The sequence below is a fragment of the Ascaphus truei genome, chromosome 2 (assembly GCF_040206685.1).
Source record: "Ascaphus truei isolate aAscTru1 chromosome 2, aAscTru1.hap1, whole genome shotgun sequence".
NCBI classification, from domain to species: Eukaryota; Metazoa; Chordata; class Amphibia; order Anura; family Ascaphidae; genus Ascaphus; species Ascaphus truei.
This window is the reverse complement of record NC_134484.1, coordinates 124163318-124298688: the sequence shown is the minus strand read 5'-3', so window position 1 is coordinate 124298688 and position 135371 is coordinate 124163318. Positions and strand designations below refer to the sequence as shown.

Here is a 135371-nt window from a genome sequence, read left to right as displayed (position 1 = left end):
GCTAAATTACATAATGTCAGGTGTACATCTCAAGCATTAGACTATTTCAGCTTCAAAATGTAGAAATCTTAGGATGAGTGTAAATAGACTGATGTGAGTATTATTAGCTCACATATTTTTTTCATCAACATGTAGAAGTCACAGAAAATCACGATAAAATAATAAATTACTAGTACAGCTCAACCACGTTAGAACGCGAATCCGCTTATAACGCGATGCAAGCGTGGCTCCCAATTTTTGTATTTATGAATACTTTACAACACGATTATTGGTATCTTAAATACTTTATTGTACAATGCATACAATTGTACATTATTTCTAAGGCGATCCGCTTATAACGCAATGTGATTCTTTGGACCCCAAGCACAGCGTTATAACGGGGTTGAGCTGTATATAGAATTGCTAGTACATACCACTTGTCACACTACTTGAAGAGACTTTGACTCTTCTTTAAAAATCTTAGCATTCATATATCTCCAGAAAGATTTTTTTTTTTGTAAGCTATATTTCACCAATTGTGTAGAACAGCACCAGCTGTGTGACCTTGAGCAAGGTGACTTTCCTCCCTATTCTCAAGATAGTAAAGAAGGAATTCTAGCTCATTTGAAGATTATTTTTTTAACAACTCTGTGTGGAGAAAAGTAATAAGATCATAGTTAACCTCATTGGGTGATTCAGCGTGGAAGTGTGTATTCATACAACAAAAGAGAAAAAAGTCCAGTGCTACATCTACTGAAATACTCCTATTGATACAAATATGTATAGTGTATTGGGGTTGGGTTTTGACCCTGCTGGGACTGTGTGTGGGTTTTTTTTAAGTGTCTATTCATAGCTTAATTGCACACTTCCTTTTGAGCAACTTATTTGTATGTAGTACTGATCAAGAACCCATTGCTGGCACTGCAACATCAACCTATTATACCCACTAGGAAATCACAATAATTTCCAAATTAATAAGGAAATACACTTGAATTTCTAAACAGTAATGTAGTATACTTTATCAGGCTTTCTCTTGTGAGAACGTTCAAGAGAAAATACTACTTTTGTGCCCATTGAATTGAATAGTATTCTTATTTGCTAATGATTATGTAATTGGCGGTAATGAGTAACACCACGTTTTATGTGAAAAGGTAGTTGCATTTAATAGAAGAGATATTACTTACTTTGAAAGTTTCTATCTTTGACAGCACCATTTGTATTATAGAATAGTTCAACTCTTTTTTTTTTTTTTTTTTTTTTAAACTAACCCTAGAATTTTAACATTAGAATTGTTTATGAAGTGTGTATCAGAACATTATTTTTACTAATATATAAATATTTCAAGACTATAATCTCTCTGCGCTCACAAATATTTCCCAGAACCAGTAGTTGCTTAAAAAAAAAAAGATACGTTTTATTTACAGCAAGACAAAAATTGAAGCACAACCCCACCTGACGAAGGGGTTACGCCCAAAACGTTGTGCTTTTATTTTTGCCTTGCTGTAAATAAAATGCATCCTATTGAAAGAACTACTTGTGCAATGAAAAATGTTGGTGTGCAGAAGAGAGAGCATAGTCTTTTGTAATTACATGGAAAGCAGAGCGAGGTCCCTGCCTACCTCCAGACCACAACCTTGGAAGCGATCACAAGAGAAGAAAAGTGATTCACTGGGTGAGTGCAGTATTACCAGTATTATTTGCGTTTGAATATATCAATATTTATTAAAAGATGTAAAGAGGGGGTTATCAAGAATTTTGAGAGAAGCAGGAGATCATTTTACTACATTTGTGCCCATATGAGTTGAGTTGTTTATGACTTAATATTCCTTAAATAAATTGGCGGTCTTTTATCAAAGTACCCCGGGCGCAAAATTGTGGCAAAACGAAAGCAAAAATAATGCCCCAGGTTTTTCAAAGGAAACATTTCTATTGAATTCACAGGAAATTGTGTTCTTTGATAAAACGTGGTGCATTTATTTGTCCTGGTTTTGCAGCCGGGAGACACGATTGTCTTTACATCAGTGACTTGAATATTAGCTTCATAACCAGAGGCGTCTAAAATGTTACAAATGTGGTACATTTTTGTTCTTCATAAACTGATCCCACACAATCAAAACTAATTGCTCGTGTACAAATTCTGTGAATTCAGTCTTATTAACACCCTAGAAAAAAAAACAGAAAGAACAATATGCGATAGCTACTTTATAGCAGAGGTCCAAAAGATTCATGGAAAAAAAAAAGTTTGTTTCACATAAGTTTAAAAACTACAAACAAATTAGCAGACTGCTGTATATTCTGGCGTATATCTTTGCAAAATGTACTCAAGCTTTACATGAAAATAAAATCCACAAATTTGGTTACAATAAATGAATACAAAACAAGAAAAGAACCCCAATTGTGCAAATTGTGGATACTATTCTATTTTGTAAGTGAGCTCATTAAAAAGCAGCAATCCTCATAACTAATTATCTATTTAATACTAGAACGGGGGGTACTTTGAGCGGAACCGTGCTATTTTTTGCTCAGGGGAAACACCTGTTCTTAGCAGTGAAGTTAACAGTAATGCTACCTGGTTTTTAAAGGGCAATTGGCTGTCCAATTGGAAGCCGCAACAGATGACGCAGCAACTTCCTATTGGCTAGAGATTTGGAAGCCATTATGTTCCCTTTGGAGGGAGTTTTAAACCTGATAATTTAATTGTTAAGTATCTATTGAACTGTGAGGTCCTCGGAGCTGAAAATAGCATGGTTCAGTTCCTGAGGAACTGCTCATTTCCTATCATGTAAAAAAATAAAAAGGGAGCAGATGGTAAATAATAAAACAAAAAAATACTAGAGTCCTTCATATATCTATAAAATCTTAGGTATGTGCATCTACATTATTTACATAAGGAAAACAACAGCAAAACAAATTAAATAGAATTCTCACACCTGTGTACAACTATTTATATTGCAGATCTCATTGGTCTATAACTTTTTCCAAAGCCAAACCACACAATTCGGGTAATTCTCTATCACAGGTAAGTTATTTTAAATTCTATATTATTATTATTATATCTACAAAAATGGTAACATATAAAAATAATAACCTTTTGGGTTATTTTGAGTTGACCTGTGTCAGTGAGAAATGCAAAAGCATGTATTAATGATTTATTACTGAAATGTCTTTCTTGTAAAACCTATGACAATGTTACAGTATAATATACACCTCTCCACTGCACTCTATGGCAAAGTCATGAGCAGCAGTTAATGCAGCTTAATTTTTTATATACCATTAAAATGCAATGTAAAAAAAAAAGTCAAATTGTACTTAAGCACATTTTCTTCTACAGAAATAAACTGAAATTCATCTAAATTCTACACTATTTCTTTTTATAACATATGTGTATTGTGGTGGGGTTTTGGGTCAGGGAACACAAGCCAAAGGCCTTGGTTTCTCTAACTTTGAAACCCATAAAATAAAACATTTACTCCAGTTATTTCATAGATAACCTGTGAGTCGCACTGATATTGAGTCAGTCGCCCTGACTCATATTCTTCAATAGACAAAAATCAGCACTTTAAAAAAAAAATTCCTTTTGTCATCAAGGCATCTTTACAGGTTGGCCACGCTGCAACTTTGTTAATATTTTACAAAACATGTTACAAAAAGGTTAGGAATTGCCCACAAAAGTAACAAAAGTTTCAAATTACATTGTAATATCTCCCACTGATAAGTCTGTCCTTTAACTTTTTCATTAAGGGAAATATTCTCAATAGAAGATCTTTGGCGGGAAACGGGAACGGGCTTTAGGGTAAAGGGCTTTAGGGTAAAGGGCTTTAGGGTAAAGGGCTTTAGGGTAATGGGCTTTAGGGTAAAGGGCTTTAGGGTAAAGGGCTTTAGGGGTAATGGGCTTTAGGGTAAAGGGCTTTAGGGTAAAGGGCTTTAGGGTAAAGGGCTTTAGGGTAAAGGGCTTTAGGGTAATGGGCTTTAGGGTAATGGGCTTTAGAGTAATGGGCTTTAGGGTAAAGGGCTTTTAGGGTAGGAGGGTTAAGGTTTTTAGGGTAGGAGGGAGCATTAGTATTAGGGTTTTTGGGGTAAGGTTAGGGACTTACCTTGGCGGTGAGGTGGCCGGCAAAGAGAGGTTCCGGCGGTGAGGCGAGTGGCAGCTAAACGCCGGCGGAGATTTGGCTGCGGCAATACGGCCACGACCAAATGTCGTAGACCGGTGGAATCATCATATCCCACGTGGATGCACGTCATAAAACTAGGAAACACACGTTGAGCTTATAATATTGAAAACACTTTTATGAAATGATAAAATTAATTTTCAAACTTCTATAACACTTCAAGCAGACCATTAACATCCGTTTAACACTTACAGTAATGTTTGTGTTAAGCTCTAGCAGCTGTGTTTTGTACTGGAGCTCTTTCAAAGTTGTAATAATGTACTTTTCAAGGGATCTTCATGTGTTATTGACAAATTATATTGTACATTAGCTTTAAAGTCCTGACACGTCTCTTCTTCAGCAGTACGGACTTGTGTACAGTAACAACTGTGGAAGACAGCTACATCTGTGGCAGATAGCGTCCAACCATTGTTATTAACTTGTTTCTGTACGATGTGTCTATATATATTTACTATGAATCTTGTCCTAATGATCATGCTGTTGAAAGTACATGCGGTTAGTAAAATAGTCATTTCATACCCTACATAGGATGCAAGAGATGGCTGTAGTTAAGTATTTCTGGCAATCATTTATAAAGTAACATGGTGTGGCATAATATATTTAAACGTAATCGTTCCTTTTCTGTGAACCATTTCCAGGTGCTAACTCTTCATATTTCTGTTCTCAAGAGATAAGACATAGCATCAAGGCTGAGAACTCCACCCTTTACCTCGGGCATTTTCTGCCAGAACATATAATTTTATTCAAACTTCGTCTGAACTACTGCCAGTGAGTTTTACATAATGCTTATGTTCATCGGTCTTTCCTTAAAGCAGCAATCTGTACTGCTTGTTCACACACACACACACACACACACACACACACACACACACACACACACACACACACACACACACACACACACACACACACACACACACACACACTAAGAGGATCCTCTATGTATGTTTTATTACATGATGATAAGATCTCAGTCGTTCGCAACGCACTCTTAAGAGTAGATGTAAAAACAGGCTCATAATGATGTGACTGTATTAGCTTGTCGTTCATGCTACTGCCAACTCCATGTTCTTCTACCATCATACACACGGCACGTTTCAGGAGTTCAACTCACTTCATCAGAGGTACCCTGATGACATTAGTCAAACTTATGAAACAATGCTAGAGTGATGTGTGAGGGCATAGAAGTAACAGAGCGGATGAAGGGACATGGAGTAAGCACAAGACACAAGCCCACATGGGACTAATCTTCTCCCTTACACTCCCCGCCACTCCCTCCTCCCTCACAATTTTCCCTCTCTCTTCTCCCCTTACAATTTCTTCTGTTACACTCTCACCCTCTTTCCCCCTTACACGCTCTCCCTCCCTTCCCTCTCCCCCTCTCTCTTCACTCTCCGCATCACTCTCCACCCTCTCTCTTGCCCATTTAAACACTCCCTGTCTCCTACCCTTATACTCTCCCCCTCTCTCTTCTACCCTTATATTCTCCACTATTACACTCTCCCCCCTCGCTCTTACACACAGAGGTCCGCAACTCCCTCCTCCTGTCAGCCGAACGTTGAGCGCGACTTCCGGCGCCAACAGGAGCAGGGAGAGGAAAGATTGCAGTGGTTGGGCAGCTGCTGCTGAGCTCGGAAGCCACCAAGTCACTGCTGCGTAGGGTGCAGATGGGCCTGCGACAGCTGGGAGAGTTGTCCGAGCTCTCCACCCCTAGCGGCCACGGAACCCGAGGGGTGCCGGTTCTGCGGAACCCCGGTTTAAAATTACTGCTATAAGAAATGGAAGATTAGGGACGTCATTTATCAAAGTCTCTTGCAAAACAACAGGACACAAATCTGCACCAAATTTATCAATGAAAAGCATTGCCAATGAAGCCAAAAGGGACTTTCACCTGTGATAAATCTTGTGCACAAGTTCTGCAACCAGGAGACTAATCAATGGCCTCTGTAATCTTCAATTTATTTTCTGTATGCTCGTACTTAACCTTCTTACCTTAAATAAAGGTGAGAGTACCGAATGTATTTGCTGAAATAATGATATGTCAATAGTTGACACATATAATGGCTCAGTGAATTTGTATTACACACTGAGTCTGCAGATCTGAATTCTTTCATTCATATACAATGTACAGCAAATACAAATAGCACGTGAGCACAAATGGTATTTTTATTTGCTGTACACTGTGCGGTGTTGGGTTTTTGTCACTTTTTTTACTCACCATAACTTATTTTGTGTCCATTCACGTGCAAGTTAGAATTGAAAAAACATCTCCCAAAATGTGCCCCATACGTGCAAAATATCTCAAAGGAAACAACGGTATAATTGTAAGCTTTTTATTCATGTTTAAATGAATACATTAATATCTACAAACAGGGCAAAACCACCCTATAAGAACAACATGTTTAATATGAATAATATTAGATTTATTGTATGCAACGTCTGCAAAAGGAGATTAGCTAATTATACATTTTGATTTGGAAGCATTTGTGGGATTTATTCTGCCTTTGTGAAATGTGTGAGGGCCTTGAGAAAATCGTAGCATAGTGCAACAAGCACATTTGACAGATTCCTTCCACAAACAGGGTTTGTGCTACTAACAAAACTAGCTGGGTCACTTTTCAGGGAGTGTTTTGTCTTTCAGACATGGGTGTGTAAGTATCAGATTTCTTTCAAACAAGACAACTTGGCAGTTTCCCAAGAAAACAGATTAGTAAAGCTGATGATCAAGCACAATGAATCACAAGGCAAAGAAGTTGTCAGAGTGATCAGACCTGCTCTTGAGAAATGAATCTGCCCTTAGGCCTTATGGGGGTCATTTATCAAAGCATCCTGCCTGCAGGACTGGCGCAAATAAATTATATCCAATGTATCAATGAAAAACATTCCAATTGAAATGAATAGGGTTTTCCTTTTTTTTTTTTTATACGTCTGGTACAGTATTTCCCTTCTTTTGGCTCAGTTTTGCCATTGGGAGACTTGGATAAACAACCCATTTTATTTCACCTCCTCCTTGTAATATTAGTCAATACTGATAAGTATACAACCAGTATTAACAGCTGTGCGACGGTAACCACCTGGTCCATTCTAAATGACATGATGAACCAACCCTAATTTTCTATAGGTGGTATTTTAACAAAGCTCAATATGGAAATGAGAGCTGAAAAATCTGTCCTTGGTTATTATAAAGATTGTGTCACTTTTGTAATTGGGTGGTATGGGAGTTAATTATCCAAGTCTCTCATCTGCAAAAACTAGGGCAATGAAAAAAGCATAGGAAATAAAGGAATATTTTTTCTTTGATAAATCTAGTGCAGTATTTTGATATTTTTATTTATATAGCGCTGAACCATGAACGCAGAGATGTTATGCTTTAAAGAGTGCATAATAAATAACAGCACACATTGGGGGATACGAGTTACTGTATGGGAAACACAGAAACTGAAGGAGCTCTCGGAGGTGCACATTTTTTAGGACAAGGTCAACAGGGTATGGAGTGGGGCACATGGTTCATTGTAAGGTGACTATGCAAGTGGGTCTTGAAGATAGGGAGAAAGGGATCTTGGCAGAGAGGAAAGGGAGTTACAGAGGTAGGGGGCACTGTGAGAGAAAGATTTCAGATGGCAAATAGCAGTATAAACACATGGGCATAGATCGTCCTGAATAAATCGCAGAATGCAAGCAGGTACACAGTCAGAGATGATGAGAGTAGAGATATCAGGAGTCTTGTGGGTGGTATGAAATTGAAAGGGATGTCAGCCAAGGGATTTGAAGAGTGTTAAAGAATGTAAGTAGAGAATAAAGAGCTCACTGTTATGAAGTGTAATGTCTTAGGCTAGGCCCCCGCTGCAGCGCGCGCTGTGGCATGCGCTGCATGGACAAGAACCGTCCCTTAATGGGGCCGGGGCCGCTACCTACCTTGGCCGCCATGCTGCGCGGCCAGATTTTTCTGAACTGGCGACGGAACGCTGGCCACACACCCCGGAAGGTCAGCCAATAAGGGTGCACCTGCCGGTTGACATCATGGCAGCACCTCCCGCCATGCCCCCGTCACGATCCCTCCCCTCCATCTCTGCACAGACTGTGGAATAGAGCTGTATGCGCTGCCAGTCAGGCAGGCGCACATGTAGCGCCAACACCTGGGCAGTAGCCTTAGACACAGTGATAGTGTGAGAAGAGATGGAGAGGTAGGATCTCAGTCTTGGACATATTAAATTATAGATAACGAATGGCCATCTCAGAATTCAGAATGGATAACTGGTGTAAGTTTTAGGTGGATAAATAGATCTTAGTGCCAATTGTATAAAGGTAATAAATGGTTCATTAGTATCAATGTACCAATCAATTAACAAGTAGTCAATGAATACAGTAAATGTTATGATTATAAAACAATCTTCACAGGTAAGTATCGTGGGAATTTGGGGGGGGGGTCACCTCAGATGGAAATAGCATGGCTCAACTGGGGGGCACCCAGGTTCCCACAATATAACAAAAAATAGAGGGGTAAAAAATACTACAAAGTTGTGGTGATTTCTGCTTTAACTATGGCCCTTAATGTTTGTACAGCTAAATTGTCATTGTCTGTCTTATATCTATTTTTCTCTCTCTTCTTTCATTCCTTGATGCAGAAATTGAGTACTGTACCTCAATCTGTAAAATGTAGATGTTTTTAAAATAAAAAATGAAAAACTAATGATGTACAGGGTATAGAAAAGGCACAGGAAACCTATAATTATTTTTTATCAAAAATTGCTTCAGTGATTCTTTTTTTATAACTACAATTAATCACCTATTAATAAAAATATTTTAGGCCATATTGACTGAGCAGATTTATGGCATAAGACTTACAGCCCACTAATGGGAATAAAGAATCCAGCCCACTTCCCGCGCACCAAACTTCTGGAACAATTTACACTACCTGCGTCTCTCAAAACCTACACCTGTTTAAGATATCTGAAGACTTTGGCTGTTTCATACTTTAAACATGTTTGTGGCTGTACTATATTATGTTGTCATAATAATATTCTGCACTCAGGTCATACTTGAAAACGAGAGTTAACTCTTGATGTATCTTTTTCCTGGTAAAATACTTTATAAATAATAAATAAGTAAATATGGCATACCGCACCTAAATCTTTTCAGTTCCCAAATGACGTACATGGAAGGTCATTCGCCCTGGCATGCCAGCGGTCATTTTGACCTGCCAGGTACATCATGGGCACATGCTTTTTCTTTCTAGGATGTGATCACATAGACGTCAGCGTGATCCAAACAAAAGTGAAGCCTCGTCGACTTCCATTTCCTGTATCCATGTACCAGCCCCATCATGTAATGACTCCAGGACACGTAAGCCTGCATGGAAAAGGTGAATGTATTTTTCTAATTTACAGTGTACGCCACTCATGGTAACAAGTTCACCTGCCTACAATAAATGCTCCATGCAGGACTGATTGTTAAACACTTTAGGTTATAGGTATGAAGGTTAAATTGTGCAATTCTAGAACATAATAAATATGTACTCACTAATCAAAGAAAAAAATTCCTATTACTTTCAGTTGGATATTTTTTTGATATGTGTGTTTTTGGGGGTGGGGGGGTGGGAACGTGGGAGGAGGAGGGGAGCCGGTGTTGCTTCAGATGTTCCACTTTTGTCTTGATACATATAACCCCATACAGTTATGCAATGGAGCCTTTAATAAAACAATAAAAAGCCAGGGGGTGATTTATGACACATACAGTATAGCGTGGTTTCTGGTTTAACCCTTTGTGTGCTGGAGGGGACACAGCTCCTACGGCGAACCATGGTCACATGACCGTGGAGTCCCTTCACCCGGAAACCAAAGAGGAATCCTCCATTTCCCTGCAGTGCAGCTCGTGTCCTGCGCTCCATGCGAATGCAGGACGCAATCTCCCCTAGAAAATGAGCACTCTGCAGCCCTGACATAGCCACCACGTCACGGGGGTCCTGGAGTGCCAAACCCCATGACCTAGTGGCTACGTTTTGGGGCACCCAAAGTGTTAAATATATGCAGAGTCAAAATGTGTGTATTGTAAAGCCGAGTCTGAGTCTCACACACTCCCATGTGAAATATCTGACTAGTTACTAACAGACCGTCACTCCCACATTGGGTGTTTGAGATCTCGAGTAAAAATATGTGCATACTGAAACATTTTAAACATAGCATAAACCAAGTGCTCAAACCATCAAAAGTCATTTTCATTATTTCCCTGCAGTCAAATCAATTTCACTCTTGAGTGGTCCTGCTTGGTTTCTCCTTGTTGTGTCCTTGAGAAAAAAAATAGGAAATAGGCATTTTGTTTTATTTTTAAAATATCCCCTTTACAATTTGCCATATTGAGGTAATCTGTCCATAGTTATTGCTGCAACACATGCATCTCACATCGTGTTGATATACTCACAGTAAGGGAGTTTGTATATTTTAGGGGAAGTACAAACATTTCTCAAAACAAGTACTCATATTTAACCAAGTACCAGCAAGTGCATCCATCATTTAAATTGCATATGCAGATAATCCATAGAGATAAATGGATAATGTCCTAGGATTTTACCTATAGGTTTACTCATTTCATATGACACAAATAGAGGATGGTACTGTGTTAGCTCCTAGAATAGATAAACAAAAGTAGGGTAGAATTGACACCTTTTAATGGCTATCACGTGGTTAAAAAGAGTGCAAGCTTTCAGGACCACAAATGTCCCTTCTTCAGGCTTGGCTTAAAAATTGAGCATGAAGAGACATTTGTGGTCCTGAAAGCTTGCACTCGCATTTTATTTAACGACGTGTTAGTCATTAAAGGTGTCATTTCTACCCTAGTTTTGTTTGTCATTTCATCTGAGCAATCTTTGCCTTCTGCTTTCTTTTCTAACAATTTAATTGAGCAATTTCATGCATCAAGAGATTGTATTTTTTTTTATTTTAGTACATTGTTTCCTAATCTCTTCTCTGTACTAATTCCAATTTCCCCATTAAAGCAATGATACCCCAAAATGTTAACCTTTTTTTTGATTGTTTTTTGTTTAACCTGAACTGTAGGGGCTATAGGAGCCATTACTAGTTTCCAAGATATCAACAAGTTCATTTTTCCGTAAGACACACACAATACATAATTTGGTTGTGGAGATATCTTTTACCTGCCGAATAAGGCCTACACTGGTAGCCATATTGTGTCCAATGTGACTATTCTTGTCTGAATACAAACTAGGATATCTTGGGAATCTGTGAACCCCAGAACACAGACGATTGTCGATTAGCTCCCGGGAATCCCCTAGTTCTGATAATGGTGGTTGGGTGCCCAAGGGCCCCATTAGTACTTTAGGGACTGCGTACCGGGGTGTGGGCACGGTGAGGGGTTACGCCCCTGCGAGGCCTGAGTGCTGTTGTATTATATGCTTTATTCTCCTACGTTCAGTAAAACAGTTATATTATACCGGTGTGTATTACTTGTATTGTCCTGCACGGGGTAACCCCACACTGTAAGGCCGTGCGTATAGTGCCCGCGACGGGCGCCGCCCCCAAAAAAATACATTGCCGCCGCCACCGCGTGCGCTTATAGTAAGCGCGACGGCGACAATGCGACGTGTCGCGAAATTTGGAAGCTGGCATGTGACAGCCTCTGAACCAATGAAATGCCACTATGCCCGCGCCGCCGCAAAGCGAAATATAACTTTCACTAGCGGCGACGGGTGACGTCACCCGTCTCGCCGCCGGCACTAAACGCGCGGCCTTAGGATCCCGTGCAGGTGGAGGCACTGTCACCCGACAGATCAAGTATACCCCAGGCTCCCAGCAGTGGAGGTTCAGGCCTCCTGTGAGCCACAAGTATACACACATTAGCCACCATATCTCCCAGGGGTTGGGGGAAACTATGCTACATAGCTAAAGAAGATCTTGCAATGACAAAACTTTTATGCAAATGATTTATTGTATATGTTTGGTACATGATTTTTGTATTATTGTGTTGCTTGCTAAGAATAGTATGTGCAGTATTCATAGCAACATTAAACAATTTTGCAAATACCTTTAACTTTCTCATTTCTCCCCCTTAGCTACAAAGCAACAAATACAAAAGAAAACAGACAGGTTTCCAAGGACAGCTATGACTCATAGCCACACCTGCGATTAGCAGTATCTCTGCAGGTTGGTACAACACTTTCTATACACCATGCTCTGGGCAGTTTTACCCATTATAGCATAATACAAAGGTTACTTTTAATCAGTCTATGCGCTAATTCATTAAACTGTGACAGTGCCAATTGGGGCACTATCCCACAATTCCCGTTTAAGAGCAATGGGAGTTTCCGTGTGATAGTGCCCTGATCGGCACTGTCACAGGTTAATAAATAACCCCCTTTATCTCGCAAACCTGGTTGTAACATATGCTTTGTTGCAGACAAAACCCATTCACCATGCATTGATGACTTAATCAGTATGTGAAACAGTCTTCCCGGTGCAGAAGATTTGAATGGAGTTGATCTCTTCTCCAGCACTGACAAGCGACTTCACACACACACATTGAACAGTGCAATCCCACCTAGTTGGCCAGTTGAATGTCTTAGGGGTCTTTGAATTGGGAAGTGTTTGTCAATCAAGTATTTGCTTAACCCATATCCCATCCTATCAGAGAACAATAAAGATAAGGACGGGTGTGGAGGAGGGGCTCTAGCTGTACAAGCATTTGCAGAGCACACAGTGACATCACACAAAAAGAAAAGAAATCCCCTCCAGTCAAAGCGCTTAGTATATGTTTTAGTTTAATTTGTATCACCACACCCTCCAGTCAAAACTTACATAATTTTTTTTTTAATACTTATGTGTCAGATTTGGGTACAAGAAAGTATCAATTACACCAGGGGTGTGCAAAACTTTTTGTTTGCGCCTCCCTGCCTGCTTCTCCCCCCCCCTCCCCCGATAGTACTCCCCCCTTACCTCCAGCATTGGCGTCAACATTTGGCGCGTTGCTATTTGATTCTGAGTTGTCATGGCGATGCGTCGCCAGAAGCCACTGGCATTTTATTTACATGTTGTGGGGAAGAGTGCGGGGCCTCCGTAAGCGCTGTACCCCCCCTCCCCCAAAAAATGTTGGGCCCCCCAGTTTGCACACCCCGAATTACACAGATGAGACCCTTTAAACATGTCACAGGAATTAGCTCACTTTGGTCCTAGGAGGGAATGTCCCTCTGACTAGGTTCATAATTACTTTGCAGCGCTTACTGTATTATAATTCCCTGTATTGTCTTTGTAAAGCACTGAGTACACTGTGGGCGCTATATAATTAAAGATATACATACATTAAGAACACTGTAGAGGATTGGTTAGACACTCGAACAAGCCCCAAGCACTCACAACTCACCGGGTAGGAACAAAAATAAAATAAATTTTATTAACCTACATAATAAAAGTGACCAACTGATTTAAATGTCTTTAGAGCTGCCAATTTTAAGTGTCTTTAGAGATGCCAATGGTCTCTATATATTTCTCATATACATACATTACGCATGAATCTCAGCCAGTAATAAAAGGGCTAAATAAATACTCACCGACACAAATCAAACAAGTATTGTTCTTTATTATTTTTCGCTGCTTCGTTTGAGTAAAAACACATTCCAACACTCACACTTCTGTGAGAAAAAGCAGACAAGGGAAAAATTGCGGCAGATGAGAGGCAAGCTGCCTTGGCGACCAGCCGTGGAGATACAATGCACAAGAGGCTCGCTAGCATTTAAAGATTTGTGATACTTTACAGTATACAAAAATAAGGACATGGCAAAATGTCAGAATGAGTAAATTCATGTGACGCCAGCAAAGTAATACGTTTTAGAAAAAGATACAACGTTCGGTTTATTGCATGACAACTTTAGCAACAAAATGTTGTGGATTAATTAACCTATTTAGACATTTCCAGGATTTGTCTTCCTCTAACAATAGGACTATTTCTGCTGTAATGCTATCCTAATGATTTATACGTCTTTTTTTTTTTACGACACTTGTTGAGTAATGTCTATGCATTTGTTGTGTATTTTGGGAGGTGACGTCACTGTGTTAGCGTTTTTTAGCCTATGTGAAAATAATGGACAATATCACAATATCATTTTGTAGATTTGGAAATTAAATTCAATATTTTTGGGAAATTGCTTGGATTTTTGTAGCATTATTCATTTTTTGGGTGTAGGATATCCTTTATGCCTGAAATACCTCTATTTATTTGCAATACAGTTTAGAGGTTGATGCACCGTCTAACACAGCGGAGAGGAAAGTGGGAATTTTTTGGGGAGGAGTGGGTGGTTGCAGAGACCCCGCGCTCTTCCCTGAGGCACTTAAATTAAATGCCGGGTGATCGCGTGAGGCCTCTGCAACTCAGCCGAGTTGCTGTGACGCGTCTCCATGGCAACGCAGCGTCAAATGACGCTGCGGTGTCATGGGGAGTGACATCACACGTCCGTCTCCATGGCAACGGGGTCACGTGACCCCGCGGCGTCATTTGACACAGCCAAACCAGGTAAGGGGGGGCGAGAGAGGGAGCAGGCAGTGGGCACAGCTCAAAAAGTTTGCGCTCCCCTGGTCCAACATACAGTATCAGATGTTGGAGATTAGCCAGTATTATATACCTTGAGCAGATTTATTTTCTTTCTTTTTTTTGTAGTTTTATAAGTGTATTCTTTTGCATCAATGTTCGTCCTTTTTTGATGCAATTACAGTGTGATTTGATAACGATATGTTCAAAATGCATCCCCTTGCGAGTTTTAGAATGCATTGTTTATAAGTAAAAACTGGGTTTTAACAATGTGACATATAGCCCCAAAGAGGTGCATATAATTTCAACTAAAGGTACAATTACATATCGCTTTACTGTGTAACTCAGGGGAGCGCATACGTTTTGAGCTGCCCCCCCCCCCTCCTGCTCCCCTCGCTCTTGCACCCCCCTAACCTGGTTTGGCAGCTTCAAATGATGCTGCGGGGGTCACATGATGTCACATGACCCCGTTGCCATGGAGACGGCCGTGACACCACTCCGCAACGTAATTTGACGCTTCATTGCCATGGCGCTGTGTCACAGCAACTCTTAATCCAGGTAAGTGAGTTGCAGGGGTCTCACGCGATCCCCCGGCATTTAATTTAAGTGCCTCTGGGAAGAGCATGGGGCCTCTGCAACTGCCCGTGCCCCCCCTAAAAATCCTACTTTGTGCAATTAATTCTGAAATGATTAGGAATTGGGCTGGGATACTAACTAGGACAAATTATGCCAAATTTTTATTCATTTATTGCCGGTCCAATATAAATAATGTTTTCTATACTTAGATTTCAAGCATCAGTTTTGCCTACAAAAACAACACTGTCCAAAGACATATTAAATATATGCAGTATTGCAACTCAATTTTAACTGAAATTGCGAATCCAGTGAAATGCATCTAAACTTATGTATTTAAAAAAAAAAAATCTAATTTTGTAGGTGTCAAACATATTAAATGTCATTTTTCTTTTCAATCTTATTTAATCTTATACTGCCAGAGTGCTTTATAAAATAAAAAAATAAAAAATACATTACACAGCAATGTATTGGTAGGAAGGAGACCAACCCTACATCTCCAACATTGTTATGATCCGCCATTCCCTCTGTTACTCTCAGGGTGAGTGTTAAATAAAGAAAACAACAGAAAGGGAAGATAAAGGAAGAAGCTGAAATTGGCAAACTGAAAGAAAGGTGGAGCTCCCCTTCCCCAGCCATCTGTACAGGGTGTGTGAGTGAAATAATTTAACTGGTCAGCAGGTTAACTCCCCTGTCAGATTTGTGGAGCAAATGACGGAGATCACATCTTCCAGCAACATGCATTGTGTGCAAGGAACATGTGTGAAAAGAATACATTTCTACGCTTATTAACATAGAGTCTCTCTAACAGTTACAACTACACAATTGCAGCCACCAAAGCACATGGCCATCCTGCTTCTGCCCCTGTACTACTGAGAGACTTTTCATAGTCCCATTTATAACTTGCTATACATCTGATGTTATGCCACAGGGGAAATAGTGTTGGGGTGGTAATACACTTTAAATAGTGTTGTCTATTCTGCTGCTTTATACATACTGTAAAGGACAAGATAGGTGGTACTGGTGCTTCCTGCAAAGTGAGATTTGTGACTGTAAATAGTGAATTAGATTTTTTTTTTATATTGTCTATACATTTTATTTTTAACAATATTTTTCTCAACACATCTACTTTCTGTATTGATAATGTTTTGTGACTGTTTACTGGTTGTTTAGGATGAAAGTCAGAGATTGTGGAGTTTCTAGAAGTGTGTCGGAAAAGAAGATTGGGGATTCCCGCAGCCTCCTTCACCTAAAGACTGGCAATGACGTCACGGTGCATACCAGACAGTCAGTGTGGGAGAAGACAGGTACAGTGTGAAACTCGCTCAAATACTGTAATGCTGACATTGCAGAGAAAAGGGTGGTTATGGTCTCACATTGTCTAGCAAATCAGATGTTAAACAAATAAACAATATCCACAACAAAGAAGAGACACCTAAAGCAACAATATAGAAAATATCTCTGTGTGCTTTCACTTTACTGAAACTTGAGTGTATATTGTGCAGTGTTTTGCTGTGAAAAGTTATCCTACAATTTAAAAACAATAGCTGTGTTAATCCAGTTGCACTAGTGCAGAGTAAATGATTCTTCAGTATTAATGTATCACCTAATATTGAAGTACTGTACTCATTAACTTTGTAATTTTAAAGCATTTAGCAGCTAGAGATGGGCAAATCCACCCTAAACCATTTTTCCAGATTTTCGCCATTTTTCCAGATTTTTGCCAATGTTACCCCCAAAATACGTTTTGCGGTGTAAAACCTCCGAATGAATTTGGGTGGTTTCAATTCTCGCGGATTCATCAAAATCCGCCGTTGGATAAAACCTGTGGATATTTGTAGAATCCAATCCACGGATGCAGCAATCCCTTGGTGGATTCTTAAGAATTCGCGGATTGGATTCTACAAATCCATCCCCAGGTTGCGGAATCCACGGAGTGCATTGGTAATAATAATAAAAAAAATCTGGAAAATAATAAATCACCCTTTTTGTCATTGATCCGCTGAAATCCGTGGACCAAAGCCGATTTGCTGTGGATCCAAATTTGCAAGAATTATTTGCCCGTCTCTATTAGCAACGCCTCAAATTAATTAAGTAAATAACAATAATAACTTTATTTCATAGAGCGCTTTTCACCTAATGGGACTCAAAGCACTTCACAATTATAGTACAGTGTGTGGTGGTAAGAAGTATTGTACATAGGATTTTTTACAGACAGTCCCTGCCCAGATGAGCTTGCAATCAATGTTTTTGGTGCCTGAGGCACAAGGAGATAAAGTGACTTGCCCAAGGTCACCATGAGCTGAAAAACGAGAATTGAACCAGGCCCCCCTGAATCAAACTCTGTGTCATCATTTTCAGTCACTGTCTTTACTCACTTCAGGATATTTATTCATTTGCATGGCCAAAAAATGCACACTTCTTGACTTTTTATACTGTTATGCACATCTATTTTCCAGAACTATCACAGCTGGAATGACCACCTTTCTTCAGACTTCTACCATGCAACTTATACAACTACAACATTTGGGGCTCCTGGAATTATTCTCTGCAAGCAAAATAGGAACGAGTTGAGCAAGCTATGGGTAACCTGGAGGGCATAATTCAATGTATCTTTTCACATGCAATCATTAACTAAATACATTAAGCAATCAAATATTAAATCTATTAAAATGTATTATGAATTCCAGTCATTATTCCAATAGATACACATCCTAATCAGAGAAAACTGTTAAAGCAGTCTCTGGATTTTGCAATATCATTACGTCAGCAGATTTGTTTTTTTTTAAATGTACACTATCATTCTTTGAAGCAGTTCAAAGCAGCATTCCTTTGTTTCTGATATACATAATTATATTTATTTTCCTACTGAATTGGAAAGCATAAGTCCTCCAAACCATGAATGCTTTGGTCATTACCACAGGAACCTTCACATTTGTACAGATATTATCTTTAATAATGGTTGTCTTTGTTATATAAAAAAAAATGGTAACCAGCACCTTCTTTGCAGGAATGCCAATCATTTGCAAGTATGTCGCTGGAACTATTTCCTCTCTGTACATGACTTTTTTCTCTCTCACTCTCTGCTCCTATTTGCTATAACTGAGACCTGGCTCTCTCAGTCTGACACTGCTCTGGAAGCTGCCCTCTCCTATGGTGGCCTTTCCTTCTCCCACACTCCGCGCACTGATGGCAGGGGTGGAGGCGTGGGGCTCCTACTCTCCCCCCTCTGCCGTTACCGAACCCTTCCTATTCCTCCATCTCTTGCTTTTCCCTCCTTTGAGGCTCACACTGTCCAGATCTTCTCTCCTCTCCCTGTCCAAGTGGCGGTCATCTATCGCCCACCTACCTCTACTCATCCCCCTTCTGCCTTTCTCTCTCACTTTGAATCCTGGCTCTCTTTCTTTCTCTCCTCAGACTCCCCTGTTCTTCTCCTTGGGGACTTCAATTGCCACATTGATGACCCCTCTCTCCCTTGGGCTTCCCGCTTTCTTTCTCTAACCTCTTCTTTTGGCCTTCAACAGTGGACTGCAGCCAGCACCCACAAGGATGGCCACTACTTAGACCTGGTTTTCACTAAAAACTTCTCTCTCTCCAATTTCTCCATTTCCCCTTTTTCTCTCTCTGACCATCATCTCATCTCATTCTCCCTATCTCGCTTCTCCCCTTCTCCACCTCCATCTACCCCCCGGTTCTGCAGAAACCTGCGCTCTATTCACTTACCTGACTTTGAGTCCACTTTAAGCTCCCCCCTCTCCTCTCTCAGCTCTGCTACAGACCCTGACAACCTGGTCTGGAACTACAACTCTGTCTTGTCTCTTGATCTACATGCCCCGCTTTCTCTTTCCTGCACTCGCCCTTCTAACCCTAGACCCTGGCTAAATTCCCACACGCGCATGCTGCGTTCCTCCACTCATTCCTCTGAACGCCTCTGGAGGAAGTCTCACACTCTCGCAGACTTCCTTCACTACAAATTTATGCTATCCTGTTTCAACTCTGCCCTCTCGCAAGCTAAACAAGCCTATTTTTCTTCACTAATCAACATGCACAAGTCTAACCCACGCCGACTGTTCTCTGTCTTTGATACTCTACTCAAACCACCCTCAGCTGCCTCTCCTTCCCCCATCTCCGCTCAGGACTTTGCTGACTATTTTAAGGAAAAGGTGGAATCCATACGGCAGAACATTCCCTCTGTTTCTTCCTCCCATCCTACACCTCTTCCTAACTCTCCTCCTGCCTTCCTTGACTCTTTTTCCACTGTCTCAGAGGAGGATGTGTCGCTGTTGATCGCCTCTTCTCCCTCTACCACTTGCCCTCTTGACCCCATTCCCTCCCATCTCCTAAAACTTCTTGCTCCTACTATAATCCCTACGCTCACACACATTTTTAACTCCTCCCTCTGCTCTGGAACCTTTCCATCCTCCTTCAAAGATGCAACAGTCATACCATTACTCAAAAACAGCAAGCTTGACCCTACCTGTCTTTCTAACTATCGACCTGTCTCCCTCCTGCCTTTTGCCTCAAAACTCCTTGAACGTCTTGTATTCTCTCGCTTGCTCCATTTTCTCAACACCTATTCTTTCCTAGACCCTCTACAATCTGGCTTCCGCACTGCTCACTCCACTGAAACAGCCCTCACTAAAATAACTGACGACCTCCATGCTGCCAAAGACAGAGGTCATTACACTCTGCTCATATTACTCGACCTCTCTGCAGCATTTGACACCATGGACCACCCTCTTCTCCTTCATATTCTCCATACTCTTGGTATTCGGAACAAAGCTCTATCCTGGATCTCATCCTACCTCTCCCATCGTACTTTCAGTGTCTCTTCTGTTAACACCTCCTCCTCCTCCTCTATTGATCTCTCTGTGGGGGTACCACAGGGCTCTGTCCTGGGACCTCTTCTCTTTTCTCTGTACACACTCTCTCTAGGTGACCTAATAACATCTTTTGGGTTTGATTATCACCTCTATGCCGACAACACACAAATATACTTTTCAACACCTGACCTTACACCTGCTGTACAAACCAAAGTTTCTGAATGTCTCTCTGCTATATCATCCTGGATGGCCCTCCGACGCCTTAAACTCAACATGGCTAAAACAGAGCTCCTCATACTTCCTCCCAAACCTGGCCCTACTACCTCCTTCCACATTACTGTTGGAACTACAATCATTCACCCAGTAGCCCAAGCACGCTGCCTAGGGGTCACACTCGACTCCTCTCTCACATTTGCCCCTCACATTCAAAACATTTCTAAAACTTGTCGCTTTTTCCTCCGCAATATAACAAAGATACGCCCTTTCCTCTGTTGCTCGACTGCTAAAACTCTGACTCATGCCCTCATTCTCTCCCGTCTTGATTACTGTAACCTCCTGCTGTCAGGCCTTCCTGCCTCTCACCTGTCTCCCCTACAATCTATCCTAAATGCTGCTGCCAGAATCACTCTACTCTTTCCTAGATCTGTCTCAGCATCTCCCCTCATGAAATCCCTCTCCTGGCTTCCGATCAAATCCCGCATCTCACACTCCATTCTTCTCCTCACTTTTAAAGCTTTATATTCTTCTGCCCCTCCTTACATCTCATCCCTAATTTCTCGTTATGCACCATCCAGACTCTTGCGTTCTTCTCAAGGATGTCTTCTTTCTACCCCCTTTGTATCTAAAGCCCTCTCCCGCCTTAAATCTTTTTCACTGACTGCCCCACACCTCTGGAATGCCCTTCCCCTCAGTACCCGACTAGCACCCTCTCTATCCACCTTTAAGACCCACTTGCTTAAAGAAGCATATGAATAGCACTGTGGATATTCTGAACACGATACATAAAGCTTGGCCCCTTGCAGATGCACTTACCAGAATTCCCTCCTACTGTCTCTGTACGTTCTCCCTATTTACCAATTAGACTGTAAGCTCCGCGGGGCAGGGACTCCTCTTCCGAAATGTTACTTTTATATCTAAAGCACTTATTCCCATGATCTGTTATTTATATTATCTGTTATTTATTTTATTATCACATGTATTACTACTGTGAAGCGCTATGTACATTAATGGCGCTATATAAATAAAGACATACAATACAACTATCCCTGATATTTTACACTGGCATGCATTCCTTGCCAAAAAACATTTTATCTTGTGGTGTGAATGCATTACAAAATCTGCAAAACTGAGGTCACCTGGAAAAAGAGCATCTAATTCCAAAGTGAATAAATAAAACAAAAAGCAGACAGGGGGGCGCAAACAGAAAAGTTTGTGCACCCCTGCCTTATATCAATGGGCAGTAACATTTGTATGTGTGTGTTTGAAAATATGTACATCTATCCTGATCAATCGAGAAAGTGATTTGCTAAAAAAAAATACGTATTATTTTGTTATGTAATAAAACATTTATGTTATTAAGTATATATTTTTATTTTAAATATATTTCTTGTGTTGGGTTACCCTCTCGTTTTCAAGTATGCCCTGGGCACAGAGTTATGATAATACCTGGTTACATTAAAATGAACAGGTTAAACATTTAATTTACAGACATTTCAGCACAGTTAGAGATAATATGATTATAGGCGTATGGAACAGTTACAGACAAGATTACAATGTGAGACAGCTGACACCTGGAAGCTCTCATCCACTTCATGTGACATGTTAAAAAAAACAAAAAAACAAAGTGGTGGCACGTTGGGGTTGTAGGTTAATAAGTAGTGGTACTCAGTGCCCCTAGAAACAGCACACTGCGGCCATTACACAACATTAAAGGAAGTAGGGTCATTAATAAGGGAAACACAGACTAACAGCCCCATCAGATAGTAAAATAGTAATTCTCTCCCCCCCCCCCAAAAAAAAAAACAATACAAAAACGTAATGCTGATAATTTATCAGGCGCTACCCCAGTTTCTGTATGTGTGCCCCCGGTTTCTGTATGTGTGCCCCCGGTTTCTGGCACACCTATAGTGCAGGTGACATCATGGTGACACGGTGGGCTGGGCGCAGTGTTTCATGCTGGACGCTATTTACCTGAAACAGGAAGGGAAGAAGTGAAAGGACGTAGAGCAGCTGAGCCCAGCCCTTCCTACCCTGCAGCTCTCCCCCTCCCCCCCTCTGTGATTCCCCTCCCCCCCTCTGTGATTCCCCTCCCCCAGACAGTACACCTTTCCCCTCTCCAGCGCAGGCTAGGCACCATTTTCTAAGCCAGTGGGGCTGTGCACTTCTGGGAAGTGCTGAACGCCTCTGCCCACCTGTGCTGAGCTCCCCCTCTCTCCCTGACCCACCTCCCAGCCCTGCTGTGCTGAGCTCTCCCTCACCCACCTCCCTTCCGGGCACCAGCCCTGCTGTGCTGCTGCTGCTGTCTCTGGGCTTCCCAGCCACCCCGGGAGGGCCAGCACAATAACAAGACACTGATAGCAGCCATGCCGCGGCTCCCTGTTGGAGGTTTGTTGTTGCTGCTGTTAGCGGTAAGTAAGAGACGGGTTCCCCTATGGGGCATGTAAGCGCTGTGCTGTGTGTGTGTGTGGCCAGTCCCAGGTCTCCTTCCCTGAGCTAGCTCACACGTTTAAGCAGATCCCAGAAGCTCCTGCATAACTTTGCTCTGTGTCTGTTAGTTGCTTAGTTGCTGTAAGGCGAGCTGCTATTAGTTGTATTGTATTAATTGAGAGAGAACTCGTTTAAAGGCACAGATCTGCAGTAAAGGTGTATCCCAGGGCTTGTGTAAACGTGCTAGCGGACTGTATATACAGTATACTGTATTCAGACCTCCGCTGCAACCACACCCTCCTCCCTGTGCGAGAGCTCATGCCTGCTGCTGCTGCTGCTGCTGCTGCTAGGACCTACCTATGGTCACGCAGGGAAGGCCCCGGCTTAACTATAACTTCATGTATTCACTTGGCTTTTTTCTATACTTTTTGCTGCAGGAAATCTTGACTATATTTGTATTTATTTATCATTCTATGACCACACGTCTAACTGGAAAATCATGGCAGCCTTAGGCTGCGCTTATAGTACCGGCGACGCGCCGTCGCGACAAAACAAATGCATTGCCGCCGTCGCGTGCGCTTATAGTAGGAGCGACGCGACGGAGCCACGGCTTGGTCGCGAACTGTGGAAGTCAATTTGATTTTTCCAGCAACCGCAGCGTGCCGTCGCCGGCACTATAAGCGCAGCCTTAAATAACCAGATCAGTAAATTATTGACATGGTTATTATGTGTATACTGCTCACTTGTGTGCTGTTCAAGCAGCATAGTATTGGAAACAATGTCGACACCTGTAGTAGGGTTAATCACACTAATGTAACAATTATACTGTACAATCCTTTGGGTTCAACAAGGCTTATGTAAAATGTGTGCATTTTGTGTATCGTACAACTACTGCATTGCTAACCATTAAAAGATAAGAATGACCTTAACGTTCTCTACATGTGCTTGTATATAATGTTTTTGTAAATACAAGGTGTACATGTATGATCATTGCTAACGTCATTTGTGTACTGTTGATGCATGTTAAAGTTGAACAATGATGTATTGGTAGGTAGATGTAAAATGTGGTATGTGCATTATATTGTACATAGCCATTGTTTTTGTTAACTACACTAACACTTGCATAACTTCATGTATTAGTATTTAATATCTTTTATTATCATCTTTTATTTGTATGGTGCCAACATATTCCGCAGCACCTTGTGAGAGGGAGGACAATAACATTGTATCACAAAGGAGTACCTGCTTGTTAAAGGAGCAATCCAAGCAATATCCTACTTTTTATTTTAAAATTCAACTCTTAATGCCATTTGTTATGTATTTTTATTTTAATTTTTTATTTTTTATAATATACTGAGCATCATTTGATATCTCTAGCAGGTTTTTGCGCACCTCCACAACAGTGCAAGATGTTTGCAATATTTTCCTTTTTTGTGATTTGTTGCCAATATTCCCAGCAGTTTGAGCTGCAAACTGTAATAATAGATAATGTTACCTTGGTAATACAAGGATACATTGTAGCTGCTGAGTTACACTGACTGAAGGATTGATGGAAACTGAAAGGCAGCCATTTGGTGAACCCTGGGAAGCAGCATCTTTTGCTGATCAATTACAAATTGATTGACAGCTTAGGTAATTGGGTTTCAATAAAGGTAATCACAGATTGCATATATTGAAATAAAAAAAAGATATATATTTGATCTGTTTTAAGCTGCTTGGATTTCATTTTTAAGTCAAGCTGAGGCAATAGGATTTCATTCTTATTATTTTTTTTATTTTTAATCAAAGCAGATTTTTTTTTTATGCAATGAGTTGCAATTGGTAAAGATTTAATTTATTACTGTATTTACATTTCTTCCTTCAAATATTGAAGGCATTTCAGGATGGAAAGAAAGTTAAGAACAGTGAACAATTGTTAATGTAACCAAGGCTGAAATATGTGATCTGTCCTTGGTCCTCCCATAGATTTGTAGTGTATCTTTTATTTTGGAAACAATTCTACACATACAAATCAGCAGTTATTTCAAATGGGATAAAAAGACTTATTCAGTGTCTGTATTACTGCTACATCCGAAGAGCTATTATATTGGTAACATAGACCAGGTCTTATTATTATTATTATTATTATTATTATTATTATTATTAATTTTTGAGTGTGTGTGTGTTTGTATATCAACAACTGGCAAAGAACCCAGGCACATATAAACAGATTAACTCTGCTTATGCCTTGCTCTTATTAAAATTATTACTCCAAGTATGTTAATAACATCTCTATAATTATAACATGTTGTAGTTTGAGATTTTTTTTTTTATTCATCCTTGCAATATATGACATGCAAATGAGCACACCGAGTCAACTTTGCTTCAAATCAATTTTAACATTAATATAATATAAGCCCTATAAGCTTATGCACAGCCTGGGTTAAAGTGCATAGGCAGTAAACCTACTCAGACAGATGTTTTAACCTCTTGGGTCCCCTCGGTGTGCGGCTGGTTGTACTGGATTTGCAATTTGAAGCTGGAATAGGTTTCAACCACACGCTAAATATATATTTAACATTTTGAACAATAACAATTTACATTTTTGAAAACTAGTTATCTGTCTGCATCATCTTAAGAGAATGCCGTCAGGGACTGATCTCTATATAGATGATGCCTGGGAAGTTCCAATTCCAAAAGCCCTGGTTTTTAAGGCTCCACAGATTACAAACATGATTAAAAAAAATATATATTTTTTTTTTTTAATTTATTTTTTTAGGGTGTATTTAACACAGGATGGATTAATCTTTCAAATTTCACTTAATAATAACAACTTTGTTTTATATAGTGGCTTTCTCCCAATTGGACTCAAAGCGTTTCACAATTACAGTATTGTGCAAATACGCAGCCCATAGGAATTTTATAGACACAGTCCTTGCCCAGATGAGCTGGCAATCAATGATTTTGTTGCCTGAGGCACATGAAGGTGATGTGACTTGTCTCCTGATTCAAACTTAGTGTCATTGTTTATAGAGTTAGTGTCTTTACTCACTGAGCCACTCCTTCTCCACTTCATTTGCAAAATTCATAACTCCCTCACCCGACAGACCTGTTGTGGATAGTAAATTGATATATGAATTTCTTCAGCTGCTTGAAAAAAATCTCAACGCATATATGGTTAAAAGAGAAAAAGTTGTTGTTTAATAGAAAAATAATATTCCGAATTGTTTAAAATGACTTTATAAAGGGTATTTTGCATGCAAAAAAAAATCCATAGAATCCACAACTGATTGCAATACAGTTTTACTCAAGGGGATAACGCACCCCCCTAATCAAGCCTGTTGGTCAATATGTTTGTTGGTGGATGTCCATAAATCAAGAGTCGTTTTGTGTCCACCATATGACCCTCAGTGTGTGTGAGACGTAATTCAGCTGCTTGTCCGAAAACTACTTTACGTGAGGTAATCTATTTGTCATCTCTGTTTTGAAAAATTTGGAATAGAACAAGGATTTATATTGGGCTACTATGTATGTACACTCTCTGAATTCTTCCATTGAAAATTGTGACGCATTACAAGCTATATTTGAAACTTTATGGAAAGTTATCTGCTTTCCATTCTAATTTTGGTTTCTATTGAATTTATGCTTACCCATAATAATGATGTAATTTTTCTCCAATCCTCCCTTTGGAATCCGTTAATTGGCGATGTTATCTTACTGTCGTCGGGATCTGAAAGGGATGTATTTGGATTTCTCAAATGTTGTCAATAATTCTTATTGTATTATTTTTACTATGGAATATCATAAAACCTATATAAACACTTTTTTTTGGATTTAAATCTGGATGTGATAAAGATTGAGTATATACCTTTTTGGTAAATGGACTTATACCTTTTATGGTCTGTTATTGAGAATTGGGGAGAGAAGTATGGATTCTGATATTTTTTATAAACCATTATCTTTATAAATGGGATGTTAAAGAGATTTGATATTCCATCTTTTGTAATGTATTCTTTACAAGTTTCATGAGTTCCCAGCAAAATGTATTGCAAAGAAACACTGGTGGTTAAAATACATGTAATAGAACTGATTTTGTTTGGATTTCTTTTTTTACATCATTCAATTTGTGTGCTATGCAGATCAAACCATATTATTGGAATATACTTGTTTTGGACTGTAACCTTAAAGATATTTGGAGGAGTAGACAAAAAGTAGTTTATCGAAATGTATTTAGGCTGCGGCCAGTGTGGGGAGACGCAATCACGCTCACGAGGCGTGATGTCAGCGCTTGTCAGAGTAGGAGCGATTCGCTGTCCTGCTCACTGCGTGCTCGAGCGAGGGGGAGCGTGCCACAGATGGGAGGGGGGCTTCTCAGACTGGAGTGGGGCGTGACGTCACATCCTCAGCTTCATGTGATTTGGTTGTTGTGACTGCTGTTCTCTCATTGGCTCTTACCTGGTCACGTGGCATGCCATAGCGCCGGGAAAACAAATTTAACGGTCTCTCCGAGCACCGCTCCGGCACGAGCACGCGCACCATGTGGCACTTTGGACCATTGCATCAATTAAAAGGTATTTAAATGCGCCGAGTGTGAGCGTGAGTCTCCTCACCCTGGACGCAGCCTTACCCTTCAAAGACTTTGGCCCCCAATGGTTTTATGGATAACAAACTGGAAAAAAGGAAACAGGACAGCTCTTTTAGTTGGATATTTCCCATTTAATCGCTATACGGCTGTCACGGATGCTCACTACAACCTGGACTAGACCACAGGGCTGAGGTGGAGAATGTATACTGTATAACCACCGCCCTAAACCACTGGTACTGGTCCGTATAGCAGAGTCAGGGACGTGTAGCTGGGTAAGGGTAGGAGAGTGTAGATAGATCTATAGATAGATCAGGCACAAGCAGGGTCACAACAAAGTTCAAAACGGGAACAGGTACTCGGGCTGCAATGAGCACGGTGCACAAAAAAGTCTATGCTCAGCAACCAGCAGAGGGCTTAGTGGACATTAGAAGGGACAGGCAGCCAATGGGGAGGGAGCAGGAAGGAGTGGACTAGAAGTAAGTGGATAACCGATAGGAGGATGTTACCTGTGACTCAGGTGTGGCACAGCTGCTGAGAGTCTTCTTGTTCTTAGATCTCGCGCGACGTGCATGCGTGGGCGGCATGCGACTGGCAGCAGATGCGCCAGTGGAGCCGAGGGAAGGGACGTCATCACGGGCGTGTGTCTGTTTTGGACCGTGTGCTTAGCAGGGGAGCTGCGCGTGTGCCTGGGAAGCTGGCGTGACGCGTCGGGGAGGCGTGACTTTGGCGCCAGCATGACAAAGGCCTGTAGAGGACAGCATAAACAGACGTTATTTTCATAATTAAGACAAAATATGTCGTATTATTTATTTTAGTGCCACTTATGTTGCCTATTTTGATGCAATAAGTGTGATGGACTATTAGACTATTAAATGGATTTTACAACTATAAATAGAGGAGACTTAACATTTGAGGGAGTGATTGGAATGAAGCAAATTAATAATATGGGTATTGACCACGTCCCACAAAGTGGAAATAGATTAACTATGTTGTCGAGCTGTGAAACTCTTCTTAACGAACAGATGTAGCAAGACTGAACATCTTCGGTGCTTCAGTCACGGCACCGAATGTTTAATGATGCGGTGGGTCCTAAACTGTGAATAGCCTACCGCTCACTCTTAAATCTTTTTTTTTTTTTTTATATATTAATTTTACTACAATACTTGGGTGCATAGGGAAAATAAACTTTATGGTTAGCAACTTGTTGTGTAAGGCAGCGGTGCGCAAACTTGGGGGTGCGCCTCCCAGGGCGGGCACGAGATTGTAAACCCCGCGCCTCCCGCAAACAGAGGCCCTGTGCGCTTCCCGAAGGCACTTAAATTAAGTGCTGGGGAAGCGGCGAAGGCCTCTGTAAACTGCACTTCCCTTGCTCCTGGAGACACAATTGCCATGGCAATGTGACGTCATGACGTCGGAGCCAAGGTAAGAGGGGGGGGGGCAGTGGCGAAGAGAGGGTAAGAGCCGGCAGGGGGGCGCAGGGAAAAAAGATTGCGCTCCCCTGGTGTAAGGTATAGCTCTTACACTGGGTTCCTCTATATTGCACTCAAAGTACATAGTTGCATTTAGTATGATGCAATCATCAGGGAAAAAATATTCTTATTGAATCAGGTTTCAAATGCACCTCATATGTACCACTAACTTAAAAGGAATAATGAAAAATAATAAAGTTTTATTTAGCTTCAACAACGACGCTTGTGATTTATTTACAGTAATTATTTTTAAAAAATCCTAAAATCCTGGGTCATATTCAGATGCATGAACTTCTGCAGTGCGATCGCGACAGGCACTGCTTGTTCGTCCGCGGCGCTGGGGACAGTAAGTTTTGCTACATCTGTATTCCTTCTCTATCCAATATTCTGATGGCAGGAGATATAGGTTATGAACTGGGTCCTTTTTTGATATCCAGAATTTGTTGAAAATAGCCATTTTATTTTTTTGCCTGGGTCAAATTGCAATATATGCCTGGGGCAAGTATGTCTCCCCTGCTCCCTCCCTTTCCTCCCAGATGCTGCAAAGCACCGCAGGGGTGTGAGGAGGGAGATAGCAGTATGAGTGTGAGCAGGCCAAGTAGAATTGCAATGAGGTACTCACCCCTCTACAATCATGTCACTGATTTTCTCCTATCTCCCCCCTCACGAGTCACCATCTCTCCCTCCTGTGTCACACCCTCTTATGGTGTGGGCTGGTAAAAAATGTTGTGGGCTGATAAATTTGTTGTACTTATCTGCCAGACACGATTACCTGCTCACACTCCCTCTTTTGTTATTTTACTACATGGAAGAAAGGATCAAAAATACACCCACACGTTCTCTAGTGCATCTCTCCTAAGGCTATAGTGGAAAAATCCAATGACAAATAATGTTCAACTCTTTTTATTTTTTTATTAAAGTGTGTGTGTGTGTGTGTGTGTGTGTGTGTGTGTGTGTGTGTAAAAAATAAGTAGATTTACTAGCTTTTTAACCCAGGCTGTGCTGAAAAAGCTGTGTAATATGCCAGGGATATGCTTATAGGATTCCATGTTAAAAGCATAAGAAGCAAAAAGTGTCATTACCCAGAATTCCTAGCTGTAGTGGAAGCATAGTATGTCAAGAGATAATGGGGAAGGGCAGGGTGGCAGACCTGTCTGAGGCATGCAAATGTCTCACAAGTAGTTTAAAAAAAAAAAGTTAAAATAGCTGTTAATCTACGTGATAGTGTAAACTCTGAGGTTTTCCTATAATCCTTACCTTTTTGTGTGGTGTTTCTACCCTTCTGATGAAGGATATGTTATAACTTTCAACTGGAAAAATTCCCTTTTTGTTTAATTTTGGCCTTTAATGGAAGAAGTATTTTTAATTGAAAAGACATATTTATAATGGGGATATAACCAATTACGCCAAGCCCTGTGAAACGGATTATTGACCAGAAGAATTCCTGCTGAAATTAAGTGTCCTTGACATTTAGGAAAATCAAAGTGCCATTTCACTTTCACGATGGTTACATTTTAATAAAGCCAGTTACATTGGTAAGATTAATTTTTATTTCACAGGCCTTTTTCTGGAAGGCCATTATTTACAGTGCTTACCGCACGCACATTGGCAGGCAGAAAATGTTTTGAAAAGTCTCAACTTGTTTAATAATATGTTTAAGACACGTAATCTTTACAGTAGTATTTCGTTAGAAAACATTTTTTGTACAATTTTAGCAAGCTTTTTCATGTTCTCGTTTCTTCCCAACTAATGATGTAATTTTTCTTAAAATGGCTGCATCTTCATAGAACTCTGTTCAATATGCGGAGAAGAAATCTGCTGGGGAAGACTTCAGCTCCATTCAGTTACTGTAAATGGAGCTAAATTCTTTTTGTGCCCAGTGAAGACAGAGAAGTAACAGGTGTGAGACGTGATCTTTAATGATTTGTTAGAAAGAAGACACACAAGATGGCATGATGAATAGGGTTGCCAGGTGTCTTCTCCAAAAATACTGGACACCATTGTGAAAGGTAAAACACACACACGCACCCACACACCCGTCTTGCGTCTCTCCGCTCCATGCTGTTTCTTCCTCCTCCTTGGCCCCACCCCCAGGCTCCTGACACCACCTCCTGATTGACTGCTGCTGAGTAATGCAGCCAATTGGGATGGAGAAAGCTACCTAGCCACCTAGTAACAGGTCTGGGCAATCCTGTTCCCCTCTTCCTCCTCCGCCCCCCCAAGCTGGTCAGGTCATGAAGTCCAGAGAGGTATGCCAGACATATACATACATCTAATTTTTTTTTTTCCTGGACAGTGTGTCCAAATACAGGACAGTCCGGTTCAATAATGGACAAATGCCAACTCTAATGTTGAAGGTAGATCTACCTTTAACTTTTTATCAAGGGGGCTGAAACGTCGATTCTATGTTATATGAATAAAATGTGTGACTGTTTGATATTTGACATTTGTTTATATGTGGTCCACTAATGCACCCAGGCCAGTCAACCAATTCATGGGAGTGCTGTGCCACTGCACTTCTGTGTGTGCATGTGGGATGGAAATTTCCTTGTCACCCAAGTGCTTAAAATGTCCCTTCTGCACCTGTTTTGCGGTGCTGAGTGACCTGTTGGTAACCGCCAGTCGCAGCATTCCCGATTCTGCTTTGCTATCATGACATCCAAACCGGATCGGGCGCAGGCAGTAGCAGTGACTGACGGGTCACTCAGAGCTGCGTCGTGTAGCGGTGGTAGGTCAGAGGTGACCAGAGCATGGGTGGCAGATGCGAGCAGTGTCTAGGTTGTGGGAGAGGGGCAGAGTGCTCCAGCACTGTACCTGCCCCTGCTCTCCATGAGATCCGTGTCAGGGGGAGGATTGTCCATGTGCAAGTGTCACAGATACACACACACACACACTAAACACTTTTTATTTTGCATTTTCAAGACAGATTCACAAGGTATTTGACAAGTATCACAACGCATTTTACAGAACAATATAAAATGGGGGTTAGGTAGTATTGGGGGGGGGGAACGCGGGTTATAAGACAAATCCAAAACATATAGCCCCACCATTAATATTCATATATCTTCCTTCAGCATTAAGACGGGAGATTTTTTTTAAGGAGACAATGGGGTTTTTTTTGGGGGGGGGGGGAGGGAAGTGGGGTGGATGAGAACAGCCATGAGCCGTGAAACCCCCTGCCCACTCAACAAAACTTTGCTCCTAAATATTGCAGCTATCTCTACTTTTTTACAAACTGTGTCCACCCCTGAGTTTCATGGTGTGTTCATATATGCATGTGTGTATGTATCCTAATTATCATATACACATACTGTACATCTTTAACAGTTCTGGGCAGAGGTAAAATATATATATATAATTGATATTTTTATTTCTCACAGTTTTTGTAAGAATTCTGTTGATAAAAACGACGTGCTTTCTGATTAAAGCAGCAGTTCTCCTTAACCATTTGTTTTTTATTTTTTAATTAGCATTTATTCATTTGGAACTTAATTTGAATGAGAGGAAAGGGCTTGATAACTCAGCTAATGCTTAGTATTTTGGGGGGGGAGAAGGCATTTTTAATGGTAAAATATGGCCACCGATAATGTCGGTAGGGGGAACCATGTTGTTCATTGACTTGCTTACCATGCCGTCATACGCCGCTTAAACCATTTAATTTCCATAAAGTTCCAGGATCAGAGATGTATAAATAATTATACAATATAAGGCGTTGCAGCTTTAGGTGCCTTACACATAAAATAGGCAATTTTTATTAAAATTTTGGACACAATGTTACAGCAACAAAAAAAAAAAAAGAGGTCCATCTACTTTTAAAGCACTTTTGATAATAGCTTGAAATATGATTAATTGCAAATGCGAGTTAGAATCTTTTATCTGTTACCTTACTTCATATTGAAAAAGGCCTTGTTTTTGTAGGTATTTCAAGTTGCAATCTGGTTACATTTTAATAGGTAAAATAAGTAGTCCCACTTTATTTTTAATTTTTTTTTATGCTCTACAAATGATAAAATATGTAATGTTTGATCATATTTGTAAGTCACTTAAAAAAAAAAGTTTTTGCTGATGGTAGAACTGCCTCTTCAAAACCATCCAAAAAGCAATCCATGTTTTTTTTTTTTTTTCCGGGATTGAAGCCGGGAATCTCTGGAGCTGAAGACCATTCATTTCGACTGTGGGGACCCCCTGCGTCTGGTGATGCTTACCTCCTGTAGTGGGTACCAGTAGCCACTCCAGGGTTCATATTATGGCTGATTTTTCAAAGCTACTGGGCCCTGCAGTCCAATAGGAAACTGTGACGTGGGAGCTGTAAACGACAGAAATCTGAAGGAGATACCGGAACCCCCTGTGGAGGTAAGTATCTCTGCAAGCAGGGGATCCCCAGAGCTGAAATTATTGGGATTGAGCTCCCTGCATCAATCCTATATTAAAAGAAACGGAGGAAAAACAGCTTGGATTGCTCCTTTAAAGCAGCAGCCCCATCAGCAATGTATTGGTGTTGCAGTCTTGTGAAAGGCTCATCCAGATACCACCTACTCTACAAGTTTCTATGTCTGCTTTGTGTGTTAAATTAGTGTATAATTATTATCTGTTTAAGTCCGACCCGAAGTCAGCTGCAACAGAAAAAAAAACTGAACATGCTGCTTGAGTTGGTTACTAAATCGCATCTCCAGGATCAGTCCAGCAGCTTTACTACATTTACTGTGATCAACAGTGTGATGCTCTTATTCAATAATTTGTACGGATACCTTCCACGTGCTGGAGTATACTTAAGTTCTATTCATTTGGATGACGAAAAATTATTCTCATAAACTTAAATGACCCCTTCCCATCAGATTGAAAACACATATACAATACTGAAACAAAATACTGCATGAAAGAGTGAAACAAGTTAATTTAACTATAGTTTGATTTTAAATATAGACATTTCAATGCACCTCTCTCAATCAATAAAAATAAACACGATCACTAGCTCATGAACAATGATTGCATAGTTCCACTAAATAGAATTTAAAAAAAAAAACCTGAAATACTTCACTTCTTTTGGTTGCTTATATTGAAGCTGCCTTTTGGAAAGGTCTTCTTAAAGCAGATAACACAAGAAGAATGATTACAAACCATTGGCAGGTAAGAAAAAAAACACATTTGTGTAAAATGACTTACTGATTCTTTAAACACACAGAAGGAAAATCCTAATGCCAGGGCAGGGGGTAAATGTAGTGTTGCCCAACTTCTCATTTTGAATATGAGGTATTTACCATGACCTGAACCTTTTGGCATATTTGAATGACATTCCCAGAAACTAGAAGGGTGAGAGAGCTTTAAAGTGCAGAACATCTATTAGGCGGTGGTAGAAAGGAAATTCCTCACTGACACTGGAGCACATCTGCTGGATCTGGAGAAAATGTGGAATATGCTTGAGAATAAGATGATTCTTTCACTATTTTTGCAATATAGTGTTAGTCTGCTAAAAAGTATCACAACCAACAAGAGTTCTTCATCGATAACATAATACTAAACAGAGCTTTAGAAACATCATATGTTTCTTCTTCAAGTGTGCTGTGTGCAATTCCCTGAAATCAGCAGCAAGAGACATGTTAGAACAGCTATGGTTGACAAAGAGCCTGTAAATTCAGTAGACTGTACATCCACTATCCCTGTTCTCCAGAGAGGTGTGAGCTACATGATGTAGGTTGGCCAAAGTAACTTAGAGTTGCTCTTTCATATTGGACCAACATGACTAATTTGTAATTGGGTAAATGTTGGTGATTTTATGCCTTCAAAAATCAGGCAATTAAAAATATTTCTTAAAAGTGTAAACATTTTCCTTTTTCCTTTGAACTGTGACTGAATGCACTTATTTGTTTCACCCCAATAATAACGTACAATGTATACAAATTAGTTCCTTTTTGCTCTTGCACAGACAAGACCAGTATAAGGCTGCGTCCATAGGTCTGCAGCCGTGCGGAGGCTGAGGGAAAGCGGGTGCTTTCCCTGGCCTTGGTCCGCGCCGTCCAGGGATGTGTCGGGGGGGGTATGGCGTGTCGGGGGAGGAGGGCTGTGACATCACGGAGCTGGTTCGCCCTCATTGAGCGAACCGCTCACGTGACCAACCCTGCGCTCCCGTGAGCTCCAAATCTAAAAATTTAATAAGTCACATGCTTCCGCACGCTTGCGGAAGTGTGCGCGAACCCCTGCTAAAGCTGCTCTCATTGCCGAGCAGCAGCGCGCCTCAGCACGGGTCAGCGCCTAAGCGCTGACCATGCCCGAGGCCTAAAGGGGAAAAAAGTAAATAATGGCTATACATTACTCTATATACTTCAGGTAACAATGTATAAAAACATTGCCAGTAGAAGCGTACAAAAAGAATTGGGGAAAAACATTCTCTAAGTATCTGATTTTAAACGCAGTTTGGGTCCCTCCATCTCTGAAAGGGTTAAGCAGTTGCAGTGTAGTGCTAGGTACTGAAGTTTGCAAACAAAGGACACACCTTGCTGCTGTGTACACAGTTTTTGTCAAATGCAATTAGTGTATATCCACTCCTAGTATGTCAACCACTACATTGCATGCCATAGATTATTAGAAATGAGTCATGGCCCAATGCCTCGTCCTTTTTATGTCTGGTCTTCCTATCCCTGTTATGCCTTTTGTAGTTCCCGCTTTGTTAACAAGAATGATATATTTTTGATTTGCTGTAATGGTTACATTCTGTCTTTTAAATCCCTGTTTTATCCATTCTTTTATTACTTGCTGCTTGGGTGTTAAAGGGAACGGTTTCAATATTCTTTAAATGTCCTTTTTGCAGCATTTTGACCTCCCTATAAAAAGGTGTATTGTTTATGTTCTCTGTAACTTCTTGGCAAAAGCTAACTACAATTAAATAAATTATTTTGTTATACAAGAGACAGAAAGGAAAAGCCAGAATTCTAATCCATGGCTACATTAAAGAAACAAAAGTTATACATAGTTTACAGACATTTCATGGCCAGTTAGTGACATGCTTATGGGCATATGTAACATTTACAGATAGGATTCAAAATATGTTAGGAGAGGTAGGATATGGCTGCAATGCATTGTTAAGGCAGGGCCTCCTTTAAGGAGCTTACAATCTAATGCCAGGGTAAATTGAAACATTTGGGTACAGGTGATAAGAGGGTTGGCGAGTTTCAGAATGCAATAGAGCATCTCTAACATTACCAAACATAAGCAAATGGTGATACCCTTTGGCTGTCGCCGAAGGCTGACTCCTTTGGGGTGTATCAGGTGTTATGTCCTAGAGATTCTTTTGTGGAAATGAAAAAAAGCAGCACACATACCTCAGGTCAGACATGCAGGTGGGAGGGACTGGTGGACTGGTGGTCTTTGTATTGGCTCTTGTCATGCTGTTAACCCCTTCCACGCTGGCTTGGCGGACAGGGGCATATTAAGTAGTCTCTATTAGGGAGATGCCTTTGGGCGACTTGGTTGTCCCAGATATTCTTTTGTACTATTAAGCAATATAAATAATACACAACTGAGGAACCATGAAGAATTCCAGATACCCTTTTTTTTTATAGTAATTTGATCTTTCGTTTTTACAGTAAATTTTTCCATGCTGTAGGTGTTGTATTCACTTTCAAGGCCACTTTTGACATTGTCCCTATCACATATTAAGTAGTCATCAGAACCTCCTCCTGCCAGAAGCTGCACTTGTAAAGAAGCAGGAGCTCATTGTCAAGATTGTCAAGTTTTAATGATCAGGAATAGCATAAGTTATAGTGGAATGTGAAATGGCATGGAGTGAGAGGCTTGAGAAAATGATTTTTTTCCTATAGTGTTTACATTGACGACCTGCTTCATATGTATATGTGAGGAGGCAAGGTGGAACTGCTCCTTTATTTTTCAATTTAGTTCAGAAAGTCATCATCTGAAAATATCATTGACAAGGTTGGAGATTTTACACCTGGAAGGGAGGGACAACAGGAAGTAATTGGCTAGACAGCATTGATTGGAACTGGGAAACGGCTATGAGTCATGGGTGGAATAAGTTTGGGCAATATATCGGTACCATAGTAACACTGCTGTACTAAAAACTGACAGTCGATATGAGATGATTTTATTGCTGCAGTGTTACTTGGTGCCGGCTCGAGGGGTCGTAGGTACAACTTTGAAGCTGCCACGCGTGTGGAATCTCTCGTGGAATTGTCCGTGTCAATCCCCCTCTTCTCTCGCTGGCCATGATTCTGCACCGATAGTTTTTTTTTTTAAAGAGCCATATTCAATCATGCTCATTTATTATTCAAGGACTACATTTCTACAAGATCAGCACCACATGATTGGTGTAAAGCAGATGTGGTGCCCACATTTAGAAAGGGAGCTAAATCACAACCAGGGTATTGGTGACCTGGAAGACTCAATCTTATCAAATCAATAGTGTGGAAGCTACCTGAAGGTTTATTAAGGGATGATCTGAAATACCATTTTAATAACAACATTTATGAGTAATAGTCAGCATGGACTTATGAGGCATCGATCATGTCAAACTAATCCTATTAGGTTTTAGGGGAGGCAAGTATGTATTTAGACCCGAGCAGTTGATGGGATCTAATTAGATTTTGTAAAGGCTTTGGATACCGTGCCACATGAGATTAATGTATGCATATCTTTACTTAAATAGAGCCATCCAGGTACATTTCGCTTTACAATACAGAATACAAAAGCAAGGATATTGGTTGTGGTCTATCCTTCAACCAGTTTTCAATCCTGATGCTGAGTGTTGTAAATGGAGCCTTTTCAAATTGGGCTAAAGTTGGAAGAAGACCTCAAGGTTTAGTACTGGGGACACTGCTTTTTAATGTGTTTTTAATTGCCTTGAAGCTTGCTTACAGCACAAAGTCCATCTTTGTAGACAACGCTAAATGATCTAAGGCAGTAAAATCAGAGCAGCACTTGTATAGACTAGCTGCTGAAAGTTATTATATTTTACATCACCAAAAATCTAAAGAGAAAACTGTATGTGGGAAAGATTATAAAACACTTATTTATTTTTAATACGTGTGAATGAGAGAATTGTATTAGATTTGTCATTTCTATAGGGATGCATTTGCGTCATTTTGTTGTGTTACTCTGGGTTTTCCTTGTGTTTTTGTATTTTTTTTTTTGCACTTCTCTGAAAGGGGCAATACCTCCTATGACCAAAGTGAACTAATTTCAGTGACATTTATCACCAGTTATCTATATGAAAGCCCGTCTGCCATGCCAGACAGTGACACACCATGTCATTTAGTTTGGAATTGGCTTTTGTCAACGGACACTGTAGGCTGGCCACCAATTACATAATATCTAGGTTGGCTTTGACATACACAGTGCCTGGATTGTTCAATAATATATAGGTATGTATGTCCTAAAACTAGTTACTGTTCCAGATCTTCGTTACCCACGGGTGAGAGGGGGGTGGGACATATATGCACTTTTTTTTTAAATTTAGTTTTTACCTTTATGAAAAATGCTTTTCTTCATGCACTTTTTCTGTTTGCTTTAACAACCATAATGACAACTACCTCATTATTTGAAAAGTTTTCCACATCACTACATTATTCTGTGGATTTCTTAATCTCGGTTACGATCTTGTTTTATTATTGTATTGTGTGTTAACTCCACCACATCTAATTATTACTCATCAATTCAGCCCACCACAAGATTTACTGTATCTCTAGAATAGCGATTAAAGAAAATCAATGAAAGCAAGTGTAACAGGTTTTCCTCCACCCCCAATCGCATATAGATTGCATGTGAGGGAAACCTATATGTATGTTACCAGGTGTGTGGTGCTTTTACCTTTTAGGCTCACAGGAGACCTGAGCCTCTGCTAGTGAGAGCCTGGGGTGAATCCTCTGGAACGATCTTGCATACAGCGCCTCCACCTGTGTAGGATTCTAGTGTATAGAATAACCCCTAACACAGGACCCACATATAGTAACCACATACACACGAGTATAAGTAAAACAGTTTACTATATGCAGCATAGAACATAACACATACACATACATCAACAATAACCCTCAGTGTCACCCTGTAACACTACTAAGCACAACTAATCCTCCTTCTCACAGTGCCTTAAACCCACACTGTATTCCCAAAGTCCTTGTTCCCAAAAGTCCCCATAGTCCCACAACCTCACCAACGTGTGGGACAATGCTGCCCACTAAGATGAAGTGTATAGGTGGTGCACTTGGTGACTTGGATAATACCTGCCCCGGTGCTCCTGCAACCGGATACCGCAGAACTGTGGAAGAGGACCCGTCTGTATCCAGTGCCGAAGCCTCGGCGATGGGGGGCTCCTTCTGAGCAAGCTCACCGCTCAGACTGTCTCTGCTCTGCAGAGAATGATCCACTGCAACACTGACCCTTCTGTCAGAGCACGCAGCACTGCACCTGACTAAGCTGACAGTGCTAACAGGGCAATGTGTCTACCTAAGGGGCCTTCCCTAAAGCAGCCACAAACTGAAGGGGAGTTGGGCCTAGGGGGTCACCTGGCCTAGTGTAAGAAGCCACTTGCTCCCTACACACACCTATCTTATCCCAGAACCAACTGACTCGCATGGTCTGTGCGCAACATTGCAGCTTCTCCTGCTGGAGAAAGATACAAACTCTACTGGCTGCATCTGACAGTGATCATAGGGCAGTCCCCAGAGGCTGCTGGGTGTGGTAGTCCACTCAGGAACTCTTTAACATTAGGGCCACGTGCGCACGCGCAACCCTGTAATGGCCGCCGCTACTCTCCACTGAGCCTGCGTACCTGTGGGCAGACCCACAGAAGAGAGATGCTGCGGGGTGGGGGAGAGAGACAAAAAGGGGAAAGTTGGAATGGCAAGGTGTGTAAGAGCAACATTAATGGTAAAGGCTAAAGAAACACATGCAGGGGACACAGCAAAGTATACCGAATGTGATTGTCGTAACATTTGCGGGGGACTTCACATCACTCACAATGGGGAGGCGGGGGCGAAGCCATGACATCACGTGGCTGGTTTGCCATCATTGGCAGAACTGCCGCCGTGACGTGGCCATCGCTCGTCCACCGTGCCAAAAAACAAATTTCTTGTATTTGAGACAGGCTGTCGCGCTTTCTACACGCACTGACTGGGGCCTACACCATAGAGGCCCGTACCTTGTTCGCACCACGCCATCGCACGAGCAGAGGGGCCAAGGCCTTAGTATGTCGTCTGCTACTGCAGAGCATGCAGCCGACCTGAAAGTGCTGTTACACATGGGACGAAATTGAACTGATAATAGTGATCTGCTTAAGTGAAAGCTATTACCGAGATTCATTATGTAGATGGCAGTAGACTCATATCAGACCCCAGTGAATCTCCCCCTATGTGAGCAATTACTTTATTTTTATATGAACCCAGACCAGTATAATACCTGCAATTCTCATATATTGATAATCGCCACCCGTTGTAAATGAAAACAATCTTGTTTACATAATAAAGTAACCATATTTAAGCATATCCCCTGCATGTCAAATGACAAACTAGAAACACAGCCTGGTCAAGCACATGGAACAGCAGAAATAAGGGCAGTAACCCCACCCGAGGATTTAGGCTATAAACATTTCTAGCATAAACTTTTGAAAATACCAAACAGTGCGCTGCAAACCTTAAATGTCTGCAATCAATTCAGTTAGAATCTTGCTGATTGGCCAAGATCTTAATGAGTAAATTACTACCAGCCGTTTAACCCTGTTTGGGTATTGATGGCTCAGTAGTATCCAATAGGGATTATGACACGACAAACAGATTAAAAGAGCAGTGTCCCAACTTTCCAGTCCATATCATTGCACCCAGTAAATTAAAACATTTTATTGATATCACATAGTGCAATCCTATAGACCAACATAAACAACTTTATACATGATACATATTACAAATGTATTAAAATTCTAACTGCTATAGGGCTACCTGCATTAAAATCCTAGCGGATATAGGGCTAAATGCCCCTCCTATTTTACTATTGTTATTGAAATGCCAGTAAATCTAGCTCTTCATTCAAACCTTCGAGTGCCATGGTGTCTAGTTTGAAAATCCAGTAAGATTCCCTCTGTCAACCTCAGGAACCTATCCCCTCTCATAGCACCTATGCTGATACTCTCAAATCCCCAAAGTTTTAGGGGGGGTTGGGGGGGAGAGATGCTTTTGAGCCTGTTTGGGAGTTTAATTGTATTCTACATCCTACAGTTTATTGGTTGTGCCCTACCCAACTGACTAGAATTTAATGCCCTGAATTTGGAGTCTGGTAGCCTTCCTATGTTTTGAATACATTTATTAACTCAGCATCTTGGAAATAAAATGCACAGAATTGGGAATGACAACAGGGAAGGAAAATTGTCTGCTCATGACTATAACTAGGGGGAGTTACAGTGGTGATTGCAAGTGGGGAAGTCACCAGCCAATTACCATGTCACCCACAGCCAAAGGCCATCTCACTGCAGGAGTCAATCATTAACGCCTCTGCTTCCCTTGTTTGAAAGCTTGTAAACTCGCCTACACCTTTTTAAACCTTTGGCCAGATTCAGATACTTCCTGATATCAAACAAATATAGGATCAAAAGTACAGAAAACACAATAAGCAACTAATGTAGGACACGGGTAACAGTTCTGGGTGTGTCTTAGGGTTGGGATGGCAATAACGCACTGCAGGCATTTCCTTCTTTGACATGGAGGCTTTTTTTGTTGCTAAACTAATTTTATGGGCTGGTAAAACTATGGGTGTGTGGTGTGTGGTGTGGGGTGGTAAATTTTACGCAGAAGAGACCTAACTTTGGGAAATGTATTTTCTTTGCTTATAAGCACGGTTAATAAATATAATCAACCTTCTCAGAACTTGTTTCAGCGCAATGTTTTATTTATTTATTTACGTGAACCCTATAAGAAGTACAGTATATTCATCTTAAAATAAAATATAAAAAACAAAACCACCCCTTGAAAAACTTGTGCAGTACTAATTTGTTAAAGATTTAAATAATATTTGCACAAGTGAGAGACTTGCATATACAGCAATATATTCTCACAACTAAATCTTTGTATTTATTTGCCAGTGTAAAATCAGAACAAAATTTGGATATTTTATCACACATCAACTATATTATTAGGCCTCTACCAAGTAAAAATCATATAGCTTATTTTTACATTCCTGGCATTGCACGCTGGTAATATTATAGTAAAGGGAATGTTCATGCACAGGGAAACTGAAACAAGTGAATCTGCACTTTTAACATTTTAGTGCACCGTTTTAATACCCTTTTTGAAGTTGCTGAATAATCTCTTCAGTGCAGCATTTAATTTGTAGCATATAACGAGCACAAATGCTCATACTGAAGGGCCTACAATAACCCCGTTTCTTTTATGATGTAGTTAAAGCAGCAATCGCACCTATTTTACATATTTTGTTGCAGAATTCAAACACGTACGTCCGCCCTATTTGTAACTCTCTGCTACCCAGGGCTGCTAAGTGAGACTTCGGGCCAGTCAGCAATAGGAAGAGGTCCCAAACAAAACTACGGACTTTTGTAGAAAAGAAAGTATTTTAGTGCAGTAATATAGACCGCTGATTGCAGGGCCCCCACCTGGCAGGCACAGCATGTCAGAAATGGCTCCACATGGATAAAGGACTGATTGTTTCGACTGGACCAGGAGTTCTCTTCAGTAGCTATAGTCTATCCTCCTATGCCTGGCAATCCCTATGGGGGCAATACAACCCAGAGCCAGTGCTCCTACCACATTAGTTCACCTTCCTTATTATACATGAATGAAGTACATCTAATCCTACTACTGTATAACCTACCTAAGCCACACTTCTAGCCAAGACTGGCCAGGTTCCTAACGAGAGGTGCTATACCCCAGAGAGGAGCATCAGGGAGGCTCTTGTTTTGAGAGAAGTTGCCCCCCTGCTGTACAGATGCCCTGAAAGTGTGTGAACAGCAGGGCTGCCCTTTGTTGCACCGATTTGTTGCTTCTTTCCAGATCATCCATGAGAGTTGACATCACTGCAGCTCACACCTTGCACCCCAGCCACCCCCCCCTTGCAGCTCACACATGGTGTCCCCCCCGCAGCGCACATACAATATAGCGGTACCCCCATCCCCCTAGCATGCAAAATATATCGGTACCCCCCCTGCGGCACACGCAATATAGCAGCCCCCCCTGCGGCACACGCAATATAGCAGCCCCCCCTGCGGCACACGCAATATAGCAGCCCCCCCTGCGGCACGCGCAATATAGCAGCCCCCCCTGCGGCACGTGCAATATAGCAGCCCCCCCTGCGGCACGTGCAATATAGCAGCCCCCCCAGAGCATGTCACCCCCTCTACACCACACACAACGGAATCCCTCCCCCAAAGCGGAATGTCGTCCTCGTTCTCAACCCCCTCTCCCCCCCCCCCCCCCCACACACTGCTGCTGCTCCTTTGGTTCATGGAGGTAGCAAATAAAGGCCTGGGAGAGAGGACCCTCTGCACCGGTATTAAGAGGTACAGAGACGCACCCCACCCCCTCACTTACCTTAGGCTTGGTCCCCACTGGCTACTGCTACAGGGACAAGAACTGCCCCTCAATGGGGCCGGGGCCGCTGCAAGGGGCTGCCGCCACGCTGAGCCGACAGGTTTTTCCCGGACTCAGGAAAATTGTGATTTGACCTAGCGACGGAGCGCTAGGCCATGCCCCCCGGCGGTTCAGCCAATGAGGGCGAACCTGCCGTGTGATGTCATGCCCGCGCCCCCTGTCACTCATCAGTCGGGCCCCCCGTCTTTCCCCCTGCAGCTCACTACAGACCGGGGAACTCTGCTGCATGCGCCGCCAGCCTCGCAGCGCGCGTGTTGCGGGGCCGTAGCCTTAGTGGATGCCGGCATGCTCAAACAGAATAAAGACGTCTCCTCCTATCCACACGTGAGGGAGGCGGCGAGCCTGAGGCATGTGACATCAGGAAGCAGAAAAAAAATGTATGCCGGAGGCCAGGGCCTAATGGCAAATCAGCCACCAATCCTGTTGCATGCTTCTGTCTGTTTTATAAAGTACTGCATGCAGGATTCACACTATGGATATAAAAAAATACATACATACTAAATAAAACGTTTGGCTAATACAGAGGTGGAATAATCCCAGGCCCCTAGTTTGCATGGTGCCTAAATGTTTGCTGCTGGTGCCTGGGTTGCACCCCATCTGTCCCGCCTTTGTGCCTCGCTCAAGCCACTGTTCACTGCTCCCGCTGGTGTCTTCTGCTCCTGTGTCTCCCTCCTGCTAGCTCTGCAGCATGGTGCTGACAGAACGGCAACAGCGCAACCTATCTTGCTTTAATTTGGATAGCTTGCGCTGTTCCTAGTTGCGAAAGTGACTGTGACGGCCAGGTCAGTGAGCACTGTGCGGCGGGAGTGGGGGACAGTGCCAGGAGAGAGGCATGGTTGGGGGAAGGAGGAAAGTAGGGTTGCCAGGTGGCTCCTCCAGAAAATACTGGACACAATAGTGAAAGGTGCGATGCGCTCAACATATGCACGCTCGAGAGAGACACACACACTGCTGTCTGCTTCATGCTGTTTCCTCCTCTCCCTGGCCCCACCTGCAGGCTCCTGACCCCTCCTCCTGATTAGCTGCATTACCCAGCAGCAGCAAATCAGGATGGCGTACACAGCACTGTCCCCTTGCACCAGCCCTCCTCTCTCCCTGTGCGGGGAAATCCCACGGTCCCTGAAGCTGGTCAGGTCACTTTGTCCTGAGAGGTAATACCAGACACGTACATGTCTAATTACCTCTAATTTGTACTGGACATAGTCCAAATATAGGACAGTCTGGTTCAATACTGAACACCTGGCAACCCTAGGGGGAAGGGAGCCTTCTGTGACTGCCCGCCCTCTGTTCTCATAACTTGTGGCCAGTGTTTCCACTTCCCGGGACATGTCCTCACTGGGATCAAATTTCAAATACCGGGAAATCAAAACACTGGGAATCCGGAGGTACCTTTTGTGGCTGAGCACTGGGATGGAGGGAGGTTCTAGGAGAGGCTATCACGGCCTCCTCTCCTGTGATGCGTAGAGGGGAGGGGTCTCTGAGCTGCTTGACTGCCACACCGAGAGAGCAACAGTTGAGCACAAGGTGAGAATAACCCATTGCCACTGCAATGCCTCTACATGTCACTCTCTGTCCCTACCACTTGTCCCCTACTGCCCCTCCCCATCCCTGCCATGGTGCCACTCTCGTCACCCACAATGCCCCCCTCTTATTCTTCATCCCCTTGTTTCTTGCTGCCCCCTCACCCACTCTTCCCCCACTTGCACTCTGTTGGGTTATACTCTGGGTTAGTGTGTATAGTGCTGTCTGGTTATATACTCTAGTTCGGCGTATATGCTGGCACAGAATATAACCAGATTATATTACACATGTAATCTAACCAGACTGCTGTGGTGCAATTCCAGGTCAGGTGTGCGGCATGCAGCGCTTTGTGTCACAATAGCTGGTTTTGGCGGTGCGCCATGCTGTAAGCGCCACATAATTGGTACTCCACCACCAAATCAGAAGACGCCACAGTCCTGGCTTTGCCCTTGGATATAGTTATTGTATATCACCATGGGATTAGCACGTACATGTCACTCACTTTTTACGTTAGACCACGATTATACCAGCTCCGGCTGGGCGGCAGCGTGATTTGGTGACGTCACCGCTGCAAAGCGGCAAGTGAACTAAAGTCAGGAGGCAGCTGGAGGACACAGGGAGGCATGGCGGAGACGTGGCTGTGAGCGGTTCGCCCTCATTAGCTGAACCACACAAGTGACGTGGCCGCCGCCTGCCAAGAACAAATTCTCATGTCAGCTGTCCAGTCTGCCGCTTTTCAGTTCGGCGTGTCGCGCGTGGTATGTTCGCTTTAATTGGATTTAATTGGTTTTATCACACTCAATTCTCCTCCATACCTTTACAGCTTTACACTCTTCTGCTCCTCCTTACGTCTCAGCCCTAATTTCTCGCTATGCACCATCCCAACTCTTGCGTTCTGCTCAAGGATGTCTTCTCTCTACCCCTTTTTGTATCTAAAGCCCTCTCCCGCCTTAAGCCTTTCTCACTGACTGCCCCACACCTCTGGAATGCCCTCCCCTCAATACCCGACTAGCACCCTCTCTATCCACGTTTAAGACACACTTGCTTAAAGAAGCATACTGTATGAATAGCACTGTGGCTAATACTATACACCTGATACATTAAAGCTTGGCCCCCTGCAGACGCACTTACCAGAACTCCCTCCTCCTGTCTCTGTCCGTTCTTCCTACCTACCAATTAGATTGTAAGCTCTTCGGAGCAGGGACTCCTCTTCGGAAATGTTACTTTTATGTTTGAAGTACTTCTTCCCATGATCTGATATTTGCATGATTTTGTTATTTATATGATTCACGTGTATTACTGCTGTGAAGCGCTATGTACATTTAATGTCTCTATATAAATAAATATATACATTTTTGTTTTTGAGCCACGCAAAGCCGCCGGACGATTTTAGTATAATCACGGCCTTAGCCGGCCCACAGAGACAGACTCACACACCGCAGCAGGTTAGTAACTGGGGTACAACAGATAGAAAGCAGGAAATCGCACACAAGCGTTTCTTATTCTTCTACAAGTTAAAACTGTTGTGAAATCTATTTCGCATCGCTTTTTAAGCACATCTTTGGACCAGAAAATTTGATCTCTTGACCAGAAGAAAAAAAAAACCCGGGAAATGTAGGGTTTGGACCAGGAAATATTACATTTGAAAGTGGAAACACTGCTTGTAGCTGGATGGAGGGAAGGAGGTTGCGTGTGTCTCTGATCAGTATGTGTGTGTCTGACACACATACCCACAACCATACACAGACTGACACACACACAGCCGTCGGGCTAAACTCTGGATCTTAAATATTCAGGCTGGTTCCAAAGTTTTTTTTATTTTTGTTCACCCATGGCTAATATATCAGTCTTTATCCATCTGCAATTTGTGCGGAAGAGATCTCCACCCCCTACAAATAAACTATGGCCCTCACAGACTGAGTTGCTGAGTAAGTAACACTGTTGTCAAACATTTTCTTTACTTTCAAGACAATACAAGGCCAGGCCAGCTTACACACCCACGCAGCACAGCTAGACTTGAGTGCAGAAGATTCTACATTACACTGCAGGTGGTGGAATTCCAAGTGCCTGACAACATGGGAAAACTTCTGTGTAAGGCACTAAAGAGTGCGATTGTGCTCTGTTTTGACAAGAGATTCCTGTTGCTCAATTATAATTTAAAAGGGTTTATGAGAATTTGTAACTCATTACATCCTTTGACGAAACCGTGATACAGAAATGTTAAGATTAACATTAAGAAATGTTTTAAATTGTTTTTTGTTTTCAGAGCGGTTTACATCTTAATGTATGCATCTGTTAAACTCCTGGAATATTTTGTAAATCAGTACTGCTGACCTGAGGAAGAGAGAAATCTCGAAAGCTTACCTTATAACGTCAATTGTTAGTGCAAATAAAAAAAAGGTATCGCCCAATGCTGACGTACTCATTTACTCTGTACTATCGGAACTGGACTAACACGGCTAGTTCTACTTAATTCTTAATTAAAACTGGTAATGTTTTTAAAAAAAATGAAATATTAAAGAAACTTGTGTTTAAATTTTTTTTGTGTGCACACGCCTTTCTGAAGATAAGCAGTAATATTTCCCATTTGTTTATGACTGAAATGAATCACCGTGATTAATGGAAAAGAAAAACTGTTTTTATTTTTGTATTAAACTGGTAAGAATCTTTTTTTTTTTTTTTTTTTTTTTTTTTGTCTTCCATATTTTTGGTATAAGAAAATTGTTGGTAGAATCAGTGACGTCTTTGGTTTTTTTTTAACGCAAGAATCCGATACCTATACTGTATGTATTTTGAGGAATGAAGCTTTTAGATATGGTGCGCTGAAGCTTGGGTGGGGTGTCATCTTGTTAGCTTCTCCTTTTGGGTGATGTCCAACATAGGTGCAGACCAGGGCCGAAGGAAATAACTAGCAGACATTTAATATAGCTCTCAAAAATGATCTTCAAATAAGCTGTAAACTTGTAATATGATTACATTTATCAACCGTACACCAGTCTAATAAATTATGCTTTTTTTCAGTGTATTTAAATTGGCTGTTCACCCTGAACTGCTAAAATCTCATTTTCTGTGCACGCATAGGCAGTAATGGCCTTTGTCAAGTGGCATATCTTGAGTACAAAAAACTAGATTAGAAACTCTTTTTTTAAGGGAAGGATTTAAGGTGTCTTTTCTGAGCTGCATGTACAGGCAGCGCTCAATAAACACAAATGGTAGATATTCATTATAGATTTGCATGGTATGACAAACCATATTAGAGCCACTCTCTTGAAGACACTTTGAAATATGATTGTGTAACACCCCTATCCCCACCCGGCTGCAGGAGATAGGGTGTACACGCGATCAATCTCTTTCTACTCTGCTGACAGAATTTCTACCTGCTTCAGTGTAGCTCAGTCAGTTTTACCTCTGGTCTCAGGGCTTCTCTGGTGGATCCAGGCCAACGATATAGTGAGGAGTAGATGTAGTATAAGTAGAACAAGGCGCCAGGAACTTTTAAAATAGGATGCTTGCTTTTATTGTCAGCACCAGCAGACACATTAGGCCTCGGGCCGCGCTGATCCGCGCTCCTGCTATGCCACGCCTGCTCAAACTGGAGCTTTTTTGCGTCCTCGCAGGCGAGGCAGTGAGCGCGCTTTGGGGGCGGGGCGGAGGCGTGGCGGGAGGCAGGGCTAGTCCCTCGCTCCCATTGGATGTGAGCGGTCACGTGACCGCTCCTCCGCTTCTCTGAGCGGCAAATTTTTAATTTGCCTGTCTGCTCAGATTTCCTGATCACCCTGGCAGTGGGCACCATTGGGTTAATCCCTTCTCACTCTAGGTAGGACAGGAAGTAGACTTTTGCAGGTAGGCCATATAAGGCCCCTCCCTCTACCTGCACACCAGTCTTTTTCCTGTCCTCACAGCTAGGTGTAGGATTTGTTATTTTTTAAACAGGGCTCACCTACTGCACTTTGTGCAGATAACCAGGGTCTCACCCTCTCTGCCCTGAAGCTCCGCGGTGCGCCCTGCGGGGGGCAAGACGGAGACCCCTTAGAGTCGGGGGTGCCCCTGTTGGGTGGGGGAAACAGCTGCAGTGCGAGGAAAGCTTAGTGCAATGCCCAGGATCGAGGCGCACAACAGCTGCAGCAGGGACCCATGGAGGCCCAGACTCACCGCATAAGCGCCTGAACGCTGCGGTAAGGTACCCGGCAGCCCGCCACACGCGGAAGGGGGAGCAGCAATAGCTGTGAGTGGAGGAGCTCTGTCAGACCGCAACAGCGTAGCAACGCGGCGGTACTACCCCAGGAATCCGCGGTGAACCTAGGAGGTTCAGAGGACCGCAGGTGTATCAAGTATACTGCGGAGAAGGGTACAGGGCACGTAGCCGCTCGGGAGCGCGCGCGTGCAGGCCGGCAAGTGCGTGCACGGACACGCGAGCCGCGCGGGTGCATGAGCACGAGCACTTGATGACGTCACGGATGCGATGGCCACACGATGTATGTGTGAGTGAAGCTGCAGCATGGAACGCTCAGCAGGGAGAAGCCAAGTGCTGGATATGGATGCAAAAATGGAAACACCCAAAACATCAGTTCCCAAGACTAGGTGAGTCCTTAGTTTAGTTCTACAATGGGAAAAGAGAGATGGTATATATATATACATTAGGGTGTATGTTTAGCATTTATTTTGTTTTATAAATTAGTTCAGTGGTTACCCTCCCAGAAGCAGGATCTTCAAAAGGGACGGGGGAATCCCTGCAACATAAATGAAGGTTGCTAAGAAACTAAATGGTGTTCAGCTTGTGAGAAACCAGCCCTAATAGGGAAGTAATTATGTGAAGATTGTCTTAGACACCTGCAGGTGATACCAGTGAACAAATGAGCATTTTCTTTATTGATGAAGGAGGCTGTTAAACAGAGAGTTGATGCGGCAGTGCAGCAAGCTGTTAACCCTGCGCAGGAAAGATCTATATCCCAGAGCAGTCTGGATAAGGGGAAAGGTTTTTCATCATATGGGTCTGAAAGTGATTGTTTTCATGTGTCAGAGAATGAAATGGATTAATCAGATCAAGATATTCAGGAATAATCTGAAATTGATGTAGAAATGGTGGATCCACTCATCAAAGCCATGATACAGGTTTTGGAACTGAAAGACATTTAGGAGTTAACACAATGGTTATCACAATCTTGTGGCTCACAGAGTTGGGGTGTGCAGTGTTTAAGCTGATACTTGGAAGAAATTGTGAGATCGAATCCAAACAGGAGGAGGTTGAAAATAGGCACCTCTGAAATTTTCAACAAAAAAAAAAATTTTGGCGACAAAAAAAGTGTCCTGGCTGCTTCAAGAGTTTCTACTGCTACTACTGCTACTATTGCTACTATTGCTACTATTGCTACTAGTACTACTATTGCTACTAGTACTACTACTGCTATTACTGCTGCTGCTTTAAAAGGTAGAGTCTTTACTATCCATCAAGTAATTAAGCACCTCATTCAGGTGGAGTTGGCGCAACCAGACGCCAGAGTATTACGCCTAAAAGGTTTGGGAAGATGTATCCATTCCCACAAGAAGAGGTGAGAAATGGGGAGGTTAGCCCAAAGGTGGATATTGCTATTTCTAGAATAGTAAAAAAAGACCACAATCCCCTTAGAGGGATGGATTATGCATTAAAAGCATATGTTATGGAGGGAACAGCCTACAAACCAGCCATAGCAACTACATCAACTGCTAGGGCTATGCGAGTGTGGATTGCCAACATTGAAGAGGCAATAGACAAAGGTGTAAAAGAGGTACTATTCTTAAGGCGTTGTCAGTGGTGAAATGGGCAACTGATTACATAGCAGAAGCCTCATTGGATGCAGTAAAAATAGCAGCCAAGTCTATGGCACTAGCGGTATCAGCAAGAAGAGCTTTATGGCTCAGACAGTGGATGGCTGACTCAGCATCAAAGAACACCTTATGTACATTACCATTTGAAGGTGAATTCCTATTCGGCAGCAAACTAGATGCAATAATAACAAAGGCATCAGGACAGAGCCAGGAGATTTAGTCTCCAACAGATGAATAAAATCAAGTTAAAGAGGTGTTTAGCTTCTGAGAATCCAGCTGTTATAGGAATACGGCTTTAATTTAATTACTACAGGCAGAAGTAATAGAAAAGGTAAGAGGAAGCGGAATTTTTTCCAGAATAATTTTGGTAAAGATGCCTACAGGGGATTACAGAGCAATCCTAGTCCTAAGAAAGGTAAATTCATTCTTGAAGATAAGAAAGTTCAAGATGGTGTCTGTAAATCTGATTATACAAGAGGTACAACCAGGAGACTGGATGGTGGCGATAGACTTAAAAGACGCTTATTTACATGTACCAATAGCAAAAGGGCATCAAAGATTCCTAAGGTTTGCAGTAAATCAAGAGTATTATCAATACACAGCACTACCATTTGGTCTGGCAACTTCCCCAAGGTCGTTTACAAAGGTTCTAGCCCCTCTAGTGGCAGAGATGAGAAAAAGGGGGGTAGAGATATACCCTTACCTGGACGACATCCTGGTAAAATCAAAGGATGGGGGGAAACTCCAACAAGACCAGAAAATGGTAATAACCTTCCTAGAACATCACGGTTGGTTAATAAACAGAGACAAGAGCATTGGGTACCCACTCAGCTCTTAAGATTTCTGGGAGTAGAATTCGATACAGAAAAGGAGAAGTGAGATTGCCAGAGGCAAAGAGGCAAGACATAGCCATACGAACAAGGAGGCTCAGAAAAGCTACCAGGACTTCTGCAGAAGAATGCATGAGACTCCTGGGGAAATTCGCTTCAACATTAAGCGTCACAAAGTGGGCAGCGTTGCATATGAGACCTCTGCAAAACAATTTTCTGCAACAATGGAACGGGAATCACAAAGACACAAGACAAAGAATCTTGTTACACCCACAAACAAAACAAGAGTTAAAATGGTGGGAAGATACCCGAAACCTGGTCAAAGGGAAAACGCTACAACCTGTGCACTGGTTAAAAAATTACAACAGATGCGAGCAAGACAGGTTGGGGGGCTCAGATGGGAGAAGAAGTGGTGCAAGGAACCTGGGGAAATCAGGTAAACCACTTACCATCAAATCTGCTGGAATTAAAAGCAGTACAAAAGGCCCTAGAAGTTTTCCAGGACAAAATGGCTAGAATCAGACAGAAGGTCTGTGGTCAAATATATAGCCAAACAAGGAGGAACCAGGAGCAGAAAGCTGATGAAGCTCACAGCAGAAATACTCGGTTGAGCAGAGTGCCACTTGTCGGATATCACAGCCATACATATCCCAGGACTAGAAAATGTCACAGCAGACTTTCTAAGTCGCAATATCATTCACCCAGGAGAATGGGCGTTAAATCCAGGAGTATTTCAAGAACTGATAGAGCGATGGGGTCAACCAGACATCGATCTGATGGCGACACACCAGAATCGCAAAGTAAGGAACTATTGTTCCAGACAATTTCACCCAAGCGCACAAGCTACAGATGCTCTCAATCTCAAATGGGACTTCAAATTGGGATACCTGTTCCCTCCAATTCCTCTGATTCCAAAAACAATCAGGGAAGACAGAGCAGAGGTGAGATTCATAGCACCATACTGGCCAAGAAGGCTTTGGTTTACACACCTGGTAAATATGGCAGGGGATACACCATGCACATACCAGATCGCAAAGGCCTGATGCAACAGGGGCCAATATGTCATCCGAATACCAAACAATGGGCTTTGAAGGCATGGCAATTGAGCGGGAGACATTGAGACTGAAGGGTTGTTCAGAGAAAACAATTCAAACCCTGTTACAAGCAAGGAAAAGTTCCACATCAAGAGTATACCATAGAATCTGGCTTTGCTTTTGTGATTGGTGTGAAAAAGAGAGAGAAAATTTCATTTCACCAAGAATTGTATCTATAGTGGAATTCCTGCATAAAGGATTTGAGAAAGGTCTCAGTCTCAGCTCATTAAAAGTACAAGTGTCGGCACTATCAGCTTTGTTGGAAAGAAATCTGGCAATGGAAAGATTGATGATCAGGTTCTTTCAAGCAGTTAAAAGGTTAAAACCTCAAATTAAGAACAGAGTACCTACATGGGACTTGTCTTTAGTCTTGGATGTATTAACAGCAGCTCCGTTTGAACCAATACAGGACATAGGCCTAAAATGGTTGTCATGGAAAATGGCGTTTCTGATAGCAATCACCTCGGCAAGGAGAGTGGGAGAACTACAGGCGCTATCTGCTAAGGGGCCATTCCTAATCATACATCAAGACAAGGCAGTTCTTAGACCGATACATCAATTCCTGCCAAAGGTAGTATCACAGTTCCACATGAATCAGGAGATTGTGATCCCGTCAATTTGTCCAGAACCAAAAAATAAGAAAGAGGAAAGGTTACACAAATTGGACGTGGTAAGATGTCTTAAGGTGTACCTAGAAAGGATGAGAGATATCAGAAAGTCTGACAAATTATTTGTCATTCCAGAGGGACCAAAGAAGGACAAGCAGCATCAAAGACTACAATTGCACAGTGGATTGTGTCTTGTATCAAAAAAGCTTATGAAAACAAAGGACAAGATAAACCTTTGAAGGTGAAAGCCCATTCTACAAGGGCCATGGCTACTTCATGGGCATTCAAGGCCCAGGCTACACCAGGGCAAATATGCAAAGCAGCTGTCTGGTCCTCATTCAATACATTTTGAAATACTACAGACTAGACGTACAATCATCAGCTGACGCAAGCTTTGGGCGTAGAGTCTTGGAAACTGTGGTGAAAGAAAGTGTAAAGTGTATTAATAAAGGTTGAACTGATAAGACATTAAACTGGTGTTGTCTATTCTGATGTATCCCTCCCTAAAATTTGCACTGCTTGGGTATGTCCCAATGGTGCCCACTGCCAGGGTGATCAGGAAAGGAGAAAATTTAAACAACTTACCGTAATTTTCTTTTCCTGGAACCATGGCAGTGGGCTCATAGTTACCCTCCCTATGTAGGTCTAATGCCTATCAGTTATATATTTTCAGCTATGGAAGAATCGTAAGACTGGTGTGCAGGTAGAGGGAGGGGCCTTATATGGCCTACCTGCAAAAGTCTATTTCCTGTCCTACCTAGAGTGAGAAGGGATTAACCCAATGGTGCCCACTGCCATGGTTCCAGGAAAAGAAAATTACGGTAAGTTGTTTAAATTTTCTCCTTTCTCAGCCTCCGCACGCATGTGGAAGCAGCTGCTAAAGCCGTGCTGATAACAGATGCAGGGGGTAAGTGCATCTGCTCAGCACGGCCTACGGTACTATGTCCCAGGCCGTAGGCTCAGTATACTAAGCCGCAATAATCAGGACAGGTTTTCAGTTCCCTGTAAGTCATACAGAACTAGTACCTCACACTACCCCTTCCACGTGTAGGCTGGCTTCACCCCCTCCTACGTTAGAGTAGCTGCTCTTGGTCTCCTAGCTCCAGGGAAATATACTTGGAACCTCACCCCTCTCTGCTCAAGGAGAAGGCTTCTCCTTTAGTCTCCTGTCTGATGTGCTTGGCTGCTTTGCTTGCACCCACTGTGCCATACTTAACCCAGCTGAACGTCTCAGGCCTGTCTTCACACAGGACCCAGGGCACACCACATAATCATAAAGGGCAGTTCCCCACCTTGTATACCCTGGGGGTGGGAACCTTTCATCCCCCAGTCTCTGGAAAAAAACTCACTGTTACTAAACAGTCACCCCAGGGGTCACATGGTCTACTAGATCTTTCCTAGCTCTGAGTCATACCTCATGTGCCTGGGAGCTGCAACATTGTAGCCTAGCTAAGAGCCAACTCACATGCAGGATCAAGTGTAAGGAGTTTAACCCCTACACTGCCATAGTGCTGTCCTAGCCTGCATGCTAAAAGGGTCTGGTGGGGGCACTACAATTGATTTGAATACATTTATTACAAGGGCAGAGCATATACTATAGACCTTACAGACGTAGCCAGGGCCGCCAACTGGGGGACAGAAGAGACATGTGTCTCGGGCCTGGTGTCGGCGGGGGGCGGGGGGGGCGGCAGACGCTGCAAGTTGAGCCCGACCTCTGGCCCTGCTGTCGGTCCTCTCGCGGCCAGGCCCCGGTTCTCCTTCAGCTGCAGGCCTCTTCCTTCTCTGTCCCACGCCAAGCTCCAACACCAGTGCGCGATGGCCTCTGTGACGTCAGCGCTCCGGAAGTATTAGCTTGGCTCAGCTTCCGGCACCCTGCAGCAGAGGGAGGACTGGGCACACACGCCAGTGTTGTAAGCACGTGTGACAGAGTTGAAGAGGCCTGCAGCTAAAGGATAGCCGGGGCCCAGCTGGGAGAGCACAGGCAGCCACGGGGACTCCCATTAACCTAGGGACCACTTACTGTAGCCGGGATACACATATTCCTATGCACTCATTTACCTTTCTGGTCTGTGCTGTAGCAGGGAGTCCTAGCGGTTAGTCGCGCAACTGCTTTCCAGGGAGGATTTTGCCCGGAGGTCTGTGTCTACAAGTTCCTGGGAAGCTGAAGAAAAACACAGTACAAGTGCGCAACTATAATGAATAAACAGAATGAATTGAAATAAAGTGCATTAACCATTTAATACCCAAGTGAGTATAAGTAACTAATAGGGAGCGTCTGCTGCTGTGATAGGGTGGTCCAAGACCCTGAATCTAGACAAAACAAAACACAAAACAGCGCACAACACTCATGGTGAAGTAAGAATGAACAATTTATATTAAAAAGTAATTCAAGGTTCTGCGTACATCAGATAAAGGTAAAACAGGCATGTAACTGAAACTATGACAGTTGTTACCACTCAGGTATCAGGACGCATGGAGAAGGCTGCAGCGGATCACCCAATGTCAGGAATCTGCAGTCATATCAGGATGTGCTTTCATCTGCTGGGCTCTTTAGAAGCGGAGGGTTCCCTTTAGGCTTCCACGTAATCCAGGTAGTTGTTACCCTGATGAAGTGGCCTTTATAGTTGCTACGAAACTAGTTGGAATTATACTTTTATTGATCTACTAGTACCCTTAGTATTCTATCACTTTGCTGGTTAAGAGAAGCTGGCGTGGGAGGCAGAGCTGACCCTGGTCGGTGAGACTGTCCCTCTACCAGCTAAACGGAGCTTGGGATTTATCTACCTGGATTACTTGGAAGCCTAAAGGGAACCCTCCGCTTCTAAAGAGCCCAGCAGATGAAAGCACAGCCTGATATGACTGCAGATTCCTGACATTGGGTGATCCGCTGCAGCCTTCTCCTGTGTCCTGATACCTGAGTGGTAACAACTGCCATAGTTACAGTTACATGCCTGTTTTACCTTTATCTGATGTACGCAGAACCGTAAATTACTTTTTAATATAAATTGTTCATTCTTACTTCACCATGAGCGTTGTGCGTTGTGCGCTGTTTTGTGTTTTGTTTCCTGGGAAGCTGACCTGATTCCCGGATACATTTTTGGGGTGGGCAGCAACTCTGGACCCCTTCTACCAAGACACATTCCGACAACACTTTCACCGCAAAACCCACCCTGAAACTCATAGCCTGAGAATCTCCACTGGTTAGCACTCCTGTAATAGTAAAACACACACATTCTTTAGGCAGTGGATATTCAGAGTTGAGTGCAAATAGCCGCACGGCTATTCGCACTCAGTAGAACTTAACTGAGTGCGAATAGCCGAGCTGTTATGAACAGGTTTCTATGCCTTTACTGTATTCACTAGAAAACAATCAGAAAGTCTTATAGCTCAGTGGATATGCTGCAGGCCATTAGCATAGTGGACCAGGGTTCGATTCCTGGCAGGGAAGTTTATTTTTTCCATTTTATTTTCTACTGAGTGCGAATAGCCGTGCGGCTATTTGCACTCAAGTTAACTGAGTGCGAATAGCCGAGCTGCTATGAACACTGTAATGTCAGTAGGTTTCTATGCCTTTATTCACTAGAAAACAATCAGAAAGTCTTATAGCTCAGTGGTTATGCTGCAGGCCATTAGCATAGTGCACCAGGGTTCGATTCCTGGCAGGGATGTTTATTTTTCCATTTTTTTTTCTACTGATTGCGAATAGCCGTGTGGCTATGAACACTGTAATCAGTAGAAAAAAAAATGGGAAAAAATAAACATCCCTGCCAGGAATCGAACCCCGGTCCACCATGCTAATGGCCTGTAGCATATCCACTGAGCTATAAGACTTTCTGAATGTTTTCTAGTGAATAAAGGCATAGAAACCTGTTCATAACAGCTCGGCTATTCGCACTCAGTTAAGTTCTACTGAGTGCGAATAGCCGTGCGGCTATTTGCACTCAACTGAGAATAGCCGTGCGGCTATTTGCACTCAACTCTGAATATCCACTGGCCATTCTTTATTACAGTACAATGCATGTGCCATGACTGGGTTCAAGAGCTGACACTCTAATCCTCCCAATATGGCTCGGAGGTAACCAGATGGGCATATTACCCCTTCACCGTCACAGGGGGTTATATGCATTGTTTTTTTTTTAAACTAGCTGATATACCCGGCGTGCTTGGGATGTAAATTTGTAATAGGTAGTATTGGTTATAAATAGGGTAACAATAGGTTGACTATTTGGTGGAAAGGTGCTATAAGAATGTTTAAAATAAACATGCAAGAAAACCTAATATGATGTTGTTGAAAAATGGTTTATTGTAAAAACACCACAGTGCAATGTAAATTTAAGTTACAAAAGTCATGCATGTGGCCAGGTGAATGAAAAAGTAATGTAATATGCCACAGGACACATGAAAATGTACAGTATGTGTGAGTATTGTAAAAGGTCAGAGTGTGTAATTGTAGGAGAGATATCGAGGGTGCGGTGTTGGGTGTTGGTTAGTGTGAGGGTGGGTATGTGTTGTACTTTGCGCGGTGTTGTGACCGCTTACCTGTTGCCCCGGTCTGTGTGTGTCGATGGTTTTCTCTAATAGGCAGTGCGGTACAGGATCGGTGTGTGCGCAGCAGTGGGTTCGGCGTGCTCAGGTCTCCCGGCTGGTGTGGGTCGGTGTGAGGTCTGTGTCCCGCTAGGGTGTGAGGCGGCGGGTGGGTGTTCAGTACGGGCGGCGGGTGGGTAGTGAGTGCGGGGTGTGGGTCCCGCTAGGGTGGGAAGGGGTGTGAGGCGGTGGGGTGGCTGGTGAGTGCGTGTTGCTGGTGGGTGTTGAGTGCGGGCTGGCGGTGGCGGTCCCGCTAGGGTGTGAGGCGGCGGGTGTTCAGTGATGTCGGTGCGCAGGGGTGTGAGGCAGCGGGTGGGTAGTTAGTGCGGCGTGTGGGTGTGAGGCGGCAGGTGGGTGAGAGGTGGCGGGTGCGTGGTGAGTGCGGGCGGCGGCTGCTCAGTGATGTCTGTCCGCAGGCGGTGCACGGCTTGTGGGTAGCCACTCATCTCAGAGGCGCACGCGGTGTGAGGGTGCTGTGAGTCTCACGGCCTGCATAGCCCTGCTGTGACGTAACCCCACCCCGCAGGCCAATGAGAGCGACAGCCTTGACATATGATTGAATGTAACAAATGTGACCAAGGATGCAACATTGGGGAAACCAGCCAAAAACTTAATGCGGATATGGGGTTTCTCACACACTATCAGAATTGTAATGATCCTGCCTGCCTCTGCCAATGTTCCTATCCATACCTTCTCCCCCCCACAGCATCCCCTTCCCACTCCATGCTGTTCCTTGTCACCGTTGTATTACCCTTCCAATGTCTTCAAACATCCTTTTCTCACCCTACCTTATCTACATCTGTGTTTTTTGAGGTTTTTTTTAAAATCCTTTCCTAATCTCTGCTTTAGCCACAGAATCCTTTGTTAATCAGTATTGCCGACCTGAGGAAGAGAGACACACTCTCGAAAGCTTGTCTTATGATATTCATTGTTAGTCCAAATAAAAAAGGTATCGCCTAATACTGAAGTACTCATTTATAATAATAATAGCATGTTCTTGTATAGTGCTGCTAGTTTTACGTAGCGCTTTACAGAGACATTTTGCAGGCACAGGTTCCTGCCCGGTGGAGCTTACAATTAATTTTTTTGGTGCCTGAGGCACAGGGAGATAAAGTGACTTGCCCAAGGTAACAAGGAGCCAACACTGGGAATTGAACCAGGCTCCCCTGCTTCAAACTCAGTGCCAGTCAGTGTCTTTACTCACTGAGCCGCTCCTTCTCTTATTCACAACTGGACTAACACATCTATTTCCATTTGTATAAATGTATATACATATTGTATTTTTTTTATTTTTTATTTTTTTATATATATATATATATATATATATATATATATATATATATATATATATATATGTATGTATTGTGGTTTTATATATATATATATATATATATATATATATTTATATATTTTTTAAATTGTGTGTGTGTGTGTGTGTGTGTGTGTGTGTTTTTTTTTTCCATTGGGGGGCGTTTTTTTTTTAATTGTTTAAGTATATATTTTGTTGGGAGAATTGTGAGAGTGAAGTGATTGACGCAGGGGGGAGAGTGAGAGGAGAGAGGGGTTGAGTGAGGAAAAGAGTAAGAGTGAGATGGGGGGGCAGGGATTGAGTGAGTGGGGTAATTGATGGAGGGGAAGAAAGTGAAAGGTGAGACGGAGGGGAGAGAAATACAAAGGAAGAGGGAAGGAAATAGAGGGGGCTCATGAGATGTGAAATGGGACTCGCAACACTGCCGACGCTGGGGGTTGGGGGGATGCTTGTGTTTGGGATGTTTGTGCTTCACAAATATGTTGTCTGTAACAGGTGATAATAACGCTGGATATTGCACACCATTGAGAACCTAAAGAGAAATATATTTGTACTGTACAGTATGTGGAGGGTGCTACTCGCCACGGACAACATTATAGCCATCAGATTGTCATGAGTAATCAGGCACAACAGAAGGCATATGTATCCTAATTTATTCATTATACAGTGTAATAGAAAAGGATATGACTTTTGCATTTCTGGTATGTTCGGCTACTTATTACTTTGTTTTAGGCGAGCAATTAGATGCCTCCTACACGGATTACCATCAGAATAACTGACACAAATGCAGATCATATTTGTTCATTTTACTTTGTTCAGACTGGTTTATAGGTATGAACTTAAGTTCCCTTAAGCAATTGGTAAAGAACATTCCAGAATCTTGCTCTGTTTTCTGAAAAACTGCATATTTCAGGAACTTCTTTTAAATGAATCAGAATGCCTTTGTGTTTGTGCTGTGTATGTTCATTTATGTACCCGTCTCAAATGATTTATAGGGATGAGCTCCCTCCCTTCCCCCCCATTAGCAGCCCTGCTCACTCCAAAACCCTTCTTCCAAATGTTCCCATTCCCTACTGTCATCTCTGCAGTCTTCAACCTTGTCTACTCACATCACACTCCCCCCATCACTTACTCTTTCCCCCTTACATTTCCACCCCTACACCCAAAGTCTCCCACACTGTCAATACTAAAACAATCTCAACACATCAAGCCTGCTGTCTAGGGGTCATCTTTAACTTTGATCTCTCCTTCATTCCTCACATTGTCCCCAACGAAGACCTGTAGTCTATAGCTCCGAAATATTGCCATTCACTCCCTCGTGCTTTTCCGCCTTGACGACTGCAACCTTCTCCTAGTTTTCCTTCTCCTTGTCCACCTGTCTTATCTCCCAATTCATCCAAAATGCTGCAGCCATAATCATCTACCTCCCTCACCGCTCCACTTCTGCTACTCCACTCCACTACGCAAATCCCTACACTGGCTTCCCATATCTTTTAGAATAAAATGTAAAACACTAGCTTTGAGTTACAAAGCTCTCAATGGCTCTGTCTCCCCTTACATCTCAGCCCTCATCCCCAAATATATACCTAAAGGCGAAACACGCTCTGCCCATGACCTCTGCTTTTCCTTCTACCTTATCACTGCCTCGCACCCCCATCTACAAGGCTTCTCCTGTGCTGCCCCCTTTCTCTGGAATTTCCTATACCGTGCCATAAGGCCGTGTCCCAGCGGGTGCTGACCGCGCTTGGCACAGTTAACTGTGTGAATGGTAATCCTCCCACCCACGCTCGTGCTGTGTGCGCGCTCCTGCGCGAGCACGCACGCACTCCCAAGCTTGGGGCTTGGCAAGACAAAAGAGTTTGACTTTGGAGCGGAGAGCAGGGTAACATGACCCTGCTCTGACCAGAGTGGAGAGAGGTGAAAGGGGGGGGGGGGAGTGGAGAGGTTTTTTATTTTTCTTGCACAAATGTTTTTAATTGCCATTTTTGGAAGGGGGAGGAGAGAATGTAGACACACACACACACACACAGAGACACATAGGCAATGACACAAACACACACACAGAGACGCACAGAGCCGATCCAGCCAATGACACGCCCTTTCCCTTATTAGCCACGCCCCCCGCTTAAAATTCTTGCAGAACAGCTGGTGACGTCACCCCTCTCAAGCATGAGCGAGCTCAGCAGCAGCGTGACCGCAGCCTAAAACTCTCTCCCAGTATTTAGTCATTTAAAAAATCTATGAAATCTCACCTTTTTCAAGGAAGCCTATCTAGCACACAGCTAACATGCTCCCCCCCCCTCCACTCCGCCAACCTTATTGGTACCTGCTGTGTGCCTAGACCAAACCCTAACCCTAACCCTAACACCCCCCAAAATCCATACCCCAAGCCTTAATGAGACCAGCTATGCGGCTGGACCATTCTCCATCCTGATGCATAATCCACCCCACAATGAGCAGCCACCTTACCTTTCTGTTTCAATATTGCCCCTCTAGATTGTTTACAAGCAGGGCGCTCATTACCTTTTTGTATCTGTGCAGGTTTGTTCATATTTTTATGTCATTATCAAAGCTATATACCTCCACTCTACCATGATGCGGAATATATTGGCATTTTACAAATAAAAGATTTAAAAATATATATCTTGTTTTCGATATACAAAACAAAGTTTTGATTTGCTTTGGTGGATTGACTGATTGGAACTTTAAGTAATATAGTACATGTATTTTCTTTGCATTTTTATTCAAATTGTATGCAGATGAGTTTATAATTATATGGTACCTGTGAAACAATGGCTCACAAGTTTTAGTGAGGCAATATATCAATATTTAACATTGTCACTAAAAAGTGAAATCATGTTTTTGTTTTATAGGTTGTCTTGGGTTTTGGACATGGACTTCATGTACAGGTATAAGATTTTTTTTTATCTGGGGTGTGAAAACTGTACACCTATAGAACTTTAGTGTGTTTGACAAGTGTGCCTTTGCCTATGTATATTTATACTTTGGGTAAGAACAATTATGTACCCATACTATAGAAAATGAATATGCCAAAACTGCACAGTTCTCAAATAAGCGAGACCCAGACACACTTCAGTTCATTGTGAACAAAATGTATGTGCTAACAGATCCAAAGCTTTGGTACCAATATGGACCTTTCAACTTTGAAAAATGTTTATATTCAACTTAAAACATTGGACATGGCATAGGAACTGGTGCAGTAACCTATTAAATAGGCCTGCATTTTAAAAATTATTTATATGCAAAAAATTCTGTCATTTAATTCTTTAATATATAGATGTTTAACATTCACCAAACTCCGACTGCCTCAAGATTTGATTTTCTTTACCTCTGTTTTATACAAGTGTAAATGAATGTTAATAAAAAATTGCCAGGAATTTCTTGAAACCGTGTAACCGTTCTGTTTTGTGGTATACCTCTCCTTCAATCACACATTTCTCAAACCCAAATTCCTTTTCTGTCTCAGAATAGAAATCATTTCTAATTTGAATTAATTACAACATAATTCTAGTATTTGCTGTACTGTAGCTTTCAAGGTCGCTGCCAAGTGTTTTACGATATTGCACATAGCATTGAATTTGAGGGCAAATGTAGGGGGCCATCCACTGTAATGCAGGGAGGGGTTTTAGGAAATGACCAAACTTATTTTGGAAAATCTAACGGTGAACATTTAAAGCAGAAAATAATGCTTTACGTTTTCTGTGCTCTGTTGAATCGGTTCGACTTTTTTTTTTTCTACCCTGAAAGGTGATCAGTAAGAGTAAAGATGGTGTTCAAGCTGATTCTTCAAGCTTAGTAAGACTTAAGCGAGAGTGGATCATCCCCCCAGTATCCATTACTGAGGAACAGGATAATTCTTGGAGGAATCCCATTGCTAAAGTGAGTCTTTTTGACATGAATGTGTATTGTGTGTTTCGTTTACTAATTCTTGTTGGGAATTCATTAGAGGTAATCCCATTATTATCAAACTGTCATACCTGACTTAACTAAGGTTAAGAAAAATCATGATGGGTTAGTGAAGTGGATGCCATGACAATGTCTGCTTTATTAATTCAATACAAAGTATTTCTATTTGAGATGCAATTAGGGGAATTCACCTTGTGATGTTGTATAGCCTAAGGGTGGTCAACATGAGTCCTCAAGGGCTACTAACAGGCCAGGTGTTGGGTATATCTCGACTTCAGCACAGGTGGCTGTCATTTTGACTGAGCCACTGATTTAACCACCTGTTCTGAAGCAGGGCTATTCCTAATACCTGGCCTGTTGGTGGTCCTTAAGGACTCGAGTTGGGAACTCCAGATATAGACATTTGGGATGGGGCATTATCAAACTTTTATTCTTGTTTTGCTCTCGAGGGAAAAATGTGATTTTTATTAGTGAAAAAAATCTGCGGCAAAAGCTTTAGAAAATTATTATACATAGAAAGTAGATTTCTAATCTTAACTGAATGGGCGGCAGGCCCAATCACATATGCTGGATATATAGTTATTTGTTTATTTATTCATATTAAACACATCCTTTTTCTTTTATCAGATACAATCTGATTCAATTGATGCTCTAAACAAGGCAATTCGATACAAAATCACTGGCAAAGGAGTTACGGAAGCCCCATATGGTTTATTCATTATTAATGAACGTACTGGAGAACTGAATGTAACTGGGATTGTGGACAGAGAGGAAACCCCAATGTTCTATGTAAGTTGTGCACTCGTACGTTTGGTAAACAGAGACTGCTTTTGCCAATACAAAATAATTGCATTGGCATTGGCCATTTTGTAATTGTAGATTTGTTTTGATTTGGAATCCATGCCATTGTTGAAAATTAGACATCTGGTGATTATTTATGAAACACAAATTCAGATTTCCCAAATGGGTACGTTTCAGTATGTGTAAATGATTTATAAGTACAAGACTATAAAACAATTTTAAACAGTATTGAAATATATATATATATGTATTCACCTGCAATATATCCACCAACTTTGTTTCAGCTGAAAGGGTATGCTTTGGGTCCGAATGGACAGAATATTGAAGCTCCGATAGATCTTCGAGTGAAAGTTATCGATATCAATGACAATTATCCAGTTTTTACACAAGAACATTTTGTTGGAATAGTAGAAGAGTTGAGTTCAGAAAGTAAGTTAGTACTTAACTGTTCTTAAAAAAGTTTAATGCTTTTTGTGCCAATTAAATACTTCAAATATAAGACATAGAAATTAAGTGAAAAGGGATGCCTTATGAAATGTACTGTGGGGTGTATACAGTGGGGGCTTCATAATGTTTTGTTTTTAATATTTGACCTGTATGATTACACTTTCACTTTTTGATGAGAGGTCTCTGTGTATTGTGTCCCCGCCCCCCTCCAAACTATTCACTATTTATTATTATTTAAAAATACTTTGAGCACGACACTTTTTTAAGACACATTCAGTTAGTTCTGTACTTGGGTTATGCAAGTTCCGAAGTGGCATAGTTATATTTTTCTGTGATAGCCTTGTCCTGCATTGTGTCATACAGTACATGCCAACAGTTTCACAGTCCTGATATAAGGTAAGCTTGTTCATTGCATGTTTTTTACAATATAGTGTGGAAGGATCATATAATATGCTCATTTGATTTGTATTTTGTTTCTGTACAGATACCTTTGTGATGCAACTAAATGCAACTGATGCAGATGAGCCAAATACCTTGAATACTAAACTTGCTTATAGAATTGTCTCTCAAGGACTATTGCAAATATTTATTATTGGTAAAAATACAGGTGAAGTTCGCACAACTGTTGCCAACCTTGACAGAGAGGTAATGGGAAATCTATTTAATATTAAATGAATGTAATTGCTATGGGGAGACTTTGCTTGTCCTTCCTCTCCTTACACATTCATGCTACAAGGCAGAAATGACAACCTCTAAGGAGACAAACAAGTGAGGTTTGTGGGGTGAGGGGATGGGGGTGGGGTGGGGGGAGTAGGGGGTAGTGCGGTTACCAAAACATGACATTTTAATGGAAGTGTTGACTTTAATCAGTTAAACTCTATTAAAGTGTATGGGCTGGTCTACGTGGGAGGCACAGGGGCCAGTGCAGCTGCTGCAGAACTTCTTCGAAAACAGAACTGGCAATCACTGCCCTGCTTATCAAACTTGTGCCTCGTACATGAAAGAGGGTGGGGGTAGTTGCCCTGGGGAGAGTGGTTAGTCTGGCTGGCTGGTTAGCGCGGGAGGGAGGTTAACCCCTTACTATAGTGGTTACTTACTGCTAAGGTGATTAATGGGTTAGTGGCCATTAGGTTTTTATTTTATTATTTTTATTGTAATGTTCCTGCCAACGGAGTATAAGGACAGGGGAGGAAGACAAGTATGGCCTTCATCCTGGCAGGGGTAAGTAGAACTTTAATTTACTTTATGATGGCTGGTTTTATTTTTAATGGGCAAATGCACTATTATCCATACCTGGATGATAGTAATTTTGCCCATTATTGTACTGTATGTGTTAGGGGGGGGACGGGTTTGGGGGTACAGAGGGTTGGTGAGTTGTGTATTGGTAGTTAGTAGGTATTTTAATGTTTATTGGGGGTAGAGGGATTGGGTGAAAACGGTACTTGGTCTAGGGTGGGTGGTTAGGCCTACCGGTGGGTAGTGGGGGGGGGGGGGAGAGGAGTTTTAACCTCTGTTACCACCGCTATAGTAATGAAGGGGTTGACTCCTCCCGCAACCTTCCCAGTAAGCCTAGCCACCCACCCTGGGCCAAGTACTTACCCCCTCTGCCCCCAATAAACCAGCTACTGTGCCTTAACCCCTTCATTGCCGTAGCGGCTAGCCGCTAAGGTAATGAAGCTGCTTTAATGTGAATTTTAATACTAATATACGGGAGCAGGGGGTCTCCTGAGCTGAGCCGCATTGATTTCTGCCTCGAGAACCTCCCGAGTTACAGGCTATTGTATGGGGTGCCGGTATCCCCGCCATTTTTAAATCCTCCGCGTCACGTGACCAGGGGATTTAAATACTGCAGGAGATACTGACACCCAATACCAGGGCCTATAACTCAGGAAGCAGGTGGGCCACGAGGCTGAAATCAACACGGTTCAGTTCAGGAGACCAGCTTCATTACCTTCACAGTGGTTTTCATCAGGGATTCCGTGGCCACCAGGGGGGGGGGGAGAGAGCTGGGACAATTCTCCCAGCTGTCCTAGACCCGGCGATGCAGCAGCCACCCCATATTGCAGTGACCGGCGACTCCCCTGCTAATAGGCTATTCTTCCTCTCTCTGCCTGCTCAGGTCGGCACCGGCTGACGAGGAAGAGAGATGATTGGGGAGGCGCGCGCGCTCTCTCTTGGAAGGGGGGATGGGACACTTGTCTCCTGCAAATGCCCCATGTTGCAACACTAAAAGGGAGAGAGGGAGTGATGGCGCAAAGGGGGGGGTGGCGAGGGTTGGGGTTCCCCAGAATTTCACAATCTAATTCTGGGGTTCCCTAACCAAAAAAAAGGTTGAAAACCACTGCCTTAGCGGCTAGCCACTACAGTAATTAATTAAGTTTTTTTTAATGTATTTTTTAATTATAAATACTAGTGTACAAGGAGGGGGGGGGTAAGGAAGTGATCAATTAAACCATACTAATTGTGATGTGGAAAATAATAATGTAATCGATAATTATAAATGAAAGTAGGTGCAACTGTGAACTGAAAGTGAATCAGGGGGGAAAAAAATGAGGAGTACAAAGTGATTGTACACCAAAGAAAATTAATTTAAATGCACACTACCAATTTAAAATATAACTTTTAATACTATTATATACTTAAAACATATATTACCGAAGAAATGTGTAATAAAGAATAAAAATAAATTAAATCAAATAACATATGCACCAAAATCACCTCTCCTGTATAAACACTCCAATACACAGTTGAAAATGGAGTGATAGAGGCTACAGAGGTGCAAACGGCCAGGGTGAGCAAACAAGCCCACCATATCAGTAGCTAGCCCAATAGATGAATAAATTGAGTTAGCAGTAGGGATGGAACACTATACTATCCTTTAGATGTTGAATCCAGGTGGTTAATACCAATGAACATAAGGAACCATTCCCTCACTATTAAACTATTGTTATATATGTTGCTATACTGAAAACCTGACTGACAAACACTGTTTTAAAACAGCCCCATAACGGAGGCTGATGACATCATCACGTGCCCAACGCACGTTTCCCTCCTATTACAGAGCTTCGTCAGGGACAATTTGTATTAAAGTATTAAAAGTTATATTTTAAATTGGTAGTGTGCATTTAAGTGAATGTTCTTTGGTGTACAATCACTTTGTACTCCTCATTTTTTCCCCCCTAAATACTAGTGTGCAGGAGCAGGGGGTCTCCGGAGCTGAACCACATTAATTTCAGCCTTGGGGACTCCTTGCTTTCCGAGTTACAGGCCCCGTATGGGGTGCCGGTATCTCCTGCAGTATTTAAATCCCCCGGTCATGTGACGTGGAGGATTTTAAAATGATGGGGATACCAGTACCCCATACAAGGGCCTATAACTTGGGAAAAAGGGCCCCCCCCCCCTCCCGACGCTGAAATTAATGCGGTTCATCTCAGAAGACCCCCCTGCTCTCATGCACCATTATTAAAATTAATATTTAAACTGCACGATCGCCTGTAAGTGCTGTGCATGGAGATGCAGCGTCTTCGTGCAGCTCTTCCAAGCTGCAGTTTAAACTAACACTTACAGCGCAATAGGACTTGGAAAACAAAAAACCCTTAAAGCGCGATAACACCTAGAAAAAAAAAATAAACCAGTAGTTCAATCTTGCATTTTTTTTATCAAACGTTAAAAAACTTGTGTTTTTTCTTAGTGAATACCTTTTTGACACATGTTTTTATAGTGCGATAAAACGATGCAAAGACGATCGGCAATGCACTGATTTTATCACTGTTTAGGCCTCCAAGTGTAAGATTGTAGTCACGTCATATTTGCAACACTATAACAGTCACAGCCTTAGAAGCCGCAAATAATATTAATCCGGAGCATGTATTTTCTTTACTATCTGTATTTGATCTTACTTTACCTATTTTCATTGTAAAATCTTGACTTTTCATTTCCACCCACTCCCATTTTTTTCCTCCATCGGATGGATGCTGGTGGATTCCCCAGGAACTGAACTGCACTATTTTCTTTTCTGTGGGAACCCCGGGTTTCCGAGTTACCTACCGGTAAAGTTACGAGGTTTAAATATCCCTCCAGGGTAAACCAAATGGCTGCTAAATCTCAGGACAATAGGAAGCTGGAACAGCTTGTGCAGCTTCCTATTGGACAGCCTTTGAAAGCCTCTTTAAAAAGCATGAGGTCACTTCACTCATAATGTATCTCGGGAATCAGTGGAGACCCAGGAGCTAAAAATAACTCTCTTCAGCTCTGGAGGACGCCCAGGTTACAATCTTGTTCTAAAATAAAAATCTCAGTGAAACTTTGAGACCAGTAACGTATAAATCCAGGAAATATGTATTTTAAAATGTAAACCATTTATCTACTTTTATAAACTTTCGCTCATTAACAATTTTAGTAGCTTCATTGTGACATTCAAGAATCATTGTCTTGCATACAACATTAATGTATTATTATTATTATTATTATTATTATTATTATTATTATTATTTACACGGTAGGTAATTGCAAGTCTATGCTAATCAAAGTGGACCACTTTCTAAAATAGATTTTGGTGCGATGTGTAAAACAGTATTCTGTTAAATGTGCATCTCTTGGTTAGCAATTATAAACCTTTTTTCTCTGCAGAAGGAAAGGGTCATGCACTAAATGTAAAATCACTGTCTGCTTTCCTTTAGAAACAAAGCAGTTACACTATGTCTGTTGACGTGACAGACAGAAATGGGGACGCAATTGGACTGGGTGGAAAATCTACCCTCACCATCAACATAAAGGATGTGAATGATAACATTCCACGCCTTGAAAAGTCACAGGTAGGTTGCACACTGAAGTGTTTTGCATAAACAGCTGTAAATTTATATTCAAGTTCTGCTTTTGCAATGCAAACAAGCATTTCAAGTTAATTGGCCTTAACGTTCACAAACTCTTGGCCATGTTTTAGTGAGTGTGAGCCAGAGCACAATACTTCAGTATCATCCAATTACTCCACTAAACAGAATTTAACAAAGAAGTAATGTGTTTGAGAAAATTATTGTTATCTTCGTCTCATATACGATGCATTTAATCAACCTATTGCATGCGAGTTTGATGTTTTGAACAGAAAACAAATAAGCCCCAAAGCGCTTCCTATATGACAAATTAATTAATTAATGTTATACATTTTCTTCCAATATGCATGTCATCCAGTTAATGTCATCTAGTTCAATCTTATGGCTTAACTGCCATCACGTCATGGTGGCCCTCTCAGCCGGTTCCTACATTTCCAATTTTATAATGTGTCCTTGGAATGTCCTACATTTAGGGTTGTCAGGTGGCTTCTCCAAAAATACCTGGACACAATGGTGAAAGATGCAAGTCGGTGGGGAGGTATGTTATTTATAAATTATCTGACCCTTCTGTCCTTTTTTTTTTTTCACTCCTAGTTTGCACCATTTCATATTCTATTTCATAAAAAAATTCTGGGCATTGAGCACCCTCCCAGCATTTTTTACGAAATAGAATATGAAAAGGTGCAAACTGGGAGTGAAATTTGAAAGAAATGACATAACGTCAGATCATTTATAAATAACATACCTGCAGTCATACTGTACATGGTGAGCAATACTAATCTTAATGCTCCTCTCCCACTATTTCCAAGATTGTTGCAACCCACCTCATCCTCTCACCCCCCATATCCTCTCTTCATCCTCTCACCTTCCCTTTTTCCTTTCCACCCCCTCATCTCACACCACCACTACTAGTCTATTACTACTACTCCTCATCATCTCACACCACCCCCCTCTTCATCCTCCTCTTACACCACCCTCTCCTCATCCTCCTCTTACACCACTCCCTCCTCTCCCCCTCCTGTCAAAATGTCTTACCTGTGGGGTCCTCCTGGCAGACAGTGACACTGGAAGCTGTCACTGCAGTCTCAGATCGCTCACCACTGGTGTGTGACGATTCAGGGGATTCCTTCCCCTTCTTTCTCTCCCTCTGTCCCATCTCCTTCCAATCCCTCTACCCTTTCCCATTCCTGTCCCGTTCCGTCTACCTCTCCCTCTATCCCACTGCCTCAGCGCATGCCCCGCAGGTCTCGCGGTCCCCGAGCCCCTGCAGTGACGCTCCCCGCTACCAGACAACCGCTATGCCCACGGCCAGTACCTCACCTTCCCTGGCGGCCCCGTCCGCTCCTTTGCCTCCCTCCAGCGGAGTACCCGCGGCGCGGCGCTCCACGCGCCTGGTGACGCGGCCTGTGCGCACGCTCCCTCAGCTGGCAGAGGGCACACGCACACACTTTTCTTCTTTGGTCTGCCACGTTCCTGACTCCTCCTCCCAATCCCTACAGGCCATTCCCCTGACTGCCCCTTCTGTCTCCTCCTCTTCTCTCCCTGACCTATCTCTGTTGTCTCCCACTTCTCTCTCTGCTCCTCCCCTCTCTCCTATTGGTGTGTCTCCCTTTATAATCCCTATCTGTCCTCTTCTTCCTCGCTCTGCATAGTTCCTGTTTCCCTGTGTGTGCTGACCTATGCTGTGCTCCCTCTGTGTCCCTGCTGTATCCTGCTCCTGTGTTTACTTTGGATTTCCCTGGCTTTGACCCCTGCTTGTCCTGGACTACCCTGCTCTCTGTACCTCTTTGAACCTTGCTACGAACACTACCTTGTTTACCTCTGGCATCCTTGGACCTAGCTTTGTACCCTGACGACTCTACTCTCTGGACCCCTGGACATTGGCACACGGACACGACCATTCTTACGCTTACACCATCAGACATTGCAAGTATCATTAACCACTTTCTCTACAGGCCCAGCAACGCTATACCACACTCCGGGCTTGCTCCCACTGCTGTGAGTGTGTGGTGTAATACCGTTCCCACCTCAGTACTGGGGTCTTGCCAGGTCTGCGGGCATACAGGCGTGACATGGTGCCACCGTGGTGTGGGCTCTGCCCCCGCAGTCCTCTTACTCAGACATCACCCTCCCCATCATCAGACAGCATCATGCCGCCCTCCTCTGCTTTAACTTGCACTACAATTGGCTGTGTCTCACTCTGCTGCTGGCCACACACCTCAGTCCGATTCCGGCCGCATTCCACACTCGCGCGTCTTGCTCTGCTCCCGGCCGCACTCTGCACTTACGCTGCCCTTTACACGTTCAGAGATGTAATACCAGACACATACATGTCCAGTATTATCTCTCATTTTTTTTACCGGACACGTTGGCAAAATACCGGTCTGTCCGCTTCAAATCCGGACACCTGGCAACTCTACCTACACTGCATAGAGAAGAGATTAAACTAGTATAGTCCATAGGTAGGATGCATGACAGATATGCAGGGCCTAACATAACATCTTAGAAGCACTATACGTGCGGTACATGAGTTACATTGCGATTAAAGCTGGTTAGTAAACCAGAAGAACAAGAAAGTTGAGACAGCCCTTATCAGGAGTCCTCCACCGCCTGGTCATCTTCTTCCTGCAGCTCCAGTACTCTCCGGCGATCAACCGGGACTAGCAAACACTGAAACAAAAGAAGGGAGCGCTCCCTTCTTTTGTTTGAGTAAACCAGAAGAGCCCTAAAAAATTTGAACAAAAATGAAGTGTAAAATAATATACTTCCCAAGCTTATGGCTGCAGCAAAGGTTACTTCCATGTTTCTCCTGGGGCAGCAATTTTCAACCAGGGTTCCACGAGAACCCTCAGGGGTTCCGCAGCTGCCAGGGGGAGAACTGGGACAACTTTCTCAGCTGGCCTTGCGGCACCCCACGCAACAGTGACCCGGCAGCTCCCGAGAGCAGCAGCAGCCACCTGGTCACTGCAATCCTTCCTCTCACTGCTCCTGTCGGCACCAAAAGTCACGTTCAACTTCAGGCTGACGGGAGGGAGAGGAAGGATCTGGTAGGAGAGTGCGCTCTCACTGCAGGGATTTTTGCCGGCAGCTCCCTTAAAGTGTGTGTGTGTGAGACGTGAGGGGGGGGAGAGGATTGGGGTTCCCCAGAATTTCTCAATCTAATTCTGGGGTTCCTTAACCAAAAAAAGGTTTTAAACCACTGTCCTAGGGTAAGAAATTTCTCAATGGCTAGTGTTTTAGAACATATTCTCCTAACCCATTTTCTCTTAGATGTTTCCCTGCAAAATGCAATCTCACAACTTATTGAACAGCATGTATATTAGAAATAAGACAAAGTACTGTCCTGTGCTGAACTTGTGAATGTGTATATATATATATATATAAAATAACCTCTTGTTTTAAAGGAACAAACACTCAAAGTATTAAAATGTTACGAGACCTCAGATATATTTAAATATGAATTTAATACAATTACATTTTATTTATGTAATGTGTGTATGTGTATATATTACTTTATTTTCTATGCCTGCATAATCCAAAACCAAGAGACTTTAGGCAACACAAAAGAAATTTAGAGGCAAACTAAAACAGGCAAACAGGGTCAAGTGCACATATCTAAGTAGATATCTACTTTTGCAAGATTTCCCTCAAACTTTGCACAGCCGGAAGCAAATTGCAAGCTGCAAAGCAGTTTCAATGCGTTTTTGAAAATGCAAGATCTGTTTAATGAATACCATGACATGTTTCCATGCAAAATTGCCTGTTTTCACACAAAGTAGGGCTATTCTTGCAGTAAATGAATAGGCACCTGAATATTGTAAGTTAGGTTTGTTTTAATTTTATTTTAAATTGCTTTTCAGTATGAAGGCAGTGTGGACGAAAATACAGCAAATGTGGAAATTGTGCGCATGAAAGCATTTGACGATGATGAGGAGTTCACAGATAATTGGTGGGCTAACTTTACAATTGTCTCTGGCAATGAAGCAGGCTATTTTGAAATTGTGACGGATACTACAACAAATGAGGGAGTACTCATGCTTGTAAAGGTAAGTTTGAAGAATTTGCACTTGACACGTGCCGTGTATCGTTTTGATGAGTAAAGTCCACTAATTATGCAAACCCCACAATCGAATCAGTACAGGTATTGGCCCATTATTTGAACGGCAGATCTGTATTACGCTGTAGTAGGTATACCCCATTCACTCAAATTAAGTTAATAACTATTCTAAAACTTGTGCAAAGTTGTTGGCAGAATTAACAATTTTACCAGGCATACCCTGCCCATTGTTTGAAAAATTCCATGGTACATCTTTTTGCCGTTTTTGCTTCTGTTTCTGCTCAGTAATATTTTTTTTAATCTTTGCCCAAACACATTTGATAAATTTTGTTTAAAAATAAATGTGTTGGTCACTGAAAAATGGAAAAACCAAAATATCCACAAACATCAGAAGCTTAATCGAGATCCACCCGAAACCTTTTCAGTCATAAATAACTAGTGTAGTATAAAAAATTTGAGAAAAAACATGTGTATTTATATATATATATATATATATATATTTTATTTCTTTTTTTCTGTAGGAAGTGAATTATGAGGAACTGCAAAACATTGAATTGAATGTTGCTGTTTCAAACAAAGCGGAATATCACCGCTCGGTCATCATCGGTGGCGGTGCTGGTGGTGGCGGCGGGGGTGGTGGTGGCGGTGCAGGTGGCGGTGCAGGTGGTGGTGGTGGCGGTGCAGGTGGTGGTAGTTCTGGGGGTGGAGGTGGAAAGTTAATTCCTGTCAAAATAAAGGTGAAGAATGTACCAGAGGGCCCGATGTTTAAGCCTAAAACAAAGATCGTTTCTGTCAGCGAGGGATCAAAGACCACAATAAATCAGATAATTACATCATATCGGGCATTTGATGAAGATACTGGAACCTTTGCTAAAAATGTCAAGTAAGACTCCCCTGTCTACAATTCTACATTTCGTTCTACTATGTGTAAACAGTTACAAGTAAGGTGCCCTAAATAGATACATTTTGGTTTGTATTTAAATATATATATATATTCTCCTATGACTATATTATAAATGCAGAAAATGTTTACAGGGATAAATTATCTTTGGTACACTTTTTTTAACCATTGCGTTTTTATGGAAATTGGTCAAATTATTTATAAATATGATGAGTGAAGCTGGGAATGTATAGACACCAATTATCAGTACATTTTATTCTTTATTGTTTAAACATGTTATGCTTACTTTTTCATCCTGATAAATATAAATGTTATGTAAGAAAACGCACTCCTCTTCTGCCTTCCAGCAGCATGCAATTTGCATGACCAACAGTATGTGCACGTAAATGGGGAAAGTTGAAGGGTGCGAGAGTCTCACTAGCTTATCAATGCACGCGGGTCAGGAAATGGCCATCACCCAGGTGCCTTCAGCTAACTAGTGACCAATGCCACCCGATAGGTGGGGAAATGCAGTATATTGTATTGCACTACAAATTGGAGAGCAACATTTGCCGTGTGGATCATATAATGTAACAGGGCTGGCTTACTTTCTGAGCTGACTGAAATTCATGCCATTGTTTTACTGTCTTCTTTCATTTTGAAACAGATATGCGAAAGAGTATGATCCAGATAATTGGTTCACAATTGATTCAACCACTTCTGAAATCCGACTTTCAAAGATACCTGACCGGGAGTCTCCATATGTAGTTAATGGTACTTATTACGCAAAGATTTTGGCCATTAGTGAAGGTAATACCAATATAATTCTTAAAGAGTGTTTATTTTAGTGTAACCCGAATGCAATATGAAATGTATAGTTCTGAATACATTTGTTCTTGAATAGTTTTAGAACCAAGCTTTGTACCTCAAGTAATTAAACATTTGTTGTATTTATATATATATATATTTGCAAATATATATAAATAGAAAGAAATGGTTGTAAAAAATAAATGTATCACTAGAGGCAACTTGATGGCCATGCCCGGGTTTTCCAAGCTCCGTGTGGCAACTACTGACTGGACAGAAGGGGAGAAAAAAAGCACTGCTACCAAAAATCAAAATGACCAAATCTGCCTGGTAAATAAGGACTAATCGAACAAATTAGAGAAAGAAGGTGCAACTCCTAAAAGACAGGAATCACAGAAACTCCACAAAACGGGGGCACTCATGGTTGTGTGCAAAAGTAGCCAAATACAAATTTTATTAAAGAACAAACAATGATGGGGACAAACGTGATCAAATTTAAAAAAAAAAAAACATATCAAGTCACAGAGCAACCTCCACCCTGGTAAAAGATGCAGACCAGTGCTATATAAATCACAATGAAACGGTAGCTATAATATCAGGACTGACTGCAAAACAGTAATGTCAATATGCCAAAGCCCAATGATAACCACACTCAGACAAGAGATAGTATAATAAGAATCACACCAACAGAGAATCATAAGTCAGAGAGGTAACACCAGGTCCCCCTCTGAAATATAGATGGCTGTATATACTGTAGGACCGTGCACGTCTGATAACAATCAAAGATCATGAAGAAATAATATCAGAACCACAACCTAAGTAAGCAAACTAACTACTAAAGAAGAGCAAATGCTTGTGGAGAAAAAAACCTCTAACTGATGGGACAGAGAGGATCTAAATCCACAGAACCACACAAGATAAAAAAAATAGCACAGCGCCTAGATATCTAAACTATGCAACAAAGATAATCAGTGTGTGCTAGGGAAAACGGTTCTAGGGAAAACATGCTGCGTGAAAAAAAATGTGTAGTCGCAAATGGTACTACTTAGTAGACCAAACAGATCAACAGTTCTAATAATATTTTTAAGCATGGAGTCTTGGTCAATGGTAGTCCTAAAAAAATTAGTATGAAGGTACAGTACATTGTCCGGGTATCGTGCAAGAAAAGAATAGTCCTGGTTTTAAGGTGATAGCCTTGGCATAGCATCAGCTGTATACCAACCACCTCTTTGGAAATCTTGTCAATGCTCGTAGTGATTGTGGCAAAAGCATGCAGATAATCGGGAATATAATGGCAAAGTAGCCAGCATTGCACAGGAGGTAGTAGCGTAGATCACTTGAACCACACATTCGGTTCTCTGAGGCACTGGAAAGACAAACGAGTGGGTGGGTGCTGTGCGACTTGGAACTACTTACTGTTGCCAGAAGGCCTGTTTAGTTTTTCTGCTGCATTTGTAACACATTTCTATTGAATCAACATGAGTTCTTTGTAGATGTTGTGCATGAGCTTTGGATTTTTTTCTGTTGCACCTAAAGAGAGCTCATTTACAGCAACTTCTATGGAGTTAATGTCTAATAAAATTCCGCAGTAAAATAAGATAACCTTATTCTAATAAAGACTATTTTTCTTGTTTCAAGATCTTCCAGGAAAAACGGCTACAGGAACCATTGCCATCCAGGTTGAGGATACAAATGATAATTGTCCAACTGTAGTCAATCCAGTACAAACCGTGTGCGATGGCTCCAAGTTTATTAATGTTACTGCTGTGGATCTAGACGCTTTTCCAAATGGTGCTCCGTTCACATTTACTATAGTTGATGAGCCTCCTGGAACTGCCAAAAACTGGGCAATTGGAAACAAAGATAGTAAGAAACACTTTCTTACTTAAACGAGTTTTACCTTTTATTTATGCAAAGTTGCTGTCCTTGTTTTGTGATTTTGTATAGATGCATTAAATGCACTGTATACATTCTTTTTTTTTAGATGAAGTATAACTTTGATATGACATGTCATACATCAGGTTTATTTTGGTTGTTAATCTTTTGTTGTATATTCGTTCTAGGTGTTAGTGTACAACTGATACCAGTGGAACTTTGGGAAGGCTTGCATGAAGTTCGAGTTTTAGTGGCAGATAAACAAGGACTGAGTTGTTCACAAAAGCAGATTCTTAAATTAACAGTTTGCAGCTGTGGACAAGATGATGCTTGCTCATTGAAACGGGTACATACTTCTGCAGTACTGGGAGCTGGTGCAATTGGACTAATGATTCTTGCTTGTTTACTATTGCTATGTAAGTATATAGTGCTGCATTATAAGGCGAGTGTTGTTCAATTGTTCTCATTGTATGGTGTTATAACTTTATTTAATCTCTTTGCTGCCAACTGAGTTTTGCTGAGATTGTACAGTTTATATGCACTCATTATACTCTGGATAGCTACACACTTTTTTTTTTTGTGCGTGTGTGTTCAAACATTTTATTCACTTTTTCAATGTACTTTGATTAGAACACATTGTAGATAGTTTACATACAGTATTTGTACATGTTCCTTAACCACCTCTCATTTCTACTAACATATTACTATTACAGTCAATATTGTAAAATATTTTCTCTGGTTTCTAAGATATATATATATATATATATATATATATATATATATATATATATATATATATATATATATATATATATATATATATATCAGATTCCCCCTCTCCGTCCTGCTCCCGACTGAAGCCTCCTGCTCTGAGCGCACCAAATGTAGCAAAAACTCCCTTCGATAACTTGCTGCAGTCCTATTCGCTATGCTGCGCCGCGTGTCTTGCATCCCCAGTGCATTCTGGGGCTTGTAGTCCCCTGCGGAGCATAAGGTATAATGGCCTCCGCTTTAGTCTTCTGCGCATGTACGAGTACCTCTGCACCTGCGCGCCAAACAGCAATGGTGGCGCCCGCTAGCCACAGACACCCCGGAGCTCCCGGTGACCTAGTGACCCCTCTACTGCCTCCCGCAACCTCTGCTTTAGTCTCCCCCTACCTCGCCCCTACATCTGAGGTAAGGGGGGGGGGGCAAGGGACACAGCTACACATTAGAAATAACAGGGGCGGGTGGTACCCGGTTAGCTACCTTTTTCGCTCTTCATTATACTTTAGTCTTAATAGTACTGTATATAATCAAGTTTAAACTTGTATATTCAAGTCGTCTCTCCTCTCTTTTCTGTTGAATGTTCCTTCCCACCGGGTACATAATTACATAGTAGATGAGGTTGAAAAAAGACGTAGGTCCATCAAGTTCAACCTATGCTAAATTTAGACAACAGATACTTTATCCTATATCTATACTTACTTATTGATCCAGAGGAAGGCAAACAAAAAACCCGATTAAGGGGAAAAATTAATTCCTTCCTGACTCGAAGAATTGGCAATCGGATTAATCCCTGGATCAACATCCTTCCCATGTATTTTTATTTGGTATATCCCTGTATACCTTTCCCATCTAAAAAGATGTCCAACCTTTTTTTTTGAACAAATCTATTGTATCTGCCATCACAGTCTCCATGGGTAATGAATTCCACATTTTAACTGCCCTTACTGTAAAGAACCCTTTCCTTTGTTTCTGGTGAAATTTCCTTTCCTCCAACCTTAAGGGATGGCCCTGAGTTCTTTGTACTGCCCTTGGGATGAATAGTTCTTTTGAAAGCTCCTTGTATTGCCCCCGAATATATTTGTATATAGTTATCATATCCACTCTTAGACACCTCTTTTCTAATGTTAATAAATCTAATTTAGCTAGCCTCTCCTCATAAGTTAGATTGTCCATCCCCTTTATTAATTTGGTGGCTCTTCTCTGCACTCTCTCTAGTTCCATAATATATTTTCTTAGGATTGGTGCCCAAAATTGTACTCCATATTCAAGGTGTGGTCTTACTAGTGCTTTGTAAAGGGGCATAATTATGTTTACTTCCCTTCCATCCATGCCAGTTAGATGCAAGATAATATCTTTTTTTGCCTTTGCAGCTACTGCATGACATTGGGCACTATTGCTAAGCCTGCAGTCTACATGCACTCCTAAATCCTTCTCCATCAAGGATTCCCCCAATATATCTCCATTTAATTTGTGTCGCCTTTTTATTCTTGCATCCCAAATGCATAACCTTACATTTATCGCTATTAAACCTCATCTGCCATTTACCTGCCCACGTTTTCAGTCTATCCAAGTCCTTCTGAAAAGAAATTACATCCTGCTCTGATTCTATTACCTTACACATTTTAGTATCATCAGCTAAGATGGAGACTTTGCTCTCGATCCCAACCTCAAGGTCATTAATAAGTTAAAAAGCAGGGGTCCCAGTACCTCTTGTGTGAAACCGTATCAAAAGCCTTTGCAAAATTTAAGTAGACCACATCAACTGCATTACCCTGGTCTAAATTCCTACTTACCTCCTCAAAGAAACAAATAAGGTTAGTTTGGCAAGATCTATCCTTCATAAATCCATGCTGACTATTACTAATAATTTTGTTTTCCATTGGGTATTTCTGAATATTATCCCGTATTAAAGTTTCCCTACTATTGAAGTCAGGCTTACAGGTCTGTAATTTCCCGGTTGTGATCTAGCTCCCTTTTTAAATATAGGCACCACATCTGCTTTACGCCAATCTTGTGGTACTGAGCCTGTGGAAATGGAGTCCTTGAATATTAAATATAATGGTTTGGCTATTACTGAGCTTAACTCCTTTGGAACTCTTGGATGTATACCATCGGGGCCAGGTGCCTTATTTACTTTAATTTTTTCAACTCGCTTATGAACTTCTTCCTCAGTTAACCAATTGTTCATTAATATGGAGGTTGTGGCTTCCTCCTGCGGCACTACTATTGAACTTGATTCTTCCCTGGTAAACACAGAGGCAAAGAATTTGTTTAATACCTCAGCTTTATCCTTATCTCCAATAATCTGCCTACCTATCTCACACTGAAAGGGTCCTATATTTTCTTTTCTCATTTTTTTGTTATTAAGGTACTTAAAGAACTTTTTAGGGTTGACTTTACTTTCTATTGCAATCCTTTTTTCATTATCCATTTTTGCTAATTTGATTGCCCTTTTGCAATTTTTGTTACATTCCTTATAATTCTGATACGATGTCTCCGTCCCTTCTGACTTAAAGAATCTAAACGCCTTCCTCTTCTTGTCCATTTCCTCCCCTACCTGTTTATTTAGCCACATTGGTTTTGACTTATTTCTTTTATACTTATTACCCAAAGGTATACACTGATAAGTGTGCTTTTCTAACAATGTTTTAAAGACTGCCCATTTATCTTCTAAATTTTGCCCTGCAAAAACATCATCCCATTGTATTACTACTAGATTAGACCTCAGTTTATTAAAATCTGCCTTTCTAAAGTTCACGGCCTTTGTTGAACCCAAGAAATCTATTTTTTGATAATTTATTTCAAATTAAACCATGTTATGATCACTGTTACCCAAATGTTCCAGGACTTGAATATTTGTTATTACTTCTACATTGTTTGATATGACCAAATTCAGTATTGCCCCTCTCCTGGTTGGTTCCTCAATAATTTGGGTCTTTAAGCACCCCCAAAAACCTGTTACCTTTTGTTGTAATGCTAATCTCATTGCTCCAATCTATGTCTGGATAATGAAAATCCCCCATTATGCAAACATGACCCAGTTTTGATGCCTTCTCCCTTTACAAAAGTATTTTAGCTTCCCCAATCTCACAGATATTTGGTGGTTTGTAGCATATTCCCACAAACATTTTCTTAATACTTTTACCTCCACTGCTAATTTCTATCCACAAAGTCTCTACATTTTCATCATTCCTTTCATAAACATCATCCCTTATGGTAGGTTTTAGATCCGGTTTAACATATAAACATACTCCACCTCCCCTTCTAGTTGTTCGATCCTTCCGAAAAAGGGAATAACCCTCTAAAGTAACTGTCCAGTCATGAGTTTCATCCCACCATGTTTCAGTAATGCCTATGATATCATACTGCTCCCTTGCAGCTATTAATTCAAGCTCCCCCGTTTTATCTGTCAGGCTTCTTGCATTAGCAAGCATGCATTTAAGTTTTTTTTCAGCCTGTACTATCTTATCTGCTCCTTCCTTTCTGCGCCCACTTGGTTTAGTCTTTAGAAGTTTTCTAGTATTATCTCTATTTACTATGGGAATCTCACTGCTTGTCAAACTAGCACTTGCCCCCATTCTACCTCCATACCACCTTGTATCCTCCTCTATTCCATTTAGTTCATTATCTGTTTCATTCCCTTCCCCCCTCCATCCTAGTTTAAAATGTCCTCTTTTGAACCCATGATAATACACCTTCTTTCCTCTGGTATACATTTTAAAATTGGTGCCCATTTTTCTTCAAATTTTACACCTAGGGGATCCCCATTATATATTAAATCTCTTCTATCAAATTATATATTTCTCTTTCTAGATCCCTGATTGAAGCTGGAGACTTATCTAACCATTTGTTCATTATAACTTGCTTCGCTATGACAAGTATAGAGTTCAGTGCCTTTGGTATTTTCTGATCTCTTCATTTGTATTTAGAAAGGTCCCCAAAAAGGAGACTTGTTTCTTCTTTGCTTACATTGATCTTAAAAACCCTTTTAATATATACTGTTACTTTGTACCAGAATTGTTCAATTTTTCAGCATTTCAACACAGTGAATAAAATCTGCCCTTTCGTGAACATTTCGGGCAGCTGCCATTGATTGATGTATCATAAAGATGTTTTCACCATGGCATATGATCTGGGTGTAAATTTTACAGTAATTTCTTGTAAGGCGGCTGAAGGTATACTCTCCATTGCTGCCACCGTACCTTTTGGATATTTGTTCTAATTATTGAAAGTCATTTATCTCTCTCTTCCATACCCATAGTGTTTTGTCCCATATTTTTTCTCTGCCTTACCTAATTAGTGGAGCTACACTTTTAATATACACACATAACATCATGAAAATGCTTGTATAGTCTCATCTTGCATAACGTAATATATTCCCTTTTTAGAATAGGACTTGCTTTTCCATTTTGCTGACTGTAATACTTGACGTTAGTCGATTTTTTTTAAAAACACAGTACCTTTTTCAGCCACCCCACTATTTTTCTGAAAATTGACATTTAAATATTGTGATTGGTCCGTTAATAAATCCCCTGTAATTTTATTACAAACATTAGCCTGATTTAATCTCTAGTAAATGTATTTCCTTTCCCCCCACATAGCAGTGGGTACTAATTGTGATTAGCTCCTCCCTCAGCATAGGTAGTACAAGAAACTATTCTGCAATGACCTGGTATATAAGCCCCTCCCTTTCCCTACAGAGTCTTTTTCCTGTTGTGCAGCATAGCATTGGTGTTTATTTTGTTAAGTTGGGACTCCCCTGGACGGTCTTAGTGCAATCAGTCAATCTAGGAGGTTGTAAGGCTCTCTCCCACTGAAGCTCCGGCAGAAGCACCGTCTGAAACGGCCAGCCGGAGGCCCTGCGACTGGGCAGAGCACTCCAGAAGCATCTGGGAACGCAGGCAGACTGCAACACATGGCTGGGGTAAGGCACGCTGGATCCCTCTTTGAGCTGGAAGTAGATAACCAGAGCACACACCGTCTCATCCCCTTAAAGCGGCAATGACACTCTGATGTCACATGCGAAGGTGGCATGCGAACCCAGCCATAGTCTTAAGGTGACAATACCATAAAATGGCAATACCATCTAATGGTGTCTGATCTTTCTGAAGTGTTTGAGGACTAAGGAGATTGCTATTTCGCATAGAATGATTATAGAAACTGAATAAAGCAATGCATCGCTGCACAAAACTTTTAGCCGAGTCCCTAGATAGTAAAATGATTGTAATACAAAAGAGTGTGACTAAAAATGCAGCTCTTTGCAGTAACTCCAGGGGTAAGTGAGAGGAAAGTGACTAATAAGCCAGGATATCTGCGGCTTCTGGTAAGCCAGTGCTTGAAGCAAAGAAATTATGTGAAGTGTGATTGTCTTCGGCCAGGGTCCCAATGACCAGATTTCTAATCTTCTAACCTGGATGAAGGATACAGTCTCATACATTATGGCTGAACGAACCCAGGAGAGATCAAGGTCCTAAACAAGCCTAGATAGCGAAGAAGCATCTTCGTCAGAGGAATCTGACGTGCTATAGCAGGAACTGGAATGAGTAATGTGATCGGGACTGATTTGGAATTAGCCTGATGAGAAATTGGTTACTCTGAGACACTTTCCAAGATGTACCGTTTTTTTCACAAATATGTCTAAAGTTTGGAAGATTCCTTGAAGGTGGATGCTGCAATCTGCCATATTACAGGAAAGACTACATTACCAGTGGAAGATGCAGTGGCATTTCATGACACATTGAATTGAAGAATGGCATGTCCTGAAGAAATCCTTTTTGGCAGCGGGTCTCGCTTGGAAGCCTATAGTAGCAACAGCCTCATTAATCTGAGCCATAGAATAGGCAATCTGGAAGAGGCTTTGGAAAGCGAGAAACTCCAATCTATCAAAATCAAGAGGGCGACCGACATATATAGCAAAAGCATTGCTGGACATGGCGCTATGCTTCTTGCAGAGAGGCACACTATCATTGGCAGCAAGGAGAACAACTTGTTCTCTTTCCGACGAAGATGAATTTCTGTTTGGGGGAAAACTAGACCTCATAATAGCTAGGGAATCAGGTGGAAAGTGCCTTTTTCCCCAAGGAAAGAAAGCGAAAATGCTTTATGCCTCAGAAAGATGGAATGCCTTAATGGGAAGCAAAATCCTACCAACTGGGAAGGTCTTTGGCTCAACAACTACATCTTGAGAGGGGGGTAAAGTAGCCTTTTTCGTGGCCCTAATAAGGAGTTTTTAAGAGAGGTAAGTTCGTATTAAATGAGGGGAGCCCTGCAGTATGCAGTCTGAGGAAGTGCACCTTAATTTGCTATAGTATGTGCACAACCCATAAAGGATACATGAAAGTGCCTCAACAGAACCAGTTTTGGAGATCCTGAAATCCAAGTTCATCAGTGAAGCAAAGTGTTGACCCACATAGTTCAAGAAGTCAATCTATTTTCAATAGATTGAAAGAATGCATGCTGCACGTACCAAGCACCAAAAATATGAGATTTGCAGTAAACAGAAAGCATTCCGTTCGGCTTGACTATTTCTCCCAGGATCTTCATCAAGGTGTTGGTTACTTTAGTCATCGAATTCAGAAAAGGGTAGGAATTCAGATTTATCCTTGTCTAGATGAGCGGCTATAAAATCTCAGCATAGATATTCTGATATAACATATAGAGAAAGTGATTGTGTTCCTGGAGTGGCACGGATGGATAATCGTACAGTTCCAAAGTGCGGGGAAATAGTTTCAGGTGAGGAGATTCCTGCTTGTGCAGCCAACACAACATAGACATACACATTGTTCAACATGCAGGTCTCCTCAAGGACAGAGGTACAAAGTACATCTATACTCAAAAGTTAATAATGCAATTCTCCATTTAATGTGACAGCCAAGAACGGAACAATGTTTCAGGTCCCATATGAATTACGTTCCTGGAGTGGTGCGGATGGATAATAAACTGCCAACAAGGGTCACTTGTTTCCATCTCGGCCCCTAATGTTCCTGGGAGTCCAAATGGAACAAGGATGGGTCAGCACAATCAAGCAATTGGTAATACAAGGAAAATGAGCATTGACTGTTTCAATCCTTCCGATTTTACCCTCGTTACATTTCTACAGGCTGGGTTTAAGAAAAGCCTTGTGCGCTTTATTAAGAAAAGATCTAGCATCATTTAGTGCTGAGATTTCTACATGTGGTCAGGCACCAGAGACCTCAAATAACATGTTTAGTACCAACCTGGGATCCTTCCCTAGTGTTCGACACTTTAGTTGATCTTTATCCGTTCAAATCTTTGCAGCAAATAACGTTAAGACTATTAACATAGAAGACAGTATTGTTGGTAGCAATTACATCTGCAAGAAGAGTTACAAAATTGCAGTTACTCATTTTTCAGCAGGGCAAAGCAGCCCTAAGACCTGTCACGTTTCCTTCCAAAGGTTGTATCCTCATTTCAACTCCATCAAGAGATCATTCATTCTTCCTGAAAACTTACATCTAGTAAGATGTTTGAAGGTACTGTAAACGTACTCCAATTCAAAAATACAGAAAATCGTCAGATTATTTATAATCAGAAGGTCCTAGAAGAGGGCAGCAAACCTCAAGTGCAACAGTATCATGATGGATTATTTTGTTCATCAAACTTGCCAATTACCTTAAAGCAAAAGGGTCACGTAAGGAATAAAGGCACATTCGACCAAGGCAGTTTGTACCTGCATCTCCAAAGTAAATTTGTAAAGCTGCAATTTGGTCATCGTTCATACCTTTGTGAAAAACTACAAGATAGACATACAAGCCTGAGCTGAAGCAAGCTTTGGCAGGAGAATTCTGCAAGCGATTGTAGAGTGATTTAACTGTTAACTAAAAAATAGTGTATTCTTGTGTGTTCCATGTGGGGAACAGGAAAATAGAAAATGTATTCAGCTTACCATCATTTTCTTTTCCTACACTAATGGAAGTAGTGGCATCATACCCTCCCTGTCATGAATGTATTGCAGTTATGTTTATAGCAGTGGAAGAAACTGAAGACTGCCCCTGCAGGGGCTTATATACCAGGTCCCTGTAGAAGAGTTTCCAGTCCTACCTATGCTGAGGTAGGAGCTGATCCCAATTATTACCCACTGCCATTAGTGGAGTACAGGAAAAGAAAATGACGGCAATATAAATACACATTCAAATATATATTATTATTTATTTTTTTTGTAAATGGCAAAAAAATTCAATTTACATAGGTTCACATATCGTTTTTGTTTTAATAGTAGGAACATTTCAGTACAGGCATACCCTAGTTTAAGGACACTCACTTTAAGTACACTTGCGAGTAAGGACATATCGCCTAATAGGCAAACGGCAGCTCACACATGCGCCTGTCAGCACGTCCTGAACAGCAATACTGGCTCCTTACCTGTACCGAAGCTGTGCGCAAGCGGGGAGACTATAGAGCCTGTTACACATGCCTTATTTACATCAGTTATGCACATATATGACGATTGCAGTACAGTACATGCATCGATAAGTGGGGAAAAGGTAGTGCTTAACTTTAAGTACATTTTCGCTTTACATACATGCTCCGTTCCCATTGCGTACGTTAATGTGGGGTATGCCTGTACAATTCGATGTGGATGCCCTTCCACACCAACACACATTTGTTTTACAAAAATACACTAGATGGCGCTCTAACACTATATCAACCTCTAAACAGTGAAAGTGAACATATGGTGACAAGTGAATCAAAATAATGTGCCGTGCAAAAAGGTGATAAATAAAACACTCAAACCCTTGGAGGACTGTTTCAAGGTCCCAACAGAAGCATATAAAGGAAAAACCAGGGGAGCGAAAATACCTAGGAAAAAATATACAAAACTACCATAGTGCAGTTATGTTCAAACAAAACACAGTAGTGGCAATGTTCTTAAATTAGCAAATGAGACACACTGGATGAAGTCAGCAATATCCAACAACAGATAGTCCAGATAGCAAAAATTCGCAAAAAAATATGGGAGCAAAAATAGGAGGTAGTGTAGATATCAGAAGAGAAACACAGAGCCCAGATAAAATACCAAAGCGATTTATCCAACACTGGTAAAAATGAAGGCTTACAAGATTCCAAATGGGTCACAGCATGGGTGTATAGGTGGTAGCCGAGTCGCGTTCTCGGGAACCCGTCACACCGCCGCTGCATCTACTGGTCTCCGTCCTGCACCTCTGCTCGGAGCCGATACGTCACTTCCGGTTCCTCCGCCGATCTCATAGGGAAAAAAAATCTGCATGGGGATGCAAATTGTAACGGAAATGAGGGACTGCGTATGTGCAGAATCTTCAGAATGTTGACGCATGCGCATTGTTGCGGATGTCAGAAATAGAAGTGGCCGGAAGCTACGCATGCTCAAGCGCTGGACACCGCACAAGCATGCGTAGGGCTAACTGGCATCTCCAACAAGACTCCGTAGCCAGCACAAGCGCAGAAGCACTAAACAGCTCCTGCGCATGTGCACAGGTCACCGCGACAGAACGCACATATACAGAGGCAGGAGCCATAGAACGCATGCACAGAAGCCCAGCGCATGCACAGAACCACCATACACCTCCAGCACATGCGCAGCGAAAACTGAGACCTCCCAGAGGCGGCCAGCACATCCAACACCTGCCCAGAGTGGCCCACCATCCACAGAACATGCGCAGAGGCAGGGGAGAGCACACACCAAATATAGAAGTGCAAAAAGCAAAATTTAAATAAAATCTACCATTTCCAATAACAACTAATAAAGTACAAAAACACACAATATTTATTTATATATTTTATCAGGAAGTAATACATTGAGTTAAATCTCGTTTTCAAGGATGTCCTGGGCATAGTTAAGACAAATAATACATGGTTACAAATACAGTTACATAAGTGAACAGGGTATACATTATATACAAGACATTGCATGCACAGTTAAAGAAAATATATATTATTGGCGAATGTAACAGTTACAGACCAGATTAAAATGTGAGACAGCCTTAGATTTGAAAGAACTTAAACTGGTGGTGGATGTAAGAGTCTCCAGTAGGTTGTTACAGTTTTGTGGTGCACGGTAAGAGAAGGAGGAGCGACCGGATACTTTGTTCAGCTTTGGGACCATGAATAGTCTTTTAGAGTCAGATCTCAGATGAGAAGTGCTGCATGTGGTTGGGGTGAGGAGCTTGTTCAGATAGATGGGTAGCTTGCCCAGAAAGTATTTGAAGGCAAGACCGAAAAGAAGAACTTTGCGCCTAGACTCAAGTGATGTCCAATCTAGTTCTTTGAGCATTTCGCAGTGATGTGTATTGTAGTTGCATTGGAGAACAAAACAGCATATTGAATTGTAGAGGGTGTCAAGTTTGCTAAGGTGGGTTAAGGGTGCCGAGCCGTATACTATGTCTCCATAGTGGATAATTGGCATTAGCATCTGCTGTGCAATACGCTTTCTGACCAGCAGACTTAGGGAGGATTTTTGTTTGTAAATTACACCTAGTTTGGCATAGGTTTTGGATGTCAGGGTATCAATGTGCATCCCGAATGTTAAGTGGGAGTCAAACCATAAGCCCAGGTATTTAAAACTAGAAACAGGAGTTAGGGTGGTGTTGGCATTGGTTCTGATCTCGAGCTTAGTCAATATAGAAGAGCAAATAGCAACAACCAAAAATGTTCAATTTCTAATAACTAACAAAATGCAAAAGATGCTTCCTATCTAAACATAATATACATTTTATATCCATTTGTTTAATATAGTCACTGCAATGCTTACATTTTTTTAAAAAAAAGGGGGGGGGGGTGCCACGCTGTAACTTAAACTTCTTTCCATTTTGACACTGACATTATATTATAATTTTTATGATTGTAATTGAATGAAAGACTTTTGAGAGTAACGGCATTTAGATACTTTAAAATCCTAAATATATGTATCTTCATTTAGTTATCGTAACTGAATTTTATAATCTATTCCAATTGAAACTATGCTAATTTCTGCTGGGGAAAAAACCCATAAGTCTTTCATTCAATCACAATCGTAAAAAAAACAATGACAATTCCAGTGACAAAACGCTTAGAAGTTTCACTTACAGCGCGCGTGCACACCCTTTTTGTTTTGAAAAGGGTACCTTATTCCTTTTCACGATTGTTCGCTAAACTTGTTAACTTAAAAAAAAATAGATCATAAATGCCAAACTTTTTATTCTAAAATGTTTTGCAAACACTATTTCTCTGAACTAGTTACATTATGGTACAGAATAATATGGCTGTTTTTTTTAAATGCTGGGTTGTGTTTTTCATCAGTGGTGCCACTTTTATTACTCTTATGCTACTGTGGACATGGAGATGGATTTCTGCCTATAAATGAAGGTACAGATGCAACATTTGTGAAATGGAACAATGAAGGAGCAGAGCCTGAGGACATGGCAAGTATTATTTCATGAAGAAACTATAAATTAGTTAATCAATTTTTTTTTTTTTTTTAAACTGGGCCCTGCTAAATAATTTGACCCCACTCTGTCTTCATTGTGCAAAGGCATATGAGCAGTTTAGATCACCGAGAAATCCTGTGTAAATGAATGTTTTTACTTAAATGTAATATACAGATGTACAGTAGAAAGAGAGACAAACTGCGGTCACGTGACTGCTGATTCCTTGGTGCCACAGGATTAATGCTACAGAGGGGGAGGGGGCGAAATCTGGAACCATGAACCCCCTGCAATGTCTCTGTCACTCAATTACCTTCCTTTTCTTTGCCACTTGCTGAATTTAACAACTATGGAGAAAGAGAAACCCAACTATGAAGCACTCGCTTACAGTCAGTGAGAGAGTGCTTCTTAGTTGGGGTTCTTTTTCTCCATAGTTGTTGTATTACTATTGCCCCAATTAGCACCATCATGATTACATTAGCATTACTAAGCTGAAGCGGGGGTTGGGGGAGCAAGCATCTACTCATGCCAATGTACGAAGTGCTTTAAAAAAAAAATCCAATACAAGGTAAATACATTACAAACAATGGGAATAGGTGTAACAGGTAAATGATGACCACAGAAGGCAAAAGGAGGCCCTGCCCCAAAGAGCTTACAATCTAAGTGTTTTATTGGGAGGTTTATAGACACAGTAGGAGTTGAAGGGCATTATTAGAAGTGTGGTCAGGGGAGGTCAAGTGAAACTGGAGTTTGTAGTAGAGGAGTAGAAAGTTTAGTGAAATGCTTCTTTTAAGAGGTGAATTTTCAGCAGGGCTTTGAATGTGGAAAGTGAAGGTGCTTGACGAATATTAAGTGGAAGAGTGTTCCATAGAGAGTTTAGTGAAAGAGGTTTAAGACTGGGGAGGGCTGTAGAGGTGCAGGGATGAGACCACCTTCGGTTGAGTGTAAGAGACGTAGGGGTGTAACCAGTGATCAGAGTTGAGATATATGGAGGTGCAGAGGCATGTAGAGCCTTTAAAAGAAAGGAGGAGAATGTTGTAGATCAGGGGGGCGCAAACTTTTTTCCCTGCGCCCCCCTGCCGGCTGTCCCCTCACTCCCGTGCCCCCCTCCCAACCCCAACTTACCCGCGCTCCGGCGTAATGACGTCACGTTGCCATAGCAACGTGACGTCACATGACCTCGCAGCGTCATTTTGACGCCGCGTTGCCATGGCGACACAGGGAGGAAGCCGCCGGAGCCACGGTAAGTTAAGTTTACAGAGGCCCTGCAGCTCGCCCGGCACTTAATTTAAGTGCCTTCGGGAAGCGCGCGGGGCCTCTGTAAACCCCGCGCCCCCCGTCGGCAGTGTCGCGCCCCACCGTTTGCGCACCGCTGTTGTAGATGATAAGTTTATAGAGTTCAAGAGGTCAGAAGCAGATATGTGCCTAGAAGAGCAGATAATGATTCAGACAGCAGCATTTTGAATTGATTGTAGTAAATGTGGGAGAGCAATGGCATGCATTAGTGTGGTAGTGGAACATAGGAAAGGAGTGTATCCTAGCAATGTTGTAAAGGAAGAAACAACCAGATATAGTAACAGCATTTACATGTGGTGAGAAGGAAATGGAGGGGTCTAATGTAATCCCTAGGCAGTGTGCTTGCAAGACTGGATTGGTAATAGTGTTATTGACTGTAACAGAGAAGAGAAAGATAGGATCTAGTTTGGGAGGGAATATAAGAATCTCTATCTTAGCCATGTTAAGCTTAAGGTGACAAAGGGCCATCCAAGCCAAGACTCATTTAAAACCAAAAGCTTTAAAAAAAAAAAAAAAAAAAAAATGTTTTATTTATAAACTTGCTCAAGATGTGTTATAATGGTTCAGGGTCAGGAGATGGTTATTACTCATTTGCAGCCAGTACAGTGGTTCTTCTTGCTAATGCTACCGGTGCCACTATAATTTCTGCTACAGTAGGGCGCTTGATGATTCATAACAGATATTGTTGTTTCAATAACATATTTTTATACACCTGCTGTGGAACCAACTATAGGACAGTGGGTTCTTTACAAGCAGGGTAAATGTACACAAACCACTGATATTGCAGTTACAACCATTGGCTATCATTAGAAAGGAGCTCATCCTTGGTTTATACCATTAAATCTATGTAAGAAACTGGAAGAACAAAGCATTACACTTAATTTCTCAAGTAAAATTAAGTATTATAGTTTTTTCTTATATTCAAAATAAAGGCAGAGATGTTGACCTGCAAAAACCTGAAACCCGTGATATTTGGCGGTTCTGGCGTTTAAAATGATTTATCAGTGAGGTTCCATTGAACTATGAGACTATTGACCGAGTTTACGAAACTTCATTCATCTGTATTCGCCAACCCTTGCGTCTGAGAGAGAAAACCATTAGCAGGGTGTGAAATATCAGCCTGCACTTGGACAATGGTAGATCATTATACCACGCTCTCCTGCCAATTACACAAACCACTCCCAAATATGTCCAGTCAACCTCCTATTCTTCCCATACTTGGAGTGGAGCAGTAATTATCACTTGTGGTTCATCAGCCCTTTCCCCGATATCTATCCCTCTCACACTCACTGCCATGAGATTAGGGACGGTCTGGGAAATTTCTAATGACCGGCCACTGTCTGTCAGAGAGTATAGTGAGGTGGAGCCTCACTGCTAGCAAGCATGATGATGCAAATAATCTGGTTACATTATCATCTGTATGTACGTCTGCGCTTGTTGATATCTATACATTTTTGTGTGTGTATAATAGATTTCTATGTCTATAAATCATGTATATTCTCCATCTTGCAACAGATTGTTTCACTTCCTAAATAGTTTAAAGATGCATTGATTTGAAGTGAAAAAATCTGTTGGAAGATGAAGATAAAAGATTCATCATCTATACACAAATATATTATACACGCACATATAAATGTATAGATATAGACCAGCGCAGGAGGACATAAGATAATATACCAAAACAAAACAGATTACCAGTGCTCAACCAATAGTCCTTAATAATTCAAGATGAAGAGGGTCTAGTGTTGTAGTCTTCAAAGGGCTTGGTTCCTCAGCCCTTCAAGGTTCTGCCAGGGAACCTCCAAATATGTGTACCAACGAAAAGAAGACAAACACAGACCTCTTTAAGTAAGTTTGAAAGGTAAATATATTAGGCCACAAGCCCCTATTTTTACTTACAAGTAAGGTAATTGAAGTGCAGCATCAGAGGAATAAACAGGTAAGCAAGCACCACGGTAAGGACACTGTTTCAGCAATTCACAAATCCGGGACACACAACATGTGGATACCGTTCTCGTAGGGGTCACGTTATGATGTCCAGTCGTCCTTCCTGGTTAGTCGGTCTAATTAGTTTAACTTGATGAAGCTTGATGAATAAGCGAAACTAGTAGGGTCTGCTAGGTGGTGCTGTACTTTTTTTTTTTTTTAACTCTGAGGTTTCCAGGGACTGTACGCTGTTTCTTGCTGGCATACAGCCAGCGATGATGCTGTAGACATCAGTTGCAAGTCGTCAGTGTTGGGAGCAACAACTCAGAAGGAATTAGAGGATCACGGCGCGGTGGTGCTTACTTACCTGTTTATTCCTCTGATGCTGCACTTCAATTACCTTACTTGTAAATAAGAATAGGGCTTGTGGCCCAATACATTTACCTTCCAAACTTACTTAAAGAGGTCTGTGTTTGTCTTTTTTTCGTTTGTACACAGATAATATACCAGCCATCTCCCATATTTGCTCAACTGTGAAAATTAGCATATGATTCATTAACGAAAAAAGCCTACTGAAAGGAAAAAGGCCTTTGTGATGATAGCCTGGCAAAAATAGCTACTGTACATAATTATCTGTGAATGGGTTTATATACATTGCCTCCAGGAGGGGTAAACTAGGTGTATGATTTAATGCCCCTCAAACTGTTTGAGATATCAAACATGATGTTGGGTGATAAATAGAACATTTTGCTTGGCATGACTGACAGGCTTTTTGGGAAAAAGAAATGATCGCATCATGAACTTATCTACCTATTGCATGTGTGCGTTTTTTTTTTTTTTTCACAGCCCAAGTCTATTTCATCCAGTATATAACCATTATTGTAGCGTTTAAAAAAAAAATTATGGTAGTCAGATTTTTTTTTTAATGGTCTTTCCTGTTCTCCTAGGCTGTTGTTCCAATACCAATTATTGGTATCGGAAATTCTGAACGAGTTGGGGGAGCTGGATCCGGAGCAGAAGCTGGATTTTTTCAAGATGGAGGTTTTCAAGCTGGAGGTGGCTATGAGTACAACTCAAAGGGAGTGTACAATTCCAACAATATGGCGGAGAGAAGATGGGATGAGAATAGAGCTCTGCTGACAGGTGCAGAGACTGGAGGAGGTGCAGGAGGTGCAGCAGGCTTTGGAAACACTATGAGATCAATGGTTATTTCAGGTTCAAGAAGTGGCTCAGGAGCTGGTGCTCTCGGAGGTTTTGGGGGAGCTGCGGGAACTGCAGCCTCCATGAATGAAGAATTCATAAAAGGCTACTTTCATGATGTAAGTATTTATAAGACACGCTATGTGGTATTGTCAATTGAATGATTCATGACCAGGATAGATCATGCACATTTAGTTTTTAATGTAGAAAAATAAATAAAACGGTAGTGTCCATCCGCATTACTCATTGTCTAAGTTCCCTAAACTTTTTCCCATTGCTTCATTTCTTTAAAGTGCACTCCTACTGTACTTGGCACCTTAAATTGGAATTGCAATAAAATCAAAGCCCTCCGCTATAAATTACCTAAGTGTTAATTTGAAGTGCTTTATACAATTATAGGGGTATTTAGTATATCATAAAATGTTGAACGTTTAAATGTAAAAGCACATTCGTTATCACAAAATGTGCAATAAATACTGCCTTAATTTGGCTTTATTCCCCTTTTACAACTTTTTTTTTTAATGGAATTTGCTTATTTTATTTTCCTAAATATACATTTCTGCTGCATTTCACTCCACTCTTCAACCGCATTGCAAATTTGTGTTGACGGGTTTATTCCAGAGTACAGTACTGGTGTTTGCTGATTTTATGGTGTCACTTGCCATTTTGACGTCTTCCAAAAATCACAAATATACAATTTTGCAATTGTGGGTGACTGGTCATTTTTACCACCTCTACTTGTCAAGCTCATTTCTTGTTGGCACCTTGCAGCATTTTTATTCATTATCTCCTGCTAGTGTACATAGTATCTTTTTTTTTTTTTTTTTTTTAATATATGCCTCTTCTATTAAATATATGAATGTTTTGTGGATTACTTTATTTTGCAGAAGTCTTTTGCATATGCTGATGAAGATAAGGCTCAGCCAGCAAAAGATTGCATTCTCATTTATTCACAAGAAGGAGCAGAGTCACCTACGGGATCTGTCGGCTGCTGCAGTTTCATTGAAAGTGACTTGGAGGAGAACTTCCTGGATGATTTGGGACTGAAGTTCAAAACCTTGGCAGATATTTGTCAGGGCATTCAAATAAACACTGATGTGCAAGTAGACAAGTATAAATCCTATGAGGAGCTCAGGGAAATCCCCAAATCATTTGTCAGTAGAGATGTGCTAGCTTCTGAGGCAGCTGTGAAGGGGGCTAGAGAATGGGAGGAAAAAGCTTTAAACCAACAAAACTTTTATACTTCAACTGAGAACAGAATCCATAGATTAGAGCCTGAAATGGTAATGAATGAGGATATGGTTGCTGCAGAAGGCTTTGGCTCCTCGAGGTATTTGCATGATCCAGTAGTACGTGGCAATGTGCTTGTGACTGAAAAATCCTACACTACAGGTCCTGCATTGCGTCTTGAGCCACTGCATCAGCAGAATGTGTTGGTGACTGAGAGGGTAATTCGTCCTGCCTCTGGTTTGCATAATATGATCGACATTTCTGATGGGCAGAATGTTATGGTTACTGAACGATTGGTCCAGTCTGACAAAGGGATGTCTGGCGTAATGGGTGTGAGAGAGCTTCCTGATTCGCAATACTTTGTTCTGACAGAGCGGCTTCTACCACCAAGCTCTGGTCTACAGGCCTCATTGAGCATTCCTGACTTATCAATGGGACAAAATGTACTTGTGACAGAGAGGCATTATACTCCTGTTTCTGGAATGCAGGGTAATATCATTCCAACAGAGCTATCTGGTGGGCAAATCATCATGAAAGAGAAGATAGGTTTCACAGAAAGTGGCACACAAGGCCATCTGGTAAATTCTGATCCGCTCTTTAATCAGGGCGGTTACTTGGTTGAAGAACTGCAATCGTTGAATAACAACATGGACAACTCTACTAGCAGAGTTTCAAAATACAGCACTGTCCATTATACCCGTTCATAAACAAATTAATGTTTGATAATACTTAGATGAAAAGCTAAAATTCTTACTGTGTAACTTTAAAAAAAAAAACAAGCAGCATCTATATTTATTAGACAAGTATCTTTAAAAAATAAAAAAAAAAAAAAAAAAAGAATTGATTTAAATTGTAGTCAAACTATTTTCTCTTTGAGACTGATGGCACGTAGAACCTTAGGCCGCGCTTATAGTGTCGGCGACGCGACCGATGACTTCACCCATCGCCGGCTCCATAGCGAAAGTTGTAATCGGGTTTGGAGACGTCTCTGGCTACAAGGGGAGTGAAGTCGGCAAGGGGAGAGGCAGAGGGGCTATGTGATTGGCTTATAGGCAGTCACATGGGGAGACCGTCTCGGCAAAATCAAATTCTAGTGACATGGATTTTGGTAGCGCCGCCACTCCGTCGCCATCGCGTCCACTATAAGCGCATGCGACGGCATCAATACAATTGTTTTGAAGCGACGTCGCCGGCACTCTAAGCGCAGCCTTACTTTTGCTGAACTGCTGCCTTGACCATGCTCTAATATTAATAATTTCCAGAGCATAAGGTTAATTAGTGAATACTTTTCTCCCAGCTTCAGAAGGTCTTAAAATTTAAATAAAAAATGTAAATCCCAGAAGTTAAGCCGTTGTAGAAAAAATGCTATTGCTTGTAAAGTGAGCAAGTCCTATTAATTGAATTGAGTGATCCACCTGTGCTGCAGCAGAGATATCCTGGGGGTTGGGGGGGGGGTGGAGAGGGGTTGGCCATGAGGACTGGAGTTGAGTGCCCCCCATCTAGAACAGTATTTCTCAAACCTCTCCTTGTTACATCCCAGCCTTTCAGATGTTTCAAGCAGAGAGTTCAGAAACACTGATCGAGGACATTTCTGTTACATAACCACAATGATGATTAACTGTTAATGTATAAAATACATATACAATTAAGGGATTTTTTTGTTACTTTGAAGTGTGTGTGTGTGTGTGTGTGTGTGTGTGTGTGTGTGTGGCGCATAGGGGCATTTGATTGCTAGATAAATGACCATCCTAAGTGTAGAACGAAAGTTGACATTAAAATGCAAGTGCTTTTTATATTAAGTGTATATTGTGTTTTTTAGAGTGAAGTATGCTTAAAAGTAAGCTGATGCGCACGTTTGCTTTTTTCCATAAATGCAGTTTTTCTACAAGAAAATCTAATAAAAAATTAATTTAATGCTTGAAACATCTAATTTTCTGTGTTAAAATTTGTATATTTTTAAGAATTTTTTTTTTACACACGTGTAACTATAACTACATGCCTCCCCCAAACCTTTTTCCTGTGGAAATACTGAAACTGACTAACACATTCCCTGCCATTTAAAAAATGTAGTGAATGTTCTTATCTTTGGTGCTTTGCCGAAGTTAACATATATGTACTCAATTGACATAACACACTTTCTAAGTTTATGATTTTTGCAGCAAATTCTAGTATATGTATATATTATACTTGTATTTATGTGCCACATGTAAAAATAGCAGTTCATGCTTTCCAGATATCTAGTTTGCTCTGTGTGGTCAAATGCTTATCTTTTGAATTTCTAAGTAAGTAGTAATGGGTGTGGGGGGAGGGGGAGGGGGTTGGGGGGGGGGAAGAGTTATCAGTATTTCAGAAATGTTTTTATTCTCTGTTTTCTCAAATGATGTTTTAATTGCTAGGATTTTATTACTTTAAAAGGTAGGGTTCCATTAGGACACTACATTCTAGAAAAAATAAACCAGAATGCAGGATTCTAGCTGGACTGTTGTACATAATGACAAAAGAATATAGAAATTTGGTACTTAGAAAAATACATATTGCCTAAATTTGCCTTTCGACATGTTTTGCTTTTTGTGACATTAGTATAAAATAATTGAATTGTATATGACTTAGAATTCATGAATAAGTATTTTTGCACTGGTTTTATACTTGCGGTATGTTTCTGTATTTCCTGGGACTTTTAAATAAAGGAAGACGAAAAGTCACATTTTGTTTTCTTTTTTGTTCTTGCGGTCATTTCATATAGTTATTCGCTCTTGTGCATCACAATTATTTTTAAAAAAAAAATTTTACACCTGTATTTTAATCAAAGACTTAAAACAATTCTTGTATTTTTAAGATCATTTTCAGCATAGGTCATACCACTGAACAGGCCTATTTGTATGGGTTTTATAGGACTACGGGTATCTGGGGTCAACACATGGGTTTACAAGTAGGGAGATTTGAAATATGTCTGTCGCAATACTCCCCTAACAGAGGGCATTAAACTAAAGTCTTTTATATAGACCTTGAAAGTCATTCTTGGGGGATTGATGGAATATCACCGGGTGTGGTCAAGACAACAGTCCAAACGTGTGTAAATTTACTACATGTGAAACATCTTTGGTTTAACAGCAATTGGCAACAATAGCAAATAGATATTTGGAACAGTTGCAATGAGACAAAACAAATTATGCCAAACACTTCAAGGCGAGGAGGTGCAAAGGACATCTGTTTTTCATGCAGAAATATGTTGGGCTGTCATATTTCTCTATTCAGGTGTGCACATTAAATGCAACAGTGAATATTAAGTTTGTCTACGTATTATAGAAACAGTTATGAAGTCTTATATATTGAGTCAACGTTGAAATAAAAAAATCAAGGGGCTAATTGATGAAAAGGTATGCGTTGAGGACACCCAGAAAGTATATTTTTCAGTGTGTTTCATTGAACAAGGTTTTTGGAATATAAACCCTTCAGCTGGTATTATGAATTGGATTTCAACTAAGGGAGTGTCTATGTTGGAACACGTGAAAACTCAACTTCTACTCAAGGCCCATTGTATGTCTTTATTTATATAGCGCCATTAATGTACATAGCACTTCACAGCAGGAATACACGGGATAAACAAATAAATAACAGATAATATAACAGGTCATGGGAATAAGTGCTTGAGACATAAAAGTAACATTAAGGAAGAGGAGTCCCTGCTCTGAGGAGCTTACAATCTAATTGGTAGGTAGGGAGAACGTACAGAAATAGCAGGAGGGTATTCTGGTAAGTGTATCTGCAGGGGGCCAAGCTTTATGTATCATGTGTCTAGTGTTATTATCCTGAAGCCAGAGTCACATGTGAATTGTGAATAGCTCCAGTTAGCTTTAACTCAGCCCCCTTTCCAAATCACACCTTGTCCTATAATATTTCCTTCACTTTATTAGAAAAGCAGCAGTAAATACAGGCACTTGTGGGTGTTGTGTAGTTGTGAGTTGATAGTTAAGGGGAGGTAAAAGGAGATGGCCTTGCCAGAGGAGTGTAACATGAAACGTACTCACTCAGAGTCAGAAAGTAAAAGAAAGTAAGTACTGCTTGTGACACAGGAATAGGGGTCGGGCTAAACTACCAGTGAAAACAGACAGGGGAGACTGGGAAAGTCCATTAACTTGGGAGGACTGGAGATGTTGCTTGGGCAACCAGTGTACTGGCAGACTGGAGAGAGAAAGGCAACACAATGTATCCATTCCATCTGCACTAGGAATGAAGTTGCAGGGAAGCTTACATACAAATAACTAGCAGGCAGAGCTGCAAAAGAGAATGGGGGTGAAACAGGGGGCAGAAAGAATACCAGTTCCAGGACAGTTATCCACAGTGCTATTCATATGCTTCTTTAAGCAAGTGGGTCTTAAAGGTGGATAGAGAGGGTGCTAGTCGGGTATTGAGGGGAAGGGCATTCCAGAGGTGCGGGCAGTCAGCGAAAAAGGTTTAAGGTGGGAGAGGGCTTTAGATACAAAGGGGATAGAAAAAAGACATCCTTGAGAAGAACGCAAGAGTCGGGATGGTGCATAGCGAGAAATTAGGGCTGAGATGTATAGAGGGGCAGAAGAGCGTAAATCTTTAAAAGTGAGTAGGAGAATTGAGTGTGAGATGCGGGATTTGATCGGAAGCCAGGAGAGGTATTTCAGGAGGGGAGACGCAGAGACAGATTTAGGAAAGAGCAGAGTGATTCTGGCAGCAGAGTTAAGGATAGATTGTAAGGGAGACAGGTGAGAGGCAGGAAGGCCGGACAGCAGGAAGTTACAGTAATCAAGACGGGAGAGAATGAGGGCCTGAGTCAGAGTTTTAGCAGTCGTGCAACAGAGGAACGGGCGTATCTTTGTGATATTACAGAGGAAAAAGCGACAGGTTTTAGAAATGTTTCGAATGTGAGAGAGGAGTCAAGTGTGACCCCTAAGCAGCGTGCTTGGGCTACCGGGTGAATGATCGTACTTCCAACAGTACTGTGGAAGGAGGTAGTAGGGCCAGGTTTGGGAGGAAGTATAAGGAGCTCTGTTTTTGCCATGTTGAGTTTAAGGCGGCAGAGGGCCATCCAGGATGATATAGCAGAGAGACATTCAGAAACTTTGGTTTGTACAGCAGGTGTAAGGTCGGGGGTTCAAAAGTAAATTTGTGTGTCGTCAGCATAGAGGTGATATTTAAAGCCAAGAGATGTTATTAGGTCACCTAGAGAGAGTGTGTACAGAGAAAAGAGAAGAGGTCCCAGGACAGAGCCCTGGGGTACTCCCACAGAGAGATTAATAGAGGAGGAGGAGGTGGTGTTAGCAGAAGAGACACTGAAAGTACAATGGGAGAGGTAAGAGAAGATCCAGGATAGAGCTTTGTTCCGAATACCAAGAGTACAGAGGATGTGAAGGAGAAGAGGGTGATCCATGGCATCAAATGCTGCAGAGAAGTCGAGCAATATGGGCAGACTGTAGTGACCTCTGTCTGTGGCAGCATGAAGGTCATCAGTTATTTTAGTGAGGGCTGTTTCCGTGGAGTGAGCAGTGTGGAAACCAGATTGTAGAGGGTCTAGGAGAGAATAGGTGTTGAGAAAATGGAGCAAGCGAGAGAATACAAGACGTTCAAGGAGTTTAGAGGCAAAAGGCAGGAGGGAGACAGGTCGATAGTTAGAAAGACAGGTAGGGTCAAGCTTGCTGTTTTTGAGTAATGGTATGACTGCTGCATGTTTGAAGGAGGAGGGAAATGTACCAGAGTAGAAAGAGGAGTTAAAAATGTGTGTGAGCATAGGGATTATAGTAGGACCAAGAGGTTTTAGGAGATGGGAGGGAATGGGGTCAAGAGGGCAAGTGGTAGAGGGAGAAGAGGAGATCAACAATGGCACATCCTCCTCTGAGAGTGGAAAAAGAGTCAAGGAAGCAGGAGCAGAGTTAGGAAGAGGTGTAGGATGGGAGGAAGAAACAGAGGGGATGTTCTGGCGTATGGATTCCTCCTTTTCCTTAAAATAGTCAGCAAAGTCCTGACTTGAGATGGAGGAAGAAGAGGCAGCTGAGGGTGGTTTGAGTAGAGAGTCAAAGACAGAGAAGAGTCGGCGTGGGTTAGATTTGTGCTTGTCGATTAGAGAAGAAAAGTAGGCTTGTTTAGCTTGCGAGTGGGCAGATTTGAAACAGGATAGCATAAATTTGTAGTGAAGGAAGTCTGTGAGAGTATGAGATTTCCTCCAGAGGCGTTCAGAGGAACGAGTGGAGGAACGCAGCATGCGCGTGTGGGAATTTAGCCAGGGTCTGGGGTTAGAAGGGCGAGGACGGCAGAGAGAAAGCGGGGCATGTAGATCAAGAGAGGAGGATAAGGAGCTGTAGTTCCTGGCCATGTTGTCAGGGTTTGTAGCAGAGCTGAGAGAGGAGGGAGGAGCGTAAAGTAGACTCAAAGTCTGGTAGGTTAATAGAGCGCAGGTTTCTGCAGAACCGAGGGGTAGATGGCGGGGGAGAAGCGAAAGAGAGAGGATGAGGTGATGGTCAGAGAGAGGAAAAGGGGAAATGAAGAAATCAGAGAGAGAGAACTTTTTAGTTAAAACCAGGTCTAGGTAGTGGCCATCCTTGTAGGTGCTGACTGCTATCCACTGTTGAAGGCCAAAAGTAGAGGTTAGAGAGAGAAAGCGGGAAGCCCATGGGAGAGAATAGTCATCAATGTGGCAATTGAAGTCCCCAAGGAAAAGAACAGGGGAGTCTGAAGAGAGAAAGAAAGAGAGCCAGGATTCAAAGTGAGAAAGAAAGGAAGAAGGGGAATGAGAAGAGGTAGGTCGGTGATAGATGACCGCCACATGGACAGAGAGAGGAGAGAAGATCTGGACAATGTGAACCTCAAAGGAGGGAAAAGCAAGAGAGGGAGGAAAAGGAAGGGTATGGTAGCGGCTGATAGAGGAGAGCAGGAGCTCCACACCTCCACCCCTGCCATCAGGGCGCCGGGTGTGGGAGAAAGAAAGGCCACCATAAGAGAGGGTAGCTTCCAGAGCAGAGTCAGACTGAGTGAGCCAAATCTCAATTATAGCAAATAGGAGCAGAGAGTGAGAGAGAGAGAAGTCATGCACAGAGAGGAACTTGTTAGAAAGGGAGCGAGCATTCCAAAGGGCACAGGAGAATGGGAGAGAGGAAGGAGGGTGGCAGGGGATAGGTATGAGGTAAGAGGGGTTGACACCAGAAGGAGTAGAAGTTGCATTAGGCAGGTGAGAACGAGAGCATGTAGAAGTAAGGCAGGGACCAGGATTAGGCGCGATACCCCCAGAAGCAAGGAGAAGAAGCATGGAAAGAAAGAGTATGTGTGAGGATGATTTGTAGGGGTGTGTTTTAGTGCAGGGGGAATAGCTTTGTAGTGTCAGAGGGTGCAGGTAAGAAAGGAGTTCATGTGAACTGAGAAATTGTGAAGAAAGGAGAGATGGAGATATATGAATAGAGTTAGAGACATACTGAGGCTGGTAGAAAGAAGTGCATAATTTGAGAAGTGAGGTCACAGCAAATATAAATAGTAAAGGCGGCATCACAGCAATAGTAACGTGCTGAGATGTGCAGTCTGGGATAGATGATAGCCTCCTTTCCAGCGTAGTTGAAATGCAGGAATCAGGGCCAGTAGGTGTTGTCCACTTTTCCACTTCTTCAGAACTTCCTTTTAAACTTCATCTACTTACAATGTGCTACTTGGAGATGTGCTGCATGCAGATTTAGGCCCATATAATCCCCAGATAGAACAGCTTAACAAGTCACCTGACAATTAAGTTCTGCCTGCTTCATTAGCACATGTGAGGTCATCCAAACAAATGTTTATCCTACACAGGGTGTTCCCTGCCTAGATGTGAAAGCTTAATTTAAGTAAGGGTTAAATGATACAGGATTCAAAGGTGGATTTTACCTAGCATTGTTAAAGTTGCATATACTATAATACACACAGCAAATGGGTGAATGAGACAGGATTCAAAGATCTTTTCCCTTTGGGAAAAGATCTGATCAATTTTATACGATATTGTATAAAGAACTCTGTTCTTTTTTTATTTTAAAAAACTTTCTGCATTTGTATACAGTGTACTTGTAGTAATACTTTTCTGTAATTTAAGCTCTGTACTTTCTGTATATTAAAGCTAAACTTTAAGTAATTATTTGGGCTCTGATTTGAACTGTTGCACACTTTATAGAGCGTAATTTACATCTTTGGTTACATTTTGCTATAACAGGTTTTTTTGTGTTCGTTTCCATAGTAAACTGAGTAAACATAGTAAACCGAGACTGCAAATTACATATTTGATATTTCTTTGGTGTGGCAGCGGATTAAAGATGGATATTGCGACAGAGTGAGGGTAGATATTATTAATTTGAAGAACATGTGCGCAGGTGAAAGGGATTCAGCTAGATAGCTGTGTGTATTAACCATTGTCACATATGCAAGTCCCCATGCTCACAGGTGTGTCGTTCTTGACCCCAACCAATTAAAAAAAATTAAAAAAATACAAGCCCGATGGCCAATTAAATGAAAGATCCCAAAATCTGTTCAAACTCACTCCAGGCCAATGCACAAAACTAAACACATTTTTCTATCCGTGCCATCCTGGGTGGATGTCGGTGGCCATCTAAGCCCCCATTTAAGGCCTAGGTAGCCACAGTGACATTCATTGGATTTAAAGCTGCAGATCGAGCAATATCCTACATGTGTTTTTTTTTTAAATATATGTAACGGTTTTTGTCAACCGGCCTGACCCACCCAATCTCACATTGGCCCCTGTGGTCTAACCGGTCCCCATTACAGTGTGGTAGTGTCTGGTGGTGCACCTGTTGGCAACAGGACTCCTGAGTCTCCCGCATGATGGTGTGTGGGGAGGACCCGTCCAGACAGGCAGCTGAGGTAGTGTGCTGAGTCTCACCTAGTTCCAGTGCAGCGCCTCCACCTCATCAGGGTCCCTGCGTCCGCATGGGGATGATCCTGTTGAGGAACTCCTCCGTGGTGCTCCTCTCTGTACATTCACTCCACACATGTACACGAGAGGGTTTGTGATTGAGAACATCTTTATTGTCTGAGTGGGCTAGCTGCCCCTCGCAGTAGATTTCTAGCCACTCATGTTCAGTCAGTGCCTCCCTTTAAAAGGTGTAGTTCTCCTTAAATAGGGATTCCCTATCCCCGCAGGGATCTCTGCCCTGTGCCAGGTCCCTGGACACAGTCTCCTCTTCAGTTACTATAACATAACCATCTGCTAGAACTTGTACTTAACTCATGACTGAATAGAACTCTCAAGACTACTAGAACTGGACTCAGATAGAACTCTGGCAGAACTCCTCCTCCACTTAGCAGAACTAACTTTTAGACACAGTGCTGTGCCTTATGTACACTCTGGAAGCTGACACACCTCTGACATCACTAACCATGGAGTCAGAGCATGTGACTACTCCCATCCATACACAGGGCACCCCACCAGGGTGTGAGGGCAAACCTCCATAATTACTGCTGGCATGCCCACAACTTACCAGGCCTTACTGTCAGCAGGAGAGATGACTGTAGCCATTTTACATGACCGCTACATTCTCCCCCTGGTGAATCCCATCATCCTCGCTGGGACCTAAATTTGTATACCCTTTTCCAGGAAGCACTGAAACACAACACATAATTAGGTTAACTTCACATACAAATTTCCATAGTATCATAACAAAATGTCTACAGTACATCCGCCAAGTCCGTCCCGACCAGCAGCCACGAACCCGCGTAATGCATTAGTACCCCCTAATAATAGTGACTCGGGTCAGGTTTCTTAACCTCTCTACCGCCCATGTCTAGGACCGTGACATGATAGTGCCTAGGCAATCCCCTCTCGGGCCTATATGTCACCCTATGTTTGTAAATGTTCCTTCCTATGCCCCATATGCGTACTAGGTGCTCTATCCGCTCCTCGGCCTTCTTCCCTACCACTGCACTTCCTCTTCCGACTAAATACATTTCAATGGCCTCCCTAAGCCACCTCCCTCTGTTTTCCTCTATTTCATCCATAAGAGGCTCAGGGACATACGGGTACTCCAACCCGTGGGATGATTTATAACGAGCCATTATGGTCCGCTCGGCCCTACTTATCCTGGCCAGGTCAGCCTTACCAGCCCTCCCAGGTAACACCCATGATAGGGGCTCATCAGGGTCCACGGGGTCTGATAGGATGCTAGGACCCATGGGTTCTATCTCCCTATGCTCAATCTGCAGCCACCGCTCCTGCAACTCTCTATCCCTTTGCTCAGGTGTGAACTCTCCCGCAGCCCACCAGTAATCCACTACATCTTCTCGCCGGATGAGGAACCGAGTGCGGTCCATCCATGCGGAGTACCCTTCGAATAGTGGGGCCCACCAACGGTGCTCTCTGAATTTATGTGACCCCCCTGACTCCCTATCATCTTCCAGGGAAGATACCCCCGACGACCGTTCAGATCGCGGTACAGACCACCTATAAGATCCCGGGGCCTTTCTCACCGGTTCAGGAACTGCAGGGGGCAACCATCGGCCTACCGCGGCCACTCTCAACTCTCCCCCTCCCCGAGAATCGCCCTCCGTAGCGCCACTGCGCTGTCTTTCCCCAGTCCGTCTCTCCTCCCCCCCCAAAGGTATGTCCATAAGTTCCAGGCTAGGCGGGGATCCCGTGGAACAGGTGACAGGGGCAGGGGTTCTATCTAGGCCAGGGGATGGGGCATAAGGGCGAGTGATAGGACCCCACGGGGTTACAGACCCGTTCCTGGCTGTCCGTAGACTGGTCCAATGAGGATATCTCACCCTCCTCAGTCCTCGGATCGCCCATCCAACTCCTGGGCCTTGGAGGTGATCGGGGACCTTACCCCGATCGCCGAAGCGTCGCTGCGTCGTTCCCAGCGGTTCCGCCGTCGCCACCGGAAGTGATGTCCTCCCCGGAACCGGAAACGCCGGTATCTCGGGTCGGATCCCCATTCGGGATCTCTTCTTCGATGACGACATCCGGAAGCTCCGCCGTCGTCTTCACCGGAAGTGATGCCGTCTCTCCACGTGCGCCTCGGGCCTGGCACGGCCCTTCCTCCGCTGCGCTGTCTGCCGGGACAAGGTAAGTGATGGGGCTGCTTCTCTTACCAGTCCGCAGGGGCGTTGGCGTCTCTCTCCCGTCGCCGCCCAGTCCTGGGACGGCGGAACTCCGTCTCTCGGCTCGCCGATCTGCGGGGGACGCCCTGTTTTCCAGACTGCCACTCACCCCACGGGGTGTCGTCCGTCCTGGGTCCCTCCTGGATCCCGATTTCGCCACCGCTAGTTCACGGAGGTCCTCATCTGAGTAATCTCCCTTCCCGGATCTCGGGGTCACCGAGCGTGGCGAAAGTCTTTTCTCTGCGCGGTCGGGGAGCGACCCGACCGCCTCGGTCGATACTGACCCAGCCGACTTGGTCGACTCCAGTCCCCTTTCTCCAGGACTCGCACGGTTGATCCACAGTGCGCCAGGGGACTCGGCGGAGCGCTTAACCGTGTCCCCCGGGGGGTCAGCAGGTTGGATAGGTATGAATGTGGGCATGGGCCACAAATATAATGTCCCGCAATGTGGGCAACGTGCCACCGTATTGACAGTGCCTCCGGGCAGCCTGCATTATAGGCAGAGCCCGACCACCGTCTCGGTGTTAGCCACCCTGACCACCAGTACCCCGCCGGGTACCGAGTAGGCTGGGTGGAGACCATAGTTCCCACAGCGGGAGGGCAGGCCATTCTTTTAGTAGGGACCACTTTCAGTATGGGTCTCTCCAGGTCAGTGGTTCCTCGCAACTGACCAGTAGAAGCTTCTGGGCCAGCCACTTCCTGCTTCGGCTCCTCCTTCCGCTGACATAGCTGGAACCCGCCCCCAGGGGTTGCAATTATGGGCGGATCCCACAGGGGAATATCATGCCCCTTAATTAAGGCCGCGCCTTTCTCAGTCCTGGTGGGCGCGGTCTGCGTTTTCGCGCCAATTTCCTCATCAGAGTGGGATTCTTGGGCTGCGGCTAGTTCCCGCCTTCTCCTAGCTGCTGCTTTTCGTGCAAAATATCCCTCCTTTTTGCACGTTACCTCCGCGGCCGGAACTACTTCTTGTAGTGGCGCCGTCTGGATATCAGTCCCTGGGCCCAGTGGGTGCATTCCCAGAGGCCATAATTGAAAGTCACTCCCCCTGGTGGAAATCAGGGGAGGGTCCCATAGACTAAGCGGTTGACTCAGCACAGGGGCAGAGTGAGTCACTGTCCATGAAGGCGCAGCCATAGCTTTCGCGCCATGCCCCCCATCAGGGCGGGGCTCTGCTGTTCGCGCCATTCCCGGCCAGCTCTTTGCAAGTTCTGTACCAGCCATTTTCTCTGCTACTGGCCCATGCGGTTTCCCTAGCAAGCGGGAACCGCCATTTTGGTTGGCTTTTAAGCCCAAAAAGTCAGTTTGTTTGCTCTCCTCGCGGGGTTCTCCCCCAATTATCACAATGTCCTCACACTCTTCAAGGGTGGCCCCTCGGTGTCCCAGAAAGGACAGAAACGGGGCAGCCACGGCCTTCGCTCCACTCCAGAGCAGATTGGTTAAAGATAACTCGGCGATAGTTTGCTCTTCAGTGGGGCGCACGCCGCGGGTGCCTTCCCCATCAGCCTCTGGTCGCCATTTTGTGTTCTCCGCACCACGCGGATCCTCCATTCTCTCGTAACAGTTATCGTACATGGGGCTCCGCTCTGCGGGGCAGCCACCACACCAGTACAATAAAGATTGCTCAGATGCACCACCACATGTGTACCTGATCTAGGCTGGACTCATGTTGCACTACCTCAGGCTAGGCTCACTCTCTCAGTGTCTGCTGTGTCTCCTTCCTCCCAGTCTGTGCTCCCTATGGTAAGTGTCTGGAATGGGCTAGAGTACTCTGGCTCTGCCATGCAGTACTTGGGGCGTCTACCTCTCTTGGTCAGCCTAGCGCAGACCCTCTCCAGGATTCCTGACCATGTTAACAGGCTATCCCTTCTGGCGTCCTACCAACTAGCACTACCTCAAGGTGACTCGGTCAGCTATAGCCCGGCTCCAGACCCCTCACTCCTTTCAGGCCCCTAGGTCGTCCCTGCGAACTGACAATACCCCGTTAGCCCCCTGACCACCCCTAGGTCCGTCCCTACGCAGCACAGAGTGGCAGCAGACTCTCTCCCTGTTTCCCAGTGTGCCTAGCTAGAGCCTGTCCTGATGACAGATCTGATCTCAGCAGCTCGCCTCCAAATGTAACGGTTTTTGTGAACCGGCCTGACCCACCCAATCTCACATTGGCCCCTGTGGTCTAACCGGTCCCCATTACAGTGTGGTAGTGTCTGGTGGTGCACCTGTTGGCAACAGGACTCCTGAGTCTCCCGCATGATGGTGTGTGGGGAGGACCCGTCCAGACAGGCAGCTGAGGTAGTGTGCTGAGTCTCACCTAGTTCCAGTGCAGCGCCTCCACCTCATCAGGGTCCCTGCGTCCGCATGGGGATGATCCTGTTGAGGAACTCCTTCGTGGTGCTCCTCTCTGTACATTCACTCCACACATGTACACGAGAGGGTTTGTGATTGAGAACATCTTTATTGTCTGAGTGGGCTAGCTGCCCCTCGCAGTAGATTTCTAGCCACTCATGTTCAGTCAGTGCCTCCCTTTAAAAGGTGTAGTTCTCCTTAAATAGGGATTCCCTATCCCCGCAGGGATCTCTGCCCTGTGCCAGGTCCCTGGACACAGTCTCCTCTTCAGTTACTATAACATAACCATCTGCTAGAACTTGTACTTAACTCATGACTGAATAGAACTCTCAAGACTACTAGAACTGGACTCAGATAGAACTCTGGCAGAACTCCTCCTCCACTTAGCAGAACTAACTTTTAGACACAGTGCTGTGCCTTATGTACACTCTGGAAGCTGACACACCTCTGACATCACTAACCATGGAGTCAGAGCATGTGACTACTCCCATCCATACACAGGGCACCCCACCAGGGTGTGAGGGCAAACCTCCATAATTACTGCTGGCATGCCCACAACTTACCAGGCCTTACTGTCAGCAGGAGAGATGACTGTAGCCATTTTACATGACCGCTACATATATAAATCAGTAATATGAGAAAATACTTGTTGCATTTAAAAAAAATGTTAACAGCTCTAAATTATTTTTTTTTATGTATTCTAATGTATGTCGAGGGTGTCAGGAAGCAGGGCTCCCGTAACACCTCCTTACCTGCCTTGGAGGTCGTTGCTGCCGCCCCTCACTCCCCTCTGGCGTGTCCTCAGCGTGGGACTCGGCGATCTCGCCCGACGCTGGCTCTTGCGTCCGCCATCTTGTCAGGGCGCGTGCAGGAGGATCTTACACAGCGTGCGCCTCCGGCAGTAATTTATTCACTCCTCCGTTCTTCTAACCACGCCCCCCTTGTACAGCTGCAGCCCCGCTCCTGCTCTCACACTCCACAGCTGATCACAGCCTGCACCAGTCACAAGGCGCTCCACGGCACACCTCCGCTCTGCCTCCTTCACTGATTGGTCCCTCCACGTATAGTACCCCTGGTCTCCCTGGGACTCATTGCTCTGCATAACTTCTTGTTGGGCTAGTATTCGTGTGTGCTCTTGTTCTTCGTGTACTTCAGGTTTGACCGGCTTGGCTTTCGACTCTTCCTCTGGCTCTGGACCTCGGCTTACTCCTTACGACGCAGTCTCTCTCCGCCCTTCGATCTCGGCTCACTCCTCTACCTCCCGGACCTCTGGCACCCTCGACCCCCGGCTACGGCAATCACCACGTTCCTTCTACCTCCGTACACGGCAAGTACCTTTGGTTCTCTTACTAAAGACTCCTGGCCTGGCAATTAAATTACCACACTCCGGACACGCCCCTCTGCTGCGGGTGCGTGGTATTATACTTTCCACCTCAGTCTTGGGACGGGTCTGGTCTGCAGGCAGCCCTACCGTGACAGAGGGTAATTTCTACTGGAACTATTATAATCTATATATGTCTGATTACTGTTCTGAGCACCACACAATTATTTTGTTTTTCGTTTCTCATGCTGTGAGGTAGCTTGAACATACAGGGGGCGATTCACTAAGCAGTGAGCTTTTGCGCCCGATTGGGACATTTGTAATCCCACGATAAAAATGAAGCCACACGCGGGATTCACTAAGAAGTGAAGCGCATTAGAGTAGGTGCTGGCAAAAACATGCCTGATCGCGCGAGCTGTATTTTTTCCCCCTGCTATCGTGCTTAAAATTCTAAAGCACGATAGCTGATAGAAAAAAAGCAGCCTGTAAGAGCTGCATGGAGACGCTGCGTCTCCATGTACGGCTCTTACAGGCAATTGTACAGTATAAATATACATTTTAATAATAGTGTACATGTGCAGGGGGTCTCCTGAGCTGAACCACTTTGGTTTCAGCTTCGGGGACCCCCTACTTCATGAGATACAGGCCCCGTTATTGGGTGCTGGTATCCCCTGTGCTTTTAAAGCACCCGCGTGACGGCAGGATTTAAATCATGCAGGGGGATACCGGCGTCCCATAACGGGTCCTGTATCTCATGAAGTAGGGGGTCCCCGAAGCTGAAACCAATGTGGTTCAGCTCAGGAGACCCCCTGCTCATGTACACTATTATCAAACTCACAATAACAATTATTTATGAACTGTAGCGAATATCAGCTACAGTAATTAAGCACCTTTTAATTTTAACGTTTCGAATAGTGTGCTGGAGCAGGGGGCAACCTGAGGTGAACCGCATTTATTTCAGCCTTGGGGCTCCCCTGCTTCAAGAAGTACAAGCCCCGCTATGGGGTCCCGGTATCCCACAGCAGAATTAGAATACCCCGGTCACGTGAAGCGGAAGTTTTTACATCACAGGGAATACCGGCACCCCATACCAGGGCCTGTTTCATGGGAAGTAGGGGGTCCCCGAGGCTGAAACCAATGCAGTTCAGCTCCGGATCCCCCTTGCTCCCGCACACTTGTCAAAAACGATATTGAAAATAGTTAATAATTTTGGCACCTACACACTAAGGCAACGAAGGTCTAAAATAGTGTCCCCTTAGGTTCGTGTATGTTCCCTTACTTTCCTGGGGGTATCTGTGTGAGAGCCCATGGAATGAGTTAACCCCTTCACTCTAATATCGTTGTTAATTTTGTCTTTTTTTTTTTTTTTTTTAAAGATAATACCTATGGTACTGTAGGGGTTAAGTGCTGCCACTACCAACACAAGAGATCTAAACAACTACCTTTGAGCAAACCCACCCCCAACCCTTGTACACATTCATTGTTACTGTGGTTACAAATACACACAATGTGTGCATTGATTTTCACAATCATCATGACTGGTCAACTTCCTCATGACGTTGTATCAAAAATCTCATACTTGACCATTTAGAAATACTAGATTAAAAAAGCCAAGCACGTGGAAAAAATTAGAATCACACGTTCTCGCAAAACATTTCCTTCTACACACTATATAAAGCGGCCATTTTCTTCAGCGTGTGTCGGTGCTGTTGGGAGTAAGGGAGAGATAGACTGGACTAGGTGGTAGGAAGAGAGATTGTGTGATTTGTGAGTGACTTGTATGTATGTATGTCTTTATTTATATAGTGCCATTAGTGTACATAGCGCTTCACATTAGTACTACACGTAACAATCATATAAATAACACATAATACATCATGGGAATAAGTGCTTCAGACATAAAAGTAACATTTCGGAAGAGGAGTCCCTGCTCCGGGAAGCTTAAAATCTAATTGGTGGGGAGACGTGTTGGTGATTAGTGAGTGAGTTGTCTTTTGTTATTCTATTTCTTTTCACATTTTCTTGTCTTGTTAGTGTGAAAGTACTTTGTTAGTGTGTCATTTTTTTATATTTGTTTTTTGTGAGTGAGTCAGTGACTGAGTGACTGAGTCAGTGTGTGAAATGGAGAGGAGGAGTGGACGTGGTCGTGGAGTGGCGCTGGTTGGAGGAGTGGTGGAGCGTGGAAGAGGAGTGGCACTTGCAGGTATGGACCGTGCTGCCAGCGCAGGTACGTCCCGTGCTACTAGTGCAGGTGGGGGAGCGCAGCTGGGGGAGGGTAGCGGGAGTAGTGGACAGGGAGAGAGGGACAGTGTCGAGCATCCGACCAACGAGGCAGAGCAGCCTCATGCAAGTGATGAGCAGCCTCCAGCACGCAAGCAGCGCGTCAAAGGGATAAGAAACGCCTGTTTTTCCTCATAGAGAAAATGATATTCTTGTGGAAGGTATAATGGCTTTGTTTAATCAACTCTATGGGTCATTGGCATGTAAGAACATCAGTTATATGCTTTTACTGTATGAAGTAATATTGAAATGTATCTAAACAGTAGATTTGATTCGTTTTTAAACACTTATGAATGTACCTTTGAGATGTTAAACATGTACAGTATGCTATAACTGAGGTGTGCTGCTGATGTATGGACACATTTTCTTAGTCACGAATGCGCACATTACATAGACTAATGGGTGTCTGTCAACCATCCAAAGTATTCAAGTGCTTGTTACATGTGAGATCAGTAGAGGTGGTGGATTATTTTCTTTAAGTCATTTGCAGATCATCTCAAACAAAACTTTAAGTCACACCAACATACAATGCATTGCAGTAAAATGGAAGCATGAAAGACAATATCAATAACATACAAGAAGTATGATACAGCTATTACAACATTACGTTACATAATATTATAATGGATAAGGGTTTCCCTGTTCCAAGGGCATGGATAACAATGCAGTAAAACGAATGCGCAAAAATTATTGATTTACCTCTTCAGTGATTTAAACTGAAATGGCAAAATTGCCACATTGTTAACAATATTACACTGAGTAAGTAATGTCTTCAATATTGGCCACAAGGTGTCACCACAGCTTAAATATATTACTACAACGATCATTTACTTCTAGAAAAGGTTTTGGAAATATCTCTTGATAGTTCCAGCCCCCTCCAGTTAACAGTTATGTTGCTATTTACATTGTCATTTTTGCATTACAGAGTTTCATCACCCAGCAACAAGTCATAGATTTTCAAAGCAGCAGATCCTACTGGACCAGCAGATATAAATGAAAATAAATCATCTGTACTGGAGACTGGAGAGACCTGGGGTGATGAACCTTGCTACATGTATTTTCAGCTCTGGGAATCCTTTTCACTGGTTCTTAAGAAGAAACTTACAGTTTTATATCTTGGTTAAAAAAATTATTAAAAAGATAAAACAAGCTACAAAGTGGCCTTATTGAGTTCATAGAGCAGTGTTTTCCAATTGGGGATCCTAGAAACCCTTGGGTTCCTCGGGCATCTCTAAAGCGTTCCCTGCAATTTTAGGTAATTTGAAAATGGTATCAATTACAGAAGAATTTACAATGCATCTGATCTCAGACACACTATTAGAGAGCGTTGGGATTCATTACAATGCATCTGATCTGATCTCAGACACACTATTAGAGAGCGTTGGGATTCATTACAATGCATCTGATCTCAGACACACTATTAGAGAGCGTTGGAGTTCCTTACGTGCTATGAGAGGGTTGAAGTTTCGCACAAAGTATCTGATCTCAGACGCACTTTTAGAGAGGGTTGGGGTTTCCGCAGAATATTAAAGTATACTTATGGGGCTCCTTAACCAAAAAAAAAGTTGAAAACCACTGTCCTGGGGACACAAATAGTTGCTTTCCCCCCCACAACATTTCTACCAACATGATTTGGAAACATAGTGAATCCCCCAAATCATTTGGAAGGCAACTTTCTGCTTCTGAATAAACACCTTTTTCCCTTTTAGAAAAGTGATGAACTTTAAGTTCAAAGATGTATGATTAACAAACTGAACATGTTGACAATCATTAGGGAAGTTATTAATTTAATCTCATTTATGACTATTATGCTTATTTTAATGGATTGCTTAAAAAAAAGTTACATTCTGCTGCTTACACGTTTGTTGCATCCCATCACCTTATCTTCCCGTGTTCCACCTCATCTTCCTGTGTTCCCCCTCATCTTCCAGAATGACATATCAAGGGTAGATGACCTGCTGGCAGATGCATCACTCTCCACTTGCAGTGTGTCCTTCTCAGACCCTCACTTTCTCCCTCCTGTCTGAGCACCAACTACTGGGAAGGATTTATGTGCTTGAAAAAAAGAATATAATGGGCTATATTTTTTTATAAAAAAGCAGTCCTGTTTAAGACAAAAGTGAACTAAAAAACAATGTAATAGGTTAAGTTTAGCTGATTTATGGGGGAGGGGGCTGTTTTGAAATATATCGGGTAAGCAGAAATATTTTTAAAATTTTAACTTTTATGTTAACTATATAATTCCATGGTAATTAAAGGCTTTGGGGAATTTACAATCTTTAACTGAATTCTTTTGTTAATGAGACAATTATCCTAATTTTTAGTCTAGCTATGTTCCTTTGTTTGCAAAGTAATTATGGTGCCATCTGTAGTCAAATAAATAAACATAAGTAGCTAATATACTTGAATCTTGTGTTCCTGACAACAAGTGATACTTATAAGTCACACAGTTACTTTAAAGCAGCAATATGGGTTTTACTTATATTTATTTAATTACTAGATTGAAGCAGGGGGTCTCCAGAGCTGAGCAATGTTCATTTCAGCTCCACGGACCCCCTGCTTCCAGAGATACTTACCGCCATAGGGGGTGCCGGAATATTTTTTCAGATTAAATGTCCCAGCCATGCAGGCCAATAGGAAGTCACACCTGATGAGGTTATGGCTTCCACATGATACTTGGGGCCTTATGCAGTAAGCGCCGATAAGGCTTTTTTCGGCATTTTTTGCCCTCCCGATTCAGTAAACGCCGATAAGTGGGAATTATCGGCAAGTTTTCTTCCCGATAAAAACTTATCGGCAGCCGGCTTCGGCACTTTTTGAACCCGGCTGAATTCAGGTAGCCCCGATCAGCTTTTCGCTGCTGATCGGCACTCCAGAATGGAGAGTTTATCGGGAATCCAGCCCGCCAACTAAAGTTGGCAACTTGGTGGAGGAGAAGCATCGGCAAGGGCGACACTTAGAAAAAATCAGGCCTTTTTCCTGTCTGGGATTGATGCCGGGGGGCTCCGGAGCTGATACCAGCACCGGAGCCCCCCGGCATGCATCTGAGGCAAGAAAAATGCATGTACAGCCCACTTCATTACCTTAGCGGCTAACCGCTAAGGCAATGAAGGGGTTAACCCACCGTGCCAGCTTTATTGTGGGTAGCGGGGGTGGGTGAAGGGGGTATTTGGCCCTTGTTGTTTGTTTAGGGCTTGCGGGGGGGTTGCGGGTGCACTTAACCCCTTCACGACCGTAGCAGTTAATACCGCTACGGTCATGAAGGGGTTAAGCCCTCCCGCTACCCCCCCGCAAGCCCTAAACAACCACCGTTGGGGCTAATACCCCCTTCACCCACACCCGCTACCCACAATAAAAAATAATCACACACAGCAGCCCCACACTAAATAAATAAATAAATCTAAATAAATAAATGAATATAAATAAATATATATATAACCCCAACAACCCCTATAACCCCTAACTTACACATATATGCACATCAATGATACTATAGGCCGGCGGAGGCCCTCGGGTGTTGCCTGCAGTACCAATTATGTGCCCCCCCCCCCCAAAATTAATGTCTAAACACATACATACTTATAAAGAAATAACCCCCCCCCCACCCCTTAACACATACAGTATAGTAATGGCCACAATTACTATTATCCACACATGGATAATAGTGAATGTTCCCATTTTAAATACATAAACACCAATCAATACATTAAATACATATAGTACTCACTCATGTCCGGCTGCCACGATGAAGGCCATCCTCCTCTTCATCCTGCCCATGCCCCCTCTGCTGCTGCAAAACAGACACAAAAATGAAAACATCCAATGTAATGTCCCCTAACCCCTTAATCATCATAGCGGTTATTAACCGCTACAGTTATTAAGGGGTTAACCCACCCTCACCCACCACTCGGGACGCCTACATACCCTCCCCCACTAACCACCCACCACGTGAGGCCTAACCACCCTCACCCACTACCCACAAGAGAGGCCTACCCACATACCGTTGGGGAACCTCCCCCCCCCCATCCCCAGTACCCACAATAAAAACAATACACAGCCCCACAATAAGCATCATTCTATTTATTAAATACATTACCCACCCCCTGTGCCCCCCCATAAATACAAGATTTATCCTTTTACAAACAGGGTTTATAACACAGCCCCACGCGAGTCCCTGGTGGGCTGGCGGGGCACCTGACAGACATACAGGGTACCAGCAGCTCATTTCAAACAGGTTCTGGAGGCCTGTTGGTGGGTCCCGCCAAGCGCCATGGCCCCCAGGTGGTCGCCTTGGGTCACCGTGGGCCACAATTGGGTCCCCACTGTAGGACCAAGGATGTCTGGGAGCCCCAGGTCAGACCCACAGGTGTCTGCGGGGCCTCAGGTGGTTCCCACGGGGGTCTGGGGAACTCACGAGTGCTCACTACAGGTCCGCGGTGCCCCCACGGATGTGGGACCACCGCTTCATCCCCACAGACTACGGGTCCGCGGTGCCCCCACAGATGTTAGGCCACCACTTCATCCCCGCAGGTGTGACCCGTGGAACCACCAGCCTGATACCCGTGAGATGGTCTCCAGAGGTCTCACGTAGAACCACGGAACAAACCCTGAATGTAAAAAAAATAAACCTGGCCTAAACATTCAATACATACACCCCCCCCCCCAACACCTACAGTACAATAATGTGCAAAATAACTATTATCCAGATAGGGATAATAGATTATTTGCCCATTATTAAACACATTCACTAGTATATTCAAATAAATAAAATACTACTGACCTCATCAATAAGAAGCCTCCGTCGCCAGCAACATCCTGGTCTTTCGTTGCCCACAAAATACATAGCCAATACAAAGCCAATACATTGCAATTACATTCAGATATCAATTAACCCCTTAAACACCTTATCGGATAATAACCGCAAAGGTAATTAAGGGGTTAAGCCTCACTGGCCCGATACCCACCCTTCACCCATGAATTTGTACAGTGGCTTCATCATGCAAATATATATATATATATATATATATATATATATATATATATAGAGAGAGAGAGAGAGAGAGAGAGAGAGAGAGAGAGAGAGAGAGAGAGAGAGAGAGAGAGAGAGAGAGAGAGAGAGAGAGAGAGAGAGAGAGAGAGAGAGAGAGATAAACACACACATGATGAATCAATATACAAATAAATGTAGAAGGGTTATCAAAAACATGCTGTACTCCAAATAACACTTCTCCATACAGACACACTACAATAAAATTAATTTCCTTTAATAATTCTAACTGAACTTACAATCACAATCATCAACTGCCAAACAAAAACCTCAAATGCCAATCAACACATTGCATTTACATTGTATATATGATGCATACAATCTATGCACCATATACATTCTGCAAATGAATGTTAACAATAACATTGCAAGCAAAATACAAATACCTCCCAACAAGTATACTATTTTAACCAATCCAGTAAACATAAATCAATTAGCATTCATTAATGACATCCCTAAACAATTTACATTCCATCACTAACAATTAAACAATTAACTAATTCAAGCCTTTAACATAACAATTTCGCCTGTGAAAAAATATAAGTACCAACAAGAATACAAAATTGAAAACCAAGGCTAACCCTGACCTCAAGTACACCATACAATATCAACAATTACATCTATCTAATTTTAAAATACATTATACACACATTTGAGCATAGCAGCATAGACAAATTAATTTAAAACACATCAAATCAAGCTTTTAAAACAACATAATTTCTTACCCTGTATGTATATATCTCTCTAGACATACATACATACATACATACAGTGGCAAGAAATGATATACCACAAATAAATAAATACACATGTTAAAAAAGCATTTAAAAGAATTAACAAGTTCAAATAAATACATTTCTTTAGTTCACTTACCATTACTTGACCCCACCGACTCCCGTTGAACAGCTTACTCACGAACAAAACCACCAGGCATAGGAACCCATAAAATACAAAACCATAAAAAAATAAACATTAAACTAAAAATCCAAATCAATCCACGGGTCTTCTAATTGTAATCCATCTTCATCTGTATTTTTCTTTCTTCTATCATCTTCCGGGGTCTTCTTCCCGTCTTCGGCCACGCCCTGGTCTTCTTTTTTCTGTAGGAGATCCTTCCTCCTCGGCGTCTTGCTTCAAAATGAGACGACTGAATACCGCATCTACAACCAAAAAATAAATGCAATGTCTAAACCTTAGAAGAAGCCTTAGCGGGCGAAACGCGATGGTGGGACTTTTATGCTGCTGGCCCTATTTGGACATTTCATTTTACTGTGGATATCACGTGATGCAACGTTTGGTAATTGTGGCTACGTTTATTCCAGGACTTTTCAGGGGCTGAGTATCTTCATATATTATTACCACTTGCAGTTATTACACTGCTTTCATTTATGTGAGTTTCTCTCCTCCTCATGTTCATCTGTGATATCTGTGTTTTGGGTCACTGAAGTACCTTTCTATGAATATCTGTTATTGTCATGTACTCAATCTATAGTTTCATGCTTATAGGTCGTCCTATTATAGTGCCCTGTACACCATTATAGTATGCCTGTGATATTCTACCAATTCTTGGATATTTCTATTTAAGGTTTATAATTTATTTTCTTTTATTGGGTTTCCCCCCCCCCCCTTTTTTTTGTTGTTTAATATCTCCTTTATACGACCGGCCGGTTGTGGATCACCATGGGTACTTTGTCCCCATGGTGGTTATATGTTCTGAGGTTTTGATCATATTATTTTTTTTTGTAGTTTAAGGGTTTCCTTTCTTTTTTTGAGGTTGTCCTATTTATACTTATTTTGTTCAGCCAGGCAGGGTTTCAACTAGCAGTTTTCTTGTTTTTTCATCTTATTTTGATTCAATAAATTACTATTATTATTTTGCATAATTTGTCTGAGTGCTTTTTAGAGGCTTTCTTTTTTGTGTCTTTATATATATATATAAAGAGAAGGAAGGGCAGTTGGCACACTGTAAACTGTTAATCCACTGATGCTTATCCCATATGCACACATGAACAGATACATTTTACCAGATGGAGGTCCGGAAAAACGAGACAGCACACAGCCAGGGAAATCCAGAAACACTGTATTCAAAAGAAGTACATGGCACTGCATCCAACGTTTCGGTCATCAAAGTGTGACCTTCCTCAGGGATGTGTCTCGTTTTTCCAGACCTCCATCTGGTAAAATGTATCTATATATATATACATACAAAAAACAAATACTATCAGCACTAAAATCTTCACTTTAAAGTGCTATACAATAATAGATAAAACACACATAGAATGACGTATGTGAACACACACACACACACGTTTTAAATTATGGTGGTTGAAAAAGGCAACAAGAAACCTCCACCGTTTTGCATATAGCAAATAAAAAGATCACTTGTGAGCACATTCACATGTCTTAGGCAGGTCTGCAACCCTGCCTTTCACCATTATCCCCAGCATACTGTGCTTCCACTGCAGCAAGGAATTCTGGGAAATGGCATGCAAATGAGCACACAATGTGTCACCTGTGGCTGAAAAACCATTGTTACATGGAGCCCATGTGTTTATTATTTTTATATATATTTTTTTATATATATATATATATATATATACACTATATATATATTTATATTTACATGGATGTAGACAAACATATCTAGGTGGAGAGGAAATGCAATAATAAAGAGTAAACACTCCAAAAAATAAATATAATCTTAAAAAACACAAATAATGAAAAATCTTGGTGATATTTAAACCATAGTCTATTTCAAAATGTGCTACGTGTTGAAAGTACTACCAGGTATGCAAAGAGGAGAAAGGATCTTCACAGGTGTTTGTTTCATACAGTAGATGAAGAAACAGCTAGTAGCAGAAAAACTAGCTTGTAGCAGAATAATGTAATCTACAATGTAACTGCAAGGTATGGGCCCAGGCTATGATCCAGCATCCACAATGGCCTGCCTCCCAGGAAGGCAACCGTATGTAATCACAGATAGACGGCGCCAGATCTAAGTCGCAAACATGGGACCCCAGTGAGACTGGTAAACAATCCACATTTCTCTTTGTTTTTGGGAAAGTTCCAGACAACCTCCCTTTCCTGGATTTATTACATATCTGGACATCTGTCTTGATAGGGCTAATTTTAATCTTTTCGGGAAGGGGAGGTTATTTATTGTCTGTGTGTTCTGCTGTATTTTTTAATTAATAAATTATTTTATAATTGCTTATATTTTTTTGCATACATCCTTTAGTGCCCTCTTTTTGGAGATTTCTGGACTCCTCTTTGAGGGACTATTATTATTATGTATGTATATATATATATATATATATATATATATATATATATATATATATATACAGACAAGAAACATACAGCGCAGATCTTCACAATATGTTAAGCGGGGGAAAATATACACACCACCTATTAAGCCAATACAATTTTAAATGAGGTACATACCCTGGAATACAACTATCCCTACAAACTGCAGCCAGATTAGGTCTGCGGCTCCACAATCGCCGCTTTGAAGATATGCAGAAGAATGACCTAGGCGCAAATAAGACAGGGAAAAGAAGAAACACAAAAAGGAACCATAGGGCAGTATATCGAGTTATAAACAGACTATATGATGGTAAGAGATGCGCTTACACAGGTAGGTTAGTTCAAAGCCTGTAATCCTCTATGGGACTCACGAACACAGCTACTGCAGCTCCTCTCCTTGGCCTCTGGATCTCAGGAATACTTGTCCACAGGAACTCAGCAGCGGCTGCAGCAGTCACAGGTGGTCTCTGGAAGCGACTCGTCTCTATGGATGAATATTCTGTGAGTGAATTTCGGGCAGTAGAGAGTGATTAGCGAGTCTCTCACACTCGTGTACAGAAGCGCCGATTACCAGTCCTCTTCGCGTTCACGATCACTTCCGTGTCACGTGGTGTGACGCGGCTCGGCTCTCGCGGGAATTGGTATCTGTCAGTGCAGGGAATCACCGCCGTAGCTCCTTGAGAATGTCTCTCTGCTTGGTGCCTCGGCGTGTCTCTCTTTCTGCTCCAAAAAAACGCTGGCCCTACGCATTTCTCCACTTGGGCTTCGTCAGGGGCTGCTCCAATTCCCGCGAGAGACGAGCCACGTCATACCGCGTCACACCACGGGAGCCACGGGAAAACCGCGTTATAACCGAATCGCGGTATAACGAGGCGCATTATAACGGGGTTTAGCTATATATATATATATATATATATATATATATATATATATATATATATATATATATAGTTGTGTGAAAAAGAAAGTACACCCTCCTTGAATTCTATGGTTTTACATATCAGGACATGATAACAATCACCTGTTCCTTAGCAGGTCTTAAAATTAGGTAAATACAACCTCAGATGAACAACAACACATGACATATTACACGTGTCATGATTTATTTAACAAAAATAAAGCCAAGACTGTCCACGCGGCTTTCTTCGCACCAAACTATCTCCTTTCCTTCACTGCTCGGAGCCCTATTGACTCTGACTACCCATGTGGTTCCCTTCTCCTACTCCCCTGGAGTATCCTGGGACTTGTAGTCCCTTGCGGGGCCGTCTGTAATGGCTGTCGCACTAACTGCCTATCTGCGCATGTGCACGGCTTCAATCGCGCATGCGCGAGATTCAAGATGGCGGCCCCCTGCCCACCGGGACCGCCGCAGAGCTCTGGAGGCATCCGACCACCCCTGCAGCCGAGAATAGCAGCTGCCCCTCACCGGAAGTATGGAGGGGGCTCTGCTATATATACACACATACATAAACGTTTATCATTTGTTTGATATTCTGGGGCAACGTTATCAGGCAGTAAGCCACAAACTGCCTCAGAAAAGCTACATATGAGTCAGGCTAAATGTATGTACTGTCAGATTTACTAATTAAAGATATAAGTCCATTTTGTCTGACTGCAATTGTAGCAGTCTAGTTGTGTTGTTAAACAAACTTTGAAGTTTAATAGAGTAAATGATAATCTTCTAATTAAACTAAAAGTTACTTGTATAATATACTAAAAAAAACAATAAGAAGATCACTTCAAATGCACCGTTAAAAAAACATTTATAATGCGCTTACTCTTAACAGGAAAGTGAGCCGATGCATGTGACATGTTAACTAGATGTCTTTTTCCAACAGAAAATGAAAGAAGTGTTTGATATTTTGAAACATATTTACATTTGTTGGTAAGAGATGCAGAATGTGCCTGTATTTCAACCATTATAAATGTAATGGACACTGGTTCACTTTTTAGATCTCAAAGGTTCGTTTAGAGATGCAGAATGTTCCTATGTTAAAACATTTACTTATCAGTAAGACAATTTTCAGTGATCTCAGACATGCTGCTGTAAGGTTTTAGGCAAGGCATATTTGCACAAGAATGCATTCTTTGCACCCACTATTGCTAAACCTTCCTTCTGTTTACAATTTAACTGGCTAATGTTGACTATCTTTGCTTCAATGGAGTAAATATAACTGTTCACATGAAAGCACTCAATACTAAACCACTATGACCTCAAATTCATTTACTTTAGAAGAGTGACTTATCTGCATAGCAAGGGTTGAGTAACAAATTGGTATGAAAGTTAATTTTAAAAACATCAATGGAATTCCATTGGACCCGATTAAAGTCGCTCTACAGCTCCCTGGCATAGCACAGAGGCATTTTCCTCATAAAAAGCACATGGGATAGAACTCAATTCCCCAATGAAAGTCTGGCACAAAACGGTTGAGAATAGGTTTACACAAGGCTCCAAAATACACAGCACTATCGCAAGAAAGCGCGTCCTGCAATGTAAAAAAAATAGTATTATCCAAATGCTACAAATCTATAAATATATAATGTATTCAGACTTCCTAAATTATCGTAATATGGATTTAAGGTAAAAGAAAGTTGACATTCTGAATGGCACTAGAAACATATGAATACCAATTACTTTTACACCATTACTATTCCTCTATGTGGATAAGACTTACTTTAAACCTACAGTACTTGTGAAGCCTAGATTAACTATGAATGTATATGTGTGTGTGCAACGTAAATGTGTTTTCCTGTTTGTAAATGTGTCTGAAAAATGCTCCCCTCCTCCACCTTATTTAACTCCTTAATGTATATGACAGTTTCTATTATATTCCCCCTCACCCTACAGATGTAGTAAGATTTACTGCCTCTGTGGCTGCAAACCGACAGGCTAAAATCTGTGGCCTAAAATCTGTGGCCTGTGTGCGGAATGTCTGCAAGACCAGAAAGCAGTACATTGTGCAGCCCTGGAGGATTAAAGCAGGGTTAATCCTCCCGGGCCAGAGAGTTTGTAATAGCTGAGCAAGAGTCCCAGAGGGAAGCAATCTCTCTCTCTGTGTCTCTCTGAGCTACTCTTACAGCGATTCAATGTTTTATTATTTTTATTTTCCTATACTGTATTGAAGCAGGGGTTCTCCGGAGGTGAACCTCATTAATTTGAACTCCGGGTCACCCTGCTTCCAGAGATATAGACCTTGGTAGGAGATGCCGAAAGCCGTTCCGGCTAGGCCCATGTGGTGCGGGAGCTTTAAACCCCAGTCCCATACGAAGGGCTATATCTCCGGAAGCAGGGGGTCCCAAGTTCTTAAATTAATGGTGTTTACCCAGGGGTGAGGATCAATAATTTGGGGATCAAGCTGAGGAGATTGGTGCCGCTGTGGATGAAGAGGACAAATTCCTTTATCCCGGCAAGGGAAAGTAACATATTTATTTACTGTATTATAAAGTGTCCATTTATTGCCATTGTGGGTATCTGTTTCCACATCGAGGAAATAGGTAGCCACAGTGGCAATCAATTGATTAAATGGCTAGTGTTTGTTTTCTATTGTAATTCGGATTTTATTTTATTGTATATTTGGTATGATTTTAAATGTGCGAAAGGGTTATTAACCATATTTGGTTAATGGGACTATTGCCCATCGTGTGTGATGGGGGGAGAGGGAGTTTGGGAGTAGAGGGGGGTAGGTGCCCAGGGTGGGTGGTTAGGCCTCATGGGAGGGGGGTGAGGTGGGAGGGATTAACCTAATTACTACCCGCTAAGGTAACAAAGGGCTACAGTCCACTGATAGTGTTCTAATAGTTGGACATCGGCCCTTGATTGGATGTTGTTGCTGCTGAGGACAAGATGGAGAAGGAAAATGGCCTTCATCTTGGCAGAGGTAAACAACACATTTATGATAGGCTGTCTAATACTTGCTAATGTGGCTGACTGTGCCCCCGTTAAGGGCAAAGGTAACTACAGTGACAATCAATGGATTAAATGTCTAGTCTTTATTTTAATTGTAATGTGTAATGTGTTTTGCATTTTTTTATTGTAATGTACAGTATTGTATATTTGAATGGGCAAAAGAGCTATTAGCCATATTTGACTAACCAGGTCTGGCCTTACTGGGCCCAAGATGGCATGCTGGCAGTGCGGCCCCTCCTCCAGCAGTGTCATAACGTCATTACTTCATGGCGTTATGTGACGTTGTATTGTTATGGCAACGCATGTGATGTTGGGTCGCCATGACAATGTGATACTACAGTAAAAGGGGTGACGCTAAGACACCTCCCCTACACACAAACCACACATAACACACGCATGCAAACATGCATGCACCTACCGTGGGGTGAACAGCGAAGGAGTGGTCCTGGGCGGGCCCAAGGAATCCCCAGTTCCCTCCTCCAGCTCTTCCCTATCCTGTCTGTCAGATGTTGGATCCCAGCACCGACAGGAGGAGGGAGCACAGGGCCCCTCGAAGGCCAGGGGCCGAAGGCAACCACCTTTCTCGCCTTGACCTCTGGTGCTATTGCACATCACTATGTAGTGGGGGTGGGTGAAGAGGGTAGTTTCCTCAGAGTGGGTGGTTAGGCCTCCTGGAGAGGGGGGGGGGATTATTTGGAGCAGCTACCTGCCCCCCATGGAGGTGTACATCTCTGGATACAGGGGGTCCCCAGAGTTGAAACTAATGGGGGTTACCTCTAGGGACTACCTGCTTCAATACAGTATAGAAAAATAAATATAATAAAAAATTGGATGGCTGTAACAACTGCTCAGGGAGAGAGACACAGAGAGACTGCTCTCTGGGACTCTTCTGTGCAGCTCTTACAGACTTGTGGCTGGCTCTATAGGATTAACACTCCGGTAGTCCCATTAAGAAGAAGGGACCCCACTGAGTTAATCCTCCCGGGCAATTTACTGCTTTCTTGGCCACGATCGAGCCCCGGGCCAGCCGTGTTCTGGCATCGCAACCTCTCGTGCCCATGGAGGCAGTAAGTCTTGATATAGCTGTACTTTCGTTAGGCCGGCACAGGTTGAGGTACTTCAGATTTCCCTGATAAGTTTTATGTAGTCCCGACATGGATGTCATTGAATTAAGGAGGTTCTTTCCTTCTTAACAATAGATCTGTTCCAAGTTTTAGCTTCATCCTAAAGAAACAGGGTACCTCTTAAGGACTGGGGTATGCAGTGTTTTATTTTAATGTGTCCCTTTCAATGTCAATGAGGCTTCCTAAGCCCTCTGAGAGTTGTGCTTTTTATAATGAAAGGAAAGCAGTATAATCAGACTTTATTAATTAAGCCCCTTAAAGAATATGATGTAACAGTGCACTAGCACAGTCACATGTGCTTGTAAACAGAATACCTTTATTGAGATCAACTTCCAACTTTTTACATTGTAAGATTCCCTTTTCTGCAATTGTAAGTCAGCTTCAGAAAAAGACTGATTTTTTAAATATATATTTATGTTTTCCCCTGATCTTACCTTATTTGAGAACATTTTTGTTTTTACCATCTGCTTCTTCTGGTCATCCACTGATTCTCACTATCGGGTGAGAGCACAATGTGATATAGTGCAGAGATTAGCCCTTTCTCCAGATATCTAGTGTTGAACAGGATTCAATATAGGTAGGAGGGGGAAGGGTTGTACATGGGACATATGCCAAAGCAAAGTGTTTTATCCCTGTAGAACATGTTCCTAATTCTAGTGATGCCGGCAGACAGCCATGCAGCCAACACCTCTGTCATACACACTAGGCTCAAAAATTGGGTTACTTAGCAGTGGTACTATCTCTGAGTTAGGGGTCGTGAACTGATATTTAAACTTGAGATGATCCCACAAATGAGGCGAATGGCCGATAACTAGGTGAGAAAGTGCACCATAAGGTCTGCTCATCTTGTGTAGCTATAGTAAAATGTCAACCTTGACTGGCTGGCTTTCTATATGTTCTATGTCCACCCACCCTCTATCTAGTGTCTCTGTCAGAGTTCCACATTAACAATTGTGTATAATGGGAGGAGGCATAGTATTAGTGAAGATTAGCCACTGTCAGACTCTTCTTCCCCCTCCCCCATATCAATGGGTCATTGGAGTATCAACCTCTTCACTCTTGGGCACTTATTTTCCCAAATAGATCTGGATATGGAGGTCTGGAGATCCTTCCTTCAGGTCATGGGTGTTTATTGGAACTGACAGGGTTCTAAACAGATACATAATACGCGGCAAGTGAATGTGAAATAATAACCCGGCCCTGGTGAATGAGTGAATAGAAGAAATAGCAGTTCTAAAATCCAATGAGAAAAGTAAAGCACAGCCGATCCAAAAAAAGAGTCCGGGGCTAAGCAGATGAATTAAGTGTGTTATTTATTGGGGGTGCACAGCATGGTGGCGCAGGGGATATACCTATACAGAGGTGACTGAGTCGACGCTCCCCGGTGTTCTGCTATGACACGAGGAGGGGGAGAGAGATACTGAATATACCGTATAGATGGTGGGTGAGTTAGTTTATGCTGTGTCTCCAGGAATGCAAACCATGTAGACACCTCTAGAATTTTTCTTTGTCTCTTTTTTTTTCCCTATGGGAAGCTATTTAATAAGTGACACCCTCAAGACCGCTTTGTGCACTTCCCAAAGAATAGATGATGGGATGTTTAGAGTCTCATTAGTCTGAAAATAGTAATTAAATTCAGTCGCCAGCTGGGATTAAAATTGCGGAACACATAGGGTATCGTTTAAATCACCATTGGTGGTCGGGGGCATATGTGGATAGGTCTCTGACCAGGATATCAATCATTGTGTGTGGTCTGACCATGTAATGTTATAAATGCTCACCAATTGAACTTGAGCCACAAGTGAAGCTTTAACAAACAGTAAGTCTATGTGGAGTAGGAGTCATGAGGGGCAGAGTAGAACATAAAGTCCCAGTCCACAGGGTGCATACGCCTCCAGACATCTACCAATTATAGCTCTTTGAGGGCTCTTTTGAGTGTTTTAGAATCTCTTGCTCTATGGGTGGGGTCTGATTGACTTGCAGTCTTAGACCTGTCTAATTTTACATTCATAACCAAATTAAAGTCGTCCCCTACAATGAGCAGGCCCGTTTTGAAATCCTGTAGGAATGCAAATGTTTCCTCAAAGAATGTAGTTTGCGTGGAGTTAAGGGCATATGTTGCCAGTGTGATAATGTTGCTGTTAAATGAACCTGCCATCTCTATCTTTTCAGATCCGTTCCAACCTACACTGTACATTATTGATTAACACTGTGACTCCTCTTTTCTTACAACAAGCTAAAGCTAAGAAAACCTGTAAATACTGCTTATATAAAAACCTAGGGGATGAGCATTTACTGAAATGGGTCCCTTGGAGAAGTCGGTGTTACTTAGGACTATTGAGGCCTTTCACATTATGTGATATTATTTTGAGGTGAGGCATGAGCTGTGAGAAGTATTATATAAATATATTGAAAAACCTGGCCTAAGAAGCCTGCATAAACTTAGGCCTACTGTTAGAGCAAAGTCATGAAATATAGCCTGACCTGTGTAGAGGTGAGAAAGTGAGAGAACAGGTGGATCATATTAAGGGTAGGAATTAGGGACAAAAAAAAAAAAACATAAGAAGTAAACCAAAATGAGCCTGGATGCATGTATTCCAGGGTATCTCTAACCATGTCCTTCCTCCTTGACATGGGAGAGGGGGAGAAAACAAGTATGACGTGCGCACTGGAGGCCGTCTCATCAGTCTATATAATTCACTCCATATACAGTATAGTAGTTGGAATTGTTTTAATTATAATGTATTAATACTATACAATTTTTTAATAATTTTTTTTACAAACAGTCTGTTAGATACAGATGCAGCGGCCGTTATTCGAACAAATCACTGAGCCGTTTTTGTGTGCGCTGCTGTGTTCCACGCCGCATTAACGCGGCCAATCTCCCCAGGCACACATGTTTATCGCGGTTGCTTTGTTTGAATTTCATGAATTCTGTTTCTTTGTGTGCAATGAAATGAATGAATTGCAATGTGTACAGTACTGTGCTACTGTGCCAATTTCAGGTGTTTAAAAACCAGAACACTAAAATACAATTTTCTGCACTCGCGTCTACTAGCGGTACAGTTGGAAGAAATCAAGCGCCATGACATGGGTATTCTGAGGTATACAACGCGTGAAGTGTTCGAATAACGTCCGCTGCATTTGTATATATCGTGAAAAGTATTGCCGGCTATACCTTGCGGAACCATAATAGGGGTTGAGCACCAATCATAGGGTGTGGGAGGAAGTGGGTGGGGAATTAGGGGAGGGGGAAGCAGGGGGGATAAGAAATCATCAACTAAAACCCTGTGATATTGAAAAAATAGTGAACCTATATAGTCATAATAACATTTTTAAATAGAGCAGGGGAATCGTGAGAGGTGTTGGCTCCCAGCAAGGACATCTTAACTATATGAAGGGAGGGGCAGGCAGCACCTCCCATTATTCAGCACGGCCAGCGGTTAGAGTCTAGGGCAGAAGGTCTCTCTTCTGGTGTCTCAGATTGTTGTAGTGCTGCTTCAGGATGGTATGCCATGGCCTTCTTGGTCCATATGCTCCTGATCTCTGTATTTCTGGTAGCTTCGGGGGCTAGAGCGCATGGCGGGAGGGAGTGTATGTCCAGCCTCTACACGAATCGCTGGGGCAACTGCTGGGTTATTCACAGAGATCCTCCCCTTGCCACAATGAGCCAGAACAGAAATTCCCACCGGTACTTGATATCAGCTGTGTAGGGCCTCTGTGATATGCTTGAATGCTCTGGGGTACATCCAATATGACAAAAATACACAGTGAGGCGGGGCCTCTAACTCTTACTTTCTCCTTTGCCATCTCTTCATGCAGGGACCCTCATCATGGCGCCCCACCGTCAAATGGCAGTGCGTTGCCATGAAAACGTTACACCCCATGATGTCCTGTTGTCGTGGTAACATGACACTATTTGACATTGCAGCGCCATGATGAGGGACTGTGCAGGAGAAGATGGCAAAGTAGAAGGTAAGAGGCCCCGCGCACCACAGGTTCCTGCACAGAGTCCCGCAATATTCACAGCCGCTCCTGTAAACTACTTTGGTGTATTAACAGTTCAACAGAACCTGCTGAATGTAGCTCATGTTTAAAGCTGCTGTCGGACAGACCTGTTTTTATGTAAATTAATAAACACACTGATCACAGCAAGCTCAATAAACCCCAGCCCCCACCACATCATATATACAGCATATATATTTGTGTCAAAAAGGAGTGCTACGGAGCGTGGCCAAATGTAGTAGTAGTAGTAGTCTTTATTTATATAGCGCCATAAATATACATAGCGCTTCACAGTAGTAATACATAAAAAAGGGGGGAAAGGAGAACACAAAATGAATGTGTCTCCTAAAAGAATTCACTATAATGCACTCCTACTTAATTTAAAATTTAACTTTTAATATATTTTCCATAAAACATATGTTACCAGAAGCGTCGTGTATAATACATTAAAAATAAATTAAATTGACATTAACTAGCGTCTGTGTCAGTGAATGTGTGTTAGAGTGGTCTCAAACGACAATTAGTAGTAGAGGCTTCTAGACACAGAACGCTGCTTGGTCAGGGTATAAACCCCTCTGGGGCACCTATGAGATCAGGTACACAAGTATTATTAAATAAATAAATACACGTAGACACTCAGTGACTAAGATGTGTCGTAAGGCTCCAGCAGTCCTGCTTGGTTTGTAAACCACAGTGCACATAAAGATGTTAGTTATACATGTATTGCCAACCAATATATATTAAAGTGCTGCTGATAGTATAGTGGTGGAGGGTAGATGATTCATAGCTTAGCGTTTCCCTCCAGCAAAGGAGCTTCCTCAGGGACAAATTTGTCCCTGAGGAAGCTCCTTTGCTGGAGGGAAACGCGCGTTGGACGCGCCATGTTGTCAGTCTCCTACTTGGAGCTGCTTTTATGTAGTGTTTTGTAGTCTACCTGGCTTTATCTATGTAGATCTGAATTGGGTACTTTACTAACACTCAGTGTGCAAGCATTCCTGCTCTTTATATGATTTAACCATTTGGAGTGTGTTGTAGAATGATTCAATGATTAATATGCTGTGAACATTTGCTTCACTAAGCTATGAATCATCTACCCTCCACCACTATACTATCAGCAGCACTTTAATATATATTGGTTGGCAATACATGTATAACTAACATCTTTATGTGCACTGTGGTTTACAAACCAAGCAGGACTGCTGGAGCCTTACGACACATCTTAGTCACTGAGTGTCTACGTGTATTTATTTATTTAATAATACTTGTGTACCTGATCTCATAGGTGCCCCAGAGGGGTTTATACCCTGACCAAGCAGCGTTCTGTGTCTAGAAGCCTCTACTACTAATTGTCGTTTGAGACCACTCTAACACACATTCACTGACACAGACGCTAGTTAATGTCAATTTAATTTATTTTTAATGTATTATACACGACGCTTTTGGTAACATATGTTTTATGGAAAATATATTAAAAGTTAAATTTTAAATTACCGTATTTCCTCGATTGTAAGACGCCTTCGATTGTAAGACGCACCATCGATTTGGCCCTTACAATTGAGGAAAATTACTTTTTCACTTACTATGTTTCAGGAGAGGTCCCATGTCAGCGCACGATGAAGCGGGCGGCGGCGGCAGGAGAGGTCCCACTTCTGCAGATGGTTGAAGATGGACGGTGGGTGTGCAGCAGCAGGACAGGTCCAAAGTCTGCAGGTGAATGAAGATAAGACAGCAGCGTGCGGTGGCGGCGACAGGAGATCATAATAGCAGGAGAGCTGAGCAGGAGCAGAGCGGCATAGGGGAACGGCTTGGGAGGTGCACACTGTAACCGGAAGTCAGACACCGGTCAACTTCCGGTGTTACAGTGTGCACCTCCCAAGCCGTTCCCCTATGCCGCTCTGCACCTGCTATTATGATCTATTAGCCGCCTCCGCCACCGCACGCCCGCTGTCTTCTTATCTTCATTCACCTGCAGACTTGGGACCTGTCCTGCCGCCGCCACCGCACTCCCACCCGCTGTCCATCTTCAATGATCTGCAGACGTGGGACCTCTCCTGCCGCCTCCGCACACTTCGTCCTCTGCTGACATGGGATCTCTCCTGAAACATGTTAAAAAAATTTAATACATTGATTCTAAGACGCGCCCCTATTTCCGACATGTGAAAATCGAAAAAAAGGTGCGTCTTAGAATTGAGGAAATAGGGTAAGTAGGAGTGCATTATAGTGAATTCTTTTAGGAGACACATTCATTTTGTGTTCTCCTTTCCCCCCTTTTTTCTGATTCACTTTTCAGTTCACAGTTTGCACCCACTTTTTTGGATTACCATTCATTCACCTATTATTTGCTTCAATTGGTGTGGTTTTGTGATCACTCCCTAACTCTAGTGTTTTTTCTTTCTCTACAGTAGTAATACATGCTGTAATCATATAAATAACAAATAATATAAATAACAGGTCATGGGAATAAGTGCTTCAGCCATAAAAGTAACATTAAGGAAGAGGAGTCCCTGCTCCAAGGAGCTTACAATCTAATTGGTAGGTAGGGGAACGTACAGAGACAGTAGGAGGGAATTCTAGTAAGTGCGTCTGCAGGGGGCCAAGCTTTATGTATCATGTGTCCAGGATTATCCAGTGCTATTAATATGCTTCTTTAAGTAAGTGTGTCTTAAGGTGGGTCTTAAAGGTGGATAGAGAGGGTGCTAGTCGGGTATTGAGGGGAAGGGCATTCCAGAGGTGTGGGGCAGTCAGTGAGAAAGGTTTAAGGCAGGAGAGAGCTTTAGATAGAAAGGGGGTAGAAAGAAGACATCCTTGAGAAGACCGCAAGAGTCGGGATGGTGCATAGCGAGAAATTAGGGCTGAGATGTAAGGAGGGGCAGAAGAATGTAAAGCTTTAAAAGTGAGGAGAAGAATGGAGTGTGAGATGCGGGATTTGATCGGAAGCCAGGAGAGGAATTTCAGGAGGGGAGACGCGGAGACAGATTTAGGAAAGAGTAGAGTGATTCTGGCAGTAGCGTTTAGTATAGATTATAGGGGAGACAGGTGAGAGGCAGGGAGGCCGGACATCAGGTGGTTGCAGTAATCGAGACGGGAGAGAATGAGGGCCTGAGTCAGAGTTTTAGCAGACGAGTAACAGAGGAAAGGGCGTATCTTTGTGATATTGCGGAGGAAAAAGCGACAAGTTTTAGAAACGTTTTGAATGTGAGAGAAGAATGTGAGAGAGGAATCGAGTGTGACCCCTAGGCAGCGTGCTTGGGCTACTGTGTGATGTATACAACAAAAGACAGAAATGCCCAATGCTACATCCAATGTAACAAAATACATAGCACAATACTTCAGTGCTAATCTTCTCATGAGTAAGGGTCATTTAGTTAAATCCTTTGGCCAAAGCGTTATAAGCCTGCATGTAAATTCTTTACCCCGTTTTGCTACTCCCATTTAGATTAGTGTTAATTAGGTTAAATATTATATTAGCAGTCATAGACACCATTTTTTTAAAAGTAAGATGAAACATAATTTATGAGTCTGTTTTTGTATTGAAACATTCTTCCAATAATATTCCAGTGTTTTAAATAGCTTGTGTAAAGTGTTTGAATTCATTTTATTATTATTCAATTCTATATATTATTTTTTCTTCATATGTATGAAAAATATATATTCCTATACGGTTTTAACTTACATACAAAATATATATATATATATATATATATATATATATATAAAATCAAAAAATAAATAGATGATACCGTTCTGTGGCTAATGAAATGCTTTTATTTGTGCGAACTTTCGAGATACACTGATCTCTTCTTCCGGCGATGTTACAATGAATGAAGCAAGCAAAAGCTATACTATAAACAGTGTCTATTGGAATGTTATCTGTGCTGGTCCTTCCCCCGGTGTGGATGTGTTTTATGGCTGGATGCACTGATACCTCTACATGTATGTATGTATGTATGTATGTATGTATGTATATATATATATATATATATATATATATATATATATATATATATATATATATATATATATATAATGCAAGTTAAAACAGTGCAGGCATCACACACTACTGATCCAAAGAGATTATAGCACAATCTTTTGCCCAAGGTCACATTGAACTGAAATGGGTTCATAGTTCAGTGACTCGTCTACTTAGCCACCCCCTCTCAACGACCGACTTCTGTGGCCATTGGGATTGTGTACATTTGATAACCGTTTGTTTGATGAACTGGTATCTTTTCATGAAGATCATTTACTCAAATGCCAATGCCCTAGAGCAACTGACCTTTCTTTCTAGTTTACTGTTTCGTTCAAAAACATGCAATTCTGTGTTCAATAAAATGTCTCATACAAAAGACTTTACATACATATTGTACGACATTGTATGAAAACGGTCTTATTTTTGAAAATGTGTTTCAGATATATTAAATAGCTTTTCACATTCTGCCTAAAAGTGTAACTCTAAATAAATACAATAATAAATTCAATTAAATATATATAATGGATACTGCTTTTGCAGGAGGCTAGTTTAACGTATGAAACATCAGTGGTGTGAAGGTGTTACATGTTGACTTTTTCCTTGCTGCAACTATGTACAGATGTAATGCGATTCAATTTCTCCGTGCGTCACCTGGAGCGGGTGGAGCCCAGCGCAGAGTGAATTTCCCAGGTGGATTAATGCAGCGGGAGTCCTGCTTCTGAATATGACTCCTACAGCGATAAGCCTTCTGGGCTGCCCCCAGTCTGCAAGAGCTGTGCAAAGAGATCAGAGAGAAGCAGCCCCTCTCTCTGAGTAGATAGGTCATGGGGGCCGTGCTGTGGGAGATTTAAAATTGCAGGAGATGCTGGCACCCCATACGGAGGCCTGTACCTCAGGAAGCAGGGTGTCCCGTGACCTGAAATGGATGTGGTTCAGTATGGAGACGCCCTGCTTCAATATGGAGTACTAAAAATAATAATAATAATAGTGCGATCTGTTGTAAGAGCTGTGCGGGGAGACACAGAGAGAGGGACTGCTTCTCTCTGATCAGCTCTTAGGCTGGTGGCGGCCCGATAGGATTATCGCAGCGGGAGACCCATTCAGAAGTAGGGACCTCCTCTGCATTAATCCCTTCAGGGCAGCCAGCATTACTGGATTTTTGGGCGTGGGGTGCCGCGAGCGGACCGCTGTCACCGGCTCTTTCCCTCACGCCCAAACTGAACATAAATAGCGCTGCACCTGTATATGTCGTTAATGTGAGTGCAATAAATAAAATAAATCATCTATTTCTCTGCACCTTTAGATTTCAGTAGTTAAAAGTATCCAATCAAAGTGAGTTGCAAAATATGTTCACCTCTTTGATATCTATACCACATCTGTTTCTATAAGGGGTCTGAATCATCACTGAGTAATAGCTGGAATTCTTCAACCTTAACCACTTCAAGTGATGTATAGATGTATACGTCACGGAGAGGCTCCCTGGGGGCCTTTATGGTGTACATCATCGGGGTGTGTTCATTTTCCAAGGGAAAGCATCCCCTTTGGTGTATGTAAATAGAAGCAGGAAGAGATAATGGGATCACTAGTGCCGAAGAGTCGTAGGTCATAGAGGTAGTAGAACCCTCTGGCAACGAAAAGGTTGAAGCGACATTTGGATTATTCTCCCTTCTAGAACTGAAGATGTTGCAATCATACAAATTGGCAAGAGCCAGAATCAATCAGATTTGGGGGTTCCTGCTTGAATATTTTTATTTATTTGGAGAAGTACTAAATCTTTCCTCATAGTATGTATAGTAGGGCCCCGCTTCTCGGTGATCCACAAATACAGCGGTACCGAAAAGGGGGCCGCCATGTCCGCGCATGTACAGAAGGGGACAGCCGAGTTCGTGCATGCGCAGAAGGGGGAGCGGACAAGTCTGCGCATGCGCAGAAGGGGTTGGAGACATGGAAAATTGCCGGTGGACATAGCAAATGCTATGTTCCGCTTTATGGCGATTTTTGCTTTCCGGCAGCACCCTGGAACAACAAGTATATACTAGACCAGCGGTGCGCAAACTATTCGAGTTGCACTCCCCTGCTTGGTCCCCCCGGTGCTCGTGCCCCCTTACCTCATGTTGTGGCGTCAAATGATGCCGCAGGGTCATGTGACATCACGTCGTGACCCTATGTCATCATTTGATGCCGCGTTGCAATGGCAACGTGTCACACCATGCATCTGAATCCCGTAACTGAAGTTGCAGAGGCCTCACGCGATCCCCCGTCATTTAATTTAAAGTGACATCATCTGTCGCCGTTGTCATAGCGATTTCTGCCTATAGTGTAGGAGACACAAGATGGTGACCAGGGGGCATGGCAGGGGCGTGGTTGTGAGCCGTTCGCCCTTATTAGCTGAACCGCTCACGTGCCTTCTGACGTCACGCGGCAGTCGCCGAATAAA

At 42.4% G+C, this 135371-nt stretch overlaps 1 protein-coding gene across 1 annotated transcript; it reads left to right on the top strand.

Annotated features, from left to right (window-relative positions):
• Window positions 1–22382: 22382 nt before the first annotated feature.
• DSG2 (desmoglein 2) lies at window positions 22383–97245 on the top strand. Its single transcript, XM_075584802.1, has 15 exons — window positions 22383–22701; window positions 61975–62010; window positions 62870–63001; window positions 63656–63817; window positions 64114–64258; window positions 64761–64921; window positions 68956–69090; window positions 72966–73151; window positions 73684–74045; window positions 74710–74852; window positions 76488–76715; window positions 76913–77140; window positions 88767–88888; window positions 93061–93432; window positions 94201–97245. The coding sequence occupies exons 1-15, from the start codon at window positions 22657–22659 to the stop codon at window positions 95248–95250; spliced, it is 3507 nt and encodes a 1168-aa protein (XP_075440917.1). The 5' UTR covers window positions 22383–22656; the 3' UTR covers window positions 95251–97245.
• The last annotated feature ends 38126 nt before the right edge of the window (window positions 97246–135371 follow it).

Excerpts from the sequence above, each read along its gene's own strand:
- DSG2 (XM_075584802.1), top strand. The coding sequence starts at position 22,657 with ATGCCGCGGCTCCCTGTTGGAGGTTTGTTGTTGCTGCTGTTAGCG. Across the intron at positions 63,002-63,655 it reads GGAGGAATCCCATTGCTAAA|ATACAATCTGATTCAATTGA; the intron begins GTGAGTCTTTTT and ends TTCTTTTATCAG. Across the intron at positions 69,091-72,965 it reads CACGCCTTGAAAAGTCACAG|TATGAAGGCAGTGTGGACGA; the intron begins GTAGGTTGCACA and ends ATTGCTTTTCAG.